The sequence below is a fragment of the Hylobates moloch genome, unplaced genomic scaffold, assembly GCF_009828535.3.
Source record: "Hylobates moloch isolate HMO894 unplaced genomic scaffold, HMol_V3 SCAFFOLD_2, whole genome shotgun sequence".
NCBI lineage: Eukaryota > Metazoa > Chordata > Mammalia > Primates > Hylobatidae > Hylobates > Hylobates moloch.
This window is the reverse complement of record NW_026652277.1, coordinates 166,728,337-166,872,218: the sequence shown is the minus strand read 5'-3', so window position 1 is coordinate 166,872,218 and position 143,882 is coordinate 166,728,337. Positions and strand designations below refer to the sequence as shown.

General features: G+C 46.8%; 3 protein-coding genes and 1 pseudogene across 20 annotated transcripts in view; 2 read left to right on the top strand and 2 right to left on the bottom strand.

Annotated features, from left to right (window-relative positions):
* Positions 1–29,291, bottom strand: part of SYTL3 (synaptotagmin like 3) — a 117,672-nt gene extending 88,381 nt beyond the window's left edge. Inside the window, exons 1-6 of one of the 11 annotated variants that reach the window (XM_032161522.2) lie at positions 23,573–23,631; positions 21,823–21,915; positions 12,391–12,507; positions 10,978–11,040; positions 10,413–10,817; positions 8,184–8,402 (exon numbers count right to left, since the gene is read on the bottom strand). In XM_032161522.2, coding sequence (XP_032017413.1) covers positions 8,184–8,402; positions 10,413–10,522 — 329 coding nt within the window. In that variant the 5' untranslated portion in view covers positions 10,523–10,817; positions 10,978–11,040; positions 12,391–12,507; positions 21,823–21,915; positions 23,573–23,631. Of the gene's footprint in view, positions 1–8,183; positions 8,403–10,412; positions 11,041–12,390; positions 12,508–21,822; positions 21,916–23,572; positions 23,632–28,128; positions 28,935–29,225 lie in introns of those variants that run through there. The other 10 variants (XM_032161531.2, XM_058435639.1, XM_058435638.1 and 7 more) reach the window with 10 other exon arrangements.
* The window catches only part of DYNLT1 (dynein light chain Tctex-type 1), a 241,327-nt gene extending 204,504 nt beyond the window's left edge, over positions 1–36,823 (top strand). Inside the window, exons 2-6 of one of the 2 annotated variants that reach the window (XM_032161508.2) lie at positions 28,654–28,703; positions 32,028–32,069; positions 35,414–35,537; positions 36,127–36,184; positions 36,400–36,823. In XM_032161508.2, the coding sequence (XP_032017399.1) occupies positions 28,677–28,703; positions 32,028–32,069; positions 35,414–35,537; positions 36,127–36,182 (249 nt within the window). In that variant the 5' untranslated portion in view covers positions 28,654–28,676 and the 3' untranslated portion in view covers positions 36,183–36,184; positions 36,400–36,823. Of the gene's footprint in view, positions 1–28,653; positions 28,704–32,027; positions 32,070–35,413; positions 35,538–36,106; positions 36,185–36,399 lie in introns of both variants that reach the window. The other variant, XM_032161498.2, reaches the window with a different exon arrangement.
* Positions 36,824–37,846: 1,023 nt separating this feature from the next.
* On the bottom strand, positions 37,847–136,081 carry TMEM181 (transmembrane protein 181). Of its 7 annotated transcripts, none has more exons than XM_032161449.2 (17): positions 135,555–135,846; positions 100,808–100,911; positions 93,050–93,105; positions 89,989–90,079; positions 88,612–88,733; positions 84,229–84,339; positions 68,525–68,605; positions 66,672–66,771; positions 65,517–65,647; positions 65,230–65,321; positions 50,082–50,139; positions 48,262–48,364; positions 47,712–47,763; positions 44,809–44,891; positions 43,467–43,556; positions 41,891–41,957; positions 37,847–41,466 (listed from the first exon to the last, which is right to left on the bottom strand). In XM_032161449.2, exons 1-17 carry the CDS (start codon positions 135,683–135,685, stop codon positions 41,388–41,390), a joined length of 1,551 nt encoding a protein of 516 aa, XP_032017340.1. In that variant the 5' UTR covers positions 135,686–135,846; the 3' UTR covers positions 37,847–41,387. The 7 variants fall into 7 exon arrangements, with proteins under 7 accessions (XP_032017340.1, XP_032017366.1, XP_032017350.2 ...); XM_032161475.2 differs by having other exon boundaries at positions 37,847–39,853; positions 135,555–135,768; XM_032161459.2 differs by lacking the exon at positions 135,555–135,846 and adding an exon at positions 113,674–113,718.
* On the top strand, positions 50,594–64,252 carry LOC116474440 (putative deoxyribonuclease TATDN2; annotated as a pseudogene).
* Positions 136,082–143,882: the final 7,801 nt, after the last annotated feature.

The following is a 143,882-nucleotide window of genomic DNA, read 5'->3' as shown; positions in this document are numbered from 1 at the left end:
CGTACTTGGAGTCCCAGCTACTTGGGAGGCTGAGGCAGGAATATCTCTTGAACCCAGGCGTTTGAGGCTGCAGTGAGCTATGATCACGCCCTGTACTCTAGCCTGGGTGACAGAGTGACACCCTGTCTCTAAAAAAACTAACTAGGCCAGGTGAAGTGGCTCACACCTGAAATTCCAGCAGTTTGAGAGGCCGAGACGGGCAGATCACTTGAGGCCAGGAGTTTGAGACCAGCCTGGCCAACAAGGTGAAACCCCTATCTCTACAAAAAACTACAAAAAATTAGCTGGGCGTGGTAGCACACACCTGTAATCTCAGCTACTAAGGAAACTGAGGCAGGAGACTCACTTGAACCCAGGAGGCGGAGGTTGCAGTGAGCTGATATCGTGCCACTGCACTCCAGCCTGGGTGACAGAGTGAGACTCGGTCTCAAAAAAATTAAATTAAAAAAATTAAAAAACAACTAAACAAAAAGTTTTAAAAGAGAATAAGGCTGCAGTCTCTGCCAAAAAAAGAAAAAACCAGTATGTTTCTTCTACATAAAAATCAGGTGATAAACAATGAAATAAAAATAAAACTAGCATCAGCTGTCTCCATAATGTTAAATTCCAAAAGGCAACATGGCTGCATTTACTGAGTAAACAGTGGCAACCCAGGACTTCAAACCGAGTAAAATCATTCCTCATGAAGGAAGACCACGGAAAGCAACTCTCAAATATGCAATGACGTGGAAAACACACCACTCGCGGTCCTCTCCTGGGGAAAAACTTTTATTTTTTGAGACACAGTCTTGCTTTGTCGCCGAGGCTGTAGTGCAGTAGTGCAATCTCAGCTCACTGCAACCTCTGCCTCCCGGGTTCAAGCAATCCTCCTGCCTCAACCTCCCAAGTAGCTGGGATTACAGGTGCATGCCACCATGCCTGGCTAATTTTTTGTATTTTAGTAGAGACAGGGTTTCACCGTGTTGCCCAGGCTGGTCATGAACTCCTGAGCTTAGGCAATCTGCCCGCCTCAGCCTCCCAAAGTGCTGGGATTATCGGCATGAGGAAAAACTTAAGGAGGCAATTCAATGGATTGAAAAATAAATAAAAATAAAGAACTTGCAAATTGGGAAATCATGGTCTCCAAAGACCAGCAATGAGCACTTGAATCAGTTATAAAATGCAAAGTTGGTTTAAAATATTGTTGTAAATATAATTAGAAAACACTGAAGGTAACAAAAATAATTATGGAAGGAGATGCTGTATAACATATAGATAATAATTATAAAAATATAGAGATTTCAAAACGTTTGGCTAAATAATCTTTTTTTTTTTTTTTTAGACCGAGTCTCGCTGTCAGCTCACTGCAACCTCCGCCTCCCAGGTTCCAGCGATTCTCTTGCCCTCAGCCTCCTCCAGAGTAGCCGGGCTTACAGGCATGTGCCATCATGCCTAGCTAATTTTTTGTATTTTCAGTAGAGATGGGGTTTCACCATGTTGGCCAGGCTGGTCTTGAACTCCTGACCTCAAGTGATCCACCCACCCTCAGCCTCCCAAAGTGATGGGATTACGGGCATAAGCCACTGATAAAATTATCTATAAAACATTCTTGGTGTGAACCCTGGATGCTAAACTGTCTTGGCTACCATGCAAAATGCCAGCCCAGAAAAACTCTCTTGGGGCTCCCCTCCCTTACAGGGTGACAGGTTTCAGCTGAACTAAGTAAGGTGACGACAGAGAATATTAACAAAAGACAATGCACAGAAAGCTCACTGCTTCTCAAAAAGGTTTTAAAGGCAGGACTTTCCCTAACTAATCAAGTGCTGACTACAGAATACAGTTCAATTTCAACAAGAATGACACACACACTATTGCCAAAGCATTCCCTTTAGTAAACACAAAAGAAACTTTTTTTTTTCCAAAAAGTACTCCATAGGCCGGGCGTGGTGGCTCACGCCTGTAATCTCAGCACTTTGGGAGGCCAAGGCAGGTGGATCACTAGGTCAGGAGATCAAGACTATCCTGGCTAACACAGTGAAACCCCGTCTCTAGGAAAAATACAAAAAAATTTGCCGGGCATGGTGGTGGGCACCTGTAGTCCCAGCTATTTGGGAGGCTGAGGCAGAAGAATGGTGTGAACCCAGGAGGCGGAGCTTGCAGTTATCTAGCCTGGGGACAGGGAGATGTCTCCAAAAAAAAAAAAAACGGGTCTGGGTTGTAATCCAGATTTGGAGGCCGAGGTGGGTGGATCCGAGGTCAGAGTTCGACCAGTGAAACCCCGTCTCTATAAAATACAAAAATTAGCCGGGGTGGGGGCCTGTAGTCCAGTACGAGAGGTGAGGCAGAAGAATGTAACCGGAAGCAGAGTTGCAGTGACCCGAGTGGCCATGATCCAGCCTGGGGACAGAGCAAGATCCGTAAAAAAAAAAAAAAAAAAAAAAGTATCTGTAATTTTTTTTTTGAGATTGAGTCTGTCACCTAGCTTGGACGGCAGTGGCGTGATCTCCGCTCACTGCAACCTCCGCCTCCCAGTTCAAGCGATTCTTGTGCCTCAGGCTCCCGAGTAGCTGGGATCACAGGTGCCCGCCACTATGCCCAGCCTAATTTTTGTATTTTCAGTAGAGACGGGGTTTCACCATGTTGGCCAGGCTGGTCTTGAACTCTTGACCTCAAGTGATCCACCCGCCTCGGCCTCCCAAAGTGCTGGGATTACAGGCATGAGCCACTGAGCCTGGCCAGCAATGTTAAAAGTAGAATTTAGAAGGAAAAAAAGTAATAAGGTTTTGAAACAGGAAAGAGTCAGTAGACAAATGTCATCTTAACCTTGGCACCAGGCTAAAATCTTTCCTTGCCAACTCTCTTGTATCACACTTGGCATTCGATTTCTTTTCAATCTTCTATAGAGTTAGTAGAGTTAGACCTTTTACTCACTTGAAGAGTAGATATATTTTCAAGAGTGAAAGTGAATTATCCCATTCTCATACACTAGTTATTTGCCTTTGTGAATATAAAATGATTCAATATTTTATCAAAACATGGGATTATAAAAATACTGGGAATACCAGTCTGAAATTTAAAAGATTTTCTAAACTCTGGGAAGTTTACTTTAGGCAGAAACGTAATTAGAATAGAATTTCCTTTGAAATGTCACTTGATTTTCAATAAAAATTATTTCATACAATGCAGAAAATGCAACGCATCATCCTGTAATAATATCTTTACATCTAAGTCCTTATCTGAAATGCTGAATGACAACAACAACAAAAAAACCTTTTTAAGTTGTTTCAGAGACGAGATCTCGCTATGTTGGCCAGGCTGGCCTCAAACTCCTGGGCTTATGTGATCCTCCCGCTTGGGCATTCCATGAGTAACTGGGACCACAGGCATGCACACCACATCCATGACCTCGTGGATGGCCACATCCAGCTCACCTCCCTTTTGATAAATTCCAAGATCTTATTTTAACCACTTCTGCTCTGCAGCAATAACTCAAGACTCAACCTGAGAACTAAGAACATAATAATAAAATGCCAAGGTCTGGATCAATTTTTCAACCAAACACACTTAAGCTGCTCTTTGTTGGTATCAGGTGTGGTACAAGAGACAAATTTGAGCAATTCAGGAAAGTATCCTGAAATCAGCAGTATCACCTGCTGCAATCTGAAACCTTCTAATGAAGCTCTGTTGCACCTTTATTATTGTTAAAATATTCGCAACTTACAGAATTCTCTGTACAAACCAATTTGGTTCTAAAGCACCTGACAAATGTTCCTAACGAAACAGGCAGTGTGTTCACAGATATCTGAAGCTGAAGAATAATCGATTTGTTGTGGTCACAGCAATTACAAAGCATGAAAAGAAGATCACAATTTGAAGGAAACTAGTCTGAACAAGAGTAACTCCTCAGCAATCTTAAGGAAGAAGACCAGGTTTCTTTTAGATGTGGAATTTGTTATGACATAGTATATTAGTTTCAATAGAAAAAAATTAATGCAAACATAAATCATCAAGCTTAATCTTATTTTTTTAATGAAGCTAAAACAAACATACACAAAGCATGGTCTCCTCCTTGATATTTCAACTTAATTGTTACCATCTGCCATTTCACTGCAGAAATTGTCAATAAAATCCACGGGAAGAAACATCAGTGGAAAACAAGGACGTTTCTGCTTTTAACTTGTTTGTTTCTCCTCCCAAGTCACCCTCTTCTGATTGGCCCCTGCACTACTGAAAACAACTTTCCTCTGTTCTTCTAAGTCCTTTCCAGTGTGCCTTTGATTACTGGGCTCTTTCTGTTCCTTCTTTTTACTCTGTCTCTTTGGTTCTCGGATGCCCCGTGACTCGGTTCAGCATGCCAAGAGACCTGTCTGGCCAGTTTTCAGAATCACTTTTCACCCTTCTCTTTTATCCCCTGTAACCAAGGTCCGTCCTCCCCTTTTCCTGTCTCTCCCATTCTCCATCACTATTGCCACCGGCGTCCTCCCTCGGTGCCTCTCATTCACTGCAACAACTCTCAGGTCGCTCTTTTACCTTTACCTTCCGCTCTCCTGATCTTGCCCTGCAAAACCACGCAGACTTTCGGCATGGCGTTCGCTTGGCAAAGAGCACATGCTCAGGCTCCAACTCCTACTGTCTTGGAGGCAAGCTCTTCTGAGTGGCTTTTAAGACTCTGCTGGCCGGGCGCAGTGGCTCACGCCTGTAATCCCAGCCCTTTGGGAAGCCCAGGCAGGCGGATCACCTGAGGTCAGGAATTTGAGACCAGCCTGGCCAACGTGGTGAAACCCCATCTCTACTAAAAATATAAAAATTAGCCAGGCGTGGCAGCAGGTGCCTGCAATCCCAGCTACTTGGGAGGCTGAGGCAGGAGAATCGCTTGAACCTGGAGGCAGAGGTTGCAGTAAGCCGAGATCACACCATTGCACTCCAGCCTGGATGACAAGAGCGAAACTCCGTCTCGAAATAAAAAAATAAATAAATAAATAAAAGACGCTGCCCTCCCAGGACAAGGCTCCCAGCAGGCAGGAGAGGACTGGAGATTCAGAGGGAGGCCTGGGGGCCCGGGGGACCTGGGTTGCCATCTTCACTCTGTTCTTACTGATATGACCATGGACAAACCATCTTGTGTCTCTAATCCTCCACTTTCTCAACTGTAAAATGAGGATGAAAGTAGTAGCTACCCCACACGATTGTTTTACGCTTTTAATAAAACATTAAAGGACTAGCCCAACCATGGATGTTCTGGAAGTCGTCTTGAGCCACTCAGCCTGCCTCATCTCTCCCTCTCTGAGCTCCCAGGGCCCTTAGCAACTTGGCAGTCAGCCCTCTAAGAGTAAACTTTCCCTGAAGACAGAAACCTTATCTTAAATGTCTTCTGGAGGCCGGGCGCGGTGGCTCACGCTTGTAATCCCAGCACTTTGGGAGGCCGAGGCGGGCAGATCACGAGGTCAGAAGATCAAGACCACGGTGAAACCCCTCCTCTACTAAAAAAATACAAAAAATTAGCCGGGCGTGGTGGCGGGCGCCTGTAGTCCCAGCTACTGGGAGAGGCTGAGGCAGGAGAATGGCGTGAACCCGGGAGGCGGAGCTTGCAGTGAGCCGAGATTGCGCCACTGCACTCCAGCCTGGGAGACAGAGCGAGACTCCGTCTCAAAAAAATAAAAAAAATAAAAATAAAAAAATGTCTTCTGGAACCTCTCAACACAAGGTCAGGGCCAACACCTGCCACAGGCCTCTTGTTCTGCAGCAACCTGCGAGTTGGTTGGTTGGTTTTGGTCATTGCTACCCTAGCACTTCCCCTTTCTTGATTTTAAAAACCAATTTTCTTCATCTTGTTCCTGTCACAGATCCACTTTTTCTTGAGGAATGAGCCTGAAGCAAAGGAAGAAGCAGGGGAGACAATGATCAGGGTCAAAAACCTTTTCTAGGTCCCCAGATGTGCGACAGTTATGAATGTCAAAGATTCCGAAGTTTTACAAAGTCTCATCTTTGTTTTGGTCCTGAAAGAAGGAGGACAGCCCCGACTGGATAAAGTTGGAGAGAGGACAGAGGGCTGTGGGGACAGGAAGCAAGGCGAAGGGAAAGAAAATGCATGTCACCACAAACGACTTGGCGCTCTCCCCTCCTGACTTCTGTTAATGCACTCATAGTAATGCAATGACCTTAAGTATTTTGAAAACCATCCTCATTTCAAAATAAGGAAGCTGGGGTTTAGAAGTCGTATTTCATGTACTCAGAGGGTAAAGTTACAGTGCCTGAGACACGATGCTCACTAGGGCAGAGATTTCAACACTGTCAGCTTCCTGGGAGATTGCCTCACACCTTGTCCTCTTGTTTTGATTTTTTGTTTACAGTTCATTGTTAGAAGAAGAAAAAATGCTGAGAAATGAAACACCCTGCCCGGCAATGTTTATTATTAGACTTCGAATATATATGGTTGATTGAAATGGGGAAGATGATCCTGAGACCTTTCTAGAGATGATTTGGAATTGCTCTCTATGCCGCCAGGGCAGCTCACAGTAATTATTTTTTTGCTCTCAAGCAAGGAAAAGCCTGAGGGACAATGGCTTCAGCAAACTGAAGAAACATGAGATGAGAAGGCGAATTCTGCCACCATCCGTGCGACTTGGCACGCTGTGAGCAAAATGGAGGGGAGCAAAGAAAGCAGGTTGAACCACTTCACCTCTCTGGCTAGATGACTGAAATACAGTAAGCCTTGCAAAGGGACAAGACACTTAAGTAGATGAATGCCAGGGCACGCGTTAAACACAGCCCTCCCGATTTAGGGGGAAGAAACCCCAGCCACGATGCCCACACTGTGTAAGTGCCTCCCACAGTCTGTGTCCCTGGGCCACTCACACATCTGTGGCAATATTTAGAAGTCGTTTTCAAATTTCAGGGTCTCTGATGACTCCCATTCACGCCAGCCTAGCACTCCTTCCCTTCTCCAAAGTTCTGTGATGTCCTTGTGCACCGTCTCCCCCAGCAGACGGAGTCACCCCTCTAGTGTTTTCACGGAGCTCATGGCCAGTTCACTCTTGCTTTGAACAATGGGAGTCTAAGCCAAGTCGGTTCTTTATCGTTTTCAGAATGGGAAGTGCAAAAACACCAATTCCATGTTAAAACTGGTCTGCCGGGCACGGTGGCTCACGCCTGTAATCCCAGCACTTTGGGAGGCCGAGGTGGGCGGATCACAAGGTCAGGAGATCGAGACCATCCTGGCTAACACAGTGAAACCCCGTCTCTACTAAAAATACAAAAAATTAGCCGGGCGAGGTGGCGGGCGCCTGTAGTCCCAGCTACTCGGGAGGCTGAGGCAGGAGAATGGCATGAACCCGGGAGGCGGAGCTTGCAGTGAGCCGAGATTGCGCCACTGCACTCCAGCCTGGGTGACAGCGAGACTTCGTCTCAAAAAAAAAAAACACACAAAAAAAACTGGTCTTAAAACTCCCTAACACCAATTGATTACTATAAATGTAGATTCAGTCTCACTAATGGGAAGCATGTCCATTTCTTTACCTGAGTATCAAAGACAGGTCAGCTTCAAAAAGGCAGTATTTAAAGCCTCAGATGATTACTCCAATATTCCCTAGATTATAATTTACTCCACTGGTACTGAGGGAGATAAATTAAGTGCTATGAAAATGACAGCACTTAGTTAAGAGATCCAAATGAATCTGAACTCCTGAGTTAGCCCATCCTTAGACTTAACAAACTTTTGTTGTTTTAACAGGTTCTCACTCTGTTGCCCAGGCTGGAGTGCAGTGGTGCAATCACAGCTCCTGGGTTCAAGTGATCCTCTCATCTCAGCCTCCCAAGTAGCTGGGACTACAGGCATGCACCACCACACTTGGCTAATTTTTGTATTTTTTGTAGAGACAGGGTCTCACTACGTTGCCCAGGCTGGACTCAAACTCCTGGGCTCCAGCAATCCACCCACCTTGGCATCCCAAAGTGCTAGGATTATGGTCATGAGCCACCGCACTTGGCGCAAACTTCTGTAAATGAAAAAAATGTTGCTATATAATAAAATTTATTTTTGGATGAAGATAACTTCCAAGGCTAGAAAGGTAGCTCCCTATCAGGCACTCGATACACATTTACTGGCTGAAGGTGAGAAGTGAGTGCTCTTTTTATGAGCGGTTTGTAAAGAGGCCTCCTCCGAGACCTGAATCAGTGGGAGGGATCCAACCACCGGCCATGCTCACCTGTCCTCGAAGCACACCGTGCACTTCCAGGCACGGGTCCCCCTCAGGAACACTCGGCACTGGACGCACACGCGGTGGCTGCAGCCCCGGCACACAGCGCCCCGGTGCAGCAGGAGCCCCAGCACCTGCTGGCAGCGCGCACAGCACTTCTCTTTGTACTCCGGGTCTGTGTTCTTCGCTCCTTTCCACCGGAGATGCTGCAGGTGCGTTTTCAGTTTCCTGCAGCCCACAGAGTTAAAGAAGATACTATTAGATGCAACACCTGACCCCAGGCTACAAGGCAAGAGCCCAGGCAGTACCCTCCATGGCAAGGGAAGGGGCTTTGGCATTCGACATCCCTGGGCTCCAACATGGCTGTGTGAACTGGGCTGTCACTCAACATCTCAGAGTTGAGGCTCAAGAGTTTCCTCAACTGTGAAACAGGTGATACAACCTTACCTCCTGGTAGGACTGTGAGGACTAAATGGCAAAGTATAAATAACATGCCTGGTGCAGAGAAGCTCCCTGCTAGGTCCATCCCTTCCTGCCCAAAGGCTGTTATGATAGTAAGCAAGAATAGTGAAAGGGGAGGAAAAGACACCGAAAAGAGCATCCATTCTAATCTGCAAGGCATGGAACAATCTAGAAATACACAGCATACATCCCTGCTATTGGTATAAGTTACCCAATAAAATCCACTGATGCTATGCTTTTGCTACATTTTTTTTTAAATGAGTGGTCAGCCCACTCCCCTAGACAAATAGCCATAGTGCAAAGAGATACTGTATTGGACCAAAAAGGGGTCATTTACTAGCACGCTTTTATGAATGTCTGTGATACCTACTTGGAGAAGAGATGAGCCAATCCCAAGAAACAAGATGACATCAGAAATGCACTTTAAAATTCAACTTTCAGGATCTACCCCAGAATTAGTACCCTTTGAAACACAACTTCGTCACCATTATGTCTATGTCACTTTGTTAATATTCAAAGTGATATCTCTAAATCACTGAAAGGTCTTTCATCATCAAATAAAATTTCACTTTTCTCACTGTATTATAGTTTTTGTTTTCGTTTTTTTGTTGTTGTTGGTTTGAGACAGTCTTGCTCTATTGCCCAGGCTGGAGTGCAGTGGCGTGATCTCGGCTCACTGCAAACTCCACCTCCCAGGTTCAAGGGATTCTCCTGTCTCAACCTCCTGAGTAGCTGGGATTACAGGCACCTGCCACCGCCCGACTAATTTTTGTATTTTTATTAGAGACAGGGTTTCACTATGTTGGCCAGGCTGGTCTCAAACTCCTGACCTCAGGTGATCCGCCTGCTTCAGCCTCCTAAAGTGCTGGGATGACAGGCGTGAGCCGCCACGCCTAGACTGTATTATAGTTTTTAACAGAAGAAAGTTTACAAGTGCACTTAGAAAGCTTTGAAATAACAGGGAGGATGAAGAATACTATACCAGAAAATTCTCCTCACTCCTCAAGCATTTGGTTGTTCCAAAGTTTTGTTTTCTAATGTGTTCTGCCATTAGAAACCAAACCCTCACCTCCTCCATAGACATTGATAAACAAGCGCCAACCTGTTTAAAGATGGATCTTGACAGCTAAGGCGGAACACTGCTCTGATAGAGTTCAGCACGCTTTTCCAAATGCTGACCCGCATCGAACAGCCCGTGCAGCTTAGAGACAGACAGGGAAGAGTTCCCTGTTGGCAAAGCGGTCAGGAAACAGGCTAAGCAGGTTCATATTTTATGCTCCCCCTTCCTCAAAGCCAGCTGGGAAGCAAAAGCGAGCAAAGAAAAAAGGGTTGGATTCCATCAGATTGGCTGCTTGTGAGCCACTTTCTTTGCTTCTCTTTACACCTCCGGGCACCGTCAAAAATGAGGTAGGAAAACCCTTAACCCGAGGTCTTTCCTTAAAGAAGGGGTAAACTGGAAGCCTGAAAATGTCCCTTGAAGGATTCCCACAAAGTCGGCAAACAGACAAGCAGATGGCAGACAGCAAACTTACCGCCCAAAGGCACCGTTTTAAATGAGTAACAAGAGCGGCCTCCCTCCTCCTGGGCTTCCTCTACGTTTAGTTACATAAGGAGGATCATCTCCACCAACAGACCTTCGTTAGGACCCTTCTCAGGCCTGAAGCCCAGCAGCAGGTGGGTAGTGATTTGTAAGCAAGCAGCATCAGCGACGGAGTGGCAGGCCCCAAGCAGAGGAAGCTAAACACCCAAAGCGACCCCACGGGAAGAGCAGCCTACCGTATCCTCTCCTCCTCTGTGTTTTGAACCGCCTGGTCTCGGTACAGGACCTGGAGAATGGCCTCGCGTTCTAACTCCTTGAGAGCACTCAGATCTACTTCTTGGGCCATTTCTTCTCGGTTTTCGTTGACCCAGGTTGGAAGAGCTTCACTCCACGCACCAAGCGCTCGCACCCTGCAGATGAGCGGCGGACGCCAGCTGCAGCCAGCCTTGTTTAAAGAGCTCCCTCTCCTATTTCATTGGCAACTGTTTTGCTTGGGGTTCTTTTTTCCTTTTTAACTGTGTCATACTCCTTAGAAGAAGAAAGCCTCAAGAAGTTCTGCGTTTGTCGGAGTTACGGCTCACAGAGCCTCGTGCCACCCGGGGGTGTTTTCACCAGGTTCTGCTGCAGCTGCTGACGTTCATCTAAGACAAAAGCATATCTTTTTTCTGAGGTTTCACCAGAGATTGTTATAAATTATCCACAGCTGCAAGCAGATAATTTCTGCAAAGCAGAAGTAATTTTCAAGCCAAGGAAATCTACAAATAGCAATAAAAAGAGTATCAGTGACTCATAGAAGCTAACCTTCCACTTAAGATATTTCCAGGTCAGCAGGAACCATCATTAAAAGCTCAGCCCATTCAATAGCTGTAGAAAAGAAAAAAAATGGCATCTTTTTTTGGCTTAAGTATCTCTGCAGCATTACTTCCAAAAAGACAAAATATTCTACACAAACCCTTGCATTTTCTGCTCGTGGTGATAATGTAAAATTTTAAATTTGCTTAAACAACACTTCTCATATTTCTAAAAAACTTCCAAACTTGAATTTTCCTAATATGGATTTCATAACTTCAGTGGTCAGAGGACGTAAAAGTCTGTGTTTAATGTACATTATCCTAATTGAAGATACATTGGAAAAATGACATTCCCAACTGTTGGCTATTATTTTTACAATTAACTTCAACACTCAAAAAATTTTTAATCAGTTAAGGAGGTATGAAGCAGCACAACCACAAGCTCAGCCTATCAATTATTTACGGTCTTGAATAAGTTTCATGAGCTGCCTTATGCATTAGCTGTTATTTTTGTTTAATGACAGTTGAAAGGTTCTGCCTACATCCTGTTATCCAGAAAATGCAGAAGATCAAATCAATATACTTCCTATAGTACCATTTTTGTTATTAAATCTATGTGAATCCCTTAGTGATAAGACGTCCTTTCAATGCTTTAAAAGCTAAACTTCCTTTGCTGGGCTTCAAAAAAAATCCGCATTATATTAATTTATGATCCATGGCAAATTAGTGAATGAGAGGCTAATAGAGCTCTAAGGTAGCAATTCCTTTAAGTAAAGGTTCTTAACCTTTTTCTTAATCTTTGGTAGTCTGGTGAAGCCTATGTATTTAAATGCATAAAATAAAGTATGCTGTGTTACACAGGAAATTGATTATACTGAAATATTTAAAAATTATAATATAGTAATATATGTGTTCCTTGATGCATGAAATATTAAGATCTAGCAGTGATCTAAGGACTCCCAGAATTTCAAAGTAGCGATGAATAGAAACAATGTTTTGAGATAGCTACAACATATCATGTGGTATGAAAATATCTGTGATTTCTGTTGGTGACAGTCACAAGTTCTGCTGATTCTACTGTGGTTTCTTGCCTATATCCATATTTTAAGAAAATGCTAAATTTGAGTTAAAGGTTAAAAATAAAGATTTAATTTTTTCTCCATTCAAGTTCATGGGCCTATAGGCCAAGGATTGCTCCGTTCAGGAATTCAATATTTGTCAGTTTCCCTATTGTAAAATAAAATTAAAATATATTGTTCATCCCAACTGCAGAGGTTGCATGAGGAACAGAAAACCCAGAGCTCTGAAAAGGGATGTTCTCGGCTTCTAGTCTCTGATAAAGCACCCACAAGACCTGCTCTCCAAAGGCCTCCTCTCTAGATGAAGGGAAAATCACAAAGCAACAAGGACTTTAGGCTCTTACCTGGCTGGGCTGGTACCTGACTATGCCAGCAGGGGCAAAGTCTCTTCCCTCCTTAGATCCAGGTTCCAGATGAACAGGCAGAACTGGCAAACCTCAGTGCCCCAAGGCTCTGAGTCTCTGGAAAAGAGGAAAGTAATAGAAAACAGTGTGTGACCAAGTGCCAAGTGGCAGGTGCAAATTAGCCATCAAGTCACCAACTGCATGAGCCCATTCTTCTCAACTTGCCCCTCAGTTCTTCATGCTGTCTTCTTATTTCCACTCTACTAATCGTACTACTGGGTCCAGAGCTATCTGGTTTGTCTAATTCTTGAGTTTTCATTTAGTTATTCTGAGACAAGACCTCATTCTGTCACCCAGGCTGGAGTGCAGTGGCACGATCATGGCTCACTGCAGCCTTGGCCTCCCAGGCTCAAGCAATCCTCTAGCCTCAGCCTCCCCAGTAGCTAGGACTACAGGTGCGGGCTACCATGCCTAGCTAATGTTTTAATTTTGTAGAGATGGGTTTCACCATGTTGCGTAGGCTGGTCTGGGCTCAAGCAGTCCTCCTGCCTCAGCCTCCCAAAGTGCTAGGTTTACAGGCCTAAGCCACTGCACCTGGCTCTCGAGTGTTTTTAGTGAAGAGTTTTTGCACCTGGCTGCAAACACGTGCTCTGTGCACTGTGCTTTCTTTTCATGTGGCTGTTTGTGCTCCGCTCTCTGGCTCTGGTCTCCAGCACTCCAGGTAAGCAGGACCACATAGCTGCAGTACTGGCTGGTAATGACACCACTCAGTGAATCTGGTGGGGGAATCTGAACTACTCAACCGCTCGATCATACAGGTGGCTAGGTCTTAACGCATTTCAGAAATACAGGGTTCAATGATCATTACAAAGCACTACACTTACTTTCCCAAACCCACACCTGTGGGCCCCAGGTGCAAGTCTGGGAAACGCCCTTTCGATGGCTAAGTGGGAGCTCACGCTCCCCCTAGTGGCCATTCACTCCACATTACAGAAAAATGAAATTCAGTTCATTTCCTGGATCTATTCATCCGGTCATTCGGTAAATATTTATTGAACACCCCAGGCGTTTTTTTGTTTTTTTTTGTTGTTGTTGTTGTTGTTGTTTTTGAGATGGAGTATTGCTCTGTTGCCCAGGCTGGAGTGCAGTGGTGCAATCTCGGCTCACTGCAACCTCCGCCTCCTGGGTTCAAGCAATTCTCCTGCCTCAGCCTCCCGAGTAGCTGGGATTACAGGTGCCCACCACCAGGCCCAGCTAATTTTTGTATTTTTAGTAGAGACGGGGTTTCACCATGTTGGTCAGGTTGGTCTCGAACTCCTGACTTCGGGCCCTCGGCATCCCAAAGTGTTGGGATTATAGGCATGAGCCACCACGCCCAGCCTGTTCAAGGTTCTTAAGGTTCATGACTTGACTGACTGGTCATTTATACCGTATTCTATATCTAACAAAAATATGATGCAGCTTACAATAAAAGCATATAGAAGACAGCTAAAATAAAGTCAGAGAGACATTAGCAGCCAGTGAAAAAGGACTGATAATTCTACTAAGAACAGGAAGTAAAACAGTGACCACTTGAGCCTTAAATGTATTTCTGACCTTCCTGGTAGCCAAGGCAAAGCAAAACAAAATGAAATGAAAACTCAAGATGCTGTCTATAGCTTTAATACACTGAAAGAAATACAGAAACACATCCTCAAAATGCAAACGACTAAGACAATTGCCCAGGTGCAGTGGCTCACGCTTGTAATCCCAGCACTTTGGGAGGCCGAGGTGGGTGGATCAACTGAGGTCAGGAGTTGGAGACCAGCCTGACCAACATGGTGAAACCCTGTCTCTACTAAAAGTACAAAATTAGCCAGGCTTGGTGGGACATGCCTGTAATCTCAGCTATTCGGGAGGCTGAGGCAGGGGAATCACTTGAACCCGGGAGGCAGAGGTTGCAGTGAGCCGAGATCACACCATTGCACTCCAGCCTGGGCAACAAGAGTGAAACTCCGTCTCAAGAAGAAAAAAAAAAAAGACTAAGACAGTCAACTCCCTAGACAGACAACTCCTTCTGGCTTGGCAGAAGACGTGCAAAGCTGTACTTTCTGTACCACTATATTGATCTCAGATTAAAGCCAAGGATATAACACTACATTGTAATTCACTGAAAGTATTTCAAATACAGACCAAAGCAGGAAACCTTCTGGTGTTCCCAGTTGCCTGGGACTGAGCTTAGAGAACTCAAGGTATGTGTATTCCACATCCATCCCATCATTGTTACTCTTCACTTTTAGAGACTTTGATCCTAGTTTCTCTAAACTTAGATTCTAACTTCTATAAACCATGTCACTCAAGCACTTGGTTAGCACTTAGAGCAACAATCAACCAACCCTATGGTTTAGCATCTACTATGAGTAAAGCCTTCTATTGATACAATTGAGACATACTCTCTTTTTTGAGATGGAATTTCGCTCGTCACCCAAGCTGGAGTGCAATGGCACGATCTCTGCTCACTGCAGCCTCCGCCTCCCAGGTTCAAGTGATTCTCCTGCCTCAGCCTCCCAAGTAGTTGTGACTACAGGCGTGCGCCTCCATGCTTGGCTATTTTTTTTTTGTATTTTTAGTACAGACAGGGTTTCACCATGTTGGCCAGGCTGGTCTCAAACTCCTGACTTCAGGTGATCCACCCACCTCGATCTCCCAAAGTGCTGGGATTACAGGCGTGAGCTACCACGCCTGGCCAACATACTCTTCTGTTTAACTTTGGAAGGTCCACTCCAAAGAAGGGGTGACTTTTTGCAATGATCCAAGAAGTATAGCATAGAGCATCATCCTATGGTAGCATCAAGATTGACCAGAAAGCTAGGAAGGTCATTTCTCTTCGGTTTCCAGTGTTCCACTAGTGTCCCCACTGGCTTGATGGCGTTGGACATTCGATTGAACATGTTTGAACCACGGTTGCTTCATTTCACCGGGACTCGCTCCAGCTTTTCAATGAGTGCAGTACCATACCCCCATCTTTAGGAATGTGTGGAGTATATTTGATTGTCACAGTGACAAAAAACTGTCTTGCATTTTCATATAAATCATACAAGTCATTTAGGCAAAAAAAAATTTAATTATCTAACAACAGAATTTAATTCCTATTTAAAAGTATATTTTGCAGGGTTTTGATATACTCCAAATGTTCTAGAAATGCAACTAGTGGGCCGGGCATGGTGGCTCACGCCTGTTATCCCAGCACTTTGGGAGGCCAAGGCAGGCGGATCACGAGGTCAGGAGATGGAGACCATCCTGGCCAACACGATGAAACCCCGTCTCTACTAAAAATACAAAAAATTAGCCGGATGTGGTGGCGGGCGCCTGTAGTCCCACCTACTCGGGAGGCTGAGGCAGGAGAATGGCATGAACCCGGGAGGCAGAGCTTGCAGTGAGCTGAGATAGCGCCACTGCACTCCAGCCTGGGCAACAGAGCGAGACTCCATCTCAAAAAATAATAATAATAAATTTTTTAAAAAAAGAAATGCAACTAGTGTGTAAATGGAAGGAAGACTGTACTTTGTTTCATTTCAAACTTTATCAATAATTTTTTATTGTTTCAGAAAGACATCATGGAGGGCAACATTGCTTATAGTACTGGAATCACTATGCCGTGTATTGATGGCCCGCATTTGCAGACAATGTCCTCAATATGATTTGATGTATGCAAACATCTGACTATTTCACCTTGTCTTCTCATGCAGTTTACATATACAAGTACATATTATCATTTACTATCCCTTTACTTCTTTTTTATTGAGACAGAGTCATAGTCTATTTTTCCAAGACAAAGTATGCCTAGGTGACAATTTACTCATTTTAAAATTATCTTTCAGGTTTTTTGTTTTGTTTTTTCATAAAGTTTTTCCTAGCCATTAACAGTTTCTCTTTTTTTCTTTTCTTTTTTTTTTTTTGAGCCAGAGTCTCGCTCTGCCACCCAGGCTGGAGTGCAGTGGCGCAATCTCGGCTCACTACAACCTCTACCTCCCGGGTTCCAGCGATTCTCCTGACTCAGCCTCCTGAGTAGCTGAGATTACAGGCACGCACACCACACACGGCTAATTTTTGTATTTTTAGTAGAGACAGGGTTTCACCATGTTGGTCAGACTAGTCTTGAACTCCTGACCTCAGTTGATCTGCCCGCCTCGGCCTCCCAAAGTACTGGGATTACAGGCATGAGCCACCGTGCCCGGCCACTACTAAGGGTTTTTAAGGTGGCAGATGGAGTTAATTAGTAAGCTGAATGAGCCTATAGTAAGTACCAGGAAGGTCAGAGATAACTTCCAAACACCTCTCAGCATTAGCAAGAAAAAGTGTACCTTTACAGATTTAAATTCTGGTCACTTACACTAGCAAGACATGAAAAACCACATGGAGTTACTTTACATAGTCTTAAAAAATGGATAAAACAAATATAATTCTCTCTTGAATGCTTTTGGTTTTGTGCCGTTTTGAAGTAGAACATGAGGTAGTCAAGGAATTCTGTGACATCTATTAAAATTCATCTGCACATTTCTCCACACTGTCCCGCCATCACCACACAACACCAGGTTTGTGCGTCAGGCCCTTCTACGATGACAGAGTAAGGGAGTGAGGTGGATGATTTTTTTTTTTTGAGACAGAATCTCGCTCTGTTGCCCAGGCTGGAGTGCAGTGGCACGATCTCCACTCACTGCAAGCTCCACCTCCCGGGTTTACGCCATTCTCCTGCCTCAGCCTCCCGAGTAGCTGGGACTACAGGCGCCCGCCACCATGCCCGGCTAATTTTTTGTACTTTTAGTAGAGACAGGGTTTCACTGTGTTAGCCAGGATGATTTCGATCTCCTGACTTCATGATCTGCCCGCCTCAGCCTCCAGAAGTGCTGGGATTACAGGTGTGAGCCATCACACCCGGCCAAGGATGACATTTTTGACACTCACAAAGCAGGTAACAGGAATAGTTGTCACAGGGGTCCTGAACTGGCTGCACCCACCCGCTTGCAAGCAAACAACCACATGCAACCACCCAGAGCAGCAGTGATGTTGCCGAATGGACCACAAGGAAGAAGAAGACTGACAGGTGACAGGAAAGGACAGGACACCTGCCCGGCTGAGACGCCACCACCGGGCCTGGGAGAAGAGGGGAGTTGTGTGAGGATTGGAAAGGAGAAGAAGGCATCTCTAGGGTGAGAGATGGCAGATGTGACAATACTGAGGTGGGAATGTGTCACTCTTCCACTCTCCAGTGAAGTCACACTGGTTCTCCCTTCCCGTAAACACATTCTAAAGCACAGGCATCCCAGTCCTGACCTTCCGATCCAGTTCTCCTGACTCCTCCATCCTTAGTTCCCACAGAATGCTCGCCACTCCCATACTGACCTCATTCAAGACCATTCCCTGACCACATGCGCTCTGCATTTCCACGCATCGGCCCCACTCTTCCTTCTGCCCAACGAGGCAAGAGATGGGGACAGTCAGGAGACCAGGGCTGGGGGCTGGCTGTGTGGGTGAGTAGCTACCTCTGCCACCTACTTGCTGTTAAGCTGATGATGGGCAAGTTACTTAAGCCCTCTGGGGCTTCATGTTCTCATCTATGAAGTAGACAGGTGCAGCACCCACTTCATGGAGGTGCTGTGACAATGAAACCTGCTGACGCATGTGCAGACCTCTAGAGCACAGTGCTGAGCTCATAAGTACACTCAGCAAATGCCGGCTGACGGTCGTGATACTCACAGTAAGAACAGCCTCACTCTTACCGTTAGCCCTTCAAGGGCCAGATCAACGCTACCCAGTTCAGAAACTTTCTCCTCATTTACAATAAAGGTCCATTGCTCCTTCAAATTTAACTGCTTTCTAATTTGTGTATCTCAATGGTGACACTGATTTCATCCTGTCTTGAGTGTTCCCCTTCTAGGGACAACATCAGATTTCAGCGATTTCCCCATCACCCAGCCAGGAGGCACTTGATGTTTGGCTTGAATTGAGAAACCTGAAGAATATTGCGACATGGAGATTTACTCCAATGTCAAACTTCCTTCCTAGGGCAGGAAGCCCACATTCAGGTACAGCAGGAAGTAAGGACGGGCAGGCGGCAAGTGAGTCCTCACTGCAGAAAGCCTCAGTCTTCAGAAATCCAAAAAGCATAGAAAAATCAGAGTCATTTTGAAATTTAACAGGAATCTTTGAAATTGTACGTTAATCATCTCATGCAGGAATTCACAATCTCATAGCTTGAATATTGAAATCTCCTAGATCCATTTTCCCAGGATGACATTTATTCGGTCACTCTGTCATTTGCTCAGCAAGATCTTAAATGCTCTTTATGATGTCCCAAGCACTGAGTCAGGCACCGTCCTCACCTGCTCGGAGCTTAGATCCAGTCTCCTAACTCCCTTGCTACATTTTTGTAATGGTGCCTGTCTTTGTTTTACAGCACTCCATCGATCAGCCTGATTTTATCTGGCAATTAAAAATGAATAAATCCCACACCACAGCACCACCTGGAAGGAAACATTCTCCTACAGCCACTTGGAGAAGCCCCCCGACACTCAGCCATCTGTCTCTGTGTCACTTTTGGAGCCAGCCAGTCTGGGCTCATACCCAGCCAGGACGTGCTCCCGGGCCAGCTGCTTCATCTCTGGGAGACTGGCCTTCCTCCTCCGTGACATGGAGCCACCCCTGCTTCATAGGGCTGTCTGGGGGAACTCACTGAGTCATCCAGGGACAGCCCTAGAGCAACAGCCAGAACAAAGCAAGCCCGACTCAGAAGGGTTTCTTCTACCTTCCATTTCCCCCTCAAGAAGGCCCAAGAAGAGGAAGCTAAGCCACTGTTCTGGGATTAGGAGGGACGCACGCAGCCATGGGGAAAACTTCAATCTAGGTGTTTCCATCAGTCCTTATCTGGTCATGCTGTATCCCAGTGGAACTTTGGCATCCAGACAAACACAGTTTGGTTATGGCATTGAGTGTGCAGTTCAACACTGCTTTTATTGGCCTCTATGTATCAAGCACGTGCCAGGTATCGAGGATCTAAAAAGAAGTGAGACCCAATCTCTGCATTTAAGAAGGACCCATCCCAGCCAGAATATGGACACACAGACAAATAACTCATAACGTGGTGGGATGAGTACAAAAACCCAAGGATCAGGAGGCACGAGTCACTCCACACAGGAGCAGAGAGGGCTGGTGGGGCGAGGGAGGGCTTCCCAGGGAGAGGCGTGTGGGACAGCTCCACCAGGGGATTGAAATAGTCATGCACTAGGAGTTTGAAACAACGCCTGCTTGCTTTCCTCAGCCTAACAGCAAATCTTGACTTTGGCTTTTAAATCTGGTAAAAGGGGAAAAGTACGAGAAAAGTAAAACCAATGAAGAAAAGAGACGAGGAGGACGGGAAAGGGACACATTGTTTATTCGTAGACAGGGGCCCCTATTTCTTTCATCCAATCATCTATTGTCTCTGAGCAGCCAGTCATCGGATCAAAGGAAATAAATGTTCAGCCCTCCCTGGTACGGGGGAAACGTCACCAGAGTGGAAATGCAGAGATGTGCAGCAGCATGAGTGCGTGTGAACGTGACTGTCATCACCACACACGCTTTCAAGGGAAGACTATAGAACGTTCTCAAAGCCCACAAGCCACAGCCCTGCACGTCATTTCAAGCGGGCAGCAGCTCGCTCCTGTGTTGTTCACCACAGCTATTTCCTTGAGAAGTTTCACAGCTTCAGCGTGCAGCCACCATGCTTTCTGCCTCGTACACAGGGGAAAAGCTGAGTGACTGCATTGTCCTTGAAATTTTACCCGAAAACCTCATGACTTTTTTGCTTGCATAGATTCTTTTTTTTTTTTTTTCTCTGAGACGGAGTTTCGCTTTTGTTGCCCAGGCTGGAGTGCAATGTCACGACCTTGGCTCACCACAACCTCCGCCTCCTGGGGTTCGTGAGATTCCCCTGCCTCAACCTCCCGAGTAGCTGACATTACAGGCATGCACCACCATGCCCTGCTAATTTTGTATTTTTAGTAGAGACGGGGTTTCTTCTGTTGGTCAGGCTGGTCTCGAACTCCTGACCTCAGGTGATCTGCCTACCTTGGCCTCCCAAAGTGCTGGGATTACAAGCGTGAGCCACTGTGACCGGCCTGCTTGCATAGATTCTTTACGGAAGCTGATTACAGCCACAAAGGAAGGTGATGAATAAAGAACAGCTCTCAGCTCCATTCCCTATTCATAGGCTTAAAAGACTCATTTTTGCAACAATGAGACAGCACGCATGCATATGATCAGAAAGTCTGACACAGAAATGAAGATGTGCGTTTATAAATTTTCTGTCTATCTTGTTACTTATTCAGAGGTGGGTTTTCTGGGAAGTTAATGACACCTGAATTTCAGAATCCCTTATTTGCACCGCCCTGTCCAAGGCCCTAGATGCCCTATACCTGGTTCCCTCTTTGTTTTCCTAAAGTCTCCACAAGTTGTATAAGTTTCAGGTCCCTCAGATATCTGTACTTCACATTAGGAGTTTTGAGACCAGCCTGGCCAACATGGTGAAACCCTGTCTTTACTAAAAATAGAAAAATTAGCCGGGCGTGGTGGTGGGCACCTATAATCCCAGCTACTCGGGAGGCGGAGACAGAACTGTTTGAACCCGGGAGGCAGAGGTTGCGGTGAGCTGAGATAGCGCCATTGCACTCCAGCCTGGGTGATAGAGTGAGACTCTGTCTCAAAAAAATAAATAAGGCCGGGCGTGGTGGCTCACGCTTGTAATCCCAGCACTTTGGGAGGATGAGGCGGGTGGATCATGAGGTCAGGAGATGGAGACCATCCTGGCCAACACGTTGAAACCCCGTCTCCACTAAAAATACAAAAAAATTAGCCGGGCGTGGTGGCAGGCGCCTATAGTCTCAGCTACTTAGGAGGCTGAGGCAGGAGAATGGTGTGAACCCGGGAGGCGGAGCTTGCAGTGAGCTGAAATTGCGGCCACTGCACTCCAGCCTGGACAACAGAGTGAGACTCTGTCTCAAAAAATAATAATAATAAAATAAATAAATAAATAAATAGGCTGGGCTCGGTGGCTCACGCCTGTAATCCCAACACTTTGGGAGGCTGAGGTGGGTGGATCACCTGAGGTCAGGAGTTTGACACCAGCCTGGCCAACCTGGTGAAACCTCATCTGTACTAAAAATACAAAAATTATCTGGGCGTGGTGGCAGGCACCTGTAATCCTAGCTACCGGGGAGGCTGACAGAGGAGAATCACTTGAACCTGGGAGGCGAAGGTTGCAGTCAACCGAGATTGTGCCATTGCAGTCCAGCCTGGGCAACAGAGCGAGACTCCATCTCAAATAAATAAATAAAAATAAAAATAAATACATAAAAATTAATAAACAACATTAGAAGACTCACATGTGGGCTTGAATCTATAAAACTTGAAGCCTACCTGAGAGAGGACAAAGTCGAACAGGGGCTTTATCGGAAAGGTCACGGCAATTCACCGCCGATTCCGGGTATTCTTTCTTATTCGGGGAGACTTCTACCACCCAAAAACAACAAAAAATATTACTTTAGAATCAGAAATAGGAATTCATGACTGAAATAGGAAGCCATGGCATTCATACTTTACACTTGACCTCTTTGTATGGAAGAGCAAAGAAATGAGAATTAATATTATTATTTATTTTTTTATTTATTTATTGGAGATGGAGTCTCGCTCTGTCGCCAGGCTGAAGGGCAGTGGCGCGATCTCAGCTCACTGCAACCTCCGCCTCCCGGGTTCAAGTGATTCCCCTGCCTCAGCCTCCTGAGTAGCTGGGACTACAGGCAAGCGCCATCACACCCAACTAATTTTTTTGTATTTTTTAGTAGAGACAGGGTTTCACCATGTTGGCCAGGATGATCTCGATCGCTTGACCTCATGATCCACCTGCCTCGGCCTCCCAAAGTGCTGGGATGACAGGCGTGAGCCACCACGCCCGGCCAAGAATTAATATTATTATATCCTTCTAGGTACTACTCACAATTGTTATGCTTTCTGTTGTGCCTACAGCTACTATTTATTTAGCTCTTACTCTGAACCAGATAGTTTAAGTACTTTGCATACATTATCTCTACTAATCCTTATTACCACATTATGAAGTAAATGTACCCATTCTACAGATGAGGAGAGTGCATCTTGGAGTGATTAAGTAACTCACCTAAACTCACACTCTAAACTGGGTCTGTTTAACTCCAAAACCTTATGCTTCATTTAGGCAAAGCAACTAAGAAGTTAGAATCTCCAACTATCTTGGCTGAATAATCTTTTCTACACCAATTCTAATTTCTTTTTTTCTTTTTTTGAGACGGAGTCTTACTCTGTTGCCCAGGCTGGAGTGCAGTGGCAGGATCTTGGCTCACTGCAACCTCCGCCTCCCAGGTTCAAGTGATTCTGCTGCCTCAGCCTCCTGGGTAGCTGGGATTACAGGTGCCTGCCACCACACCCAGCTAATTTTTTTTTTTTTTTTTAAGAGATGCAGTTTTGTTGGCCAGGCTGTTCTCAAATTCCTGATCTCAAAGGATCCATCCACCTTGGCCTCCCAAAGTGCTAGGATTACAGGTGTGAGCCACCACACCCAGCGCAATTCTAATTTAATAAATCTTTAATATCTAATGTGCACTTTCCTCTCATAGTCTCTTTCTTACCAAGCAATTTGGGGATTAAGGAAGCTTAATTAAAAGAAATTTAAATTAGACCCTAGTTAACTTTTTTATAATTCTAAAATGATATTTATGTTCCACCTCCAAACTAGAAATTACGGGTGATCAAAACAATAAAGTCGATTCAGAGAGAGCAAAACAGTAATAAACTGTAAGTATAAGAATTTACAAACCAAAGAAGAAAGCAAATGACACTCTACCCTTTAAAAAAAAAACCACACCATATAGCTTTTGGATAGGGCTTTTCTGCTTTGTTTTGGTTTTTAATCAACTCTGAAGTTACTTCCACCATATCACTTAAATCATTATTATCTCAAATGTTAAATGGATGTTATTCAATAAAATTATAAGATATCTTTTATCTAATTTATTATGTTTTGTTTCCTACCTTTTCAATGTCATAAATTTAAGAAAAGTTGCAATAACTATAATCTCTACCCACCCCCCTCCTAAAACAACCTGTTGCAACGGCCAGCCATGCGTTCTCATCCTACCTTCTCATCTGCTTCAAGAGAAGAGACCAGAGCTGGCTCTGCAGATAAGGAAGTCAATTCTTCTGGTTAGAGTAACTGACGTATTTCTCTTCCCTTCCTGTCGGGCACAGGCTGACGCAGTGCACCCTGTGTGGCCAGCCTTACATGCCTCGGTGGCTATTCCCACATCACTAGGGACCCAGGGAGCAAAGCCACCCCAAAACCACACCAAGGAGCTCTTCTATGCCAACATTTTACATTTTTAGCTGGAGGAAAGACCAGGCTGATGCTGGTGAAATGTTTCACCCTTCCTAAGGAAACTCTCTACAGAGACTACAGGCTTCAAATATTCAAATGTTTCCACATTTGTGAAGGGTTTCACATTGACTTCAGTGTAAATGACTAACCACATCTCAAAGAACAGCTAATAACTTCAGAATAATTTACAAGAAAGGGGGACAGCCAGGCCAAGAGCGATGAAGATTGTAATGAAATCACCAAGGGGAACCTTCAAAATGCTATGCATGTACTAGGTAGTATTACTCAGCACCGTGAAGTGTCCCTGCCCTGCTAACTCAGGCATGGCCAAAGACTTGCTCTGGAGAGCAATAAGACAATGAAGTGTGTGCAAAGGTGCCACGTGCCACGTAGGCTTAGCACCTTCCAAGCCAGTACTGGGGCCACCATTCTCTTTCCCTTGTCTTTCCCTCGATGACTCCAGACACAGGCTGCTCCATCGACCTGGTCTCAGCATGGAGAAGATGTGCAGCAGGGGCCATGGAAGATCCTCGATGGTCATGGTGTGAGTGGCAAATAAATGTTTGCTGTCATCAACCACTGAGAGTGTAGGGCCATTTGTTTCTGCAGCTAACCTTGCCTGTTCTGCTGTAGTGTGTAGTGTTTTCACAAACACAGAACTGAGCATCAAACTATTTAATATATACTATATTAAATATATACTATTTACTATAGCATGAATATTTACCCATTGGAACAAATGCCAGCGGAGGCCCTGCTATACCACGAATTATCCTTTAGTTATTGGTCTTGGGGATGAGGTCTCAGGGAAAGGGCTGCAGTCACCAGGATTGAGAGGAAGAGGGACCCAAGAAGCTCAGAGCAGCCACTGTTTCATGGGGTACGGAGGTATTTCAGCACAACTGTGCCTCCGCTTCCCAGCTCAATAGCAGATCTAAATATAGGCACTTCTTAGCTAATCTCTTTAGCATTTCTCAGCACAAGACTCTCACTTTAGATATGTGTCAGCCAGAGTTTCTTTTCCTTTACAACATTAAATTCCTCAGCCATGAGTGTTTCAACAGCACCCTCGTCCTCATCATCTTCTTCTGTTATTATTATTTTGACTCAGCGTGATCTCATAGTACATCTCAGTAACACACTTTTTGGCACAGGGGAAGAAAGGAAAAAATGGAATATCCACAGGATGGCATTTGGACTATGAAGGGCTGCAGATTATAGCAGAACAACACTGCTGGATATTATTATTATTATTTTTTTTTTTTGGGGGGGGGATGGAGTCTCGCTCTTTCACCCACGTGGGACTGCAGTGGCGCGATCTCGGCTCACTGCAAGCTTCGCCTCCCAGGTTCACGCCATTCTCCTGCCTCAGCCTCTCCGAGTAGCTGGGACTATAAGTGCCCGCCACCGCGCCCGGCTAATTTTTTGTATTTTTAGTAGAAACGGGGTTTCACCATGTTAGCCAGGATGGTCTCGATCTCCTGACCTCGTGATCCGCCTGCCTCAGCCTCCCAAAGTGCTGGGATTACAGGTGTGAGCCACTGCGCCCAGCCACTGCTGGATATTATTGATGTTATTTATTGATGTGACAGTTCTTTGATTGCTATGATTATTAGGCCCACACTTGCTAAATAAAGGTATTGGCAGCTCCAGTCCCACAGTCTGTATTCAAGAAATTTGACTCCAGGAAAGAAAGGTGATTGCATGCAAACCTGCCAACCTATCACTAACCTCCAAATTGAAAAACAAACCTAAGATTCACTCCACTGACTTACTGCATAGAAACTAAACATTATTCTAAAATATGGCGGAGTGCCAAAGATTCATGAGCAGTTATGAGTCAAGGTGTCTGAGCTCCAATGCTTCTGATGGACATCCATTCGTGGCAGATGGAAGGTGCTGGAAATGGCATCTGGTGAACTGCCAAATGTCTTAACGATTTTAAATTCCTTAGCCCTACATCAGTTGGGCAGAATATAATACCACATCACTGCATTTTTCCAGGCACTACAACATCACATAAGCCTAGAGAATTCAAACCCTCCTATTTACAGATATATCCATTTTTTAAAAAATATTCCATAAAGGCCATGTTTTAGTCAACTTTGTAGCCTCAACCCCAGCTCAGAGACTGACACAAAGGGAGTGCTCCATATATGTGTGTTGAACAAGTGAACAGATAGTTATGAAGATAAACAGACCAGCTCATCCGTTTACTGGCAGCCTCAAGATGTCATATATCATGATCATTTAACAAATGTTCTTTAATAGTTAAAATTGGAGAGTGGTACCCAATATATAAAAGCTAAAATCATGTAAAATTTTTTAAATGCACACTTGCATGTTTTCTGTTGATTTATGTGCATGCTGGTAATTCGCAGTTATAACAAGATCCATCCATTAATTATACACCATCCTAGCAGCCATTCAGGAAATTAATTTAAATTAGGAAGTTCCGAAAAGGTTGTGGGGAAAATTGAAAAGGTTGTCCCAAGCGTCATGCTCTTCCATTGCAGGTGTTTGCTCAGAACCGGTTTACTCCTACTTTGCACATAATTCTGTGACACTTAGCTACTGAACTCCAGGTCCACAACAAAGTAGCAGAAGAAAAAAGATTTAAGAGGCTCCTGACTGACTCAGGATCATGGTGGGGCCAAGAGCTTGGAACCAGGTAGGCAAAGAACACCCAAAACGAGATCTCAGGTGATACTGAGAACGGCAGGAAGGCAAAGCAATGTCAGCATCAGAATCACGTGTGGACTAAGGCGCAAGACTGAAACACCAGGACAGGGGAGTTGAAGCCAGGTAATAAGAAAGGAACTCAAAAGGTAGATAAAGTTCAGAATCCAAGGAGAGGAAGACCAGGTGTGGGAGAGCAACCAGCCCGCCCAGCAAGTCTCCTTGCTCAGGCCAAACACCCAGGGCCAAGCAGCCTTGGGTCAGTCAGGGCTCTGCCCTCCTCTCACCAGCCCTGTTTCCCTCAAGGAGGCAGGTAGTTGCATCTTCCTCCACTCCCCAGTTCTCTCCATTTGGGTCTGAGGCAAAGCTAACACCCATGGCGGAAATGATTCATGCAACAAATTTTAGGCCGGGCATGGTGGCTCACAGCTATAATCCCAGCACTTTGGGAGGCTGAGGCTGGAGGATCCCTTAAGCCCAGGAGTTTGAGACCTGCCTGGGCAACACAGTGAGACCCCATCTCTACAAAAGACATATTAAAAAAATAGATGGGTGTGGTGGCTAGTGCTTGGAATCCCAGCTGCTCAGGAGGACAAGGCAGGAGAATACCTTGAGCCCAGGAGCTCAAGCTCTTAGTGGTCTTTGGATGACTAAACCTTAACACATCTTAGCTCAAAATCTCCGATCACACCACTGCATTCCAGCCTGGGCAACAGAATGACACCCTGTCTCTAAATAAATAAATAAATGTTAATTGTGCAGCTATTATGTGCCAGGCACAATGTGGAAGGAAGGGGATACATTAGTGAATAAAACAGATCCTTCCTGCATGGTACTTAGTTTCTAAATGGAGACACACCATAAACAAGCAACCATAAATGCGTTCTTACAAACTGAGAGAAGTGCTATGAGGAAAATGTACAGGATGCAGGGGTGGAGAATGAGGAGGTCGGCTACCGTAGATGCAGTGGTCACAGGATGGCTCTCTGTAGGAGATTTTGAGCTAAGACATGTTAAAAGTTTAGTCATCCAAAGATCACTAAGGTTAGTCTGTAGTCTGACAACTTTGTAACTATTGACTTACCGCAGGGCAGAATGGGTGAGGGGAGGGAAGCGTCGCTGGGTTAGGTTGAAGGGCTCTAATAAGACCCTGATAGACCGACCAGGTTACAGTCCGATGGTCATAATCCAGATGAGAGATATCAATCTTTAACTGGGGTCCTGAGCATATAAGGTAGAAATAACAAGGGTTGCTGATGGATTAGATGTGGGATTTGAAGTTTAGTTCTACCAAATCCCTGGGACCCTTGCAGTCAGCTCTTTCTTGGGGAATGGGAAGTGGGTTCCAGCAGCCTGAATTCAAGTGCATGATGAAACCAGAAAAAGCAAACGCCAAAATCAAAACTCTGAGCCTGAGAATACCTGCCAACAGGTGCATATGCCCCAGCTTTCCGTGGAGGGCAGTTTACCAGAGCCCAGTGCAATTCCTAATTTCCATAAAGAACCCACATACAAATCAAGTCTATCTAGTTCACTATGGTTAAGGTAGTCAGGAAGTGTGCCACATTTTACAAAAATTTCCACCCAAAATTTTTTTTTTTTTTTTGGTAATGGTTCTTAAAGGAAAAATTCTTATTTACCTGGAAAACTTAACACCCCAAAGGGAATTTTCGTTCAGATAGCTAAAGTATGCCAATCCCAGTCCCCAAGGGAACTGCAACAACGTCTCATCGGGCGCATTGCCTTCAGCAGTCACTTTCGAGTTTGTTGCCAGGTGTCCGAGCCGGTATGAACGTCCGCGTCAATCCACACAGTACAAACCGGAGGAGGGGCCGGGACCACGCTTCCCCTCCAGGACTGCCTTTTGTACGTGTGTTCTGTTTCTGTTGCTAAGGTTTAGGGAGCTGTCCGGCTACCCTCACGGGTTCCCATGGAAACCACCACCTCCCAGAGGACAGGAGGAGAGGCGAATTCAGGGTCCACCCGCGGGCCCCGCCCAGGCATGGAGTCACTGAGGGTCCGGGCGGGGCCCGGGAGCTGGGCGTGGCGGGGGCCGTAGGGCTAGAGAGCTGGGCATGGGCGAGGCAGGCGCGAGCGGAAAGGGGCGTGGCAGGTCTGGGGCGTGGCCTGAGTGCGCCTGCGCAGTCTGCGCCACTCAGGGAGGCGGAGGCGACGCGCAGGAGGAAAGATGGAAGACTACCAGGCTGCGGAGGAGGTAACCGCCGGGTCGGCGACGGAAGGGTGGAGGCCTAGAGCCCTGGCCGCGGAAGGACACGCGGTCCTGCCCGGAAAGGCCTGGCTGCCCACCTCATTCAGCTAGGCCAGTCTCGGCAGCCCACGGCGTGAGGTTCACGGTCGCCGGCGCTCCGCCCGGCCCCATTCTGCCCGGACACTGCCGCCGTTTCCCCGGTGCGGGGGGCGGGAAGGGGATTGAGCTTCTTCCCGCGCGGGAGGCACCGGGCGTGACTCGGGCAGAGCGCCCCGGTGAGCGGTGCCGAGAAACCTTCCCGCAGGGCCTCGCCCCCGGCCCGCAGCCAAGCTCGCCGGGAGGATGACATCACCGCCCCTTGCTCTGCGGGGCTGACCCCAGCCCCAGCCTGGAGCGGGGCGCGGCGGCCGGGCTGGGAGCGCCGAGGCTTGGACGTCTCCCCGCGGAGGTGCGGGTGACGCTCCCGCTCCAGCCCCTCCGCCCCGGGCTGGCGTCCCGGCCATCCCGCGCCTTTGTCTCGGGCCTCACCTGGTTCTGCAGCGCTGGGAATGAGTGGCACATTTCATTTCCGTTTAAGCTGTCTCTAAGAAAGCTCATTGTTGTGGGGAAAAAAATCTCTTATGCCTCCTTGAGGAAGTAGGATAAAGCCCACGATCTCGCCAAGCAGAAGACACCCATCGGCACCGTGTGCGTTAAATGGCTTTCCTTCAAGCTCACGGTCATTCGGGGAATAGGGCTGATAGGCGCAGCTGAGATACAGAACTCATTTTCTTCTTACTGAATAATCCTTGTTGAAATTCAGATAGAGCCCTATGGATTTATTATGCAGACTGTCAAAAATATAAACTATAGATACATTTGGTAAGGTTGGATATCTTACCATTTATGAAATTTAGTGGCCGGGCGCAGTGGTTCACGCCTGTAATCCCAGCACATTGGGAGGTCTAGGCGGGCGGATCACCTGAGGTCAGGAGTTCGAGACCAGCCTGACCAACATGGAGAAACCCCGTCTCTGTTAAAAATACAAAATTAGCCGGGCGTGGTGGTGCATGCCTGTAATCCCAGCTATTTTCGGGAGGCCGAGGCAGGAGAATCTCTTGAACCTGGGAGGCAGAGGTTGCCGTGAACCGAGATCGCGCCATTGCACTCCAGCCTGGGCAACAAGAGCGAAACTCCGTCTCAAAAAACAAAAAAAAGAAAAAAAAGAAATTTAGTTTAAGGAGGACTGTTTTCAGGGGAAATAAAACTAAAACTTAAGGACTGATTCTAGAGTTTCAGTTTTGATCTGATTTCCTAACTAGCACACACTTCCTGTGACAGTGGCATAATCAGTGTTTGAATGCTGATGGCAACCAAGTGAATAATGACGAGAAGACCTGGTTCAGGAGCAGTTAGCAAAGAAAAAGCCTTTCCCCTTAAACTGTTGCCCAATATAATATTGGAAAATGTCTTGCACTATAGTAATATCGAGTAAAACTTCTAAAAAAGAAATCGCTTTGTAAAGGAAAGCGCTTAATACTGCAGTCCGATTCTGACTCCCACAAATGAGGTGGCTAAGTGGCCTCATTATTCGAGATCTCAATTGCGTATGTGTAAAATGAAGGGGCTGGACAGAGTGGTGAGTGTTCCACCTGGGATGGAGCCCTGGGAGGTGGAGACCATGGCTGTCTTGTAGTAGGCAGCAGGTCTTAGGTATTTACTGAATGGCCCGTTCGGGTCCTCCCACCAGTCTCTTAGCAGCCTTTTCTGCATCTCTTCTAACTTCATGTAGATGGCTGGGCCTTTGTAACTATTCTCAACTCACCATTCATCTTTCTTGGAGAAGTTAAAACTATCCACTGGATTCAATACAACTCTCTGCTTTCCACTAAAAATTCTTTAAAATGTCCCTCAACCTTCTTCGTACTGTAACCATATGGGAGGTGATACAGTGCCTTTCCTTTGTGATTAAGGTCACTGTAGTCACTTGAAAGGATCCTTTAAGCTTCCAGAAATGACTTAATCTCTAAGATATTGCAAATTGTCATTCACTCAGTGAGTTGGTTTTGTTTCCAAGTCCAACTTCTGAGTACAGCAAGTGAGGTGGCTTTGGGCAGTCAGCTCCTGACCCCCCTAAAAAGAAAGGGCAGGGCCTGCAGTGGACAGCAGCCAGGCAGGGAGGAAGACTCACTGCCAAGTCAGGGTTCTCTGCCTTGATTCCCTCAGGATGCACATTGACTGAGGGCCCCGGGGGTTGCCCTCTCGAAGGCATGTCCAGAGCTACGTACCTTTCCTGGGACTCAGCAGTAACTTTAAACGCTTGTGCTCATGTGAAGAGCACATTGGCAGGCAAGTGCCTGACTAATGTTATTTTCAGGATGACCTTTTACCCATTAAGATCTACCATGTGTAAAAGGAAAACTATACTCCTGGCACTAGATTACTGCAGGCAGCCCACCTCCTGAGTCATCCAGACACTGACAGAGAACAGCCATGCTGGCAGCTGGTGGTTAGTTCTGGAGTAGGAGGGCAGCACTGGGAAAGAAAAATAATTACCTGGAAATAATATAATCATTGTACATTTTACAACTAATGGTGCTTTAAAAAAATTTCCTCAAGGTCAAACTGATCCTCCTAATCAATTTATATCATGGAAGAGAGAATTACATCTTAAATGGATTGCTTCAGCAGCTTCAGTTAATTTATACAAAAATCAACCAACTCATTAAGCCTCTCTATTGGTTAATGAGTCTAGCAGCCAGTTGAAATGGAAGAAGATAATGAATTCTAGTTTAAAGTGAAGTCTTAGATTGTGGCATGATTAAAACAAAACATGGCCAGGTGTGGTGGCTCACGCCTGTAATCCCAGCATTTTGGGGGGCTGAAGTGGGAGGATCACCTAAGGTCAGGAGTTCGAGACCAGCCTGGCAAACATAGTGAAACCCCATCTCTACTAAAAATATGAAAATTAGCCGGGTGTGGTGGAGGGCACCTGTAATCCCAGCTACTTGGGAGGCTGAGGCAGGAGAATCACTTGAACCTGGGAGGCAGAGATTGCAGTGAGTCGAGATCGTGCCACTGCATTCCGGCCTGGGCTACAGAGTGACACTCCGTCTCAAAAACAAATAAATAAAAATAAAACAGAATACCTTTAAATTATGTGCATGTATTCTAGTCTTCTGGTTTCTGAAGACTGTAATGTCATCCATCCTTGGTAAAGTGAACGGTCTAGTTAGATTATTTCTAAGGTCTTCATTTCTAAATTATGTTCGTTACCTAAATTTGCACTTATCAATGTAGTGGAAATATCTTTTAAATAAATCAAACTTAACTGAATGTTCTTCCTTACAGACTGCTTTTGTTGTTGATGAAGTGAGCAACATTGTAAAAGAGGTAAGAGGAGAAATGCTCTTCTTAAATGTTTAATGGCTTATATTAGAGAAAATAATGTGTTTTAAATACTCTCTTGGAATTGTTTCAACTGAGTCTATGTGTTTTGTGTTTCAAATAACAGTTTTTACTTCGGTAAATAGCTAGATAAGAATTGCTTCTATATGATGTAAATTACATATTTTAAATCAGATAAGGAATTTTATGTACATAGCATTATTACTGAATATCACCAAGACTTGATTCTATAATCTTTTAAGCATAAAAGACTCCTGGTATACACATAAATGTCTCCAGGGTTGAATGAAGAAAGAGTGAGTAAAAGAAAATTGAACAATCAACTTCCAGTTATTCTGGACCTGGTGATCCAGTTTGGGGCCTATTTGCTTACTTTTCTTACATTCCTAAACTTCACACTTTATTGTGTTATTGATCATGAAGAGGAAGAGAGACAGAAGGGATGTTTGTTATTCATTCAGAAAGTACACACTGAGGGAGCGTGCAGGGCATAGACCCTCCTGGAGTTTACAGCTGAGGGGCGGGCAGGGCAGACACATCAAACAGTCCTGCTGTAAAGTGTCAGCCCGCATGTGCTGTGTGGTAAGTGCCACTAGTGGTGGTGCTGCGAGAGCACTGAACGGGGAATGTGAGCCACCCAGGGAGTTCAGGGACCATTTCGAGCTGAAATCTGAAGAATGAGTAGAAGTAGGGGTAATGCAGTAAAAAGAGGGGACAAGGCCCTATGGGAAGTGGGGGCAGTGCATGGTGTGTGAGAGAGTGAAAAGAGGTGGGTGTGGCTGGAACGGTGCTGAGAGCTACAGGCTCATTCTTACCCTAGGTAGGAATGAAACCAGGAGTTTCCTCAGCAGCTTCCCTGCCTTCCCTGGGTAAAATGGGGCACAGATATTAAAGGCATTGGCTAAAAGAAAACTATTAGATGATCTGAATTTAATCATACTGTTTGGGGTTTCAGATGTAATTTAGAATTTAATGTAAATTATTGACTAGTGTTTGATAAAAAACCACAACCTATGTTTGTGATCAGTATCCAAAGGCAAAATGAATTTGACCATTTACATTGTGCAGCATCAGGTGTGATTTTCTGGTTGCTTTGCGGGATCTGTATGTTTGGTTTTCATGGTTTTTCTAAATACACAGTTTCACGTGGAACACAGCAGGGGGCAGCAAGGTGGGTGGATTACACCAGAACTGGGAACAGTGGAGGGGGCTTGTTGGGAAGTCTAGTCCTGCCTCAGTTGTTTTCTGCCTTATCTTTGACTTGGTTACCAGCTTTCAATTAGCAAGTGAAATTGAAAGCACACATTTCCAGGCTGGGCGCGGTGGCTCACGCCTGTCATCCCAGCACTTTGGGAGGCCGAGGCGGGCGGATCATGAGGACAAGAGATCGAGACCATCTTGTCCAACATGGTGAAACCCCGTCTCTACTAAAAATACAAAAATTAGCCAGGCTTGGTGGCGCGTGCCTGTAATACCAGCTACTTGGGCGGCTGAGGCAGGAGAATCCCTTGAACCCGGGAGACGGAGGTTGCAGTGAGCCAAGATCACGCCACTGCACTCCAGTCTGGGCGACAGAGCAAGACTCTGTCTCAAAAAAAAAACAAAAAAGCACATTTCCGATCTACATGGAAACATGAGGTGACATTGCAGTGTTACTTGAACTTGTGTCACTGGCCTCAACAGCTTTTTTGCCCCCGCAATAGGTAATTCTGTACTCAAGTGACCCTAAATATTGGGTAGTAGTCAATTTGCACAGGTCCAAAATTGGTGGAGGGTTCCCTCCTCCTTGAAAAACTGAATTTCAAAGTATGTGTGGAGGGAGAGCTGGGGGAGGGAGAGGTTTAGCTTGAACAAAGCCTCCCCACCCTTTGACAATGCCCAGGTCTAGTAACACTGATGTCCTCTTAAACCGGGGCTTCTGGCCCCCCAGCCCTCTTGTAGCCTCTGAGCTGGGAGGGAGCACAGTGGCAGAGGACAAAAAGTAAGCCATCCCTATGTGTAACTTGACTACTCTGAGTCTCAGGGAGATGATCAACAGGTATGTAGGTAGAAATCAGAGTGACCTAGGGAGGTTTTAGGTCCTCAGAAGCAAGGTCGCCGGATCTAAGCCCCAGGCATCAGATCCCAGTCCATCACCACCATGCACAGCTCAGATCCCTGGACTGCTGGTTTGCTCTGCCTGTCTGAGGACAGACCTTGGCCCTCACTGAATGTTATTTTCACTTTAGGTCATAACTGTCATAGAAACTCAGGTTCCTGGTTTCCAGCACAGCAAGTTAGGGGTAGAGAAGAAAGTTGCTGAGATGCAAGCACCTTGGCATCCATGTGAAAGGGGAGCTGACAGTGAAAAACCCAGAAAATCATACAATGACAATATCATAATGATAAGCTTAGCAAGAGCAGCGACAGTGAGCCTTGCATTGTCAGATAACCCCCAAAGAATATAGCATAGAAAAAGAAGCAAACGTATAATAAAGAAAAAAAGTTGGGCTGGGTGCTGTGGCTTATGCCTGTAATCCCAGCACTTTAGGAGGCTGAGACAGGAGGATCACTTGAGCCCAGGCATTTGACCCCGTCTCTACAAAAAACTAGCCAGGCGTGGTGGCACATGCCTGCAGTCCCAGCTACTGGAGAAGCTGAGGTGGGAGGATTGCTTGAGCCCAGGAGGGAGGCTGAGGTGGGAGGATTGCTTGAGCCCAGCAGGTCAAGGCTGCAGTGAGCCAAGATTGCATCACTGCTCTCCAGCCTGGGCAACAGAAGAACCCTGCCTCAGAAAAACAAAAATAAAAAAATTTCATCATAAACCTAAAATAAGTTTTGGAATATAAAGGGCTTTTAGTTATCTGAAAAATGCACTTAATGTGGTAACATGTTCTCAGACAATGCTGGATAAAAGTATTTTTTAATATATGATTATTTGGATAGGTTTGTATATTGCCGGTTGTACAAATAATACAATTCATCTAATATATAGTATTAGTATATGTTAGGTAGTAGTAGATAAAAGTAATATACTTTTAAGAAATGAATAGGCAAAATATTTTCTAGCCTCAACAGGAAAAAATGTGTATCTCTAAATATTAATAGTAGTGAACATTAAATGTAATTATTAGGTCAAAATGTGTAAATAATTTGACAGACTGAATTTTTAAAGCAAATTTGAAACTTATTTAAATGAAATAATGCTATTAAGTATATTTGCAAAGGCACCCTCATGATTAAAAATAAACTTTTCATAAATCACTTCTTGGGGTGCTGTCAGTTCCTGATTGAAAGGTGGTATGGGTGCATTTGGTTAACCGGGACGCACTTTGTGCTTTGTTTTCTAGGCTATAGAAAGCGCAATTGGTGGTAACGCTTATCAACACAGCAAAGTGAACCAGTGGACCACAAATGTAGTAGAACAAACTTTAAGCCAACTCACCAAGCTGGGAAAACCATTTAAATACATCGGTAATGGATTTTTGTTTCTTGTATATTTGGGGGATGGTTTTTTAACACTGATCAGAGGGGCATCCAGTACCAGAAACAACAGCTAACGTGGCCTCAACTCAAAGAAGGCTCCTGGTGGGAGTCGGTCGTGTGTGTAGTATACATTAGCGTATGCTTGACCATTTGGCTCCTGGTACAATTGCAGATCGTATGTGAAGCGGGATCTTACAGGAGGTCTCCATCGGATGCTTTTAGAACAAGTGAAGCGTAGAGGAAGTGTGGACAGCCGCCAACTTACATTGGCTCAACTTAGAATTTTTCAACTTTTGATGGATTTACCAGGGTATTAAGTGCATTTGCAACTTAACATTTTCATATATTGTTGATTTATGATGGGTTTATGGGACATTGTAAGTCAAGGAGCACCTATAATTTGTCAATATAGTGAGACAAGGCAATCTGTCCCTATAATTTTTATCGAGAACATCAACCATGTGGAGCTACGTACATTGTACATTTGCTAAAAGTGGACAGAATGACATTTGTGTTACCCAATAGACTTCTCTAACAAAAATTTGTTTTAACTTAAGTGACTTGTGTAATTATGCAGAAGAATGGAGCTGGATTACACACGGCAAGTTCCTGCTTCTGGGACAGCTCTACTGATGGTATGATTTTCATTCATGTTTGTGAAGTTTTGTTGTGTGAAATATATGACTGGAAGTTTCCTATCTTTGAATGCAATGCATGTTTATCACCTTTTAAAACATTTTATAATAGACTTGCCAAGGTTCTTTGTGTAGCATAGAGATGGGTACTTGCCTTACTGTAAAACGTCCCCCAGCTTTCCCTGCCTTAAATGCTGCTCTCTTCCCTCCTGCAGGGAGCTGCACTGTGCGATGGGAGAATAAGACCATGTACTGCATCGTCAGTGCCTTCGGACTGTCTATCTGACCTGCAGTCCAGCCTACGGCCTTTCTCCTTTTGTCTCTAGTTCATCCTCTAACCACCAGCCATGAATTCAGTGAACTCTTTTCCCATTCTTTTTGTTTTGTGGCACTTTCACAATGTAGAGGAAAAAAACCAAATGACCGCACTGTGATGTGAATGGCACCGAAGTCAGATGAGTATCCCTGTAGGTCACCTGCAGCCTGCGTTGCCACTTGTCTTAACTCTGAATATTTCGTTTCAAAGGTGCTAAAATCTGAAATCTGCTAGTGTGAAACTTGCTCTACTCTCTGAAATGATTTAAATACACTAATTTTCCATACTTTATACTTTTGTTAGAATAAATTATTCAAATCTAATCTAAAGTCTGTTGTGTTCTTCATAGTATCATAAATGATTTCTTCATATTTAGCGAGTGGCTACAGAATCTATACAACCGGGCCAGGCGTGGTGGCTCACGCCTGTAATCCCACCACTTCGGGAGGCCAAGGCGGGTGGATCATGAGGTCAGGAGATCGAGACCATCCTAACACGGTGAAACCCCATCTCTACTAAAAATACAAAAAGTTAGTTGTTAGCCAGGTGTGGTGGCGGACGCCTGTAGTCCCAGCTACTTGGGAGGCTGAGGCAGGAGAATGGCGTGAACCTGGGAGGCAGAGGTTGCAGTAAGCCAAGATCGTGAGCCAAGTTCCTGCCACTGCACTCCAGCCTGGGTGACAGAGCAAGACTCCACCTCAAAACAAAAAAAAAAACAAAAAACTATACAACCAAAAAAAAGAAAAGTTGCAGTTCTGCTGTGGTCCTCTCCACGATGTACTCATTTCACCCATGGGACCAGGATCCTGACGGCTCTGCTGGGTTCTGGTTAGATTCCTACCACACCCCCCATTCTGAAGCCCTCCTCTTCTAGAGGTTAAGGGGTGGGAGGTGGGCAAACCAGTTTCTATTCTCTTAGCCAGAGAGCTCTAACTCACACTTGGCCCAAAGCTGTAACACCTTAACTGTTTGTTAATCCCGTGTTCTCTGTAGGGCTCACAAATTGTCTTAGTATTTCATAGCTTACAAAATGGTTTTCACAATCATTCATTTTGTGTCCTCAACAATTTGCAGTCATTTAAAAATCAGAAAATGTGTTTGGAGGTTATCTGATTGGTTTAAAGTCACACATCCAAGTAGGGAGATGGGCCCAAGCCCAGGCCTTGTCTCCATCTTCAGTGCTCGTCCCCAGGCCACGTTAGAGATGGCAGTAAAGATACCTCCGTGCCTGCCTGCTGAAATGGAAAGCTGCCATTGTCTCCAAAGCCGCTTCATTAAAGCATGTATGTCTGCAAGGCCAAATTAACTCCACACACAAAGAGCAAACAAATCAAGACACATAGAAGTGAATATTAAAAATTTATTAACATTTCCCAGAAAGGTAGTGTCAGACTTAAGCCATTCGCAAAACACGAATTTGCCATAAACAAACATTCACTTTTGCCTGATGACAGCAACACTGTGATGGGGTGGCACTGTGCCCCACGGACAGGTCCACAACTCAACACACGGCTCTACCTCTCCTTTTGGGCTTAAAGTTTAGTGTTATTTTATTTTACAAATATTTACAGTCATTTTGTAAAAAGGCAGTTTTTAGTAGCAGAAAATTCTTCTGTTTTATAGTATGGTATCATAGTTACCAGCATATCTCCAATGTCAAACCAAGATAAACAGCATCACAAGATGTCACAGACTAACACAACTTCCCTTTGGCCAGGGGAAAAGATTTGTATCTTTTTTTTTTTTTCTTCAAAAGTCTAACCTCTAAGGCAACCGGTTTCTAAAACCCTCAAAATACACAAATACACTTTCATGTTTTAAGTCTCATCTTCACTAAATGTTCAGACACATCCGTTTTCATTATCCCTTTTATGAGGGTCTGTGTTTTTCCTGTGATAAAGGATTCAGGAAATAATTTACCACATTATAATCTATTTAACATAACTACCCTCAGTAAATAGTTCATAAAATACTTGAGGCTGGTGACATTTGTCTTGTAACCTGCCTCATTTAGTGGGTTGAGTTTACAAAATGTATCTAAGCTTTTATTGCAATCTGCAATTATGTACAGTAACAACCTTACAAACCTTGAACATAGTATACATATCCCCTTCTCTAGCCTTTCAAATGGGGCTTGAGAGAGAAAATGGCACCACTTCACTGCTGTAATGATTTAATAATAAATCAAGCAGACTTATTATCCACATGGATAACGAAGCTCTCCCTAGGGAAACTGAAATACCTCTGGTCATCTTCCAGGTTCTCCTAGACTGGACCAGTATTTAAAAAATCCCAAAGATGATGTTATTCAAGCCATTACCATGAAAGAACTAAAGTCAGCCCTTTAAGTTCGCAAAACTTTAACATTAACTACCCTCAGTAAATAGTTTATTTTTTCTTCAACAATTTTCTTGCTACTGTCACAAGTTTCTGGCAGACTTTAGTGTTTTAACCTGATACCTATGGTATATATTCTACATGCCAAGTGCTAGAGAGTTTAAGCAAAATTTTATATGGGGTATGTAGTATGTCGGTATTTATGATATACCAGGGAAGACAAGTTGAAAATACATGACTTAGTAAGAATGATTTTCCCCTTAAGTACTTTCTTTCTAATTGTTTTTCTTATTTCCAACTTAGTTACAAAAAGTAAATAAATAATCCTATATGTTTCATTTCATTGATGCATGAAGACTCAATGTATGAAGACAATAGTCATCAGTTTACACTATAGGACAAAGTTTTAAAAAGTTCTAATGTGTGTATGGCTAAATGCCTCGAATATTTTACATTTACTGATAAATAACAGCATTCCAAAATCATGGACAATTATTAAAAGTTGTAAACTATATCACAGAATATGTTAATCAGCACGTCTTCATCAGTTTACATAAAATTATAGTAGTCTTATTAGAAGTTGTAAAATTTGGTAACAGAAAATTTTTTTCAATACAGAGAATAAAAAAAACACATCACTGCAAATTTAAAAATCATGTAAACTTGAATTACCCTTGCAGTAACCAGTTGTCTTAAACATTCATATTTACAAGGTTTTTAAAACAAATGTGAATAGAATCCATATTAAAAGTACATTATCATTAAAGTTTAAATTAAAAGGAAAGATACAAAGGAAAGTCAGAACAAATAGTTTCTCATGAACATCTCTAAGGTCCTAGCACTACTTAACGTGGATGATAACGTGAAGCTCTGCATGGTAATCTGAGAGTCAATGCATAGATGAAGAAAAAAAGTAGGTACTGCTTGCGTTGCGGAACTATCATCTTCTGGACCTCAATCGCCAAGACGGCATCAGTCAGGTTGCCCTCAGTTATCGAATGTTAATAGAAGTGTGACTGTAGAGGTCAAGAGGAAAGCATGGGAGACGTCCACATGAGAGTCTATATGGAGTCCCTGACTGAAAAGAACGGGGAAGCTCCAGGACCTTCTATGATGCCACAGATTCAGCGGTGCCAAGGACTTCACAGAACAGGTCATCCCTACCTGACCGCCATGTGACGCATGGAGGACAGGGAACCCCTTCCAGAAGCACGAGTTGCCTTCTACCCAAATACGTTTTCCATGAACCATTTAAAACATTTTACTTTCATTTTGTTTCCAAATAAGTTTTAAAAACTTTTGGCCAATAAATAATCTAAAATATTCTATCAATCTTTCACGTAGCTTTACTTATTTATGACACGGGTTCTCGCTCTGACACCCAGGCTGGAGTGCAGTGATACAATCATGGCTTACTGCAGCCTTGACCTCCAGGGCTCAAGCAATCCTCCCACCTCAGCCTCCTGAGTAGCTGGGACTATGGGCATGCCCCAGCATACCCAGCTAACTTTCTAAATGTTTTATAGAGACAGGGACTCCCTATGTTGCCCAGGCTGGTCTCAAACTCCTGGGCTCAAGTGATCCTCCCACCTTGGCCTCCCAAAGTGTTGAGATTACAGGTGTGAGCCACTGCGCCTGGCCCCTCATTTAGCTTTTATTTACATAAATAAATAAAGCTGTATGGCATTTCATATTCAACAGAATTGCAGAAACTGCTATTTACTGGAATGGTAAGGTTTTCTCTCCTGCCCATACCTCCCACGGGGAAATCCATTTAATCGTGTGGGTACACACAGGCCCCTGAAAAGCACCATGGCAGTAACACCTTCCCCACGGAGTTGGTAACCTGTAAATTATCTTAGCCTTTCCTTATTCAACTTATCAAACCCTCCTCACAACTCCACACTATTACTTCCCCTTTGGTGACGCGAAGGGTTGGAACCCAGGCATCCCCCATTCCCCTGATGAGTCATAACTCACACACTGCACAAAACACAGTCCATGTAAGTGACCGATCACTTCAAGCCACTTGGTTACCCAGGGCACTGGCCACTCACTGAGGAAGGACTGCCCTGAAGCAGCCACAGATAAGGCTTCCCTTTGAGTTTAAAGGGTCAAAAAACAGTACCATGGAAAAGGAAGAAAGAGAGTGATGCTGTCATGCTGAGGACCTAGTCACAGGCTGCCCGTGAACTTGGAATCAGTGAATGATTACAGGAAAAAAAAAAAGTACATAATTCACTCTACTAAAAACGTGTAATTTACTCCTCATCACTGAAAACACGCTCATCTGAAATCTTCGTAAAAAAGGATTTGGCTGTTGAAACTTGTGATCAATGCCTCTCTTCTCATAGCCACCATGACAATAAATTTGGCTAAACATTTAAATTTGCCCTCAGTTTTGGTTTTCCTTTAAAAAAATATGTAAACAAATGAGCAACAGGAAATCTCTGCTTATAAGAAAAGTCTGAATACAACAGGGGAAGGTCAGCAGACGGTCACTGGGGAAAGCATCCAGGCACCTTGTCGCCTCGCTAGGCTGGCCGGGGCTCAGTCACTATCTGACTCCTCCTTGTACTTGGCCCGAATGGCCTGGCCGTTCTGCAGCGGCATTTCCTCATAGTCACTCCTGTGAGCAAAGAGACCTTTGAGACCGTCTAACTTCTGACAGCTCTTTATTTTCCTCTTCCACACTGACAGACCATTCCAGCAGGAATTCCATCATAGCTTCACTCTTTCAATTTTCTATCACCAACTGCTACTGCTCACCCCGTCCTCCTCTCCCCCACCCCCAGTTCCCAGGGCCCATCAGTCCAGAAAGCACATTTCTTCCCGTGGCCAGCACGCCCTACAGGTAGCCAGCAGAAGGGACTACTACCATATCTAAGCCCATATATGGTGAAAACAGAAAACCACGAGCCACTTGACACTCCAAGGTAAATGCCTTCATACCTTGAAAATAATTTTAGAAGAGTAACCCACCATTCAGTAAACATGCAAGGCCATGCTGGGACACCCAAGCTATGCCGGCCTTCTAACGAACAGGGACTTACCCATAAATCACATCGTCATCGGAGTCATTCAGCATGGAGAAGGCAGGATTGTCTTTCAGCTGGGACTCTGAAAACCAACAAGAGCATTTTCATCTCAAGCAATTGACGTGATGAGCCTGGACAGACAGGAGGCTGTCCCAGACAAAGGAAGGAAGTCGGAAAGAGCTGGATTCAAATCGCAGATGCTGCCATGTCTGTATGAACCTGAAACAAATCTCGTGAGGCTGTTTTCTCATCTACAAGACAGGGCTGGCCTGGCCTGCCTGGCAGGGACGTCCTGAAGGCTGAGGGAGGTGGCCTGTGGGAAGGAGCAGGCAGGCTGCCGTTGCCCACGCACAAGCTGCCTCCTGTTGACACGTGGAGTGGGGAGCCAAACACAGGCCCCAGGAGATGCGGCTCTGCCCTGCCTGCCCCCACCCAGTCCTTGGATGTGCAGCCAGCTGCTGCTTCTGTAAAATGGGCATGATTATATGTTTATCATAAAGTTGTTGTGAAGCTTAAGTGAGACGCCGTTTGTGAAGGTGCTGGGAAAGTGCCGGCCCACTGTAAGATGTCGGGGGGTGCGGGGGGCTGCCTATGTTCTAGAGAGTTCCCATCCTTTTCATTCCCTGTGCAAGAGGGTTGTTTTGGTTTCACTATTGGGTGACTTTTTGTATGTTTTGGCTTTTTTTTTTTTTAATGGTAACAACACTACTAAAGATGCTCCTTGACTTACGATGGGGTTATGTCCTGATAAACCCATTGCTAGGTTGAAAATATCGTGAAGTCAAAAACGCATCGACTACAGCTAAGGCACCGAACATTGCAGCTTAGCCTATTCTGCCTTAAGTGTTACTACATTAGCCTATAGTTGGGAAAATCATCTAATGCAAAGCCTATTTTATTTAACTTTTTTTTAAGAGACAGGGTCTCATTCTGTCACCGAGGTTGGAATGCAGTGGTGTTCTCACAGCTCACTGCAGCCTCTCCTCTTGGGCTCAAGCGATCGCCCCTCCTCAGCCAACCGAGTAGCTAGGACTACAGGCACATGTTACCACACCTGTCTAATTTTTAAATTTTTGTAGAGATGGGGTCTCTATTTTGTTCCCCAGGCTGGTTTCAAACTCCCAGACTCAAACAATCCTCCCACCTTGGCCTCCAGAAGTGCTGGGATCAAAGGATCAAAGCCTGTTTTGTAATAAATGTTGACTCTCCCTCATGAATTTACTGAATGCTGTACTGAAAGTGAAAAACAGAACGGTTGTTTGGGTATTCAAAGTGTGATTTCTCCTGAATGTGCATTGCTTTTGCACCACTGTAAAGTCAACAAATCCCAAACTGAACAGCAAAAGCTGGGGACTGACACTAACAAAATGGGTGTCAACTCTGTGTGGGAATGATACAACACAGGTTCTATGTATGCTGGGCCCCAACTCACCTCAGAGCTCGACATTTCAACTCACTGTCTCTCTGCCAAGAGAAGTCACTGGGAATCACAGTGCCCACATGAATGGGAAACCCAGGAAGTGGGTCATGGATGAACACAGGCCTCTGTGCCCGCTACCTGGCCAGCAGCCCAGATCCCAGGGTGGCTTACCATAGAGGGCATTCTTCGACGGAGAATATACAAAGGCCAAGGTGTAGAGATAGAAGTTCAACAGGCCATAGAAAGATAAGAACTCGGCTGGTGGTGCTGTCAAGGGAAGGAACGCGGCATCTGGACACATCAGTCAGAGGCTCTGCCTACGGCTCGACCGCTCCTCCCACCATCAGCAGCCCCTTCTAGTGCCAAGCACCCGCCAGTGCCCGGGGGTCCATAACCCAGACATCAGGACTTCACAGTTCAAGCCCACAGCCAGGGGTCACAAGGACTCTTCGAGGTCACGGTAAATAACAGGTGAACGATGGCCTCTCACATCAGTGGAAACCTGGACCCACTGAGCCATCTGGTGGCGCTCCTGTCACCAGCTCTGAGGGCAAGGCCAGAAGAGATCAAGTTACATGAAAAGGGCAGGAAGGCCACGGGCATACGGTGAATCAAGGTCTCTAGACACAATAATGAAATAAAGAATTGGAAACAAACTCTCAAACCAATTGTTCTGAACATTTTCTGGATTACAGACCCCTATGAAAATCTGATAAAAGCTTAGCATGAAATTCAGTCACAAAAATTTGAAAAAAGTGTGTATTAATTCATGCGTTAATTGGGACATAAGAAATCCCAAAGAAAGAACCCAAGATTTAAAGCATTAACTCTTGAAGCGTCCCCAACAAGGAGGAGTGAAAGCACATGCATAACCTCTCCGACTTCTGGGCGAGGCCAGGGCTCCCGGGAGGCAACAGCCCTGCGCCACTGGCCTCGGGCACAGCGGGAATCGAAGGGGGTCCCAGTATTTTATGAGCTCTTCCCTACAGACACAGGCTCAACCTGCCATGACTGTCATGCCCTTGGATACATCTCGGTGATGATGAGAGAGATCCCCTGGGGGGAGACAGGAGGCTCGCAGCAGCCCTCAGCCACCCCGCAGTGCTCTGCTGGACGGCAGTAGGGGCTTGGAGCCCCACGGCGTGGAGAGAGAACTGCACCTCGTTTACCTCACGGCACCTACCTCTCTGGGTGGAAAGCAGGGTGGCGTGGGCACGCTCCAGAGCACCAGCCTCTCTGGGTTTGGAGCCGGGCTCTGCCACCCGAAACCTGACCTGGGGGAACTACTGAGCCCTCCAGGCCCAAGCTTCCTGTGTACAGAGGAGGGACAGGCTGCCCGTTCCCAGGGCTGCAGCGGGGCCAACTGAGACGCCTCTCAGCAGAGACGAGGCCTCCAGAGAACAGGGCGCGAGGAGCTGATCTGTCTCCTCTTGAGAGGGGCAAATCTGAGCCGCTAACCGCTGCAATGCTAAGCAGGCCTCCTGCAGCCAGGGGCCTCCAGTTAAAAGGATATAATTCTGGTAGTGAGTTGACAGCTCTGCTACAAAATTGTCTTGTAGTACTTGTGCTCCAAATCTCAAATAAAGGATGGCGATGCTGAAAAAGACAGAGGAGCAGAGACAATATGTAAACATGCACGAAAACAGCACTAGCTTCAGAGAATTCTCTATTCATCCCATTCAACCTTTCGGTCTGTACACTGTGATTTCTGCATGGGAACTTCCACACACGTGCACAGATGCACGCACACACGCACACACACAGACAGCCCCTGCGTCTGGTTTTTGGTCTTGGATCTAGGCGGGCTAGACCCACCGGCCAGCTGCAGGGACAGGATGAACCCTGCTGCGGACCCTGTCACACTCCCTTCTCGGGGCCTTGCAGCCCCCTTGGCACATTTCCTCCCTGCTCTCACTTTTGTAACTCAAGTTTTCGAGACCATTTCCTGTGACAGCCCCCCTCTCCCGAGGGAAGCCTGCTTCTCCTTCGTCACAGCTCCCCTTTCAGACACAGGGACGCCTCCCCGGTCAGTTCCAGTGACTTGCACAGCAGCGAAGGCAACACCTTTGGTTCAGACTCCCACCCAGTGACAGCCTCAGGACACAGGTCCACAGGCTCCTCCCCCACCTGCCTTCCACCTCACCTCCCACATGCCACCCTCAGCCAGAAGGTTTCATTAACATGCACACCAGACCATTTCACCTCCCAGCTCAAGACCCTCTGGCGGTCTCCCAGCACAGAATGGAAACTGGACTCGAGAGCTCGCTCTGCCTCCCGCCGTGCCCACGCCTGCTCGTCTCCAGCCACGCCGGCCTCCAGCGACGCAGCTGTCTCTCCACCTCGCCATGCTGATGCCCTCCCAGGCTGCCAGTGCCCTGTTCTGCGGCCTGGAGCAGCCACCCCACGGCTTTCAGGGCTCCTCCTCAGGTCCTTGGCCAAATGTCACCTCTCCAAGAGACACATCCCCAAACCACTCATCTAAAGTGGACCCTTCCCCTCTGCAAGTCACGTCTCCTTGTTTCGTCTGCAGCATGGCACGCAGGGAGCAATGTATTTAGTTGTTTGCCACTCGTCTCACTCTGTGTGAACATAAATCCCGCGACAGAGAGAAGCCTGTCTGCCAGGGCAGGCACTCAGTAACTATTTGTAGGATAAATGAGTCCCCTAACACCTGTGTGAAGAGAGATCATATGGCAGGGCAACTTCCGAGAGAAGTAGGAGGCCACCAGAAGTAGACAGTAGCTCCCAACTTGGGGACTAGGTAGTTTGAGGGTGAGGGTGAGGGTGTGTGAGAGTGAAGGTGTGAGTGAGGTGTGAGATTGAGGGTGTGAGAATGTGAGGGTGTGAGAAGGTGTATGAGAGTGAGGGTGTGAGAGGGTGTATGAGAGTGAGGGTGTGAGAATGTGAGGGTGAGAGGGAGGATGTGTGAGTGAAGGTGTGACGGTGTGTGTGAGGATGTGTGAGAGTGAGGGTGTGAATGAGGGTAAGAATGAGGGTGAGAGTGAGGGTGTGTGAGGGTGAGGATGTGTAAGTGAAGGTGTGAGGGTGTGAGTGAGGGTGACAGTGAGGGTGTAAGGGTGTGTGAGCGAAGGTGTGTGTGAGGGTGAGAGGGTGAGAGTGAGGGCATGTGAGTGAAAGTGTGAGGGTGTGAGAGGGTGTAAGGGTGTGTTGAGAGTGAGGGTGTGTGAGTGATGTGTGAGAGTGAATGTGTGAGTGAGGGTGTGAGGTTGAGAATGAGGGTGGGTGAGGGTGTGTGAGTGAAGGTGTGGGGGTGTGAGGGTGTGAGAGTGAGGGTGTAAGGGTGTGAGTGAAGGTGAGAATGAGGGTGTGTGTGAGGGTGTGAGTGTGTGAGGGTGGGTCAGCTGTGGGTGAAGGCATGAGTGAGGTTGTGTAAGCCTGTATGTGAGGTTTTGAGGTTGTATAGCCATGTGTATGAGACGTCACAGAGACAACGTGCACACCTAGCACTGAACAGAGACTAATACAACGCACGTGCAGCATTATTCTGAGTGAATTTTGATGCTGAATGAAATTCGAGTTCAAGTTCAAGTCTGAGCGGAGTTCACACTCCTAGTGGTGGTGGATGGCCTTGGATGCCTATCTCAGTCCTCGCCCTCCACAAGGTGGGGACTCCCAGAGCCCACCTGGAAAGCTTGGACAAGGGCTGACCTCCCAGAGGCCCCTTGTCACTCCTATAAAGGAAAAGGGCCAACATCCGCTTATTTGCCATCCAAACAACCTAAAAAGGCAAGCAGCAGCTAGATTTTTTCTTCCTCTGGATTCTGATTTTAGGAGAAACAAACAAACCATAAACCACCAAGCAATTACCTGGAATCAATTCAAAGAAACAAATTCCCAGGCTGCTCTGTTCCTCTACCAACTGGCCAGCACCGGTCCCCAGGGAGGTCTGGGGTGCTCAGGCCAGGCTGAGCCTGCCCCGGGAGACCTCAGGCTGACCCCACTCCCTGACACAACAGGACCAAGCCTACATCGCCTCCCATCTCCCCTGACGGCGGCAACGGAGCATGCTGCTCAAGGGTGTTTGCTGTCCTAACTCGCTTAGAGTCCGGTCCCTGGGGCACCCCGAGGATCCCGAGGTCCCCAGTGCCCTCACATCCAGCTGGCGACTACATGCTGCACACATAGCAGGTGGCACAGCAAGGACGGAACATGCCCAGCGTGGGCCGAGTGTGCAAGTGAACTTGCTCCAGTCCTTGGCCACTTACGATAAAAACATGCTCTCCAGGCTGACGGCTGCTCTCGGCTGCCCACCCTTGGTGGGAGGCCCTCTAACCTCAATGAGTCTACTGGGCTAGAAGTACCCTGAAATCCACTCCACAAAAGGAGGCAACAGATATTCCTGACAGTAAAAGAAAAATTCCGTTTTGCTCTTTTCAAAAAATAAGGTCTTCTTACCTAATGACAAGTACTACAAAAGTTAATGCGGTCAAAAATTTCAACCTGAGATCTGAAAAAGAAAGAAACTTTCATTAATGACCCTGGAAGTAAATTCCACTCGCGTTTTATTTTGAAAAATAAAAAACAGAAATGAAACAAAGCTCTTTGGACAAATGCTCCTCCCTCCAGACTTGGCCAGAGTCACCTGCAGCCCAGGAGAACGTTGGTCCCTTCCCAGGGCCAGGGTGGTGTCCAGGGAGGCCACAGCCACCATCCTCTGGTGGGGACAGATTCAGGAAAGGATCCCGCAAGCTCAGGGTGACTCACCCTGCTCTGCAGGGTACAGTCCTGCAGGACCCAGGCCGTTCTGATGGCCCCAAATGCCAGAGTAACCTGTTAGGCCTGTTGTGGCTCCCGGGGACCACGTGCCCTGGTCCCCAGCCTATGGGAATGGACCAGTCCCTGGGCCCTCAAGGAAGGCCCCTGACTTGGGAGACTCCAACCACTTCTTCCCCCACCTGAGTCACTCCCAAGCCACCCCTGCACTGATTCTGAAAGGGGCACTTACCCACATAAGGCATGTGACGTAGCTCGGAACACGCCCGCACTATCAAGAACGAGAGGTACAGAACGTACACCGCTGACACCACCATGAAGAAGACCTTCATTCCCTAGGAGGACACAAGGCAGCACTTGAGTCAGAACAGGGCCTCTGTGACCTTCTCCTCCCCGCATCACCACAGGCAGGAAAGCCACAGGTTTTTAGAAGGGACTTAAATCCTGAAGGTCCCTCCAGGAAGCAGAACAATGGGCTCCCACCTAGGACCATCTGCTCAGTCCCGCTGCGAGCACAGGCAGCTCCCCTGAGGTGGATGACACCCCAGGCCTTGCAAATCAGCAGAGCAGAGCCCAAAACTCCTCCCACCAGGGACCTGTCCAGGCACAGTGGGTGCTCAGACTGCAGTGGCCACTATCTGTCTCTCTCACCCCTGGGGGTGAGGGGCTGGCTCCCACCCTGCCCCTGCATGTGGGAAGGTGGCAGGTGTCAAAGAAAGAACCCAGGCTAGGCCCTGGGAATCCATGCGCCGTCTCAACCATCAACCATTCCGGACCTCTGTTTTCTTATCTGTGACACGAGGGGCTTGAATTAAATGCCCTACAGGACCTAAGGTCAAAAAGCGCACAGTTCTGTAATGTCACAGCAAGCCAAAGCCCTTTTCTGAAGACAGAGCTGTGATGGGGAGAGGGCAGGCCCGTGGGTTCTGACAAGGGCCAGGCCGCGGGGTGGACAGTGTCTTTAGACGCAGCCTCCGCTCCTCGATGGCTCCGGCCCACGCCATCCCCCCAGCCCTTTCCTGTCCTCTCAGTGCCAGAGCTCCCCTCTTACGGTCAAGGCTCAGAGCACAGGACAGCACAGCAGGAATTGGGATCATTTTTCTCAAAAGCACCTGAGTGACTTTAGCTGGGACCTTACGTAAAGCAAAGGGACTGGACTAGACCAGCGTGTTTAGCACCGAGAAGGCTCTGCTCTCCGGTGTCTCCTTCAGCAACAGACATGGGCCCTGGGGTCTGTTCCAGAGCCCACATGACTGGTTCTCCCCGACACCTGACCGGGAAGGGAAGAGCAGCCGACCAGAACCACAGTGACAGGGCCTCAAACTGCGTCAGCCACAAACCAAAGACTGGGAGTAAAAACATTGTTTCAAAGAGCTTTTCTGCCGGGTACAGTGGCTCACGCCTGTAATCCCAGCACTTTGGGAGGCCGAGATGGGTAGATCACTTGAGGTCAGGAGTTTGAGACCAGTCTGGCCATATGGTGAAACCTCCATCTCTACTAAAAATATACAAATTAGCCAGGTGTGGTGGCGCACCCCTATCATCCCAGTTACTCAGAAGGCTGAGGCAGGAGAATCACTTGAACCCAGGAGGCGGAGGCTGCAGTGAGCTGAGATTGCCCACAGCCTGGGCGACAGAGCAAGACTCCATCTCAAAAAAAAAAAAAAAAAATTTTTCCCCAAATCTTCCACCCTTGAACTTTCTATGTAGTCCTTCCCAAGTAGTCAGTTAGCAAAAAGCTCAACAGAACAATTTAAGTCACAAAATTCAGTAATTTTACAAAACAGCATTAAGAAGAAAAATTGCAGCCGGGCGCAGTGGCTCACGCTTGTAATCCCAGCACTTTGGGAGGCCGAGGCGGGTGGATCACGAGGTCATGAGATCGAGACCACGGTGAAACCCCATATAATTACCGGGAGGTGGGCGGGCCCTGTATCCCACTAGAAGAGGCTGGGCAGAAAGGGCTGCAGTGAGCAGATGGACCATGACCCAGCCTGGGTGAAAAAAAAAAAGCAAAAAAGGAAAATTGCAGGCTTCATTAACAATCCTTACCTGAAAATTTCCGGTGTCAACTCGATACTGGTACATTGGATCATGTAATTCGTTAACTCTAAAAATTGACATTATAAATAATTATAGATTAATAACTACCTTTACTTTTTATTTTACATTTTTTCTCATTGACTTTTTCGTTTTTTTACTCATTAATGTAAACTACTTTCTACCAACAGTGAAGGATTTTTACAAAGCAATCCTAAATTTAAGAGAAATCCTGAATTTCATATTTCACATGAAAAAAGCATACAATCCTACCAAGGGTCCACATTTATCAGTATTGGAAAGTTGCAGTATTTTTTATTACACAAAACCCTATACTATTTCTCTTACAGTTTTAAGAGCTGTTTTTCCAGTCACCTTTTTAATGGCACATATGAGTACTAGGAAATTGACGAGTAAACAAAGAAAGCAATAAAAGCAAATAGAAACTTCCATGAGATTTTCAAAATGAAAATGGGTGGCTGAGATGACAGGGCATTGGGGACAGGGGACTGGGAGCAGACGGGATGACCCGCTTGGGTCACCGTGGCATGAAACTAGGCATGCTGGGCTCCAAAGTCACACCCGGAAACGGAGCTACTCCATGAGTCCTATTCATGTGAACCAGGCTGCTACCACACTAGGCTTCTGCTGTGGGGCCATTTTACAGGATAAAGAGCAAGCGTGGGAGCAGGCATAGGGCTTGAAAGCGTGTGGACGCAGCACAGCATCGGTGGACAGTGGAGAGCCAGGAGCCACCCGAGATTCACTCCTACAACAGGGTCTCCCATCTCTAAAGGAGAAATCGAAAAGGACATGGTCTTTTTCATTTTCCATCATAGACCAGTAGAATCGTGGATTCTTCACAACTCATTTAAGCAAAAACGAATATGTCAGTTCAAGTCATATAGCTGTCCCCACTTACCCATGGTTTCGCTTTCTACAGTTTCAGTTAACTGAGATCAGCTGCAGTCAGAAATGTTAAATGGAACATTCCAGAAAAAAGCATTCCCTAAGTTTTAAATTGCATGCCAATCTGATAGCACAATGACATCCTGCACCATCCCCCCAGGGAGGACGTGTGCCACCCCTTTGTCCCGTGTACCCCAGCTGCAAACGTGGCTCGCCCATCAGTCAGCCACATCAACTGCTCCTGACACACAACCACCGACACTGTCATGGCTGCATGACCCTCCCGACATATCACAGGAAGCTCAGGAGCAGCCTAGCCCTATGTTACGATGCCTACACCATTCCCCTCACCTATCCCACACGCAGGGACTGGGGCATCTCACATCTTCATCAGAAGAATATAGGATTATTTTGAAAAAGAGAGCACGTCACGTAACTTTTATTATAATATATTGTTATAGTTTTTCTATTTTATTGGTTATTATTAGCCTAACAATCTTTATCATAGGTATGTATGTATAGAGAAAAACATACCAGAGGGCGGGCGCTGGGGAGGTCAGAGTGGTGTCATCTTGGGCAGAGGTCGGGCCGGGCAGAACAGCGTGGGCGGCCTGACGGGGCAGGCAGGGCGGGCGTCTGGGCCTCGGCAGCCAGGTGGGCTGTCTGGAGGCAGCCTTCAGGGGTGTGGCTGGCTCTGAGGCGCGCTTGGGCCCCTTCCAGCCCAGGGCAGGTGGGCAAGCTGCGGGAGCCCATGGGTCCAGCAGCCATGTGTGGACCTTAAAGCCCTTTGTGGTCTTCGGAAGCGCTTTGACAGCTCTGGGCTTTGTATTGCAAAGTAATCAAAGTGCTCTGTAGTCCCTGAAGCAGTTAGGCATCTGTGAAGTAGCCTGCGCAGACAGAAGCGCTTGGTGATCTCGGAAGCACACTGAGCTTGGAAGCCAAACCAAAGCCTTTAGTAAATATTGGATCATTCTGACTTCTCCGAAGCACACTGGCATCTCTGAAACTGTGAGAACTGTGATGGGCAGTGGGAGGAAGAGGGAAGGGGGTCCATGGTGCTGGACTGGCACAAGGTCAAGTACCACCGGAGCAGCATGTGGGAAGGTGTCCCAGCAAGCGCAGCTGCCTCCGGGAGCCCGGTGATGTGGCCCCCTCAGCTGGCCAGCTCAGAGCTCTGTGTTGGGTTCAGAATGGGCTGGTAGCCCCAAGCGCCTGAAAACCCAGGAGGAGGATGATGTGGCTTGCTTCGCCGAGGTTATCGTGGGGCTCATCCTGCCGCAGAAGTAACTCCTCCTCGACAGAGCAGGAGCACCATCATCTTGGACAAACACTGCCACTTTCAGTTCCAGCTCCCTTTCTAACCTCATGCATTTCAATTCAAGGAAATCACCTCTTGAGATTCTAACAACAAGCAGCCAGAAAAAGCAGATAGTAAAACACAGATAACACAGCTGGGCACAGAGGGAGAGGGGAAAAGTCTCTTGGGTAAGCACCAAACTTCACACTCATACCATGGGCCCCAGTAAAACAGTGGGCCCTAATAAGCACATTCCTTTCCCTTTAGGTGCACCAAGATAGGAAAGCTAAAAGCAGACGTGGGGGGTATGCCTGCAGCTGCAGGAAGATGTATGGGAACAGACACAAAACTCTCCCTCCCAGATAAGCAAGACTAAGAGACACAGAAACATTTCGAGCCTGTGATAAGCTCTCCCACCCTGAACCCTTAAATACTCTTAGCCTGTAAGAGAGAGTACCTCTGACCTAACTCGGCCAGAAGGCCCTCTCAGGTTTACTGTCCAAAATAAACCTATTTTTGACTGTTGAGCTGCTTTTCGTGTTTCTTTCCTCTTTAACGCTTACATTTGGTGCTGAAACCCAGGACAGACGTTGGGGACAGAGGCTGTCTTGCAACCCAGGAAGCAGAGGGCAGCGGCGGCTCGTCCCAAGTTAACTCCTGGATGCTGAGAGTCTCTGGCCACGCACCCCGTCTTTTCTCTCACTTCGCTTTTCCAGCGATTTGTGTGAGTAGGACAACTAATCTGAAGGGGCCTGCGAGGCTCGGGCCAGAGCTACTCCCCAGTGGGCTCTCAAAACCCTCAGGTCTCAGGAATCCAACTCCAACCTCCAGCGATGGGTATTTTGCTCCCTAACCCTTGCTCCCTCTTCCTCCCTCTTCTTTCTCTCTGCCTCTCCCTCTCTCTTCCTCGTGCATGCCAGTTCGGGAGGCCCTTTGCTGATTCCAACTGGAACATCCAACATCAGACACTAATTCAGCTGACTGGTAAGATCTGCCTTCTCCTGGCTTTCTCATGGTACCTGAGAAAGTTCGGTCTGCCATCCCAGTCCTCAGAGGACCAGTGGGACTAAGCTAGAGGACATCTTGGGGGTGCCCTGTTTCTTCTCAGCTTAAAGGTCCTCTTTGGAAAGAAGATTCTGGGTCTCTTTTGTCTGGGGATGCCTAATAAAAACAGACCCCCTGGGCCTCCTCTCACCAGTCCACATGGTGCCAAACCATCCCACATTCCCACGCCGCCCCTCTGGGCTGTCTCCTTCACAACCTCGCCAAACTTGGCTCACAGGGAAACCTAAAGCCAAAGTGTTTAGTTTTTTATTGCAACATGGCCTGGCCCCAATACAAACAACATAGTAACAGCTGATCGCCGGAGATCGGCACCCTTTAACTTTCAGATTCTCGGGGACCTCGACAATTTTATCACCAGGAATGGCAAATGGCAAGAGGTTCCCTATATTCAGGCTTTCTTCTACCCTCTCTACGTCAAGCTTGCACCCCTCATGACCTTTTTTTTTTTTTTTTTTTTGAGACAGAGTCTCACTCTGTCGCCAGGCTGGAGTGCAGTGGCACAATCTCAGCTCGCTGCAACCTCTGCCTCCCAGGTTCAAGCGATTCTCCTGCCTCAGCCTCCCAAGTAGCTGGGACTACAGGCGTGCACCACCACGCCTGGCTAACTTTTTGTATTTTAGTACAGATGGCATTTCACCATGTTGGCCAGGATGGTCTCAATCTCCTGATCGTGATCGGCCTGCCTTGGTCTCCCAAAGTGCTGGGATTATAGGCGTGAGCCACTGCGCCCGGCCAACATCCTTCTCTTAAAACAAAACAAAACAAAATAAAAAACCCTCCCTAGGTCTCTCCTTTTTCCAGAACTCCTTCCTCCAAATGACTTTGATGAGTTGACAGAAGTAGGCTTCCGAATATCGGTAATAACCAACTTCTCCTAGCTAAAGGAGGATGTTCAAATCCATTGCCAAGAAGCTAAAAACCTTGAAAAAAGATGAGACGAACGGCTAGCTAGAATAAACAGCGCAGAGAAGATCTTAAACGACCTGATGGAGCTGAAAACCATGCCACAAGAATGACATGATGCATGCAAAAGCTTCAGTAGCCGATTCGATCAAGTGGAAGAAAGGGTATCAGTGACGGAAGATCAAATGAATGAAATGAAGTGAGAAGAGAAGTTTAGAGAAAAAAAGAGTAAAAAGAAACAAACAAAGCCTCCAAGAAATATGGGACTATGTGGAAAGACTAAATCTATGTTTGATTGTTGTAGCTGAAAGTGACAGAGAGAATGGAACCAAGCTGGAAAACACTCTGCAGGATATTATCCCCCAGGAGAACTTCCCCAACCTAGCAAGGGAGGCCAACATTCAAATTCACGAAATACAGAGAATGCCACAAAGATACTCCTTGAGAAGAGCAACCCCAAGACACGTAATTGTCAGATTCACCAAGGTTGAAATGAACGAAAAAATGTTAAGGGCAGCCAGAGAGAAAGGTCGGGTTACCCACAAAGGGAAGCCCATCAGACTAACAGCTGATCTCTCAGCAGAATCTCTACAAGCCAGAAGAGAGTGGGGGCCAATATTCAACATTCTTAAAGAAAAGAATTTTCAACCCAGAATTTCATATCAAGCCAAACTAAGCTTCGTAATTGAAGGAGAAATAAAATCCTCTACAGACAGCAAACGCTGAGAGATTCTGTCACTACCAGGCCTGCCTTACAAGAGCTCCTGAAGGAAGCACTAAACATGGAAAGGAACAACCGGTACCAGCCACTGCAAAAACATGCCAAATTGTAAAGACCATCAATGCTAGGAAGAAACAGCATCATCTAAAAAGCAAAATAACCAGCTAACATCATAATGGCAGGATCAAATTCACACATAACAATATTAACCTTAAACGTAAATGGGCTAAATGCCCCAATTAAAAAGACACAGACTGGCAAATTGGATAAAGACTCAAGACCCATCAGTGTGATGTATTCAGGAGACACATCTCATGTGTAGAGACACACATAGGCTCAAAATAAAGGGATGGAGGAAGATCTACCAAGCAAATGGAAAAAAAAAAAAAAAAAAGGGTTGCAATCCTAGTCTCTGATAAAACAGACTTTAAACCAACAAAGATCAAAAGAGACAAAGAAGGGCATTACATAATGGTAAAGGGATCAATGCAACAAGAGCTAACTACCCTAAATATATATGCACCCAATACAGGAGCACCCAGATTCATAAAGCAAGTCCTTGGAGACCTACAAAGAGACTTAGACTCCCACACAATAATAATGGGAGACTTTAACACCCCACTGTCAACATTAGACAGATCAACGAGACAGAAAGCTAACAAGGATATCCAGGAATTGAACTCAGCTCTGCACCAAGCGGACCTAACAGACATCTACAGAACTCTCCACCCCTAATCAACGGAATATACATTCTTCTCAGCACCACGTCACACTTATTCCAAAATTGACCACATAGTTGGAAGTAAAGCACTCCTCAGCAAATGCAAAAGAACACAAATCATAACAAACTATCTCTCAGACCACAGTGCAATCAAATTAGACTCAGGATTAAGAAACTCACTCAAAACCTCACAACTACATGCGAACTGAACAACCTGCTCCTGAATGACTACTGGGTAAATAACGAAATGAAAGCAGAAATAAAGATGTTCTTTGAAACCAATGAGAACAAAGACACAACATACCAGAATCTCTGGGACACATTCAAAGCAGTGTGTAGAGGAAAATTTATAGCACTAAATGCCCACAAGAGAAAGCAGGAAAGATCCAAAATTGACACCCTAACATCACAATTAAAAGAACTAGAGAAGCAAGAGCAAGCACATTCAAAAGCTAGCAGAAGGCAAGAAATAACTAAGATCAGAGCAGAACTGAAGGAGATAGACACACAAAAAAACCCTTTAAAAAAAATCAATGAATCCAGCAGCTGGTTTTTTGAAAAGATCAACAAAATAGACCGCTAGCAAGATTAATAAAGAAGAAAAAAGAATCACATAGACGCAATAAAAAATGATAAAGGGGATATCACCACCGAACCCACAGAAATACAAACTACCATCAGAGAATACTATAAACACCTCTATGCAAATAAACTAGAAAATCTAGAAGAAACAGGTAGATTCCTGGACACATACACTCCCTCAAGACGACACCAGGAAGAAGCTGAATCTCTTAATAGACCAATAACAGGCTCTGAAATTGAGGCAATAATTAATAGCTTACCAATGAAAAAAAGTCCAGGACCAGACGGATTCACAGCTGAATTCTACCAGAGGTACAGAGAGGAGCTAATATTACTCTTTCTGAAACTATTCCAATCAATAGAAAAAGAAGGAATCCTCCCTAACTCATTTTATGAGGCCAGCATCATCCTGACACCAAAGACTGGCCAGAGACACAACAAAAAAAGAGAATTTTAGACCAATATCCCTGATGAACATTGATGCGAAAATCCTCAATAAAATACTGGCAAACCGAATCCAGCAGCACATCGAAAAGCTTATCCACCACGATCAAGGTGGCTTCATCCCTGGGATGCAAGGCTGGTTCAACATACGCAAATCTATAAACGTAATCCAGCATATAAACAGAACCAAAGACAAAAACCACATGAGGATCTCAATAGATACAGAAAAGGCCTTTGACAAAATTCAACAGTCCTTCATGCTAAAAACTCTCAATAAACTAGGTATTGATGGGACGTATCTCAAAATAATAAGAGCTATTTAAGACAAACCCACAGCCAATATCATACTGAATGGGCAAAAACTGGAAGCATTCCCTTTGAAAACTGGCACAAGACAGGGATGCCCTCTCTCACCACTCCTATTCAACATAGTATTGGAAGTTCTGGCCAGGGCAGTCAGGCAGGAGAAAGAAATAAAGGGTATTCAATTAGGAAAAAAGAAAGTCAAATTGTCCCTGTTTGCAGATGACATGATTGTATATTTAGAAAACCCCATCGTCTCAGCCCAAAATCTCCTTAAGCTGATAAGCAACTTCAGCAAAGTCTCAGGATACAAAATCAATGTGCAAAAATCACAAGCATTCCTATACACCAATAACAGACAAACAGAGAGCCAAATCATGAGTGAACTCCCATTCATAATTGCTTCAAAGAGAATAAAATATCTAGGAATCCAACTTACAAGGGATGTGAAGTACCTCTTGAAGGAGAACTACAAACCACTGCTTAACAAAATAAAAGAGGACACAAACCACAAAATGGAAGAACATTCCATGCTCATGGATAGGAAGAATCAGTATCATGAAAATGGCCATACTGCCCAAGGTAATTTATAGATTCAATGCCATCCACATCAAGCTACCAAGGACTTTCTTCACAGAATTGGAAAAAACTACTTTAAAGTTTATATGGAACCAAAAAAGAGCCCACATTGCCAAGACAATCCTAAGCAAAAAGAACAAAGCTGGAGGCATCACGCTACCTGACTTTAAACTATACTACAAGGCTACAGTAACCAAAACAGCATGGTACTGGTAACAGAACAGAAATGTAGAACAAGGGAACAAAACACAGCCCTCAGAAACAATATCACACATATACAACCATCTAATTTTTGACAAACCTGACAAAAACAAGAAATGGGGAAAGGATTCCCTATTTAATAAATGGTGCTGGGAAAACTGCCTAGCCATATGTAGAAAGCTGAAATTGGATCTCTTCCTTACACCCTACACAAAAATTAATTCAAGATGGATTAAAGACTTAAATGTTAGACCTAAAACCATAAAAACCCTAGAAGAAAACCTAGGCAATGCCATTCAGGAAACAGGCATGGGCAAAGACTTCATGACTAAAACACCAAAAGCAATGGCAACAAAAGCCAAAATAGACATATGGGATCTAATTAAACTAAAGAGCTTCTGCACAGCAAAAGAAACTGCCATCAGAGTGAACAGGCAACCTACAGAATGGGAGAAAATTTTTGCAATCTACTCATCTGACAAAGGGCTAATATCCAGAATCTACAAAGAACTTAAACAAATTTACAAGAAAAAAATCAAACAATCCCATCAAAAAGTGGGTCAAGGATATGAACACTTCTCAAAAGAAGACATTTATGCAGCCGACACATGAAAAAATGCTCATCATCACTGGCCATCAGAGAAATGCAAATCAAAACCACAATGAGATATCATCTCACACCAGTTAGAATGGTGATCATTAAAACGTCAGGAAACAGGTCCTGGAGAGGATGTAGAGAAAGAACACTTTTACACTGTTCGTGGGAGTGTAAACTAGTTCAACCACTGTGGAAGACAGTGTGGCGATTCCTCAAGGATCTAGAAGTAGAAATACCATTTGACCCAGCCATCCCATTACTGGGTATATACCCAAAGGATAACAGATCATGCTACTATAAAGATACATGCACACGTATGTTTATTACAGCACTATTCCCAATAGCAAAGACTTGGAACCATCCCAAATGTTCATCGATGATAGGCTGGATTAAGAAAATGTGACACATATACACCATGAAATACTATGCAGCCATAAAAAAGGATGAGTTCATGTCCTTTGTAGGGACGTGGATGAAGCTGGAAACCATCATTCTCAGCAAACTATCGCCAAGGACAGAAAACCAAACACCACATGTTCTCACTCATAGGTGGGAATTGAACAATGAGAACACTTGGACACAGGGTGGGGAACATCACACAACAGGGCCTGTCATGGGGTGGAGGGAGGTTGGAGGGGCAGCATTAGGAGATATATACCTAATGTAAATGATGAGTTAATGGGTGCAACACACCAACATGGCGCATGTATACGTATGTAACAAACCTGCACGTTGTGCACATGTACCCTAGAACTTACAGTGTAATTTAAAAAAAAACTTAAAAATAGGATTGTCTATAAGGTTTTATTAAAAATTACGGTTCATATTAATAGCAAACGAATGCAAGGATAAAATTTAACTTTCTCTCTTAAACAGGATTTTTACGTAATAAAAAGGATGAGGAATGGTTTTTGCTTTCCAATGTTTAACTTATCATTTTGGCAAAGCAAAAACTTAATGGTAATCTAAAGTTCTATTTCATACTATCAAGTGTTTCAAATTTTCAACATATTTAACAGGCTTCCCCAAATCAAACTTTAGTCTCAAGGTTGTCTTTCCTAACCCCCAGCCTTTGGGTGCTGCAGAGGGCCCCCGGAGCATCCAGAAAAGAGGTAAACAAGATTATTTGACATGTTTAGGTACATGAAATTGCCAAGATAATGTCCAATAGGTTTTATTTGACGGAATAATATTAACATAAGTTCCAAAACTGTATGGCATGTCTAAGGTTCTAGTATCTAAACATGTGCTATTAATCACAAGTAAGGTTATGTTGCGTTACTGTAAACCACAAAAATAACCAAATTTATTTGTCAATTGTGTTTCTGACTGTATCCAAACTGGACACTGCCAATCCTTATTTTCCAGAGTCAAGGAAACTTGTCGTAAACTAAATATACTCCTGTAAATAGGATTTAAAGATGTTTGTTTCTTTCTGCCTAGTTCCTCTAGAATTTGAAAACTAGTTGTAAGTATTCTTAAGCTACAACAATACAGTTGTTTGCATCAGTGCGATGAGAATATATTTTCTTGTGTAACAGAACACAATTGGAGAAACTGGTTATTTTGCCAAGGCTTTGACTGGAATGGTGTGCTCTCCTTTAAGGAATCGAACTTGACTTAGGAAGCCAAGAAAGCCCTTGGAAACTGGCCTCATATTCTGGGTACACAGTCCCTGTACAGAGTTTCTGACCTGTGCTAAGCAAAGCATGTCACTTTCTGACAGGCCAGGAACCCCAAGTTATCTTGAGACCTCAAGAGGAAAGGAATTCACCCAACTCATAGGTATTTAATGGTACAAATCCATGGCCAGGTTTGGCTTTGGAAAGTCTTATCTCAGATTCCTTCTATGGAAAAAATTTCCATCAAAGCCAATTTAAAAGGCGTATGTAGCAAATAATTAGTCTTGCTGAACTGTATACAAATAAATAAGCCAAGTATAATAAAGCGAACCAGTCCTATCATGATTTGTCTTTTAATAAAAATGGGAAACTGGAGAGAGAAAATTAGGTTTCAAAAACTATAGCACACACCTGTTAAATTCTAGTCTTGACTGATGTTTTTCAATTTTTATGGTTTTCTACAGTTTAAATTACATCTGTTACAAGAATCAACCCCTGCATACATCACACTCAAGTCAAAGCCTGAAAAGCTGAGGAAGCAACCCCAACAGCCCAGAGGAACTTCCCAAATATCAATGTAAAGAAATAAGAAATCTTAAGCTGAAAATCATAAAAAATAAGTAACTGAGTGACAATTACTCATCTGACTTAGTCTCACTTCTACCTCACCAAATACTTTTTGTCATTTCTACCTCTCCTTTTAAGTCAAATATTAAAGCTTTTTTATGGAAATTATTTACCATGCCACCCTTGCGGGAACTGCTCTACTGGACTATTTGCAGTAGGACTATACACTGTAGCACCCTGAGGGTGGGATATCAGACAATCTCAATTGCCATAGCATTTTGCTTAATTACTAACCTTATAGCAGGAATAACAGTTACTAACAAAAAAATAACACATGGGTCTTTCCAAACGTGTGCCTCTGCCTCTCACTGGGAAAGAAATGCTGCTTCTATCTCAACCAATCAGGCCTCATAAGAGACGCTGCTAAAAATCTCAAAGAAAGGGCTAAAAGGCTAAGCGAACACCAAAACAACCAAATGAATTATTGGTTTGGGAACCAAAATCGTACCATGGGTCACCCCATTCCTGAGCCCTCTCCTAATAATAGGCCTAGGACTAATGTTTTTACCCTGCCTGATGAACCTTTTTCAAAGATTCTTAACTGACAAGAGCACGGCTATTTCACAGACAACTATCCACAACATCTACAGACGGCATTGCTCCCACAGTCAATCCGAGACCAAAGGACTCAACACCTCTCCCGCCCAGCAGGAAGCAACCAGAAAGAACACGTCGCCCCTAGTCCTTTTATAACTATAGGGTCTGGAATGACAGAGCAGGAGCACCATCATCTTGGGCAAACACCACCACTTTCAGTTCCAGCTCCCTTTCTAACTTCTTGCATTTCAAGGAAATCACTTCTAACAAAAAGCAGCCAGAAAGAGCAGACAGTAAAACACAGATAAGACAGCTGGGCACAGACGGAGGGGGGGAAAGTCTCTTGGGTAACCACCAAACTTCACACTCACGTTTTGGGAGTGTAAATGGGCCCCAGTAAAAAAGTGGGCCCTTATAAGCACATTCCTTTCCCTTTAAATGCGCTAAGATAGACAAGCTAAAAGCAGACTAGGAGGTGGGCGGAGGGGGGGGGGTATCCCTGCAGCTGCAGGAAGATGTATGGGAACAGACACAAAAACTCCCCCTCCCAGATAAGCAAGAAGAAGAGACACAGAAACATTCCAAGCCTGTGATAGCCTCTCCTGCCCTGAACCCTTAAATACTCTTAGCCTGTAAGAGAGAGTGCCTCTGACCTAACTCGGCCAGAAGGCCCTCTCAGGTTTATTGTCCAAAACAAACCTGTCTTTGTTGAGCTGCTTTTCCTGTTTCTTTCCTTTCTTTAACTCTTACACTCCTCCCTGGCATTCCTCAGGCACAGGTGTGGGCGGGGCCACCACCAAAGGCTGCCTGATTCAGAGCACTCGGGGGTTCCTTTCGTCAGGCGGAACCCCTCCACACCCTACCAATCCCTCTCTAGAAGAAGTAGCTTCTCTAGAAAAGGAAGCCTACAGCTTTACAGCTGATTCCAAAGATAGTTCTCGTAACTCCATGAACTCTTTTTTTTTTTTTTTTTTTTTTTTTTTTGAGACAGAGTCTCGCTCTTTCACCCAGGCTGGAGTGCAGTGGTGCGATCTCAGCTCACTGCAGGCTCTGCCCCCCGGGGTTCACGTCATTCTCCTGCCTCAGCCTCCCGTGTAGCTGGGACTACAGGCGCCCGCCACCTCGCCTGGCTAATTTTTTGTATTTTTAGTAGAGACGGGGTTTCACCGTGTTAGCCAGGATGGTCTCGATCTCCTGACCTCATGATCCGCCTGCCTCGGCCTCCCAAAGTGCTGGGATTACAGGCTTGAGCCACCACATCCATGAACTCTTAATTTGCAGCTGAAGCTGAGAGTCAGAACGATACAACTGAGGAACCCAACAAGGTCCAGAAAAGGAAGACAGATAGACTTCGACATCAGGGCTCCACAATGATCTACCTGGAGGCTAACCAGGGCATCCAGGGGAAATCAATGCCGAAAAGGAAGGGAGAGGCTGTCACTAGTTCAAAACCAAGCATAGCAGAGTGTCCCAGTTGTGGAGGACCAGCCAGGGGTGAAGGACCAGCCAAGACTGAGAAGGAATAGCCAGGAGTGTCACAGTCACCCCTGCTGAGGATAAAGAGTCAATCCCAGAGGTCAGTGGAGAAGGACAAGACAGTGCCAGAGAGGAGCACCTTCTATGACAGGAGAGTAGTCACAGACCCTCAGGAGAAACCCATTGAGGAACCCCTTGGGGACCAAAGGACAGTCACTGACAAACGCTCTCCACCCCTAGAGTTTCTGGACGACTCTCTCATTTAGAAATCCAAAAGCATAAAGATAGGGAGGTGGTGATGGAGGACCCCTCTTCAGGAAGCAACTGGTCTGATGTGGAGATCTCCACGGTCAGATTCTCTCAGGAGGAACCCGTCTCGCTGAAACCCTCAGCCATTCCAGAGCCTTCTTCCTTCACCACTATGTCATGTGCCTGCCTCATCTGTACAGTAGTCCTCAGCGTGAGTATGTCAGCTAGTGCACCAGCAGCCCCAAGCCTTCCGGCTACTTGTCTGTGAGCAGCAGCAGCAATGACGCAGCGCAGGCTGGGAGGAGCAGCCAGAGTGCCTGAGTGATTCTTCCCCTAACTCTGCAGTGAGCGCCCATAACATCTCCACAGATGTGGAGGCCTCAGAGGAAGGCAGCTCCCAGAATTCTCACTCATTTCACTTCTCCAGAAGCTTGGGAGGAAAAGAGGTGAAGCAAAGAAGAACACTCCTAGAGGAGATGCCTCTGTGTCCTTGTGGAGGACACGCATCCAGTTCCCTGCCAAAGAGCCACCAGGAGCCAAGCCTAGAGCAGGGCTTCACTGATACCCACTGTCACTTGGATATGCTGTATTCCAAGTTATCTTTCAACGGGACCTTGACTAAGTTCAGAAGAATTTACAGCAGCTCCTTCTCTAAGGAATTTCAGGGTTGCGTCTCTGACCTCTGCCATCCTCACCCTGACAAACTGCCTATGGGGGGAGCTGTTGAAAGACGATCTGGTCTGGGGGGCCTTTGGCTGTCACCTTCATTTTCCATGTTACTACAATAAGAGTCAGGAAAGAAATCTTTTACAAGCCTTAAGGCACTCCACGGCTGGGGCATTTGGAGAAATAGGCTTCGATTACTCCTAAAAGTGCACCATGCCTGTCCCAGAACATCACAAGGTATTTAAGAGACAGCTTGGGCTGGCTGCGTCTCTAGAGAAGCTTTGGCGATCCACTGCCGGCAAGCCGACGAGGATCTGCTGGACACCATGAGAAAATGTGTGTTCTCTGACTACAAGATACATAAGCATTCCTTCACTGCAGCCACCTGGCCATCAAACCCCTGCTGAAGTACTCTCCCAACGTTGGTGGGCCCCACGGCGGTCCTGACGTACTCCTCCGCCTGGGAAGCCCAGGAGGTGCTGAGGCAGATCCCACCGGAGAGAATCGTCATGGAAACAGATGCTCCCTACTTCCTCCCTCGCCGGGTTCCCAAAAGCCTTTGCCAGTATGCCCACCTGGGCCTGGCCTTGCATACAGTCCTAGAGACTGCCAGAGTCAAAGATCTAGTCTCCCACACCTTGGCCACTTTGCGTAAGAACACCAGTTGCCTCCACAGTCTTTAAGCAGAGAGGGTACAGTCATTGGGAGTCTCCCAGAAAAGGGCAACTAGCAACCTGACGTAATACAGGCTGGCCTGAAGTCTGTGTCCCAGGGGGAGGATGTGTTTGGAAGGCCCACTGGAACACAGAAAACCAGGACTGGATATTTTTCCTCAAAGCGGGTCATGAGGCTTCAGTTTCTGGGTGGTGGGTGTGGAATCAGGGGTAAGGGGACTGCCCGTAATAGCACTGGGGTTTTGCCTCCCAGCCAAAATGCTCCAAGGTAGGAGCAAAGAAGGAGTGTGACCTGAGGGTACAATCAGTTTGCCAATCCAAATCCTGTTCTCTGCAGCCTGTGTTTTTGAGCAGCCTGTGACTAAAGTCACCCTCCTATTCGTCTAAAAAAAAAAAAAAAAGAAAAAAAGAAAAAAAAGAAAAACATAGTATGGGTATACGTAGGGTATAAACAGCTATATATAAGGATCAGTACTATCCAAGACTGCAGGCAGTTAATGGGGGTCTGGGAACAAATCCCCCAAAAATAAGGGGGGTCTACTGTGTCACCAAGTTAGATAAACTGAAAGCTGATTCTTTTCTGGATGAGTTCACAAAATACAGTTTGATTCTAAGCCTTTCCACCTTTTTTTTTTTTTGAGACAAGGTCTCACACTGTTGCCCAGGCTGGAGTGCAGTGGTGCGATCTCGGCTCATTGCAACCTCTGCCTTGCAGGCTCAAGCGATCCTCCCACCTCAGCCTCCCGGGGAGCTGGGACTACAGGCACGCGCCACCACAGCCAGCTATATTTTTGTATTTTTGGTAGAGATGGGGTTTCACCATGTTGCCCAGGCTGGTCTTGAACTCCTGAGCTCAAGTGATTTGCCTGCCTCAGCCTCTCAAAGTGCTGGGATTACAAGCATGAGCCACTATGCCCGGCCTGGCCTTTCCACTTTTGTCAAATGCTTTTCACGACTGACGTTTCACACGTAATAGAATTACTCACGTTTGCCATATTCCTAGCGTAACAGAAGCCAACCACAATAGTCCAACAATGAAGAATTTAGGCAAATAGAAAGTTAAACACTTTCTTTCTCCCTAAAAAGAAAAAAATAAAAAGTAAGAAATAAAGAAAACCAAATTGGTAAGTGTACATAACGTGATTTTTCCATTGAGTATGGGCCTGCAGACAGGCTTCCATGGATAAATTCACCTTTCTGGGCTGTCCTCAGAGTTCGGAAGGGAGGACACAGTCTGGAACCTCCCCCGGCAGTGCGGAGGGCTCCGGCTCACCTGGACGCGAATCCCGTGGTACACGCACAGCCAGAAGAGCAGCAGGGCGCACAGGAACATGGACTGAAAGAGGTCATCCAGCATCCCCGGGAGCCAGCTGTTGACCAGGAAGGAGAGGGGGAAGAATGGATCTGGAATACAAAGGGCAGAAATGCATGTGGAAAACAAGGCCTGCCAGCACCTGGCAGAGAGCACCCCATACCTCTGCGAGGTCAGCACCTAGCAGAGAGCACCCCATACCTCTGCGAGGTCAGCACCTAGCAGAGAGCACCCCATACCTCTGCGGGGTCAGCACCTAGCAGAGAGCACCCCATACCTCTGCGGGGTCAGCACCTAGCAGAGAGCACCCCATCCCACTGCGGGGCTGGAGCTCACTACCAGCTTTTCTCCCTGGTCAGAGCCAAAGGAAAGGTAGTGAACCAATGGCTATTTTGTTTTCCAAAACACCTAAAAGCCACTGAACAGATTGCTGCACTGATCACGACAGAGTGCTGTATGCCACTGCCATCAGCTCCTCCCGGAGCCTGGGAGTTCCGACTGCGGCAGCTCGGGAAGCAAACACGTTTGGAGCAGGAAAAGAGGAACAGCCAGCCACGTCTGGCCACCTTCAGCCAAGTTCCAGGACTGCTGTGTCTGTAGCACGTCCCAGTTTTAACTACCGAACAGCCGCCTATTTGTTAGAGAGCCAGGCATCTGCCCCAGCTCGGTGGAACATGGCTCCTGGGGTGCCAGGGAGTACATGGCTACATGTTCCTCTGGGGGGCTCCCTACAGGCTCTTCTGGGCCTAGGCCATCTCCAAGATGGCTTCCAGCTTTATTTTCGTTTTAAGAGACAGGGTCTTGCTCTGTTATCCAGGCTGGAGTGAAGTGGTGTCATCATGACTCACTGCAGCCTCAGACTCCTGGGCTCAAGCAATCCTCCCACCTCAGCCTCCCACGTAGTTGGGACCGCAGGCATGCACGCACCACCATGCCCAGCTAATTTTGTTTTTTGTAGAGTCTTGCTATGTTACCCAGGCTGGTGTTAAACTCCTGGCTTCAAGCAATCCTGCTCCAGCCTCTCAAAGTGCTGGGATGACAGGCACAACCCTGCACCCGGCCTCCAGCTTTACATTTTAAAGGGGAAAGTTCCTAAGTAAAAATGGAACTACCCACCATTGTAAAGTAGCAGCAGAGGCAGGAGAACAGACATCCACTTCTGCTCGATGCCCCAGTCTCTCATGGAAAATTTCCGGAGGGAATGCGCAAACAGGCACTGCAAACCAAATCAGGCCTCCGGTTACTGCCTTTGCTCACACCTTGCCTGCAGCCTTTGCTCACACCTTGCCTACATACCAGGTTGTCTTCTCCAATCAATGGTCTAGGTGCCCCCCTAAGAGCCGCTGCCTTAAGCCCTGGCTGAATTGCCTACTGTGTCCTGGAGGCCATCAGTGACAACCAAGACAAGGTTGTTACTTTCTGTAGAGAAGCCACAGCTAAGACAGGTTCCGAGCTGTCCTCATAGGAGCAGGAGAGGAGGAGGAACGTAATCCCTGCAAAAGGAAAGAGCACCCGCCCTCTCACCTCCACCGGCGAGGAAAACAAGGCCCACTTCCACTGGGCCTGCTCCAGAGAGCCAGCACTCAGACGGACCCACCCAGGACACAGGCCACATCTGTTCGTGTGACAGGAGCCTCATGTTCCTGGCAGTGCAACTGCTACAGATGGCAGCAGCTTCCAAGATGGTGCCAGGGCTCGCCCATGAAAAGCCAAGAGAATGTAGCAGTCTTGTAACAAAGGTCAGAGGATGCGTTTTCTTTTCAAACACCTCCCTGAAGAAGGTGTGTTAGGCCTGTGGAAGAAGTTTCTTTAAACTGCTTCAAAACATTATACAACGTAATTTTTAGGCCAGGGTTTTGTTGTTGATTGTTTTCGTATAATCTGATATAAGCCAATAGTTTTCTAGGCAATGTGGGTTTCCTCGCCTAGGGACCATCTTCCCTCTTTTTAAGAACATACTTAGGGCCCTGAGTAATAAACAGCTCTTTGGGCTCCAGAGTGTGGCAGGAGAATCTCAGGGCATCAGAGAGCCTTTGACAAGAAGCAAGTGTTTCTTGCTGCCCAGACACAAATACCAGCTTTCCGCTTTCATTTATGAAGCTCACTGGGGGAGCCCTGGGATCCCAGAGGCCCTGGGCTGGGCCTAAGCACCACAACCTGCAGCTCCCTGTGGCTCTAGCACTCACGCCCTTCGCTCCAGCAGAGCATCCCCTCACATGTGCACATGCCTGTGTCCTTCCATGCACAGTTACTCTGAAAAATACCAAGTGTTTCTGGGTGGACACATTTCCTAAATGTCACCTCCCCACCATCCTGCACAAGGACAAGCAGCTGATGAAGGCAGAACGCCATGCTTCAGGCAGCAACAGATCACTAAATGAAGCACACTTTCCCTTCCTCCAATTTACCAATTCTTATCTTCGCAGACTGGGGCTCTGGGGGGCTCCCTTGGGCTTCTCAGGGTAAGCATTTCCCCCAAAGTCATGTGGGCTTGTGGACGCAAACCTCAGATCCCAAACAAGCCCAACACCTGCATTTCCAAAACACTTCTCTTTGGCCTTATTCCTCCTGAAAATGCCCAAAAACACAAAGGACTGGTACAACTATAAAAATATAAAATATAAAAACCCAAGAGCATGCTGCATCTGCACTCAGAGAAGCTCATTCAAGTAAGGCAGGCTTCCTTCCACACAGGTGAAATGGCACTTTTCACCGCACATGATGAACATTTACTTAAAAGTCGGGGATGTGCACTCTACAGAAATCCTGAATACATGATACCACATCATTCTTTCTTGCACGGCAGCATCTCGGCAGACACACAGAGTTGTAATATCAGCACAGCCCACTGGATGGAGCATCTGAGTTCAGATCAATCTCCATGTGGCTTGCACCGAAGATCATAACTGCATAAACCAGCTTCTTCGTGGCTGGGATCTGCCGCGGTCCATCAGGCGAATGGTACTCACAGTGACGATGAAGGTGAGCACCACAAAGAAAAACCGGAACCAGATTTCCAACCGGGAGAAGGCAGGGTTATAAGTCTTCCACTAAAATAGAAAGTGGAGAAAATGATTTGAAAAAAAAAAAAATATGCATCTAAGAGAAAATACACCAGATTACTAACAGTTATCTCTAGATATGAGACACTATATATATATATACACACACACACACATACACACATACTTTTTTTTTTTTGAGATGGAGTCTCACTCTGTTGCCCAGGCCGGAGTGAAGTGGCACAATCTTCGCTCACTGCAACCTCCGCCTCCCAGGTTCAAGCACTTCTCCTGCCTCAGCCTCCTGAGTAGCTGGGATTACAGGTGCCTGCCACCATGCAGGTTAAAATTTTGGAACATCCTACATGTTCCAGAATTTTAACATTTAGTACAGTTTACTTTTTTATCAAAGGACACAGACATAAAAAATCTTAATTACCAAGAGCGAAAAAGAATTTCAAATGGTGTTTTATGGATGATAAATCTGACAAATTATTTTATAATCACGAGCATTTGGATCTTAAATCTCACATCAAAAATCAACCTTGTCAATCTCTTTATTAGAAATAGTCATATTCCATCAAAAGAAAGTTTTAAAAGATGTAAAAGTGCGACTAGAATGTTGTGACAAAGTTTAAGTAAAACCTTTAAGTATGAATGTGAAAGCAGAAGAGTGAGCTGCAGTTGAAGGAGTCCGTTCTCATGCTGACCGGACAGTCCCACGTGTGCCAAGTGTGCACTGATGGAGCCGAGGACAGGGGCACTGCTGCTGACAGCAAGGCAGAGGCCAGCCACCACCAACCTAAGCACGAGCCAGGTCCATAACCAGACCCCAGAACACTGTGCTCACAGGGCCAGTGAGCCCCATCATTCTGATGCATTGAATTAAAGTCATCTGGGCAATTTTAAAAATCCACTTCAGTACAAATAGTTACAGATTTACCTAAAACATCACACACACACACACACACACACACACACACACACACGCATGCATGCACAAGGATGATTTAAGACACTGGACCTGAGAAAGCAATGAAAGGTAGTAATCTCTGACTGATGGGAAACAACAAGGGGTGCCCCTGGTGGCCCCACATCATGGAGGGGAACCCGGGCAGAGCCACGGCTGGGAGTCCAGGGAGACAAGGCTGGCCCGAATCCACAGGACAGAGTGCTGAAAAGGAAAGCTGTACAGAGAGAGAATCCCCCAAAAAGCCAGTGCCTGGCACCCACAGAGCCAGTCACAGTGCCTGTTCCCACAAGACAGAGAAGAAACTCACCATCAAACGGCATTGGGTAGCATATGCTGAATGCTTTTGCCTCAGCATTAGGAAAAATTAGCCTCAGACTTCATACTGCTTTGGCCCCACCTAGCAATGTTGAAAAGCAAGGCCAGAAAAGATCAAACCATTTCCAAGGAAATTAACAATGTACCAGAACAAAGCTCAGGGATATTTATAAGATATAAAACCTAGCAATCAATAATGTCTGGCACTGAACCAAAAGTACCAGACACCAAAAAGCAGGAAAATACGAACCATATGAGGAAAAAACCAACCAATCAAAACTGGCCCAGAAATCACAGATGACAAAATTAGCAGATAAGGAAATCAAGCAGCTAGATGAAAGATTTTTTAAAGACTTGGAAGATGATCAACAGATTAGACACAACAGAGACTGGTAAATGTGAAGGCACAGCAATAGAAGCTATCTAAAATAAAACTTAAAAAAAAAAAAACTGAAAAAAATCAACAGAGCATCAGGACACTTTGGACAACTTCAACTGGCCTAATATAGGGGTCCCCAGCCTCCAGGCCACAGACCCAATACTGGCCACGTGGCCTGTCAGCAACTGGGCCATACAGCAGCAGGTGAGCAGTGGGCCAGCGAGCATTACCGCCTGAGCTCTTCAGATCGGCCAGGGGATTATATTCTCATAGAACACGAACCTGCTGTGAACTGTGCAGGCGAGGGATCTAGGCTGCATGCTCCTTATGAGAATCTAATGATAAATGAAATGCACTTGAGCTGTCCCAAAATCATCCCCAACCAACCCTGGTCCATGGAAAAGTTGTCTTCCACAAAACCAGTCCCTGGTGCCAAAAAGGTTGGGGACCACTGGCCTAATCTGGGGTCCCTGAATTTGGGAGGTCAGGGGACCAGAAGGACAAAAAAAGTATTTGAAGCCAAAATGTTTCCGATTTGATGAAAACTATCAACTCACAAATCCAAGAAGCTCAATGGACCCCAAGCACAAGAAACGAGGAAAAGTACAAGAAGCACCATAAGAGAAAAATCTTAAAAAGGGGTAGGGAGAGGGAAGAACATTATTACAGAAGACGAAGGACAAAGATAAGGTGGACATCAGATTTCTTGTCAGAAAAATGCAAGCCAGAAGACAGCGACCAACATTTTCAAAGTATGTAAATTAGGCCAGGTGCAGTGGCTTACGCCTGTAATCCCAACACTTTGGGAGGCTGAGGTAGGAGGCTAGTTTGCAGCCAGTAGTTTGAGACGAGCCTGGTCAACAGAGCAAGATCCTGTCTCTACAAAAATAAAAAATAAAAAAATTAGCCAGCATGGTGGCCTGTGCCTGTAGTCGCAGCTACTCAGGAGGCGGAGGCAGGAGGATCTCTTGAGCCCAGGGTCAGTGAGCCATGATCATATCACTGCACTCCAGCCTAGACGACAGAGCAAGGTCCCATCTCAAAAAAAAAAAAGTACATAAATTAAAACCGCAATATAAAACCATTAAATACCATTATACACCTACTAGAACAGCCAAAATTCAAAAGACAGACCATACTGAGCGTTGACGGGATATGAAGTAACTGAAACCCTCACACGCTACTGGTGTAACATAAAATAATAACACAACCACTCTGCAAAACAGTTTGTGAGTTTCTTAACCACATGGCCCAACCATTCCATTTCTAGCATTTATCCAAGAGAAATGAAAGCATATGTCCACACAAAGGTTTATACACAGATGTTCATTGCTGTTTTCTTTGTAACAGCCCCAAACTGGAACCAATTCAAATGTCCATCAACAGGTGAATGAATAAACAATTTTTGTTACATTTATACTAGAATATCACGATGCACACACTCATCATCGATCAAGCTCAAAATAACTATGCTACGTGAAACAATTCAAACATATTGGAGTAGTACATATTGTATAATTCCAGTTACATAAAATTCTTTAAAAAAATGCAAATAAGTGTGTTGTGAAAACAGATCAGTGACTTCCCAGGGATGGGAAAGGACAGGAGGAAGAGGCACAAGAAGAAGATGTTTAGGGGTGATGGCTGGTGAGGGGATGCTTGAGTGTGCGAACAGTTTCCCAGGTTTCACTGTGTGTCAACTATATCTCCATAAAGCTGCCAAACAAAAACCAACCACTAACAATAGATGGTAATGGGCAAGTGGAGATCACAGTGATTCAGGTTCAAATTCCAGCTCTTCCTATTACTATTTGGGCAAATGACTTAATCTCACGAAACCTCAGATTTTCCTCCATAAAATGGGGATGCTAGTAACCTACTTCACATAATTATGTATCCTTTTAGCCTTGTGTGTGTTTTTTTTTTGTTTTTTGTTTTTTTTTTTTCTGAGACAGTCTTGCTCTGTTGCCCAGGCCGGGCTGCAGTCGTGGGATCTCGGCTCACTGCAACCTCCATCTCCCAGGTTCAAGCAATTCTCCTGCCTCAGCCTCCCAAGCAGCTGGGACTACAGGCACGTGCCACCACTCTCAGCTAATTTTTGTATTTTTAGTTGAGACGGGACTTCACCATATTGGCCAGGCTGGTCCCGAACTCCTGACCTTGTGATCCACCCGCCTCAGCCTCCCAAAGTGTTGGGATAACAGGTGTGAGCCATTGCACCCGGCCCTCTCCTGGGTTCAAGCAATTCTCCTGCTTCAGCCTCCTGAGTAGCTGGGATTACAGGCATGTGCCACCATGCCCAGCTAATTCCGATTTTTAGCGGAGACAAAGTTTCACTGTGTTGGTCAGGCTGGTCCCGAACTCCTGATCTCAGGTGATCTGCCTGCCTCGGCCTCCCAAAGTGCTGGGATTACAGGCGTGAGCTACCACGCCTGGCCTATCATAGCATTTTAATGAGATGATGCGTATTAAAAGCTAAGCACAATGCCCAGCAAACAGCAAAGGTTCAGTAAACAATAGTTACTACTATAAACCCAAAACATCACATAACTATTATGATTATTGCTACAGCATTTAAATTTTATAACAGTATTATATCATTTATAGAATGATCAAAGTAGTGACTTGAGCATTTGAGGGGAGTGTTGATATAAACATAATATTCAGATTAAAAACGTTTACTACGTCTTAGTCGAACAAACATACTCCAAGGCACAGTCAAGAAGAGAAAAAAAGAATTGCTACCATCAGAAAAAAACACAAAATATGTCTGAAGTAACAGGTCTGAAAGGTTGGGTGGTTGTTTTTACTCTCAAGGAACCGTAACTCATAAGAAAGAAAATAATCTCAGACTCCCCTGGAGGAGGGGGATTCTAGCTTAAGAGTCTGTTAGAGCAACAGAAAATAATCAACTCACTCTCATTAAAAATTAACACTAGGGCCGGGTGCGGTGACTCACACCTGTAATCCCAGCACTTTGGAAGGCTGAGGTGGGCAGATCACCTGAGGTCAGGAATTTGAGACCAGCCTGGGCAACATCGCAAAACCCCATCTCTACTAAAAATACAAAAATTAGCCAGGCGTGGTGGTGCATTCCTGTAATCCCAGCTACTTGGGAGGCTGAGGCAGGGAGAAGTGCTTGAACCCAGGAGGTGGAGGTTGCAGTGAGCCAAGATTGCATCACTGCACTCTAGCCCGGATGACAGAGCAAGACTCCATCTCCAAAAAAAAAAAAATACACTAGGCCAGGCATGGTGGCTCACGCCTATAATCCCAGCACTTTGGGAGGCCGATGCGGGTGGATCACCTGAAGTCAGGAGTTCGAGACCAGCCTGACCAACATGGAGAAACCCCATCTCTACTAAAAACAGAGACGTGGTGGCGCATGTCTGTAATCCCAGCTACTCCTGAGGCAGGAGAATCACTTGAACCCAGGAGGCAGCGGTTGCAGTGAGCCAAGATTGCACTGCATTCCAGCCTGGGCAACAAGAGCAAAACTCCGTCTCAAAAACAAAAAATTAACACTAGAAAACAATGCTTTATTCAATAAATGTAGCTAATCTAAAACATGCATTTTAGTTCTAAAATGTAAGCTGAGAGCACGCTTTGGTCCAGCTTTCAAATGAGACCCTGCACACCAAACCTGCTATGTGGCCTGCAGGAGGTACGCGGCGCCTTCATCACACTCCATCCGGGCTTCCTTCCTCCTATCATGTGTCCCCATCCTCCTGCTTCCGGGAAAAGCCATTTCCGCATATGCTGACTCTCTGGGAGGCCGTCCCTGTCAGCAGCAGCCAAGCAGAATCACCTGCGTGCTCTTCCTGGGCCAGCCCAGCTGACAGCTCAATCTGACATGCGTTTGTGCCAAGGGCTTGAAAGGCTGAGTTTTCCCAAGCAAGCTGCAGGAAGCCCCGAGAGTAGGGCCCTGGCCCCTCCATGACACACAGCAGCCTCCAGGCACGCTGGATCCCGTGAGCTGGGGCCAAAAGGTCCACAGGAGCAAGCCCAGCCAGTGCCGCACAGGCGTCCACAAGCAGAGGTTGTCCCGTCCTGTCCTGTGGGCACTGCCAGGTCCACTGTGTGGACCCAACTCTAGGAAACTGGATTTGGGGGTTTTGTTTGCTCTGTGTTTATTTTTAAACCCCAAAATACATTTTTTTAAATTAAGACGTAAAATAAGTAAAATGAAATAAAGAGTATAGTTCCCAGAAAATACTCCGGCTTAGACATTCCCTTTGAAATCTGAAGCACTGTCACTCGGCACTCAAGCTTTTGCCTCAAGGTCCCTTTGGCATTACAAAGCTGCTGTCTTTGTCCTTTCAGAGCCGGGGCTTGCCCTGTGACACCACGAAGTTACCTTTGGAACAAGTACCCACACCATGCCCGGGGCCACTCTTCCCTGATAAAATCGCCCATGCACCCATCCATCCAACCATCCACATCTGCTAAGCACAACTTTGGCCTCCGCGCAAGCACAGGTGATGTCAATTCCCATGCAGCACGAAATAAGTGACTTTAACAAAAATATGACCAGTAAAAGGCCTCCAGGAGCTGACTGGCTCTTTGGCAAAGAACAAATGTTTCCTCGCATCCTCAGAGTCCTCTGAATGGACAACCACAGAAACAGACGGGGGGAGGGATGTGCCACAGTGACCTGTGCAGCACCAAGCAAAGCGCCTGGACTGGGGGCCCAGCTTCAGATTCACAGCCTGGGTCCCCATGTTTAAAAACAACATGAAATGGCCGGGTGTGGTGGCTCATGCCTGTAATCCCAGCACTTTGGGAGGCCGAGGCAGGCGGATCACGAGGTCAGAGATCGAGACCACAGTGAAATCCTGTCTCTACTAAAAATACAAAAAATTAGCTGGGCGTGGTGGCGGGCATTTGTAGTCCCAGCTACTCAGGAGGCTGAGGCAGGAGAATGGCCTGAACCTGGGAGGCAGAGCTTGCAGTTAGCCGAGATTGTGCCACTGTGCAACAGAGCAAGACTCCACCTCAATAAATAAATAAATAAATAAAAATGAAAATAAAAAAAAATAAAAATAAACATGAAATGCACTGTCCAGGAATACCTGGGGGTTGGAAATGACAACGACGTAGCAAGCACAGGTCTCAGAAGGTGCGCAGCACTCAGGAAAGTACAGTAATAAGCACAGGTCTCAGAAGCTGGGCAGCACTCAGGAAAGTACAGTAATAAGCACAGGTCTCAGAAGCGGGGCGACACTCAGGAAAGTATAGTAATAAGCACAGGTCTCAGAAGCGGGGCGACACTCAGGAAAGTATGGCCAGGCGCACTCCTCTCAGTTTCCCTGGGAAACCGGAGGGCAGCCTCAGGTAGCAGCCTGAAGGACTCGGGACGTGAGTCGCTGTTTTCATCTCACTCCCCAGTCAAAGGCCATGGCTTAGAAGCAAATGGAGGAAATGAGACGTGAACAGCTGGCCACAGAGTGTCAATCAAAACTCGGCCCGAAAAACAATCAGAGGAGAAAATGCCCAGAGTAACCAAGAGGACCCAGGGTGCTGAGGATGACACCATGTGACGTGCCCAGAGAAGGTGCCTGCAAAATCTCAGGAGAAAAGAACAGGAAAGGGAGTACACGTGATTTTTGTGGTGTCAAAGGTCACTGCATATGCAGAGCATGGCCGTTGTAACCATTTTAAAAAACACAGGAGGTAAGCATCATCCCACAAGTGCCAGTGAGACCTAGTGAGTGGTCACATGGCCTGAACATGGCAAAGGGTGTGGGCACGACGTATTCCAAAGAGTAAGAGCTGATACAAGAGGGATACAGAGAAGGATCACCACTTGCTACAGTTGGAATCTGTCCCCTCCAAAATTCATGTTTAAATTTAGCCCCCATTATGGTGGTATTGTGAGGTGGAGAATTTGGGAAAGTGATTAAGTCATAAGGACTCTGCCCCCATGAATGGATTTGCACCTTATAAAAGGGCTAGAGGGGCACAGTGCAGTGGCTCACACCTGTAATCCCAACACTTTGGGAGGCCGAGGTGGGAGGATTGCTTGAACCCAGGAGTTCGAGCCTGGGCAACACAGTGAGACCCCGTCTCTAGAAAATTAAAAATTAAAAAAATCCAAGCTAGGCATGGTGGTGTGTACCTGTCTGGTTCCAGCTACTCAGGAGACTGAGGTGGAAGGATCACTTGAGCCTGGGAGGTTGATATTGCACCGAGATGTGATCGTGCCACTGCACTCTAGATTGAGTGACAGAGCAAAATGCTGTCTCAAAAAAGTGGGGGCTAGCTGGGGCCCCCTTTGTCCTTCCATCCCTTCCACTGAGGGCACAGAATGTGTCCTTTCCAGAGGATGCAGCAACAAGGTACCATCTTGGAAGCAGAAAACAGCCCTCACCAGACACCAAACTGGCCAATGCCTGGATCCTGGACTTCCCCACCCTCCAAAACTGTAAGAAATAAATCTCTATTATTTATAAATTACCGGGTGTGTGGTGTACAGTTACAGCAACATAGACTAAGACACCATTCTATCTACTTCAAAAAGATAAACATTTAAGTAGAAACAAATGAACCAAATGTTCATGGAAAATGGGGTTGAGAACAAAAGGAGAGAGAAATCAGCTTCTTGAGTTAAAGGGAGACGGCATCAACAACAGTGCCAGATGGAAGACACAGCCCACACGACAGGCTCAGGCAGGAAGGGGCCATCGACCATCTAGACATCTGCTCAGCACAGACACCTTCCACTGAAAACAGAGCCTCATCTGAACATGCTGGGTGCAGGGTGACAATTTTCTCTCAGTACATTAGGGAAGTGATACGGTTTAGCTGTACCCCACCCAAATCTCAACTTGAATTATATCTCCCAGAATTCCCATGTGTTGTGGGAGGGACCCGGGGGAGGTCATCGAATCATGGGGACCAGGCTTTCCCGTGCTATTCTCTTGATAGTGAATAAGTCTCATGAGATCTGATGGGTTTATCAGGGTTTCCACTTTTGCTTCTTCCTCATTTTCTCTTGCTGCTGCCACGTAAGAAGAGCCTTTCGCCTCCCGCCATGATGCTGAGACCTCCCCAGCCATGTGGAACTCTACGTCCAATGAAACCCCTTTTTCTTCCCACTCGTGGGTATGTCTTTGTCAGCAGCACGAAAACAGACTAATACAGGAAGGAATCAGGGTCATTTTTATCCTGAATTTGATTGTCATCAACAAGGAAGAAGAGCTGGTTAGTGAAACAAACAGTGGCACCAGGGGAAGGTGTCCATGTGATTCTGGTGCTCTTTTATCAGAGCCAAGGGCACCACCAGGCTCGGTGAAATGAAGCCCAGACTCCAGGAACGCAGAACTCAGAACTAAGATTTCCCAAGGAAATGCCAAACAAAGGCAACAGAAACCCTCAAAAGGTTAATTGTGTCAGTACAGCCAGCCACACACGGTACTGCTAAAGAAGAGCTGTCTTAAGAAACGTGCAGCCGCACAGGCGGCAGCTCCAATTTGTCAGGCGCACTGTATACCATTAAGTTCCTACTGACGGTAACGGGTATAAAGAATTGGACAGGTATTGTGCCGGGCACAGTGGCTCACACTGGTAATCCCAGCACTTTGGGAGACTAGGCAGGTGGATCACGAGGTCAGGAGATCAAGACCATCCTGGCTAACGCAGTGAAACCCCGTCTCTACAAAAATACAAAAAATTAGCCAGGCGTGGTGGCAGGCACCTGTAGTCCCAGCTACTCGGGAGGCTGAGGCAGGAGGATGGCATGAACCCAGGAGGCGGAGCTTGCAGTGAGCCGAGATTGCGCCACTGCACTCCAGCCGGGATGACAGAGCAAGACCCCATCTCAAAAAAAAAAAAAAAAAAAAAAAAAAAAAATTGGACAGGTATCCTAAATTACAGTTCAATGAACGTCACAAATTGAACACACTTGTGTAAACGGTACTCTGCCCAAGACACAGAACATTGCCAGCACCCCAGAAGCCCCCTGCTTGATGCTCCCTTCCAGCCACTAACCCACCCCAGAGGAACACTAACCCTGATTCAACAGCACAGGTTCGTTTTGCCTGTTTTTGTAATTTATATAAATGCAATCGTACACTCTGTACTGTTTCGTATTTGGCTTATTTCATTCAACATTATGCTTCAGAAAGTCCTCCATGACATTACATGAAGCTATGAAAGTTCATTCTCCTTGCTGTATAGTATTCCATTATATGAATATAGCAGAATTTATGTACTCATTTTGCTGCTAGTATACAGTTTACAGTTTGGCTATTAAGAATTGTGCTGCTGTGAATATCTAAATGCATGTCTTTTGGTCAATATACGTATGCATTATTGCTGTATCAATTTACATGCTCCCCAGCAGGCGGCAAGGGCTCTGCCTGCCCCACATCCTTGCCAGCTTCGGCATATTCTATCTTATTTCTGCCATTCTGGTGGGTGTGTAGTAACACCACTAAAATACCATTAGTGTCTGTCTATTCATTATAGCTTGTTCACTTCCAAAAAGAAATGAAGGCAGCTTATAATAAAAAGCCAGATTAGATAGAAATAATTTTTAAAGTGTTTTAAAAGGCAAAATAGTGAAGAATGCAGATAATTATACCAGAAATCCATACCAGGATGTTAGTAATTAGTACAATTCAGCAAAAAACTGATTTCTGAAATATCCGACAGCCAGTACCAAGAGAGAAATGCAATGCATCCCATGGCTTTCACTCTCTAATAAAAGGCATTGTAACAAATAGCCAAAGAAATTCTGTTTTTGCTTTTTGATATTTACCCAAAGAAGTTGAAAACGTAGGGGCCAGGCATGGTGGCTCATGCCTGTAATCCCAGCACTTAGAGAGGCTGGATCACCTGAGGTCAGGAGTTTGAGACCAGCCTGGCCAACATGGTGAAACCTCGTCTCTACTAAAAATACAAAAAGTATCCGGACATGGTGATGGGCACCTGTAATCCCAGCTACTCAGGAGGCTGAGGCAGAAGAATCTCTTGAACCCAGGAGGCAGAGGTTGCAGTGAGCTGAGATCGTGCCATTGCACTCCAGCCTGGGCAACAAGAATGAAATTCCGTTTCAAAAAAACAACAACAAAAAAGAAGTTGAGAACTTATGTCCACACAAAAACCTGTATACAGATGTTTATAGTAGCTATGTTCATAATTGTCAAAACATAAAAACAACCAAGATGTTGTCCTTCAGCCAATGGACAAACAAGCTGCAGTACATCCAGACAATGAAATATTATTCCATGATAAAAAGAAATGAGCAATCAAGCCATAGAAAAAACTTAAAATGCATATAACTTAGTGAAATAAGTCAATCTGAAAAAAATTCCATACTGTATGATTCCAACTGGATGACATTCTTGAAAAAGCAAAACCATGGCCTGGCGCAGTGGCTCACGCATGTAATCCCAGCACTTTCGGAGGCCAAGGCAGGCAGATCACCTGAGGTCAGGAGTTCAAGACCAGCCTGGCCAACATGGTGAAACCCCGTCTCTACTAAAAATACAAAAATTAGCCAGGCGTAGTGGTGCGCACCTGTAATCCCCGCTACCCGGGAGGCTAAGGCACGAGAATCACTTGAACCTGGGCGGTGGAGGTTGTAGTGAGCCGAGATCTTACCACTGCACTCCAGCCTGGGCAACAGACTCTTGTCTCAAAAAAAAAAAAAAAAAAAAAGGCAAAACCATGGAAACAGTAAAAAGACAGGTGGTTGCCAGGGGTCTGAGGAGGAGGGAGGGATGAACAGGTGGAGCACAAAGGATTTTCAGGGCACTGAAATGAACCTCTGTGGTACTATAAATAGTGGATCCTACAGAATGTACAACACCAAGAGGGAATCCTAATGTAAACCGTGGGCTCTGGGTGGTGTGTCAATGTGGGTTCATTAACTGTAACAAATGTACCACTTCGGTGCGAGATGTTGACAATGGGGGAGGCTGTGCATGTGTGGGCGGAGACAGCATTTAGGAACTCTCTGTACCTTCCTCTCAATTTTTTGCTGTGAATCTAAAATTGCTCTAAAAAATAATAATGTGGGAAAACCAAGAATTATATTTGGAGGTTTAAAGTTCACAACACAATGTCTTCAACAGCAATTTTATAAAAGACATAGAAACACTTTGCATTCAGTTCTCTAATTTCTTAGTGCATCTCTCTACAAGCTGCCAGCACAATGTTGATTATGTGATTCTCTGAGGATACTGAGTCAGACCAGAAGAAACAGCATGCAGGGCTTGCCAGCACCTGAGGTTCTGGGATGGATACTGGCATATGCCCAGGACTTCCCCCTTCAAACATTAGTTGCCTCAGGAGTTTTTGTTTTGTTTTCAAATAATTTTTTCAGGTAATAAAAATAATAAACATTCATTACGGGAAATAAAGGAAAACAGAAGAAGTTAAACATTAATCCCACCACCCAGAGACAGCCTTCTAGACATCTAGTTTTCTCTAATAGAAACACTTCTAATTCATGTGCTTTTCTTTTCTTAAATCAATATATAGTTTGTGCTAGCTATCCTATTATTATTTTAGTAGCTACAGGACTAATTTATTTAACCAGAAATCTACTGCTGAAATACAGATTGTTCCCAACTTCTTACTCTGAGGAATAGGTTTGAACATACATCACTGTGTATGTTTCTACTTCCTGAGTATAAATTTCTAGAATTAGAATTACTAAGTCAAAAAGAACATGGAAGTAGAGGCTTTTATACACTGCTAAATTACCCCAAAAGTTAAATCAGTTTACACCTCCATTCATGCGTATGAGAAAACTTGTGTCCTTGCATTTCGCCAACCCTGGACGTTACCTTATTTGTTGTTTTTAATATTTGCATTTTTTTTTTAGACAGGTCTCACTCTGTCACCCAGGCTGGAGTGTGCAGTGGTGTGATTACAGTTCATTGCAGCCTCAAACTCCTGGGCTCAGGTGATCCTCCTGCCTAAGCCTCCCTAGTAGCTGGGACTACAGGTGTGCACCACCATGCATGGCTAATTTTTAAACTTTCGTTTAGAGATGGGGTCTCAGCTAGGACAATTACCTGAGGTCAGGAGTTTGAAACCAGCCTGGCCAACGTGGTATAACCCCATCTGTAGTAAATATACAAAAATTAGCAGGGCGTGGTGAACTATTACAGCTATTAGTAGCTGTAATCCCAGCTACTAGGGAGGCTAAGGCAGGAGAATTGCCTGAACCCAGGAGACAGAGGTTACCGTGAGCAGAGATTGTGCCACTGCACTCCAGCCTGGGCGACACAGTGAGACTCCGTCTCAGAAAAAAAAAAAAAGATGGGGGTCTCATTATGTTGTCCAGGCTGGTCTCGAACTCCTGGGCTCAAGCAATCCTCCTACATCGAGTTTCCAAAGTGCTGGGATTACAGGCATAAGCTACTGCCCCTGGCCCAATCTATGAAAATTGATTGGTTAAAAAAAGGCATTCATTCTTGAACTCTCTAATCTGTGGTTTACAGCAAGGATGAACATAATTTCAGAAGTCTGTTACCACATGAATTTCTGAATTTCTAAGGTGCTGTATTGCTGGTTCTTTCATTCAACCAATACATATCTATTGCAAGCCTAGCAGCTGCTGGGACCTATGCTGGTTGCTGGGGAAACGAAATGTACAAAAACGCAGAAAAATCTTTGGTGACATCCCTTACAAATCCCAAGGGTCTTAAGGACTGTCTTTCCAGATGCTGAAGAGTGCCACCAGAAATGAGGCTCTGGCTGTGGTGTAATTCAAGGTGAGTGGTTCCCATGGTAACGTCTTTTGAACCCATTCCTTTTTGAGCCCCACAGCAACACTGTATCAATTGCCTTCCATCGCGATGGCAGAATGGCATGTACCTAGTTCACCTAACATATGTACCAAATTCTTCAGGAACAACTTTAAGAGGAAGCATAAATAGATACAAAAGATGGAAGGACAAAAACCATAAAGACAAAGAAAACAGTGGCCCACACACATGGAATAGGGTCCGGATGAACTACAGCCTCTGGAGAAAGGTGCTGAGAGCCATAAAAGGCTTGTAGGAGATGATGTTCTAATAAAGAAGATGATGGAAGGGAAAAGTCCCCTGTTTGTCTGCACTGTTGAATCAGAATGATTCTGAAATAGCAAAGTCTAAAGCACAGATGATTAGCAAAGGACTACATCAAAGTATGCCTAAGCTCAGTGCACCTGCCTGAGACTCCATCTGGAATCCCCCACTGCACCACAAACGGAGGACACAAGCAGAACACTAATCAGATTATCTGAAGACAAAGATCCAGGAGATCATTCAGACAGCAAAGACCAGACCCCAGATTCAGATCCAAAAGATCTGGAAAGGCTGGCTGAGGCAAAGGGCTGAAAGGAAGAGACCACTAGTGACGTGGCTGCCGAGAGAGCCGGCTCAAGCTGTCCCAGCAGCACAGCCCAGGGCCACCTGCTCCTTCCACATCAGAAACACCTGCCCCTGCAGCTGGGTGACTGGGGCAGCTTCAGGAAGGAAACCTGGAGCCAGAGGGGTGCAGAGGTCACATCCCCAGCACAATGTGAAAGAAAAGAACAATCTCAGAGGGGAGGAGACGGCCGCCTTCAAAGTGCTATAGGGTAGACAGAGAAGAAAACTCATTTTGTGTAGTTCACAACAGCCAAAAAATGGAAACAACCCAAACGCCCCAAACGCCTGTCACCTGATGTAGGGATCAACAAAATGTGGTCTAGCAATACAACAAAATATCATTTAGCAAAATGAAGGAGCGAAGTACTGATCCCATGACAACCTGTATGGACCTTGAGACATCACGTTAAGTGAAAGCAGCCAACAGCAAAGACCACACGTTGTGTGACTCCACTCACATGAAATGTCCAGACCAGGCAAATCCACGGGGACAGAGAGAACGTTAGTGATTGCCAAGGACTGTGGGGGAGGGAATGGGAAATGATCACTAACAGGTTTAAGGGCCAATGAAAATGTTCTGGAACCAGAATGACTGGACAACTCTGTGACTGTACTAAAAACCACTGAACGGGCCGGGCGCAGTGGCTTGTGCCTGCAATCCCAGCACTTTGGGAGGCCAAGGTGGGCGGATCAGCAGGTCAGGAGATCAAGACCATCCTGGCTAACATGGTGAAACTCCATCTCTATTATAAATACAAAAATTAGCTGGGCATGGTGGCACACACTTGTAATCCCAGCTACTTGGGAGGCTGAGGCAGGAGAATTGCTTGAACCCAGGAGGCGGAGGTTGCAGTGAGCCAAGATGGCGCCACTGCACTCCAGCCTGGTGACAAAGTGAGTCTCCGTCTCAAAAAAAAAAAAAAAAAAAACACAACAACAACAACAACAAAAACCACTGAACATACACTTTCATTAAAAGGGCAAGCAAACTTTCTACTTCGATAAAGCTGTTTTTTTTTTTTTTTTTTTTGGAAGGTATCCATTAGTATCTTCATTTAATATTCACAGCTCTATGAGGCAGCTATTTTACAGATAAGAAAACTGAGGCTCAACAAATCACGAGTCAATGATGGAGGCAGGGTGAGAACCCAGCTCACCGTCCAGTCTAAACCCCCACTTCTCGTCACTATGCTGGTTATACTGACTCCTAATGAGTGGAAAGGGGAGATTTCAGCTGCACACAAGAAAGGACAGTCTAACAATTACAACAGTGCCGTCCCACTCACCGGCAGTTCGGGCAGAGACTGACGACCACTCACAGGGGCCAGAGAAGGAGGTGCTGCGTCTGCAGGAGGGTATACCTGCTAACCCCTTCACTGCCTTGCAGCTGAACACACTATACACTCTCTATTCTAAATCTCAGACACCTAAGGTTTGCCCAATCTCTATGATATTTAAGCTATTCTTGGTTCTATATACTTAAGAAACTGTGGTTTTCCTATAATTTTTAAAAACATGTCCTCCACTGTTCAAATTAACATTATTTAGATGCTGAAATGTATTTCAATCACTGAGCAAAGAATGGGAACTAGAACATGAGCCATGGAAACGTGCAGTCAGCTGGTATACTTACTGTGAAGTTCATTCCCTTGATGGGGAGCTTCAGGTGTTCAAATCCCACTATCACTGTATACTGAGTGTAATTCAGGTAGCCAAGGTGAGCCACAATAATCTCTGCACATTTCTGCAAATACACAGGAAGATTTGCCTTTAAAGCAAGCAAGACTCACACTCCCGCCAAATAACCCATGAAGTAACACGTTTCAACAGCAGATGAGCAGAACTCATCGTCTCCAGGGAACTCGCCAAAAGCCCAGAGAACGTCAGATGCCAGCCAAACACAGTTCCTAGAAAGAATGAACCAAATGGGTATTTTCGGAAACATAATATATGATTTACACCAATTAGAATCTTTCTACTTTGGATGACTGAAAATAAGTCACTGTGTAAGAAGTTAACAGTGCAATGCAAGCCTGACATTTCCATAAATATATAACACTAGAGCACAGGAGAAACGTAAGCTAAGACACGTCAATGCAGATGCCGCAGCCTAATTTGTCCTCCCTGGCCCAATTTTGCGATTGTTATAATAATAAACAGAGTGAATTACACATTTTTCTTTCTCTCCTTTTAAACTGTCACTCTCTACATGGAGCCCTCTTTCCTCTCCATCCTGCTCCCTCCACCTTCCACTCCGAGTCAAAGCAAAGGCTGTGTGCACAACATCAAGTGCAGATGTGAGGATATGTGTGAACCACTGTTGTCAAGAGCCCTTCCTTTTGTCCTTTAGAATTAAAAGCCAGGTCTCTTCTGCTTTGTTATCCCCTTCCGGAGTGGCAGGGAGGACAAACCCTCATGCAGGGGTACAGAGGTACATCCACCAGCCATGCACACAGAGCCAGCCACTCCTCCCCCGCAAGCTCTGCCCCGGCCCTGCCTTTCGGAATGTCGCTCTCCACCATCCTGCTGCTGCCCAGAGCGAACGGGTGGTTCTCTGGCTTTCTAACAGGGCATCGCTCCAATGACTGGTCAAGCCTCGAATGTCTGAGGTCAGGTAAGAAAACAGGTGCAGGTTTTACACAGCAGGCTTAAAAAGACAAGAGGGTGGCCAGTCGTGGTGGCTCACGCCTGTAATCCCAGCACTTTGGGAGGCCAAAGCGGGCGGATCACTTGAGGCTAGGAGTTCAAGACCAGCTTGGCCAACATAGTGAAACCCCATCTCCACTAAAAGTGCCAAAAATCAGCCGAGTGTGGTGGCAGGCGCCTGTAATCCCAGCTACCCAGGAGGCTGAGGCAGGAGAATCCCTTGAACCTGGGAGGTGGAGGCTGCAGTGGGCCAAGATCACACCATTGCACTCCAGCCTGTGCAACAAGAGCAAAGCTCTGTCTCAAAAGCAAACAAACAAAAAAAACCAAAAAGACAAGAGGGCAACTGTCAGGGAGGGGGACGAGGAGTGGGGTTGGGTAACACAGTGGGGTGCTGACCTAAGGGAAGGGGGAGAAAGCAGAGAGGAGGGGAGTGTGCAGGGGGGCTGAAGGCAGCACCAAGGTCACCATCTCAACTCACCAAACACTTCAGCCCACTAGCAGCCCTGGGCCTGCACCGAAGCCCACAGTGCTCCGCAGGGAGGGGCTGCCCTGCAAAGGGGCTAAAAGCCCTCTGGCTGGCCACCCGCCCACCTCCCACTCTCCTATGCCGGAAGTACAGGTCATCTGCTATTTTCATCACATTGGAAAGGGAGGCCAAGGCTTCCTTTCCACCTGATCAGCTCTCATTGCAATCTGCTGCCTGTCCTCTGGGCTTTAAGTGTGTGGTCCACCTTCTCGACAAAACTAAATTCACCTATCCCCTCTGGCAGTCGGGTCACAGGATGATGCGCAGAGGCAGGGGTGGCTAAGGACTATGCAGGAAGGGATGGCTTAAAAGTTGTAAATACATTTTTGCTGGGTAGACAAACATCTCTTGCGAGTTTAAGAATTTGTCTCACTTTTCAGGGATGTTTTAATTAACAAAAGAGCTGTATCTCAGGCTGCATATACTTACGAGTTTAAAAAAACTACACCAGCAATTCTGGCATCCCAAGTTCAAACCACGGTTCTGCTGCTGACTATGATGTACTTCTGAAAATCACGTGATGGTACCACAGCTTTCTCACCTGCAAGGCGTGGAAAGCCTTGCTACCTAAGTCAGACAATGGCTTTTCTTTACAGTAGAAAAAAAAAAGCAAGCCAGGCACAGTGGTGCACACCTGTCATCCTAGCTACTTGGGAGGCTGAAGCAGGAGGATTGCTTGAGCCCAGGAGTCCAAAGCCAGCCTGGGCAACATAGCAAGACTGTGTGTTTTAAAAAAAAAAAAAGTAATATAAGAGGGTGGTAAATATCTCTGTAATGTAAAAATTCCACGTTTTTTAAAGCCAGGGCAATGCTCCTTGCAGGGTTAGAGACCTGAGTAGACAGGGAACAGAAGCAAGATATTCCCAAGGGGTAACACAGTGTAAAATGAGGTAGGGCCAACAACGGAAGTGGGAAGAAACCATGAAGATGCACTGAAGGGCCATTCTCAAGGTGCACAGCACAGCAGGCACATCCAAGAAGCAACAATGCAGGCCAGCCAGTACCCTGGCAGCCTGGCCCTGCTTGAAGCAAAGGCTTTAGGTAGGGCAACCCACTTGTCCCAATTTTAAAACAGAAAGTCCTGTGTGCTGAGCAACCACTCAGTGCAAGCAAACCAGGACAATGGGTCTCAACAGCTCCAAATAAGCAACCCCTGACTAACGGTCCACTGAGCCTCAATCTGAGGCAGCACAGCAAGGTGGGTATCATCAAGCTGTTCAGGTGGAAGTGGCCGCCAGGCCCTCGGATGGGAAGACAGCAGCTTCTTGGGCCATGGTCCTGTCTGACACTCACACCTGTTATCCCTTCAGCAGTACTGATCGCACCCCTCCCACACACAGGCCTCATTGGGGGACGTAGGGATGCCTCAGGCTGCACACGTAAGGCACATTCACACGTTATTCACCTTGATCTTTACTGCTTTCCTAAGGCAGGCAGGGAAGGCTTGATCCCAACTTTATAGATGGGGAAAATACACTTTGGAAGCTGACTCAGCCCCTGGAAGCAGAATGAGAGGCCAGTCCCACGTGATCCTCCCACCCTCCCCTCCCAAAGTGCTGGGATTACAGGCATGAGCCACCACGCCCAGCCCTTGGATTCTTTCTTGCTAGGAAAAACAGGGCCAGTATATGTATCACTAGTAACTAGCCAGTATGCATGGTGGTTAAGGCCACAAGCTTCAGAATAAAAGGGCACAGGTTTAAATCCTGGGCCCTGCACTTAATATCTGCGTTACCTTGGGCAATGGTTTAGACCTCTCTAAGCCTCAGTTTCTTCTTCTACAAAACAGGCTCTAATAGTAGTTTCTACTTCATGGACCTGCCATGAGGATTGAATGAGACAATGAGTGGACGGTACTTGACATGACACCTAGCAGACAAACTACTTGCCATCTGGCTTCTGACATTACTTTTCTAATCCTGTAAGAAAATGCACTGCCCTGTTTTGATGCTCTCCAAGTTCTCCACGCTGCCAATAACCTGTTGTGCCTGAGGTGGACTCCTTGCTATAGCAGGAATCTGGCTCTGATTCTTTGGACTCTGAACAGAATACAGTGCCAATGAAATCAAGCGTGAGGGCTCATTCCCCACTGTGGACCCCAGGTTTCCTACCCCTTAGCCACACTGTGCTCTGAAGTAGATGCTCAAAAAGGCAGGCCCCTGACCCCCAAGAGGCCCAGGTACTCGGCTTCACACAGACGGATTAGGGCATGCATCACTCGGCTGGGAACAACCCAAAGCCTCAGTCAAGAGTGACCATGGAAAATTAGTCAGGCCTGTGGCAACATGCTTATGGTCCCAGCTACTTGGGAAGTTAAGGTAGGAGAATTGCTTGAGCCCAGGAGTTTGAGGCTGCAGTGAGCTGTGACTGTGCCACTGCACTGCAGCCTGGGTGACAGAGCAAAAACCTGCCTCTAAACAAAATAAAAAAATAAAAAAAAAAAAAAACAGTGACCACAGCCAGTGGCAGATGTTCGTATGAGGAGGCAGCCCATAACATTCATTAGGGACACGCTGGGCAGAAAGTCACACACACAGTAAAAACAAGTACCACGTATGCTCAGAGTGGCTGGCAATACATGTGTGTGCATGCATATGTGTGTACACGTGTGTTTATGGATGTGTGAATGAATGTGTACGTTTATAAGAATTTTTAAGGGTATCCAACTATAAAAATAAGTAAGTTTTCTCATGCCATCTTTGGTATGACTCCATTTTTTTCCACTTAAGAACAATTTCTCGAAGCCTCTTACCATGCTATCTTCTACAGTAGAAAGTGGCTCTGTAATTAAATGTGTACGCGGCCTGAGGACTGACTGTGGGGCTCACCCCACACACTCACCCCTGCACATGTGAGGGTCCTTGTCCGGTTGTGAACTTTGTTATGAATGTACATCGTGGTTCCATCTTGAGCTACACCATCGACTTTAACAGTCATGGGAAAGCTTGTCTTAATAGAAGTTTCTACAAAAGAAAAAAATTCAGTGTTAGAGACCATGCCAGGCACATCACACCTACAAAGGTGCCTTCCTGGCTCCGTAATGACCTTGGAGCCAGGAAAACACAGAAAGCCCATAAGGTCCTTAGGCCACATTGGCCTCAGCACATTTGAAAATCTCTTAATTGCCCAGCAAAGTAAAAGCCTTTCTGTTAGATTCCAACCCAGCACCCAGGGGTCTATGTCAAAACCTGCACTTCAGATCCATCAGTTTCACTTCACACACACAAAAAGGGTAAATATTTCACGACTAATGAACTTATATTTTTAATTTCTCACATACATTTTTAACTTACCAAATTCTATACCAAAAATAGAAACAGATTTCTTATTTCTTCTGATTATAGGTTTTTCTAATTATATTCTCATTTTAAAAAATCATAAAGATAGCATTAAATACTAAGAATTTCACCTAGAGATAATCATAATTCATATTTCGTGTCTATCCTTCCAGACCATTTTCTAGACATACAAATACGCAGTAATATGAATTTTTTGCTTTCTAAAATGTTACAAAGAGGGGATAATTTTTTTGTAATATATATTTGTTTCACTTCATTTACTGTGGTCATGGGGTTATCTTTTCAAATTCTTTCTCAACCAGAGTGTCTCATGAGAAGCACAGAACAGAAAATGATTTGGGTATCTTCTCAATTCTCCCTAGGATGATATAAAACTAGTGCCACTGTAGATTGACAGAAGCTAATTCATCATAAACAATGGATGCATTAGTGGAGGGTTTCTCAGCCTCTGCATCACTGACATTTTGTGCCAGAGAATTCCTTGTTGTGGAAGGGGGGGAGGTGTTGGCACCTCTGCCCTCTACCCACTAGACGCCAGGAGCACTCCTCCTCTCCGTGTGTGACGAAATTGTCTCAAGACATTGGCAAGTGTCCCTGGGGGCCAGAACCATTACTTTAGGACATCAGGTCTTAATTCTCTCCCAGATCCTCACTGAAAAAGGCTGGCAGCTATAGCACCGACACCATGCAGCCACTGAGCTGAGCTGACCAGGACTCTACGGAGGATGTCTATCTATCGCAACTTTCTCTCCCACTGGAAGACATTTAAGGGGTTTCCAATTTGTTACTATGATAAATAATAATGGACATCCTTATACATCTATCTTTGAGCACTTGTCCAAATATTCTGAAGTCAACATCTAAAATACGATGTTTCTTCGTACAAAGAAAAATCATTCCAAAATGTCAAGCTCCATACCTTTTGATTGATCCAATTCAACAACACATGTCAGCCATAGTTGCTGATTGTATGTAGACAGTGGATTTGAAAGTATTTGAATTGGCTTTAGCTGAAGAAAAAAAAACAAAGTAATCCATGTGACCTTTTCATTGAGTCTACCAAATACATCATTTTAACACACAAACTTTACTTTTAGCAAAAAAGGCTTCAGTGTTAGCTCTGAAACAGAAATACGTGAGGTCTTCCTTTTTCTTTTTTTTTTTTTTCTGAGACGGAGTCTCGCTCTGTCGCCTAGGCTATAGGGCAGTGGCGCGATTTCGGCTCACTGCAAGCTCTGCCTCCTGGGTTCACGCCATTCTCCTGCCTCAGCCTCCCAAGCAGCTGGGACTACAGGCGCCCGCCACTACGCCCGGCTAATTTTTTGTATTTTTAGTACAGACGGGGTTTCACCGTGTTAGCCAGGATGGTCTCAATCTCCTGACCTTGTGATCCGCCCACCTCGGCCTCCTAAAGCGCTAGGTTACAGGCGTGAGCCACCGCGCCCGGCCATGAGGTTTTCCTTTCAACAACATAAGTGACACTCTGCCTTTCAGAAGAAACGACTAACTTCCAGCAGCAATTCATGTCTGTCTCTCACAGAAATCTCTAAGCAGACACTTTCCACACTTGGACCCTTGGGGACAATACACTTACTTAAATACCAAGAAATAAGCCATCTTGGAAAAAGAATAAAATGAGCAGAATGATGAGATACATAATAAGATAATAAAGAATACCAAAAGAATGCTTTCATATTTACAAGATAATATATCTCAAGAATTATTACTTTTTGAGACGGGAGTCTAGCTCTGTTGCCCAGGCTGGAGAGCAGGGGCATGATCTCGGCTCACTGCAACTTCTGCCTCCCAGGTTCAAGTGATTCTCCTGCCTCAGCCTCCCAAATAGCTCAGATTACAGGCACCTGCCACCACACCCAGCTAATTTTTGTATTTTTAGTAGAGACGGAGTTTCACTGTGTTGGCCAGACTGGTTTCGAACTCCTGATCTCATGATCAGCCCACCTCGGCCTCCCAAAGTGCTGGGATTACAGGCATGAGCCACCGTGCCCAGCCAAGAATTATTTCTTTAGTATCAATATGCCAGGCAAATTGCTCTTTGACGTCTGCTATTTTTAGCTTTCTGAAAGAAAATCTTAACACCCCTGGGGAGAAAAATTAGGGGTGATGATGTTGCCAGTGATTCTTCTGCAGTATCTTTTGAAAGACGTAATATTGGTGTTTAATAGCAGCAGGCCACAGAGAGAGTTACTGAAGCAGCCCACCCATGGTTCCAAAGAAAAGCATTATTTGAATGCAACGTCTTTGGAGGTGAATGTGTTTTTTCTTTTTCTTTTCTTTTTTTTTTTTTTAAATACAGGGTCGTGCTCTGTCACCCAGGGCTGGAGTGCAGTGGTGCAATCATGGCTTACTGCAGCGTCAACCTCTCAGGATCAAGTGATCCTCCCACCTCAGCCTCCCAAGTAGCTGGGACTACAGGTATGCCCCACCACACCCAGCTTATTTTTAAATTTGTTGTAGAGACACAGTCTCCCTATGTTGCCCAGGCTAGTCTCAAATGAATGTGTTTTTGTGTCTTAATACTTCTGTCAGGGTCTCAATAAAACTCCCTAGGACTAAAGACTTGCCTAAAAACCATCAAGGCAGGAAATCTCTCCAGGAATGAGCTACTGTCTTAGTGAAGTGAGGATGGTCTCTTGGAAGCAAGTCAGTTCAGTGGAATGGCTGCTGTGTTCAGTGTCAAAAAGAGACTCACACCCTGAGAGACAGAAACTGTAAAAGATGAACTACTACCAGGAAAGCCCATGGTGGCACCTCTTCAAATCAGATCATCACGCCAACAGTGAAAGAAAATAAAGCAATGCAAAGGAAATGTGAAAACAGGCTATGCAGAGGGCCCTTTCAAACTAGCAGTAGCAAAGAGAAGAATCAAATGGTATAAGTTTTAGTACTTTTTCTTCTTTTGACTTTTTGCAAAATTATAAGGGTAGAAAACTAGCAGGGAACTGTGAGAACAGACAGAAGGGGGATTTGGGGTCATATAATCAGATTTAAACTATATATATCATGGTGCCTCGAAGATGTAGGGCAACTGTGTTCAGTTTATAGGTAAAGTTATGTTTCACACACAAAAAAAGGTTTAGTTGTCCGGGCTCTCACAAGTTAGTATTTATTCAAGGAAACCAAAATTCTCCAATTGAAAGAACTTCTGGTTTTCTCTAAAGGTGGTAAAAAGTTAAGGCTTTTTTTTTTTTTTTTTTGAGACGGAGTCTCGCTCTGTCACCCAGGCTGGAGTGCAGTGGCACGATCTTGGCTGATGGCAAGCTCCCCTGCCCGGGTTCACGCCATTCTCCTGCTTCAGCCTCCCAAGTAACTGGGACTACAGGCGCCCCCGACCATGCCCAGCTAATTTTTTTGTATTTTCAGTAGAGATGGGGTTTCACCATGTTAGCCAGGATGGTCTCAATCTCTTGACCTCGTGATCTGCTGGCCTCAGCCTCCCAAAGTGCTGGGATTACAGGCATGAGCCACCTCGCCCAGCCAAGTTAAGGTGTATTTTTTAAAGGATTTCTCATTTAAACTGAGTTCACACAAGGAATACAAAGTAATCATTAGAAAGAAATGTACCATTAGAAACCTGACAGACGCCAATTCTTAACCTGGGCAAATATAAGAAAGATGAGACACCTGAGTAGTATCATTATTAAAAATTACAATCTGATAGGACTTATAGAGGCAAGGAATCAGGATAAGTTAACCACTCTTTGGAAATGAACAATTGCTCCCTAAGAGGTAATACCACCATCTTGCTAAGTACTGAGGTGTTTATTACAGCAGAAATGGTGACTTTGGCAGACAAGAACCCAGGGGCCAGCGGCTGACAGTGGAAGAAGAAATGTGTTGCCTGAGAAGCCGCAAGGCACGGGCAGATGACCTTAAAGACTCTAAGCAGAACCATTTCTCAGTGACCTGAGGTTTATAATGCACCCCACCACCCAGCTGCCACTCAGACCCAGTCTTACCTTTTTGCTATTATTTAGTGAAAAATTAGCCGCAGAAGTCTGGATCACTTTAGGTCCTAAAGTGTAACAGAAAAGGACAAAAGCAGATTATAGTGATATTGATAATTTAGTATTTTTTTCCAAATTCCAAGAAAGACTCATACATTACATGGAGATGACCTTAATTTATCTGGTTTTTCTTTAGAGATTATACAATGTGTAAGTAAAAGATATAAACACACAAACACAGACACCGAATATCTACTCTGCTGTGCTTCACGACTTCCCAACACAAGTCAACCAGCATGACTGGCATACGACACAGAGGGTTTCCACAGGAAATGCCCTGCTAAGCTCTCAACGAGAGCTCCCTCTACATGCATGGGCCCAAGAAGGCATTAACTATAGAGACTCTGTCTTATATATTCTGTAAAATATAAAGATTTCTTCCAAAACCTGAGACACACTTATCTGCTCATCCAATTAATCCAGTCTTCCAAAAATACTTATTAAGGGTTATAAACATAATATATGCTAATATAAGCAGGAAAGCATAACATTTTAACTGAAATAATGGTATGTGAACCTCAGTTTTTTTCCCAATTTTTATTGTGATAAAATATACATAAGATTTGCCATCTTAACCATTTTTTTCTATAGATCTAAGAACTTGACATCTTAACTATTTTTTTTCTTTTTGCTCTTGTTGCCCAGGCTGGAGTGCAACAGCACAGTCTCAGCTCACCACAACCTCCACCTCCCAGGTTCAAGCAATTCTCCTGCCTCAGCCTCCCGAGTAACTGGGATTACAGGCATGTGCCACTACGCCCGGCTAATTTTTTATTTTTAGTAGAGACAGGGTTTCACCATGTTGATCAGGCTGGTCTCGAACTCCTGACCTCAGGTGATCCGCCCGCCTCAGCCTCCCAAAGTGCCGGGATTACAGGCGTGAGCCACTGCGCCATGCCCATTTTAACCATTTTTAAGTATACAGTTCAGTGGTAGTAAATACGTTCACTGTAACCATCACTGCCATCCATCTCCACAATTCAAAACTGAAACGCTGTGCCTATCAAACAATTCCCCATTCCCCTCCCCCAGCCCCTGGCTGCCACCACTCTACTTTCTGTCTTGATGATTTTGACTACTCTAAGTACCCCATATAAGTGAATCTTACAGTATTTATCTTTTTTCCAATGGCTTACTTAGTATAATGTCCTCAAAATGCATCCATATTATAGCTTCTGTATTAATTTCCTTACTTTTTTTTTTTTTTTTTTGAGACAGCGTTTCACTCTTGTTGCCCAGGCTGGACTGCAATGGCAGGATCTCGGCTCACTGCAACCTCTGCCTCCCAGGTTCAAACGATTCTCCTGCCTCAGCCTCCCAAGTAGCTGGGATTACAGGTGCTCACCACCATGCTCGGCTAATTTTTTATTTTAGTAGAGACGAGGTTTCATCATGTTGGCCAGGCTGGTCTTGAACACCTGACCTTGTGATCCACCCACCTCCGCCTCCCAAAGTGCTGGGATTACAGGCGTGAGCCACTGCGCCCGGCCGAATTTCCTTATTTTAAGGCTAAATATTCCATTGTATGTGTATACCACATTTCATTCCTCTGTCCATTTATCTGTCAATGGATACTGTGGTTAATTCCAGTTTGTTATTGTGAATAATGCTGCTATGAACATGGGTGTACAAATATCAAGAGCCTTTTTTTTTTTTTTTTAATTTTGAGGCGGAGTTTCATTGTTGTTGCCCAGGCTGGAGTACAACAGCGCGATCTCGGCTCACTGCAACCTCCACCTCCTGGTTCAAGCGTTTCTCCTGCCTCAGCCTCCCAAATAGCTGGGATTACAGGCATGCACCACCACGCCTGGCTAATTTTTGTATTTTTAGTAGAGACGGGGTTTCACCATGTTGGTTAGGCTGGACTCGAACTTCTAACCTCAGGTGATTCACCTGCCTCAGCCTCCCAAAGTGCTGGGATTACAGGCATGAGCCACCATGCCCGGCCAAGACCCTGCTTTCAAATCTCTTGAGTATATACACGGAAGTGAAATTGCTGGATCATGTGGTGCTATTTGCATGGCATAACCTTTTCCATCCTTCTACTTCAACCTATTTGTGTCTTTGGATCTAGAGTGAGTCTCCTGTAGACAGTATATAGTTGGAGCACAGTGTTTTAAAACCCATTCTGCCAACCTCTGCTTTTTAATTGGAGAGTTTAATCTATTTACACTTAATTACTGCTCAGGAGAAACTTGCTTCTGTCATTTTGCTTTCTATATGCCTTTGTTCTCTGTATGTCTCATAGCCTTTTTGTACCTCTTTTAATATCCTGAAGTTATAACACTCTAATTTATACCAGCTTAACATCAATAATATGTAAAAATTCTGCACCTATAACAGCTCCATCCCCACCTCTTTCAACTGCTGTCACAATTGTGACAAAAGCCTATCTTTATATATTGTGTCCAAAAACATGAGTTTTAATGCATTAGTCTCTTAAACTATGTAGAAAACAAAATGTGAAGTTACAAACCAGTTATAATACTAGATTTTACAGTAATAGTTGGCTTTTAAATGTGTTAGTCTTTCAAATAATGTTGAAAACAAAAAAAAAATGGAGTTATACACCATTGTTACAATATGAGCTTTTATAATTACCCAAGTATTTACCTTTACTGAAATCATATGGCTTCAAGTTACTGTCTAGTGTCCTTTCACTTCAACCTACGGGACTCACTTCAGCAATTGTTGCAGGGCAGGTCTACTAGTAGTAACTCCCTTAAATTTTATCTGGGAATGTCTTAATTTCTCCCTCAGTTTTAAAGGACAGTTTTGCTACATATAGGATTCTTGATTGACAGTTTTGTTTTGTTTTTTTGTTTTTTTGAGATGGAGTTTTGCTCTTGTTGCCCAGGCTGGAGTGCAATGGCGCGATCTCAGCTCACCACAACCTCCACCTCCCTGGTTCAAGCGATTCTCCTGCCTCAGCCTCCCAAGTAGTTGGGATTACAGGCATGCGCCACCACGCCCAACTAACTTTGTGTTTTTAGTAGAGATGAGGTTTCTCCACCTTGGTCAAGCTGGTCTTGAACTCCCGACCACAGGTGATCCACCCGCCTCAGCCTCCCAAAGTGCTGGGATTACAGGCGTGAGCCACTGCACCCGGCCAACAGTTTTCTTTTAGAACTTTGAATGTATTAGCCCATTGACTTCTGGCCTCCAAAGTTTCTGATGAGGTATCTGCTGACAAACTTACCGAGAATCCCTTGTATGTGATGAGTCACTCTCTTACTGCTTTCAAGATTCTGTTTTTGGCTTTCTACAGTTTGATTATATCTTGGTGTGGGTCTCTTTGAGTTCATCCTACTTTGAGTTTATTGAGCTTCTTGGATGTTTATATTCACATTCACCAAATTTGGGAAGTTTTCAGTCATCACTGCTTGAAATATTCTCTCTGACCCATTCTCTATCTCTTCTCCTCCTCAGACTCCCACAGTGTGTATGTTGGTCCATTTGATAGTGTCCCAAAGGTCCCTCAGTCTCTGTTCATTTTTCTTTTGTTTTTCTGTTCCTCAGACTCAAAAATTTCCACTGTCCTATCTTCGGATTCACTGATTCTTTCCTCTACCTCTTCAAATCTGCCTTTGCATCACTCTAGCGTAGTACTTTTCATCTCCAGAATTTCTTTGTGGTTTCCTTTTAGGTTTTCTATCTTTTTATTCATACATTGTTTTCTTGACTGTCTCCATGTCTCTTCCTTTAGTTGCCTCAGCATCTTTAAGACAGCTGTTTTAAAGTCTCTGCCTAACAAATCTGTCAAATGGTCTTACTCAGAGACAGATTCTGACAGTTCATTTTTTTCCTTTCAATGGGTCATACTTGTTTGCCTTGTGACTTTTTTTTTTTTTTTGAGATGGAGTCTTGCTCTGTCACCCAGGCTGGAGTGCAGTGGCGTGATCTCGGCTCACTGCAAGCTCTGCCTCCCGGGTTCACACCATTCTCCTGCCTCAGCCTCCCAAGTAGCTGGGACTACAGGTGCCCGCCACCATGCCTGGCTAATTTTTTGTATTTTTAGCAGAGATGGGGTTTCAACATGTTAGCCAGGATGGTCTCGATCTCCTGACGTCGTGATCCATCCACCTCGGCCTCCCAAAGTGCTGGGATTACAGGCGTGAGCCACCACGCCCGGCCGCCTTGTGACCTTTTGTTTAAAAGTGGACACTTAAGTCTAATAACGTACCTCTGGAAACCAGACTCTCCCCTTCCTCAGAGTTTGCTGTTATTCATTTTTGAATTTTTGTTTTTGTTGTGGTTATAGACTGTCTCTGTGCAAAGGATCAGCCTGAGATGTAAACTTAAGGTCTTCTCAGGTCTTCTCTGAGCCTGTGCCTTCCTCTGGGCAGGTGTGGTGACTTTTTAAATTTCCCTGTATTAGCAGTTTTGAATGTCCTGGTCTTCGATGTCTGACTCCCGAGAAAGGAAAAAGACAAAAATGAAGGGGTAAAAAAACTGCCAGCCCTTTAAATCCCCTGGAAGTAACGTTAGCCAGCGGGGGAGGGGCTTCCAACAATTGAGGGAGGTACAACAGCAGCAGCCACTCTTACTTCGTCGTACTTCCGCAATCAGAAGCAGCATCAGCGATCAGAGCACAGATGCCTGATAATCTGGAGGACAGGGTCCTTTTTTACCCACCTTGGTTTCTATAAGCTCTAGGAACACACATTCAGCTGCCTGCTATAGGCCTGCAGTGGAAGATGGGTACCTGCTACTGTGCTTAGAGCTGCACTGACCAAAATTAGCCACAATCTAATGTACAAGCATTCCCTTCAAAGTGGGAAGCCTTCAACAGACTCTGGAGTTCCAAAACAGTTATACCATACAGATTCTGCCACTGCAGCTGTTCTCTAAGTAGAAGACATCGATTCCTACTCCACCGTCTTCCCAGAATCCTCTCCAAGCTTCACAGATTTCTTTAGAGTTTCGGCCTTAAAAGTAGTAGTCAATGGAAACACTGTGAATCTGATTTTAATTTAATTTAGAACTGGATTTGTTCCAAAACGTATCACTCTCAACTGGTGATGTCAGTTTTTCTGGGCTGCCTCAGTGACCATGGCCAGAAGGATTGTCTGCCAACAATCCTCCACTCAAAAGAAGGAAATACAAGGCAGTAACATGTCTCTGGAATGCATTTAGGAATGCTGGGAAGGATATATCAAATGTAGGAAAGACGCTTGTGTCCACAATGAGGCCCCTTTTAAACAGATTCACAACCTGAGTGAACTCCTAACCCAGGAGGTAAGGCAGTCTGGTTTCCTGGAAAGAATTAAGAACTGGGAATCAGAAAAATCTAGACTTGGCTGGCTGCAGTGACTCACACCTGTAATCCCAGCACTTTGGGAGGTCGAGGCAGGCGGATCATCTGAGGTCAGGAGTTCAAGACCAGCCTGGCCAACATGGTGAAAACCTGTCTCTACTAAAAATGCCAACAAAAATTAGCCAGGCGTGGAGGCAGGTGTCTGTAATCCCAGCTACTGGAGAATCGTTTGAACTGGGGAGGAAGAGGTTGCACTGAGCCAAGATCGCACCACTGCACTCTAGCCTGGGCAAAAAAAAAAAAGAAGAAGAATCTGGACTCTAGTCTTCACTAACGAGGCTTTCTGGGTCTTGACTTCCTCATTTGCAAAATGACAGTTACTAAGCCAATAGTCCCTAAGGTACTCCTAACTCTAAAATAATAATAACCTTATCGCATAAAATAATCAGGAGCAGAGTACTTGTGATAATTTTATGTGTCAACATGACTGGGCCACAGGGTGCTGAGACATTTGGTTAAACATTATTCTATCGTGTCTGTGGGTTGTTTCTGGATGAGATTAACATGTGAATCGGTAGACTGAGTCAAGCGGATTGCTCTCTCCAATGTGGGTGGACCTCATCCAATCCATTGAATAAAACAAATTGGCTGAGTAAGGGGGAATTTGCTTTCTCTATGTCCAGCTGGGACACTGGTCTCCTGCCTTCAGACTCGGACCTGGACTCGGCTGGAACTTACTCCATCAGCTCTCCTAGTTCTCATGCCTTTGGGCTTGGACTGGAACTACACCATGGGCTCTCCTGGCCTCTTACTTGCTGACTGCAGACCTTTGGACTTCTCAGCTTCCATAATCATGTGACCAATTCCTTATAATAGACAGACAGGTAGGATAGACAGACAGACAGGATAGGCAGGCAGGCAGGCAGATAGGTAGATATTTCGTATTGATTCTGTTTCTCTGGAGAACTCTGACTAATAGAGTACTGTATGGAAAGAAAGAAGGGGATGTAGAAAACCTGACATCACTTGTATCTCAGCCTTGGTGCATCACTTTACATTTCTCATTTCTGCAAGAGTGGAGAGGGTTTGATATAATCACAGACGTTTGAGACAGAAGAGTGGCTTAAAAGAACAGAAGGTGGCTGAGGTCCCACTGAGACTGGAGACCATGAGAATATTAATGCCTCCCCTACCAATCTTAAAGGATAGCAGTGAAAATCAAGTAAGATCATGGATATATCTTGTGCTGTAATTAATGTAATTTTTACTTCTTGATGACTTAATGGGAAAGAAAAGAAGTTGGCTACAGTTGCTATTATCACCATCACCATCAGATAAACAGCACCACCCTCTCCCCCAGCTTCCTCGTCCATTTACCAACCCGGTTTTGGGTAAGAAACTAGCCTTTTGAGGCACAAATTGCCTTTGGGACAGGTTAAGCCTAACTGCCATTCACATTTTAGTATTAAGTCAATAAATTAAATAACATCTACCAGAAATCACCCTTATGGAAAAAGATATTTTATTTAAGAGGGAAACAAAGCAATGCAAGAATAGATTCTCTCCAAACAAGTCAGGCTCCTGGTTGCCTGCCCTGTGCACGGGGCTGAAGACGCCTGGGTCTCTGGGAACCTTGTGAAAACCATTTGGCTTCTCAGGTTCTCCATCCATGAGAAAGGATATTGGCCTAGATGATCTCACTGCTCCTACAGCCACCCCGCCCAAGCTCACAGCCATCAGCCCCCCCACTCTCCTCCCCACCCCATTAGCTGCATCGGAGCTCGTCCGTGGCCTGTCTCCCCAACCAGGCAGCATGTTCTGGACGCACCAGCGCCCAGCTGGGTCTAGTGCACAGCAGATTAGAAATGTTTGCTTGGCCAGGCCGGGTGCGGTAGCTCACGCTTGTAATCCCAGCACTTTGGGAGGCTGAGGCGGGCGGATCATGAGGTCAGGAGATCGAGACCACGGTGAAACCCCGTCTCTACTAAAAAATACAAAAAAATCAGCCGGGCGTGGTGGCGGGCGCCTGTAGTCCCAGCTACTCGGAGAGGCTGAGGCAGGAGAATGGCATGACCCCGGGAGGCGGAGCTTGCAGTGAGCCGAGATTGCACCACTGCACTCCAGCCTGGGCGACAGAGCGAGACTCCGTCTCAAAAAAAAAAAAAAAAAAAAGAAATGTTTGCTTGGCCAATGAAGGCATGTGGTCAAGGCTGCCCCCGGCTGCTGCACAGGGCATGGCCAGGGTCACTTGGGGCTACTTACTGCACCTCCCCCACAAGAGACAGAGCAGCTAGAAGCACAGGGCTGGGACCCCATCCAGCCTGTGGGCACTTCTCCCTCCACGCTGGGGCCCTTAGCAGTGGGAGACGGGGGCACAGCTGGGCTGACAGAAAGCAACACGCCAGGGCGACCGCACATGGCAAAAGATTCACTGAGTAAAAATCGAACCTTACCTCTGATCCCAACGAAGACGGTCAGGCCAAAGCAGATGAAGAAGACGACAAACACCAGGACAAAGTGGCGCTTGGAGAGCGTGTAGAGCCGCATGGGCGCCAGCCTGGGGGCAGAAGCCAGCAGTGAGGGACGGTCAGGGGAAGGCCCGGGGGTCACAGGAAAGCGGCCCTGCAGCAACACCCCTCCCCACACGACACTGCCCACCTCCCCTCCCAGCCCCTCACTTCTGAAGTGGGCCTGCACTGCCACCAGGTAACCTCCTGACAAAACAGCCTCGGCGGCCGATTCAGGAGCCGCGCGTTCCTGCACGTTCCTGGTTAGAGGGTCCGTGGACACACTGGCCGCCGCGGTCTGCATGTGGCACACCAACTCCACACTCAAGAACGCACTGGGGGGGCTCCTAGGCCCCCCAGGGGTCACTGCCGCAGAGGCAGTGACCAGATCCCACTACTCACCCCGTGCACACACATACATACACACGCACACACACACTGGCACACCCACAAGCACACGGCCTATGCGGGTGACACTGCCAGGCCCCACTCGAAGCTCCAGGTCCTGCCAGCACCACACTCCTCCCTCTGCCATTCCCACGAGCCCACAGCCTGATTCCTCCTGTCCCAAGTCCTCCACAACTTCAGGTTCCCCTCGTGCCACCCACCAACGCGGACGCTGCCTTGCTGTGCAGTTTTCTGTGATTTACACTGATGGGGAAACTCACTCGCCCTCCCAGCTTCTCGCCCAGTCACAGGAAAACTCTAGGAGGCAGCGATCATTTCTTTTAGAACACCTCGTATCAGGGGCCAGCAAACAAAATAAAACTCTGTAAAGGCCCAGGCAGTACACGTGAGGCTTTGGGAACACTCGGTCTCTGTTGCAAGGCACAGCTCTGCTTCTCTGAGCAGCACAGGACGCATGAGGATAGCCGTGTCCCAGTCAAACCATCGACAAAAGGGGTGTGGCCGGCCCCCGCCCTGTGCCCTGAGGAGGAGACCCACAGACCAGAGGGACATGCGGCGCTGTCTGTTTCGCTCTGTCTTCTGTGTTCTCCGTTGTCCTCGCATGTTCTGGTCTTGGGAGTCAGGCCAGCAGGAAGGAGCCCGAGCACCTCACCTCAGGGACAGGCAGCTACCCGCCCACCCGGGGAGATGGACATAGGCTCAGCCTGGCCCTGCAGGAAGGTTACTGGCTTCACGGTCCAAAGCTCACACGGGCCTGCATGCCCACACCCCTGCGGCACACGCCTGAGACTGCAGTTGCAGAGCAAGAAGTCACTGCCAGGCCGGTCTCAGGGCCAGGGTGAGGCCGTGAGTCAACACCTCTGCAACGTGGCTCTGATAAGGCCGGGCCCGCTGCCCCCAGCAGGGCCTGCGTGGCCACCCGGGCAGTGAGCACACAGACCAGGGTCACTGGGTGAAGAAATAAAGAATAGGTGGCTCTGCAGCTGCCCCGGGACTCAGTGCACTCACCCACAAACATGAGACGAGAGAGCTGGGGAAGGAGGTGGCCTGGCCCCAGCTTGGATCCGGGGCCTGACAGATCCTCAGAGGCCCAAGAGCGATAGGAATGACCTTAGGGAGCAAACTCAACACCTTCAATTCACAGGTGGGGAAACTGAGGTCTGGAGACAGTGCACGTGCCCAAGATGCTGCAGCCCTGCCCTCTGCACCCGAACTGTGCAGAGGTGGCTCTGGGATGGCGCTGCAGGCTCCAACCTACACCAACTCCTCTGGGCAAGCCCTGCAAAGTGTGAAGGCTGGCCCGGGAAGAAGTGTCTCCTCTGACCTTCCGCAGTTAACTCAGGTGTCAAGTCTATTCCTTAGTTTAAGCACGGTGCGTTTAATACATTGTTTCAACACTGCAGATGGCCGGGCACCGTGGCTCATGCCTATAATCCCAGCACTTTGGGAGGCCAAGGTGGGCGGATCACGGGGTCAGGAGATAGAGACCATCCCGGCCAACACAATGAAACCCCGTCTCTACTAAAAATACAAAAATTAGCAGCCAGGCGCAGTGGCACTCCAGCCAGGTGACAGAGCGAGACTCCATCTCAAAAAACAAACAAACAAAAAAAACACTGCAGAATGGAAGATTCCTACAGCTACTCAGGGCCTTTTCAGTTAAAAAAAAAAAAGACACAAAGCTAAATGGACTAGATGATGGGGAAATGCAAATAAAGCCTCTAGTTCAGTTAACAGTACTGCACCAAGGTCAAGGTCTTAGTTTTCATAAATGCGCCAGGTTATGTGAAGTGCTCCCCTGAGGGGAAGCGCAGGGCTTGCCCAGAGGAGGTGGTGTAGGTCGGAGCCTGCAGCGCTGTCTCAGAGCCACCTCTGCGGAGTGCGGGTGCAGAGGGCAGGGCTGCAGCATCTTGAGCACGTACACAGTCTCCAGACCTCCGTTTCCCCACCTGTGAATTGAAGAAGAGTGTACGGGGCCAGGCGCGGTGGTTCACGCCTATAATCCCAGCACTTTGGGAGGCCAAGGCAGGCAGATCACAACGTCAGGAGATCGAGACCATTCTGGCTGACACGGTGAAACCCTGTCTCTACTGAAAATACAAAAAAAAATTAGCCGGGTGTTGTGGTGGGCGCTTGTAGTCCCATCTACTCGGTTGGCTGAGGCAGGAGAATGGCATGAACCCGGGAGGTGGAGCTTGCAGTGAGCCGAGATCGCGCCATTGCGCTCCAGCCTGGGCGACAGAGCGAGACTCCGCCTCAAAAAAAAAAAAAAAAAAAAAAGAGTGTACGGAAACACTCTGCTATCTCTGGCCCTCTACTGTAAAGCTCAAGTAGCTTTTAAACAATGACACTGCTATTTCTGAGTTCCTCCACTACAACGTTCTTGGGGGTCCCATCCCCCAGGGGCAGCCACAGTCCCAAGACTAAGGAGCTCCAAGAACTCCCCAAGCAGAGGCTGAAAGCACAAGAGAAATTACTTGGAAGCAGAGAAAACCAGAATAAATATATTTTAAATATTGATTTCAAAAACACATTACTGACCCCCTACTAGCACAGTTATTTAGCAAATGAGAAGGAACATTGCAAAAAGAGGCCTTAAGAAAGGGCATGAGAGGCTGGGTGCAGTGGCTCACCAGAAAGGGCATGGGAGGCCGAGGCGGGCAGATCACCTGAGGTCAGGAGTTCGGGACCAGCCTTGGCCAACATGGTGAAACCCCATCTCTACTCAAAATACAAAAATTAGCCAGGTGTGGTGGCACATGCCTATAATCCCAGCTACTTGGGAGGCTGAAGCAGGAGAATCACTTGAACCCAGGAGGTGGAGGTTGCAGTGAGCCTAGATCGTGCCACTGTACTCCAGCCTGGGCGACAGAGCAAGACCCCATCTCAATTAAAAAAAAAAAAAAAAAAAAAGGGCATGAGGGCACAACCCGCCCCAGGCACCTGCCAGTCTCTCTCAGAAGGCTCAATAAAATCCATTGTCTCCCCTTCCTGAAAACTTCTACTTAAGTCCAACTTATTAGAAAATTTCCTGGTTCAGCAATCAAATCGTCCAACTCAAAGGAAAAAAGACCAGAGAAAACAACATAATCTGTCTTCTTGAGCAAGTGTAAGCTGGGTATCACCGCCTGTGCTGCACCAGGCTCATGGGTGAGAGGGTGGGCGCCAGGCCCTGGCTTCCGCCGTCTTCATTTTCCTGACAAGCAGGCATCCTCACTGGAGGGCCTAAGGTCCTGGGACCCTCTGCAGCCTGCAGGGCTATCGTGGGCCAAGGCAGCACCAGGACAGGATGAGTCTGCGTAATGATCAACATCTTCCCGTCTGCGGCTCTTTCTGCTCTCGACTTCCAGTCTAAAAGTTCTGAACCAGCCCAGCATGGCTCATGCCTGTAGTCCCAGCAGCTCTGGAGGCTGAGGTGGGGAGGATCATTTGAGCTCAGAAATTTGAAGCTACAGTGAGCTAAGACTGCACCACTGCACTCAGCCTGGGCAAAAGGGCGAGACCCTGTCACTAAAAAATTAAAATAAAAAAGATTTGAGCCACAAAACCAGAGACTTCAGAAACCTCAGAAACAAGACCCTGTTTCAGATCAATCATAGCTCTGAAACTGTTGCTCATGGGCAAAACAACAAAACATTGAGAAGCCAAGGTAAAGATGAGGGTGGGGGAGGGGAGGTGTCTTTGCCAGAACTAACCTAGCCCCCTGCTGTGAGACCAGCTCAGTGACCACAAGGGCTGGAGTCCCCAGTCGCTTCAGAACATGGCTCCTGTTCTGCACCAGAAACCCACTGGCAGCTCTGCCTCCTGCTGAAATGCTCACAGGTCTCTAAAATCAAGCCAACCTAGACCAGTGACCGAGTAAGTCTCAGCGACCAAGAGAGCCCATGGCTCTCTCTGACCAGTCCCCCAAAGGAGGATATTTCTAAACACATAGAGGCAAGTCTGTGATGCAGAAAATATACACAGCCTACCAACAGGAGAGGGTCCCTGGGGGCCCCCGACTCCAGGCCTTCCCTCTCCTCGTCTCTGTTGTCCCCGTGTGCTTCTTGAAACCTCGAGCCCTAGACTCCGGCCACCCCTCGCATCAGTCCTCCAACACCCTCAACTCCTGCTGCTTCTCTCTCCATCCTTCCTGCCTTCGGGAGCCATCCTCCCTGCCGCCCACCCTACCCCACTCTGACGCAGGGTTGCCCAACACATTTTCACCTAGAAGCCCTACAGTACTTCAAGGTCAAAAGGTTTCAAACTGAGCTACAAAACAAAATATAACATAACTGAAAAGCCCGCTTCCACTGCCCACTTCCTGCCTCCACCCTTTCTCCATTCTCGTACCCCGAAACCTGGCACCATCTCAGATGCCCCTCTCTCGCTCCTCCCACACTTTCAGCCAGCCAGGAAGAGCTGAGTCCTTGCTCCCCAGTTCCTATTCATCCCCAGCACGCCAGTCCCACTGTCCAGGCCCCAAAAACTCCTACCAGCTGCTGCCATCACCTCCAAACACACCTTCCTTTGTGCCGTTACAGCACTTTAACAGCCTTGCCCTGCTCAGGAAGCCTACAGTGCCCCGCAGCCTACTCCATCAAGTTTAGACAGGCCTTTCAAAGTCCCCGAGATCCTTCCCCACAATCCCGCTCCAGCCTTCCTGCCACCCTGCACGTATCCTACGTGAATTACGCGCTCCCTCCGTCATCACAGCTCTGAGGTAGGTACTATTGCAACCCCTTTCAGGTGAGAAAGCTCAGACTTAGGAAGGTTCCGTTATTTGCCCTAGATAACAAAGCTGCTAAGTGCAACACTGAAACCCGCGCATCCGACTCCAGAGCTTCAATTCTATGATGCTGCCCAACAGGGTTAAGCCAGACTCCAGGCTGGCCCACTCATACAGCGCTCTGCTGATCTAAGATGCTCTCTCTTCTCCCAGCAAAGCCACCTAAATCCCACCCAGCATCCAAGGTTCAGCTGTGTCCCACCTTCTCCATGAAGTGTTCCCTCACCCTCCATTGCTCACGGCTGCCCACAGGTGAAACCATTACAATAGATGAGGTCTGCACTACATAGTGGAGTGCCTGACAGCGAACGGCTTGGCACCTGGGAGGCATATGAAATCATCTACCCAACTCAACTTCCATTCGTTATTCCAAAAGAGTTTGTGTTGTTCCCTCAAGTTGGTGGAGAGATGCTAGGCAAGGGGCTCCATGCTTCCCCACGTGCCCAGGCCGGGTCGGCATACCGGCTGAGGAAGTCCTCGGCCCAGCTATCCAGGCCAGGAAGACTTCCTAGAAAATCCCTGCCAGCTCTCAACACTGTCTCTTCTTCTTGCTGGGGCCACATGTCAGTTTCCCCTCCTGGCTCATGCAGATTTTCACAAGAGGCATCTAACACACTCTCAAATTCTGGCCTGCCTAGAGCCGCGGGGCCCTTGGAAGATCTGTCAAAGGCAAGGAAATAAACTGTCCCCTGGTCCCCTTGACTCTTTGGGCCCTTTCTAAATTAATCTCACTTTCACAGGTGCTTTAAAATATCACAGATGTGTTTCCTAGAAAAACTAAATACATCTTTACTGGAACGCCTATCCCCAAAATTGCATCCATAATGCAAATCACCGTGAGCCAGGTCTCCCTCATTATGCATCTTCTTTCCCAAAAGACTGTTTCCAAGCAAGGTGAGGTTTGTGGAGTGTCTAATCCAAATGAGACAGGAGCTGGAAAAGTTTCGTCAGTCTCTCCACAGCCTCACCATCACCTCCCTCAACTCCTCACCATCACCTCCCTCACCGTATCACCTCCCTCACCCCATCACCTCCATCATCACCTCCCTGCCATCACCTCCCTCATCATCACCTCCCTCATCATCACCTCCCTCATCATCACCTCCCTCATCATCACCTCCCTGACGTCACCTCCCTGACATCACCTCCCTGACATCACCTCCCTGACATCACCTCCTCCACCATCACCTCCCTCCTCCTCACCCCACCCCTCACCCCATCCCCTCCTCACCCCCATCACCTCCTCCCACCACCTCCTCACCCCATCACCTCCCTCACCCCCTCCCTCACCCCATCACCTCCCTCACCATCACCTCCCTCACCATCAGCTCCCTCACCATCACCTCCCTCATGAGCTCACCACCATCTCCCTCACCATCACCTCCCTCATCAACTCCTCGCCATCATCTTCCTCACCCCATCACCTCCCTCACCATCATCGTCCTGGGACACACCGCTCTCTGTCCCCTCCCCTTCTCTACTCTCACTCCCTTGGTAATCTCATCCTGTCTCAGGCTTGCGAGAGAATGCAGGTGTGAACAATGGCCTGCTCTAGACCTCAGCCCAGTCCTCTCCCCTCAACTCCAGACCCCTACTCAACCACTTGGCATGCCCGTTTGGCTATCAAGCAGGTACCTCACACATGACCTGCCTCACACCAAACCCCCTAGTCCTGTGCCTGTGGCCTGGCCCATCTCAGGACACAACAACTCCAACTGTCCAGGTACACAAGCCAGGAGATTGGGAAGAATCTATTTAGATTCACCTCAGATATTCTACTAAATCCAAAGTTTTCCACCAGTACACACACCCCAAAAATAAAACAAAATTTAAAAGGAAACTCAACATACAAAGTCACATAGACATAGAAAACCTCCTGTCTCGAGGTGCTGGGAACTGTCCTTTCAGAACGCAAGACAGTCAGCAGCCATCCCTGCCGTGCAGCACTGCCCATCCTGCTGCCACTGACAGGTCACTCCACCCCCGCCCCCACGGGGAGGCTCTGTGGGGGAAAGCAACCGTCCACTCGCCTGCAGGACACGGTATACCAGTTTGCAGGATTTCATTGCAGGGGCTCCACTATGCATCCACCCCACGCCCTCCCGACACCTGCAGCTCGCCTCCCACCCCTGAAGGCCAGCAATGAGCCTCAGGAATGGTGCAGGTCCAGTAACTTTCAATGTCTCTCATTTTTACTAACTCACTCTTCCCTGTTTTTTTCTATTTTCCTCCATGTTCTCCTATTTTCCCTGCAATGGTAAATGGTAAGCGAACCACCGAATTGCAACATTGAACTTCCTCCCCCCAGCATTGTCTCTTCCTGCTGTCTGTGGCTCTGGCTTTGGCCCTCTGCTTCTGTAGCTGGGGCACAGCAGCTCCTGGCAGCCCCATCCAGAAAGCCTTCACCCTGGGACCTGGTCCTTGAGGCCACAATGTTTGCTCAGGCCCGGCCAGCTATAAAGCCATGTCCCCATTAGATGCACTGAGCACCTCAGGACCACGGCACCAACACGACTTTGCCCACTAACTGCCTACCCCTCCCACATAGGGCTCATGAGGGTTCAGAAAGCAGGGCCAGGAGGGCATGGCAGGGGAGGCGAGCAGTCCGCAAGCACTCAGCTGCCCTGGGACTGCTGCAGAGAACCACAAAACAGATACAATCCGGGTGAGCAGAGGACATGAGAACACCTCAAGTTGCTGTCCTGCAGCGAGAGGGAGAGATGTGAGGGAAGCCAGCACCAGCATTCCCACCTCTACAGAACCCAGCAACACCAGCATCCGCAGCAGGGGCCCAAGGAGTGTGAGAAACACCTTCATCTCGGTCTCCACAAGCCACCACGACGGCAGGCAGGTAAGACTGGGAACTTCTGGTACTACACATCCTGCTGTTTGTTCAACTCATGCCGGGATCTCCCACGTGAGAATTGACAAATTAGGATCTGAGCAGTGGTCAGGGACTTTAAATCTCCCAGCCCATTCTCACACTGTCGTTTTTATTTTTCCAATCTGCATAAAAATAATCTCTTCTTCTTTGGCCCAAAACACCGGCCTGTTGCCTGACAGCCTGGCTCCCCACTTCCTGACCACATGACAGCGAGCAAGTAAACAGTTCCCCAGACCCTCAGTTTCCTCATCTGCAAAATGGAGAGAGACACAAGATTCATCTCACAGAGTTGCTGGCAGGTGCGAGTAGAATCATAAACACAGTGGTCAGAACAGCGTGGCGAGAACTCAGCCAGGCTAGCTATTAGAAATGATGGCTGTGCTTTTTCTCCTCTCTCTACTTTTTCTGTTTGAAAGCATTTTGGATTTAGTTCTGACAACATCTCCAAAGACCCCACCGTATGCAGTCTCCCCTCCAGCTGGCTGCCGCAGAAGTGGGAGCTGGCATTTCCTGAGCAACTTATTTGGTATCAGGCTGGGAGCTTCCCTGTGGGACAGGCACATCGGCCCATTTCACAAGTGGGAAAACAACAGGCTGGGGTGAGAGGATACAGGCCCACTGAGGCCCCAGGCAGCAGGGTGTGGAGGTGGGACTGGAACCCACAAACGCACACCCAGCACGTGGAGGTCGGGGCAGAAAGAAGGCCCACAACTCCCTCACATTCACTCTTTGGCCCCTCACTAAAATCTTTCCTTTTCAAGTAACCTACCAGCTAATGGGAAAAGAAACTTCTCAAAGGGAGCAGGATAGAAACTCTAAAATTTTAATCGGCCAACTTATGTATATTATAAGTCATTTCTTTAGCTATTCAAGAGTTAAGTACAAGCCAGGCGCGGTGGCTCATGTCTGTAATCCCAGCACTTTGGGAAGCCGAGGTAGGTGCATCACCTGAGGTCAGGAGTTCAAGACCAGCCTGGCCAACATGGCGAAACCATGTCCCTACTAAAAATACAAAAATTAGCTAGGTGTGGTGGCGTGCACCTGTAATTCCAGCTTCTTGGGAGGCTGAGGCAGGAGAATTGCTTGAACCTGGGAGGCAAAGGTTGCAGTGAGCTGAGATCGCACCATTGCACTCCAGCCTGAGCAACAGGGCAAGACCCTATCTCAAAAAAAAAAAAAAAAAAAAAAAAAAGAATTAAGCAGGCTTCAAAAAAAAGTTATTATGCAAACATTCAAGGCCTAACCACCTCAAAACACAATTTAATAAACAACGTTCTAAGCTACCCATTCGTGTGTATCCTTTCCAGACTGCAAGCCCAGTGACTCACACGCAGGAGCGTGTTGGTCAGTTCAGCAAATATCCTGCCCAGGCCACAGGGAACAAGGAAGTAGGTCAAACGCTGGCCAGTGAGCCCCCCCTCAGCACAAGCAGCGCTGGCCCTAGCAGGAGCCTCCAGGCAGTGTGGCCTAGTGGTTAGGAACCTGGGCTGGGGGCCAGCTGCCTGGACCCATACACTGCAGGGTAACACGGGGCAGTCACTCTACCTCTCAAGAACCCCAGTTTCTGGCCAAGCGCGGTGGCTCACGCCTATAATCCCAGCACTTTGGGATGCTGAGGCAGGTAGATCACCTGAGGTCAGGAGTTTGAGACCAGCCTGGCCAACATGGTGAAACCCCGTCTCTACTAAAAACACAAAAATTAGCCAGGCATGGTGGTGCTTGCCTGTAATCCCAGCTACTCAGGAGGCTGAGGCAGGAGAATCGCTTGAACCCGGGAGGCAGAGGTTGCAGTGAGCCAAGACTGCACCACTGCTCTGCAGCCTGGGTGACAGAGCGAGACCCTGTCTCAAAATACAAACAAAACATCCTGTTCCTGAAAACTCAGGAAACTAGGGAACCCACCGCTTAGCAATGCTGTGGCAATTAAATCCGTTGTGACATGAAAACCCTTGCCAAGTAACCATTACCTGTCAGCTGTTATTGAGAGGAGCAGAGTACAGCAGTCAGGAGTGTGGGCTCTAGAGCCAGGCGGCCCAGGGTTTGGGCTCAGCTCTAAGGCCTTGAGAAACTCACTTGTCTTCTTCATACCTCAGTTTCCTCATTTGCAAAGTGGGGAAAAGAGAAACTTCCTCGCGAAAAGTGATTGTGAGGATTCCATGAAACAATCGATGTAAGGTGCTTACAACGGCACCTGCTATATGGTGAACACTCAGTTATCTTTTACTATTTCTAGAGATTATTTTGGTCAGAACAAAAAACCATTCTATGAGACAAAGTCCTAAATAATTAAATGGTTGCAGGAATAGGATACTGACCCAAGCCTGGTGTGCCCTCAAAAGCGCTGGGAGACTCAGGAGGCCCAGGCCCCTGAAACCACAGCAGGGCCCAGGGTACTTAATTTGTCTGTGCCATGCTTTGCTGCTAGCCAAAGGCGGCTCTAATTAATACACTTCTACACTGAAATGCCCCCAGGATGAAAGAGACACATAAAATACACGCTAAAAAATTGCTTCACATGCCAAGCAAGACACATACACAAAAAAATAGCCTTATTTAAATTTGCAGAGAAATGCTAAAGTAAGACCAAAGCAACATGTGAGCATGAGAAAGTCTCAACTCCGTGCAGCCCTGTAGCTGAAACAAGAGGTCAGGTGAGCAAATGAGACACGCCCCACACCGTCCTCAGACTCCTAGCATCTCTGGCGTCCCTAGCATCATCAGAGAAGGAATGGAAATTGCAGGAGAGTTCAAGGTAAGAACTGCTAATCTTTTTTGCTGATGGGTTTTGATGGCACTCTTCTACCTTTTTAAAAAGCAGGCTGGGCCGAATGAGTGAGAGGTCACAGGGCCAGGGTCTACAGGGGGACGGTCCCCTACACACCGAAAGCAGAGTGGTGGAGCTGCCCCTGCTCCTCCAAGCGGCTCTGTTCTCTCCCATTCTTTCCCTGGGCTTCTCTTCCTTCTCACCTTTCTCACCTCTGGGCTCTCAGGCACACCAGCCAAGGACAGAGAGCACTCAGTCACCTAAGTCCAGGACGCATTTCGGATTTTCAGGCTTGTTTTTTAGGAGGATTTTATCTGCTACCAAACTTTTCTCAGTTTCTAGGTAGGTGCCTGGAATGCTGGCCAATGGTGGTGGGCTGATTTCCACATACCCTCATCCCCCTCCCTCTTCCCTAACCCTCTTAGTGCTCCACAGAGCCTGAGGCACAAAGCGCTTACTGCTGCAGGGGGCGGCCTCAAACTCGCACAAAATTCAAGCTGTGTTTTACTTGTCCTCCTCGCTACCTTTCCTTAGTCCACTGCTTTCTTTTGTCTAGTTCCCTGTCCTTTAACAGCCCAGGACCCTGGCAGAAGACCCAGATCCCTGTCCCGGCCAAGGCCCTCACCACCTCACGCCCCCGGCCTCTCTCCTACTGAAAAAGCACACCCAGCCCACCTATGCAGCTCCAAGGGGCGGCGCGTGAGAGAACTCCTATAACACGCAGCTGTCACTCTGCTACAAGGCCACAGTTCCACAAGACACCGTTCCAAGCAGTATTATTCACATAGGCCGCACAAGAATGCTGTCCTCTGGAGTTGTGCAGAGGCAATACTGCTAACCTACCTCCGTTTGGCTTTTAAAATCTTTAAAACATCCACATAGGTCTGATATTTGATGCCATTCCAGTTTCCCAAGAGGTGCTAAAGCAACATACCAAAGTCAGAAACTTCTAAGGAAGCCGAAGGAAAAACAGATGTCTCTGTCACAGGCACTTGCATTGAGGCAACAGGCCTGGGTGTTACTTCTCTGACCACGTCCACAGCCAGAGAAATCAGCAGAGATCCAAAACAAAACCCTTCTGCCTCAAAAACCGCATATAAGCCAAGAAGCGCGCCCAGGCCCCTCGGAGGCTGCCTTCAGGGCAGGTGAGCCGGCCCTGGAAGCCTCCTGTGCCAGGCGCGGCTGCACAGCTGGGCCACTCCTTCTCCCGGACTTTCTGCAACTCCACGCGGCGCTAACCCTCTGGTTAACTCCGTCTCCTTCTTTTCCAGATGCGCCCACGGGGACACCCAGGCGACTGCTGAGTCAAAAGCAAGCTTTAGGGATGGCGTCCACGAGGCCCCAGACAGGTTTTTCCTCATTAAAAACCCTGGACTTCAAAGAGGTAAAAAAATAAAAAATAAAAATAAAAAAGTCTAAAGTCAGCAGATGGTAAAATGCATAAAACTCATAAAACTCGACACCCCGGGTCCAAAGGGGCTGTTGCGGCAGGCTCCCCAGTGCCCACGTCACCAATAGCCTCTGAGGGCCTCGCACCCGGCGCTGGGCGAGACCGCAGGGCAGCGCGGGGCGCTCTCGATGCTGAGGGGACGACGGGGCGGGGCCTTTCCGGCAGGAGAAGCTTCCCGGGAGGCGGCGGGGCTCCGTGCGGGCGGCGACCTCGGCCGGGGAAGGGCCGCGGCGCCCCCGGTTCTCTCGGCAACCCGGTGCGCGCTCTGGCTCGCAGCCCCGTCCCGGAACCCCGACCGCATCCCGGTCTCTAACCGCCGCCGGCTGGGCGGGCAGGAGGGAGCCCCGGCCCCGGTCCACTCTCGCCCCGCGCAGACACCTCCATCTGAACCGCCCGCGAAGCCCCCCTCAGCACCCTTTTCCCTGCCCCCAGTTCCACGTGGGCGCCAGGGACCCTGCGGCTCGGCGCCGGGAGCCCCAACTTTTCGACCGGAGTGTCCGAAAACCCAGCCAGCCCGCCCGCTCGGCCGGGGACTCACGGCTCCATCTCGGCGCCCAGAGCCCTCCAGGCGCCGCGCAGCAGCCTCGGCAGCGGCAGCCGCAGCCAGAGCGGGAGCGACAGCGGCCCCGAAGCGGCCGGCCGCGGAAAACTCATCAGAGCGCGACGCCGAGATCACGTGCGCGGAAGCGACTCTCACGGCGGAAGGGGGAGCGGCGCGGTGGAAGCGGGCGCGCGGCGAAGTAGGGGGGGTGGGCGCGCGGCGAAGGGGGTGGCCCCGCTTCGTGGCCCCTTGCGAGGGCGGAGCCCCACGGCCGGGAATACCCAGGCTAGCCCTGAGCTGGGGCTCAAGACAGAAGGAATGAGTGAATGAATGACTTAATTTACCTCTTGTCCCTAGGGCAGGGAAACAGCGCATTCATTCACTCCTACTTCCCGAGTGTCGGGGCGTAAGGATGGGCCTCGGGAGTCCATGAATGCCCTGCAGTTGTCTGGAAAACGCTATGGGTGTCTGCATTTTTCTAGGGAGAGGAGCTATAGCTGTATATTCATTCCCAAAGGGTCTTGTGACCCCAAATAAGGTTAAAAGCCAGGACAAACTTATGCCACCCCGAATGATGACAGGAGACCTTCCGGGGTCTTTCTGGTAGCTTCTCCCCCAAGCCACTTCTAGACTGCAGCTAGACCAGTGAACCAAAAGCACTTTCCTGATTTAGCATCTTGGCTCAGTGTTCTGCATTTCTGTAATCAAGAATGGATGAGAACCAAGGTTTGGCTATTTCTGAGATTCTCTTTGGAGCATTACTCAAAATGTCCCATGTTCCCGTGTGCTGTGGGTTTCAAGTCGGTCTGCATGAGTTATACAAAGGACTTCCAAGCTTCCTTTGCAATGTATCCTATTCATTCACTAAACCGTAAACAGGCTTACTATTGGTAGAAAAGTGTGGACATAAATAAACAGTTCCTGCCCTCAGTGAAATTACAGGCAAAGAAAATTACCAACAGTAATTTAGGTACCCTTAGCTCAGGGTGCTACAGTGAGGAAGGGTGCCTAACTCGCGTTGGGGGAGTGAAGAAGGTAGCGGGGAGAATGCAGAGTTTGGGCTGAATCTGGAGGGTGAGGTGGATATAAGAAGGGGGGGGGAAGGCAGAGATACCAAGCAAAGCACAGCCTAAGCCAAGACACCAAGGAATAGTAACACAAAATTTCATTAGTGCTCTGAATCCTAAACCGCAACTCTTCGAGGAATAACGAGATTATTTCTCAAGTTTTTTTCATACATAAGCAAAGGGAAAGGGTTCTTCATAACAACAAAACCGGAGAACAGAAACAGAAACAGTCTGTACCTGCAGGGACAGACTGTTAACAGGGACATGGGGCGAAGGGGTGAGTCGGAGGGAGTTCTACGAGCTAGAGCAGGGGTCCCCAACCCCGGGGCCTGTTAAATTACAGAGGTGAGCCACCGCAACCAGCCCAAACATGCGTTTTCATGTGACACCTTCTGTTAAATGTTTAGGCCTGAGGATGCCTCCCTACTTGAGTCCTTACATAAGGAGCTGCAGCCTGGCATAGTTAACATAAAAGAGAAGACACCCTAATTGAGGAGGATGCTTTTGTAACAAACAGCTGAGTCTCAGCCAATCACAGCCACTGAGCTTCTGTCATTGGCAGGTGGTTAGCTGATTCAAATAAGCTAGAACACAAAGCTGTAACCAATCAAGCTGTCTCTGAGCCTCAGTTCCACTTTCTGTCCATAAGTGTTGTTAACCACGTTGCAGCCCCGGAGTCCTTTGAATCTGTTGGTTCTGAGGGCTGCCCGATTCTAGAATCATGAAGAAAAGCTGCTTAGGATCTTTAAATTTGCTGTCATTTTGTCTTTCGACACTTCTGATTCTAAAATGTTAGAAACTAATTCGAAAAAATATCTTAAACCCTGGGAGGGACTAAACAAAGCACATTTGCTGGCCACATTTGCCTAGAGGCAGCCAGTATCTACCTCCAGCCCAGAGCAGCATGAGGTGACGTGGAAATCCCTGCTCTGTGCCAGCTGCCTGGTCTCTCCTGAGGCATCTCCAGCGAGGAAACTCGCCACCCCAGGGACCCCTCGCTGTGTGCATTTGGCTCCAAACTACCTCCTGGCAATTCCATCCTGTCAGATCTCCCTGGATTTGCTGTCCAGCATCACCCAGGTCGGCAAGAGCCCTCTCCCAACACTCGTTCAAGGATGTAAACAACCACATGGCCCTCAGCTCCTCTTCTCCCGTCATACTCGTTTTCTCATTTATTTGTTCTTCAAACATTAATGGAGCATTCTGTGTGTGCCAGGAACAACTCTCAGCTCTGGAAACACAACATGAATAGACAGATGAGGTCTCTGTCCTTTTCTAGTCAAGAACAAACAATAACCTAAATAATTACTTAATTGGCCGGGCATGGTGGTTCACGCCTATAATCCCAGCACTTTGAGAGGCTGAGGCGGGGATCACCTGAGCTCAGGAGTTCAAGACCATCTCGGCCAACATGGCGAAACCCTTCTCTACTAAAAATACAAAAATTAGCTGGGCGTGGTGGCAGGTGCCTGTAATCCCAGGTACTTGGGAGGCTGAAACAGGAGAATTGCTTAAACCCAAGAGATGGAGATTCCAGTAAGCCAAGATCATGCCACTGCACTCCAGCCTGAGCGACAGAGCAAGACTCTGTCTCAAATAAATAAATAATTACTTAATTACAGCTGTGATAGAAAAGGAAATGAAAGGCGCTACGACCATGTTATGAAAAGGAGAAAAGGACCCAAACTATTCTGGGCTCTAAGAAGCCTGCTCTGATCTATCAGCCATTTCTCACATGACCTGTTTGTTTTTGAGACAGAGTCTCGCTCTGTCACCCAGGCTAGAATGCAGTGGCGCAATCTTGGCTCACTGCAGCCTCTGCCTCCCACTCAAAAGATCCTCCAGCCTCAGTCTCCCATGTAACTGGGACTACAGGTGTGCACTACCACAACCAGCTAATTTTGTATTTTTTGTAGAGACAAGGTTTCACTATGTTGTCCAGGCTGGTCTTGAACTCCTGGGCTCAAGCAATCTGCCTGCCTCAGCCTCCCAAAGTGCTGGGATCCTAGGAGGTGCACCGCCTTTGGAGATAAGCTACTGTGAAAGTTGTCAGAATTAAAATGGAGTCACTTGTATTAAAAACAAAAAACAGGCCAGGTGCAGTGGCTCATGCCTATAATCCCAGCACTTTGGAAGGCTGAAGAGAGCAGATCACTTGAGCTCAGAAGTTTGAGACCAGCGTGGCCAACAAAATACAAAAATTACCTGAGTGGCAGGTGCCTGTAATCTCAGCTAGTCATGAGGCTGAGGCAAGAGAATCACTTGAACCCAGGAGGCAGAGGTTACAGTGAGCCAAGATGGCGTCACTGCACTCCAGCCTGGGCAACAGAGCGAGACTCCATCTCAAAAAAAATACCAAAAACAAAAACAATCCTGACAAATAGAGCCAGAGAAAGCCATGAAGAGGATTCTCGTGCATAAATGCTTGATAACAAAAACTATAACAAAAGACTATAAAAACCATCACCTTGCACAAAGACCATCACAATCTTACACTTTTGCGAGGACATCTGCCCAGTAACTGCCTGTCCAACATCCCCCTTGTGAGTGATCCTTGTAGCCAAGCATAATTAACTCAAAACAATTATGTAATCCTCCCCATTGTTCCTTTAAAAACCATGTTTCTATACCTCCCTGAAAAAGCACATAGTTCGCTATGGCACATATATTCCCATTGCAATGCCCTATTCCTGGATAAATATCATTTCTTTTAGAGAGCCTCTTTGTTTGTTATTTAGGTCGACGCAAATGTGTCAGAAGTGGAATCGGGAAAAGGATGACTACAGGAAGGAAGTGATGATTCTTAGAACGGGTGTGCGGTACTCACTTGAGCCCTCTGAACTCTGCTGGCACAGCTTGCCTTTTTGGCCATGGAGACTCTTCTCTCAGGCCCACGCTCCCTCTTTTTGGTAGCAGCTTTTTGATATTATTCTGGATTCGTTTTGGTTATAAGGCTGCCTTAATAAAGGCTGCCTTACATCCCTACTGGGATGATAAAAGACTTTTTTGTCTTTTCTGAAAAGTCCTTTTTGGTAGAAAGACATGCTGGTTTGAGTACTCTGGTTTCTACAGAATTGACATTCTGTCTCTGAGACGTGTCTTTTCTGGTTAATTTACTTTGGCTTCTTTCTGCATGTCTAATTTAATATTTTGTTTGATCTGCAGGCTGAGTTAAAGCTTGTGACTACACTGATTTTGGTTTAGTTATGTGTCTATAAATGATTCGTCTTTTTTCCCTTGCTTGTTTCTGAAACTCTTCCAAGAGAAAAACAAACATTCTAAATGGTGGGCACATGATGGCTAGTTAAAAGCCACCAGCTAAACATTGTCCAAACTCCTGACATTCGCTGACAGAATTTATAGGATTTCCTTTGCTCCTGAGAGATTAATAAAAAGCAGCATGGGATTCTCAAGTCAAGTCAATGAGATTCTCTCAAGTCTTCTGGGACTCCAGCTAGCTGTATATTATGGCTGCTTTTCAAGCATTTTTAAACTAATAAATTATATCAAGAAACATTCAGAAATCAAATGATCATTATCTGAATTCTCTAAAAACACCTCTGCAACTATACAGGTAGCATGTAGAGTCTTCTAAATTCTCTATCTCTATTTTTTCTGCTTCCTTTAAATCTGCTGACTTTTCTACTGGAGTTGAGATAAAACTCACTGCTTATGGCATTCCAGCCAAGATTTTTTAAACCAAAACCAACAACCTAGACCTAAGGATCATCTCTTTTAAGGTAAATTTAGTTTTGCCTGACTAATAATTGTTTAGGGTAATGGAAGTTAGTTGAAGGATCGTCTAAGGAAAAAATTAGATAAATCTTTATAAAAGGCTCACAGATCAAACAAGTCAAAATCTTGAGCTCAGAGCAATAATATAAGGTGTCTCTGTCTGGCATAAAAGTTGCTTTTTCTGCCACACAGGGGGCCAAAAAGAAAGCGCCAAACACACACAAGAAACCCTGCTAAAATTCTTCCCGTTCACATTAACCAAGCAAACCAGATGGGCAAACAAAAGATACATTTGTTACTAGTTCAAGGCTCTTTGGAGAGTTTGCTTTCCTTATACAATTCAGCCAGTCCTAGCTAAAATGTAAACATTGAAAATGTAACCCTAAACTCATTTAAAACTGAAAAAAGCAAAAGAGTGGGAGTAAAAGAGATTTTTAAAAACCAAACTGCTTTCTCCAAAATCTTGGTCCACCATCTTCATTAGACTACCTATTAGGGCAAATAAAGTTCAGACATGTGAACAGGTTTCAATTTTGTCAATAATACAATTTGGATCTAGCTGTGTTTTATAAACCCATGAGTTTATATCTACTACTGTCTCACGACTAAAATTCTAAAATGAAAGCTATATTTCTGTATGTGGATATATGTTTCGGTGCATTTACACGTACGTGTATTATGTTTTATGTTGTGTCTTTATGGTAAGATCTAGCATGGACCCTTAAATTCTATTCAGATTGGCTTAGATAAATGAGTTTTCATATAAAATATAGTAAGTCCTGACTTAATGTTGTGAATAGGTTGTTGGAAATTGTGACTTTGAGCGAAACAATGTATAATGAAACCAACTTTTTTCCTCATCAATGTTATAATGAAACAGCATCGGGCAGTGGCTCACGCCTGTAATCCTAGCACTTTGGGAGGCTGAGGCAGGTGGATCACCTGAGGTCAAGAGTTCGAGACCAGCCTTGCCAATATGGTGAAATCCCATCTGTACTAAAAATACAAAAGTGGCTGGGTGCGGTGGCTCACGCCTGTAATCCCAGCACTTTGAGAGGCCAAGGTGAGCGGACTGCCTGAGGTCAAGAGTTCGAGATGAGCCTGACCGACATGGTGAAACCTTGTCTCTACTAAAAGTACAAAAATTAGCCGGGTGTGGTGGCAGACGCCTGTAATCCCAGCGGCTCCGGAGGCCGCGGCAGGAGAATCGCTTGAACCTGGGAGGTGGAGGCTGCAGTGAGCCAAGATCGGGCCATTGCACTCCAGCCTGGGCAACAAAAGCGAAACTCTGTCTCAAAAAAATAAAATAAAACAAAAAAATTAGCCAGGCGTGGTGGCTGGCACCTGTAATCCCAGCTACTCGGGAGGATGACGCAGGAGAATCACTTTAACCTGGGCAACCTCCAGCCTGGGCAACAGAGCAAAACTCCGTCTCAAAAAAATAAATAAAAATAATGAAACAGCATTGAACAAAGTGACATTATTTGAGGACCTGCTGGACGTTGTTTCACCCAGTCACAGTTTCCAAGAATCCACTAATGACATTAAGTGCCGACTTGTTCTCTGTATTAATTAACCCAAATGAGTTTTAGTTCATGTGACTTAAGAATGTCTTTAATAAATAAACTAGTTTTTAAATTGTTGATAAAAATAAAAATGTCTGCACAATTGTCAACATATTAATATACTGTTGTATGGGTTTCGTGGCAGACAGTTTTATACTGGCCTTCATTAGATGTTTTAAGGTATTAGGGTTTAACACAAAGATTATAAAACTATAAACCCAGCCTAAAATAAAATGATTTTTTGTACAATTATTTGATAAGTAAGACTAATTTAATATTGTTGGTTTAATAAAAATAGCTGTATCTTCTGAGTTATTGACAAAATAACCATATATTTAAGGTTCTTAGGTGAACACCTGATATGCACAGGCTATAAAAATGATTAACAGAGAAATAACTGATGACTAGCTTTGTCTAATATCTCAGTTTTAATAAGTAATCTAGGTATAATTGTTAAAAATAAATTTTGTAAATGTAAATGGTATACATGTTTATAAATAAGCTTTTTATGTAATTTAAAATCTTAAAGTTTTATGGTATCGTGTCCAGAATTGGTGGGTTCTTGGTCTCACTGACTTCAAGAATGAAGCCGCGGACCCTCGCTGTGAGTGTTACAGTTCTAAAGGCGGCGTGTCCGGAGTTTGTTCCTTCTGATGTTCGGATGTGTTCGGAGTTTCTTCCTTCTGGTGGGTTCGTGGTCTCGCTGGCTCAGGAGTGAAGCTGCAGACCTTCGCGGTGAGTGTTACAGCTCTTAAGGCGGCACGTCTGGAGTCGTTCGTTCCTCCCAGTGGGCTTGTGGTCTCGCTGGCTCAGGAGTGAAGCTGCAGACCTTCGCGGTGAGTGTTACAGCTCATAAAAGCAGCATGGACCCCAAGAGTGAGCAGTAGCAAGATTTATTGCAAAGAGCAAAAGAACAAAGCTTCCACAGTGTGGAAGGGGACCCGAGCGGGTTGCCTCTGCTGGCTCGGGCAGCCTGCTTTTATTCTCTTATCTGGCCCCACCCACGTCCTGCTGATTGGTAGAGCCGAGTGGTCTGTTCTGACAGGGCGCTAACTGGTGGGTTTGCCATCCCTGAGCTAGACATAAAGGTTCTCCACATCCCCATCAGGTCAGTTAGATACAGAGTATCGACACAAAGGTTCTCCAAGGCCCCACCAGAGCAGCTAGATACAGAGTGTCGATTGGTGTGCTCACAAACCTTGAGCTAGATACAGAGTGCCGATTGGTGTATTTACAATCCTTGAGCTAGACATAAAGGTTCTACAGCCTGTAATCCCAGCACTTTGGGAGGCCGAGGTGGGCGGATCACGAGGTCAGGAGATTGAGACCCTCCTGGCCAACATGTTGAAACCCCGTCTCTACTAAAAACACAAAAAAATTAGCTGGACGTGGTGGTACATGCCTGTAGTCCCAGCTACTCGGGAGGCTGAAGCAGGAGAATTGCTTGAACCAGGAGTTGGAATTTGCAGTGAGCCAAGATTGCACTACTGCACTCCAGCTTGGCAACAGACAGAAACTCTGTCTAGAAAAAAAAAAAAAGTAATTGATAAAGATAATGTTTGTATGATTTTTATTTAAAACATTATTGATTCTTTTTTTTTTTTTTTTTTTTTTCTGAGACAGTGTCTCACTCTCGCCCAGGCTGGAGTGCTATATAATACACTATAAAAACTATAAATGGTAGCTCTGTGCATTAGCTTCAAGTTCTAGTTATTTGCCTGTAGACTAGGCTAGGTCCTGAATTCTTCTAGATTTCTCCAATCCAACTTTGTTCCATGAAATTACTAAAATTGGGGACTACTCTGTTCCTAAGACCTATAAGATGAAACTGTATACATTTTTTCTTTTTTTTGAGACGGAGTCTCACTCTATCACGAGGCTAGAGTGCAGTGGCGCCATCTCGGCTCACTGTAACCTCCGCCTCCCAGGTTCAAGCAATTCTCTTGCCTCAGCCTCCCGAGTAGCTGAGACTACACATATGCGACACCACGCCCAGCTAATTTTTCTATTTTCAGTAGAGACAGGGCTTCACCATGTTGGTCAGGATGGTCTCGATCTCTTGACCTTATGATCCGCCAGCCACGGCCTCCCAAAGTGCTGGGATTACAGGCATGAGCCACCGCGCCTGGCTGAAATTAGATACATTTTAAGAAACAAGTCTCTGCCGGGCGTGGTGGCTCATGCCTGTGATCCCAGCACTTTGGGAGGCCAAGGGGGGCAGATCACCTGAGGTCAGGAGTTCGAGACCATCCTGACCAACATGGTGAAGCCCCGTCTCTTAGCCTCACAGCCAGTCCCTTCAAAGCTCAATTGTTGCTCAAATGTGGCTGAAAGGGTTTTGACACTGACTCCTGGCTACAATTCACGCCCTCCAACATGGGACCAGACCAGCAACCCGAGACAGGCCCATCCAAGCACAGAGGGACATCAAAACCTAACTACAGGATGACTGATCAGTGACGCTTTTGGAGAAAGATCTTGATCAAAAGAGGGAATGGGAAAATTATCAGAATCAAAGTGGAGTCACTCGTATTAAAAGGCCATGAAGAGGAGTCTTATGCACTTATGCATAAATGCCTGGTAACAAAAACTATCACAAAAGACTCTAAAAAAACCACAATGTTGCATAAAGGCCGTCACCACCTTACACACAAAAAATACTCCTGCAACAACACCTGCCCAGACACTGCCGGGCCAACCTCAAATTGGCATCACCCTTGTTATTGATCCTTGTAGCCAAAAATAATTATGTCAAAGCAATTATGTAATCCTCTTCATTTTTCCTTTAAAAACCTTTGTCTTCCTTTACCACGCTGACTACACACAGAGCTTACTGTGGAATGCGTATTCCCATTGCAATGCTTTGCTCCCAAATAAATATTATTTTTGAGAGCCGCTCTCTGTTTGTTATTTAGGCTGACACCACCATAGTCTTGAAGTCTGTGAACAACCATGTTTGCATTCTCTCCTTTCTTCATTTCCAAAGGTGAGATAATTATGCACAGAACATTTAGAATCACTTGAAAGTCTACTACTATATGTTAAGAAGTGTAGGCTGGGCACGGTGGCTCACACCTGTAATCCCAGTACTTTGGGAGGCCAAGGCGGGTGGATCACGAGGTCAGGAGTTCGAGACCAGCCTGGCCAATATGGTGAAACCCCGTCTCTACTAAAAATACAAAAATTAGCCGGGCATGGTGGCGCACCTGTAGTCCCAGCTACTCGGGAGGCTGAGGCAGAAGAATTGCTTGAACCCAGGAGGCGGAGGTTGCAGTGAGCCGAGATTGCACCACTGCGCTCCAGCCTGGGCAACAGAGAGAGGCCCTGTCTCAGAAAAAAAAAAAAATAGAAAGAAGCGTACACATATTCCCTCATTTTGTCCCCTTTGCCACCATTAAAGCAAATGCCCTATTTTGTGTGGCCCCTGCTGTTTCTGGAATTTACAATAACAAAGCCTGGTGAGTAGAGCAGGCCCCTCCTTGCCTCTCTGGCACAGCAAGGCCATCGCTCACAAGCCCCGGGTGCTAACCAGGAAGGAGGCTCCAGCCTCCCAACACTCTTCACCTTCTCTGCCTTGGTTGGTTTTTAAGTATCAGTCCCAAGCTATCAAACTGAAACATGTATTTTAATTTATTTTCAATGTTTGAGCAGCGCCTCTCCATCATCGTCTCCTACGATCTCACCGTGCAAGCCTTTATTCGTCCTCCTCTTTTCAGGACCTGGCACCCAGCCTGGTGGAAAGACATCGAGACCCTGTGTGTTGAACAAATGACTGCCCTGGGCTTGCTGGCTGCCTCACAATAAGACACCCATTTCCTCATTGTTTGGAGAACGAGGACACCGTCCCTCGGAACAAGGGAAGGGAGTTGGAGGCCAGTGAGCGCAGGACTGGAGGTGGCAGCTGAGAGCGTTCCTGCCACCTGGCCAGAGCAACCGGCTGATTCTGGTTTGCCTGAGACTTTCAAGTATGAGCACTGGAAGTCCCTGTCCCGAAGACGCCCTCAGTCCCAGGCAAACCAGGATCATTGGCCACCCTCCTTCTGGCCCATGTTTTTCTGTGAGTTACCGGGCAAGATTATCTCAACATTTAAAGAATGTCTTAGCAGCTGGGTTCCCTCAAACACAGAACCTAGAGCAACAGTTTCCATGTCAATTTTATTGGGAGTGGTACGATCCCAGGGAAAGAAGGAGAGAGGATGGAGTCAGACAGGAGGTCGGAGAGTACATTTCAGAGGGTGCACGTGGGCCAGAGCTTCAGGACAAACACGGTTGGTTTATTTCCAAACTACTGTGTTCGGAAACAATCTGTTAGCTCTGTCCAGTCACTGTCACCCTTGGCCAAAGTCTGACCTACACATCCAGGTGACATTACCTGGCCCTCAAGCAGCCCTGGGGAGCCAGGCCCGTGGCTGCCAGTTCAGTCAGTGTGGGGCGAAGGAGCCCCCATGTCACTCAGCACCAAAGCAGCTCTTTGGTCTGTGGGGTGGAAGGGGCAGAGGCTGGGAACTGCTTCTCTTCATGGCTTTCACCAACCTATTTGTCAGGACTTTTTTTTTTTTGAGACGGAGTTTCACTCTTGTTGCCCAGGCCGGAGTGCAATGGCGTGATATCGACTCACCGCAACCTCTGGGGCCTGCACCAGGAGGTCAGGTCGGGAGGCAAGGCCAGGGACCAGTGGCCCGGGGGCAGGGTGGGAGAGGGCAGGTGGATTTGGGCAGGACCAAGGGGGCCTGGGGGGCCTGTCAACTAGATCTAGTGCAAAGAGGTGGAGAAGGTTTGGAATCGTTGTTACAAAGTCTGGAGAAATGAGCAGCCTGGGAAAAGCTAGCAGGATTTCAGGGCTTCGTTGAGGCCCCAGCTGAGGGGGTGACTTCCAGGAGCACCTGCCTGGTGGCACTTTCCTCCTGCTGAATGGGTGGCATAAGCATGAGAGTATTTGTATTGATCAGAGATTGGCGGCCCCAGGACAGATGAGACGAAAAGACAGAGAAGCAAACTAGTTTAAGACAATGGGTCTCCGTATCTGCAGAAGTTAGAATCACTTGGGGAGCTTTAAAAAAAACCCAGTGCTCAGGCTGAACCCCAAACCAACTGAGTCAGATCTGAAGCAGGGCTTAGGCATCAGTATTTTTGTATTTATTTATTTAGAGACAGGGTCTCACTCTGTTGCCCAGGCTGAAGTGCAGTGGCATAATCATGGTTCACTGCAGCCTCGAGTTCCAAGGCTCAGATAATCCTCCCACCTCAGCTTCCTAAGTAGCTGGGACTACAGGCACATGCCACCACGGCCAGCTAATGACTGTATTTTTTGTAGAGATGAAGCGTCGCCCTGTTGTCCAGGCTGGTATGGAACCCCTGGGCTCAAGCAATCCGCCCACCTCAGCCTCCCAAAGTGCTGGGATTACAGGCGTGAGCCACTGCGCCCAGCTGGCATCAGTATTTTTTATTTGTTTGTTTGTTTTTGTTTTGGAGATGGAGTCTCGCTCTGTCGCCCAGGCTGGAGTGCAGTGGCGCAATCTCGGCTCACTGCAACCTCCACCTCCAGGGTTCAAATGATTCTCCTGCCTCAGCCTCACAAGTAGCTGGGACTACAGGCGCCCACCACCACACCCTGCTAATTTTTGTATTTTTAGTACAGACAGGGTTTCACCATATTGGCCAGGCTGGTCTCGAACTCCTGACCTTGTGATCCGCCCACCTGGGCCTCCCAAAGTGCTGGGATTACAGGTGTGAGCCATCGTGCCTGGCTGGCATCAGTATTTTTAAAGCTCCCTAAGGGATTCTAATGTACAGTAAATTTGATAACCCACAGTTCAGGGCATTGGCAAGAGAGATCTAGAAGATGAACCCATGGAATCCATGCCACATCAGCTCCTTCCTGGGGCTCAGTTTCAGCTCCAACTCCTTCCTGGGGTTCAGTTGCATTTTTGCCCTTTGGTCTGTGAATGATCCCTGTATTCTCGTAATGTTTACCCTTTTTGGCTGAAACTAATACTTGCAACCAATGGTCTTCAATGCTGTAGTGCCATATCTTTATAAAGTGACTGTCAATGCCTCTAGCTGTCCCTGACATAGCTGCCAATGATGAGAACTACAGCAAAGTTCTAATATGTTCTCATTCCTATTGCAGCCTGAGGGGAGGGTATTTGGTTTTGCATTTCCGCTTGCAGAAGCTGAGGACAGTCTCCACTGGAAGAACGCGGGTTCTGGAGCTCCCAGCTTGTCACCACGAGGCAGGAGCATGCGCGACCTTTCCAGATGGAATAGGAAGTAATCTCTGTCGGCCTGAATCCTAAACTGGGAGCTCTGTTCACCGAAGAGCATGGGTTTATATATCAGAAACACTGCCCCGGTCATGCCATATAGATAAGCCAGGGAAACTGGTCATTATCTTCACTTAGGAGCAAAACTCCGTCTTTAAGTCCTGACAAGACTTGAAGGCTGAACGTCAACAGTAAACAACCAAGATTACTTTGCTGGATGTACTCCACTATGAACAAACACAGCGCAGAGGGCACTTTCCTAGCCATGTGGGTGTATTAAAAAGAATGGGAAGCCAGAGCCCCAGTTATTCAGGAGGGTGAGGTGGGAGAATCAGAATCACTTGAGCCCAGAAGTTCGAGGCTGTAGTGCACCATGACTGCACAATGAAGAGCCACTGCACTCCAACCTGGGCAACGTAGTAAGACCCCGTCTCTAAAACACAAGACAACCCCCATCAAAAAAAACTAAAAAAGAATGGAAAGAGTGCAGCCGTGCCCCCTTATAGCACGTTTCCAAGTTCTGTTCGGTTCCTTCATTCCCCAGGAGGCAGAGAAGGCAGGACAACGCCCACCCGCCATGTGCCCCTGCATCCCCTAGCAGCTGGAAAAGCGGGCGGGGTTGCTCATGATGAGCCTGCCTCACGCCTTCAGAGCTCTGCTCCCAGAGGCAGGCGATCAGCCCTTCGCTCAAGCTGCTTCCTACGTAGCAAAACAAGCGCTGCTCCATCGAGACCCGTCATTTGCCACGACTTTCCAAGTCAGGACAAGGCCAGGGGAGGCCAGTCCCAGGCACGTGATGGTTCTATGCAGTTGTGGGTCCCAGGGTCACAAATAAATCCTCTGCTATGGCCTTGAACATGCAGAACAATGGGGCTTTGTCCTGATTTCCTAAGTATGGCCTAAACCTCACAACTCCAACAAACATGGGGTAAGGAAGAAAGGGGGGTGTAGCGGGAACGCTGGTGCAGAAACATTCGGAGTAGGCACAGCAGTGCCCTGCTGCCCACGGCTGAGCAAGCCGCAGGGGAACGGGGCCTGGAGAGCTGCCTGGCCCCTGAGCGGTGGGCAGCATCCTCTCCCTGTGTGGCTCTAAGGTGCCAGCTTCCTAAAACCGTCACCCCTGGGGCGTTTTCCTGTTAGGGTAGTCTTGCCAGGGCATTTTCACGTTGTCATGCATGCTATTTCTTATCAATTACTTTTCTTTCATTGCTTGTTTAGATGACATTTAGGGTACTTTAATTTTTTTAAGTTATGGAAGTATGTATGACGTTTTTAAGGAATTTCATTTCGGGATAGGAAAAGAGGGACTACAATATAGTTGCTGTTATAAAAAGAGCAGGAGGGAGTTCTCCTTTGAGAAGCACAGCCCTGAGGCCGTGGGCAGCCTTACAGGGAGCTGTCTATTGAGCAGGGGAGGGGGTGACGAGGACTGAGCCAAGAAGAGCCAGAGAACCAGCCGGCTGGAAGGAAGGCGGGAAGACCAAGACCCCAGAGCGCAAGAGCTCAGGGGTTTGCCCTGAGTCTCATGGAAGGGCATGCCATTGAGGCTGAAGAAATTGGGGAAATGAGCACCCCGTCCCTTTCTGCACTGTTCAGCTAGCTTTCAGCCGCCTTCTGCCCGCTACCTGACCGTGATACCCTAGCGCGCACACACTACCCCAGCAGACGGCTCATCTGTCTGAGTCTCCAACTCTGCCTCACCCAGCCTGGCTTAACCTGGAGTGGCTCCTTGTATCCTGATCCACCTTTAGGTTGACCAACCATCCTGATTTTTCCGGGACGGAGGGGTTTCCTGGAGCACTAGACTTTCAAGCCAGGATGCACTGAGCACCATATCTCTGACCCAACAGCTCCTGAGCTAGGCCAGAGCCTGTTTCCTCTGCCTTCATTGCACACTCCCCCTCACCCCAACACACACACACACACACACACACACACTCTCCAATTTGCACCTGAGAAACCTCAGGCAACTCAGGTGACACAGCGAAGGTTTCAGACACCTCTGCCGGGGAGACGGAGCCACCCTGATCCAGACACAGCTGCACTATCAGTCTGCTATCTCCGTTTTAGAGCCAGGAGGGATCCGAGATCATCCTATAAGATGTGTAGACCCGATTTCCAATAAGCACAGCGGCCGATCCAAGCCAGGACCTGCCCAGTCCTCCTGACTCTTGTTCATCAAGCATTCAGCTGCTATGTTTAGAAAACATTGGCAGAGAGGAACCAAAATCCACAGCCCTGTATCAACACATGAGCAGTTCTTTTCAAGGAAAGCCTGTTATGGTGTGGCTTGTGTCCCCAAAAAGATGCTGAAGTCCTAACACCCAGTGCCTGTGAACGTGGCCTTATTTGGTGATAAAGCCTTGGCAGACGAGCAAGCTAAAATGAGGTCATTAAGGCAGGCCCTAAATCCGGTGTAACTGATGTCCTTATAAAAAGGGGAGATTTGGACACAAACACGCATAGAAGGAAGACGATGTGAAGACACAGGGAGATGACAGCCATCTGCAAGCCAAGCCTGAAGCTACCAGAAGCCAGAGAAAAGGCCTGGGACAGAATGTCCCTCAGGAGGAGCCAACGCTGCCAACACCTGGATTTCGGACTTCTGGCCTCAGAGCCAGGAGACGATACATCCCTGTTGCTCGAGCCCTGCAGGCTGTGGTGTTTTCTTACCGCGGCCCTAGAAGGTGGCCCCAGAAGGCGGCCCCAGAGTCCCAGCTTCCATATCTGGGGAACGAGGTCCACTTCAAGCTTCAGGTGTTCCACCAGACTCGGGGCCTGTTCTCCTCTGGCAAAGGATGGTCTTTCAGTCGCCAGAACCGAGTCATCCTTGCAGCCGGATGATGACCAGGAAGAACAGATGGGATGCTTATACCTGCTCTGCTATCCAGGAAATTAGTATCTTTATTTTTTCCTCTCAATTCAGAGCGAGATGTGGCTTAAATAAACATACTCTGAGGCCAGGTGAGGTGACGCACGCCTGTAATCTCAGCACTTTGGGAGGCTGAGGCAAGCAGACCACGAGGTCAGGAGATCGAAACTATCCTGGCTAACACGGTAAAACCTCATCTCTACTAAAAATACAAAAAATTAGCAAGGCATGGTGGCACACACCTGTAGTCCCAGCTACTCGGGAGGCTGAAGCAGGAGAATCGTTTGAACCTGGGAGGTGGACGTTGCAGTGAGCTGAGATCGCGCCACTGCACTCCAGACTGGGTGACTGAGCAAAACTCTGTCTCAAAAAAAAAACAAAAAAACAAAAAAACCACTCTGGAGGCTGAGGCAGGCGGATCCCGAGGTCAGCAGTTCGAGACCAGCCTGGCCAACATGGTGAAACCCCTTCTCTACTAAAAATACAAAACTTAGCCAGTTGTGGTGGTCCACGCCTGTAGTCCCAGCTACTCAGGAGGCTGAGGCACAAGAATTGCTTGAACCCGGGAGGTGTAGGTTGTAGTGAGCCGAGGTCACGTCACTGCACTCTAGCCTGGGCAACAGAGCAAGACTCTGCCTCAAAAACAAACAACAAAAAGAAACCCACACTCTGCTGTATGGGCAATAGCTCCGCTTACCCCAAGGTACACAAAGAAATAATTAAGCCTAGGTAACCATCAGGAAGAGCTCTGGTAAGTGCATACAATGCAGACTTGGGTTTGAATTCTGGTTCTAAAATGCAACCTCGAACAAGTTACTTGGTCTTGCTAGACTTCATTTTCCTCTGAGGGTTGTTGGGAAGATTATATAAGATGATGCACGTAAACAGTTGGTCCAGTACTCAGTACACAGTAAGGACTCAATAACAGAGTAACAACTTTAGTATCTGACAAAACAGAATTCAAGAGATGTCCATCATAGACATAAATATGCCCAATACTATATGTGAGATTCAGAATATGTTAGCCTCTGGCTGTGTGATTAAAAGAATATCTAGGCCAGGTGCGGTGGCTCACACTTGTAATCCCTGCAATTTGGGAGGCCAAGGTAGGTGGATCATTGAGGTCAGGAGTTCGAGACCAGCCTGGGCATCATGATGAAGCCCCATCTCTACTAAAAAAAACAAAAATTAGCCAGGCATAGTGGCGCATGCCTGTAATCTCAGCTACTTGGGAGGCTGAGCAGGAGAATCGCTTGAACCTGGGAGGTGGAGGTTGCAGTGAGCTGAAATCAGGCCACTGCACTCCAGCCTTAGGTAACAGAGCAAGACTCCATCTCAAAAAAAAAAAAAAAAAAAAGATATAAAATCCCAGTCTCATCAGGGACACTGTTTCCTCCCACCAAAAAAAGAAACAAAAGACAGAGAGAGTTGTCAGTCAATAGTTACACTGAGGTGTACCCAATAACTTGAAAACAAGGAGAAAAGACGAGGCCCTCTGATATGCTTACATCAAAATCAGTACAGATACGTCAGGAAATAACGTTGGCCTTAAATAAAAAACGTGGCTCCCAGACCTTTAAACCTGAATGTAACCTGATCAAAGGTGTCAAAGCAGAAAGGAAGGTTGGCCAGCCTGGAGGCGTGGAAACAGAGCATGAGCCACGGTGAGCTGACAGCAGTCACTGAGCTTTGTGTGGGGAGGGAGACATGGCACCTGGCTGCCAATACTGCCACCCATTGGAAAATCCACCAGAGGAGGAGATGGGTGCCCCAGGGTGTCTCCACCTGCTGCTCTAAGATAATTCTTTTGTTTTTTGTTTTTTGTTTTTTTGAGATGGAGTCTCGCTCTTGTGGCCCAGGCTGGAGTGCAATGGCACAATCTCAGCTCACTGCAACCTCTGCCTCCCTGGTTCAAGCGATTCTCCTGCCTCAGCCTCCTGAGTAACTGGGATTACAGGCGCCTGCCATCACGCCCAGCTAATTTTTGTATTTTTTAGTAGAGACGGGGTTTCGCCATGTTGGCCAGGCTGGTCTCGAACTCCTAACCTCAAGTGATCTGCCCCCATCAGCCTCCCAAAGTGCTGGGATTACAGGCATGAGCCACCACGCCCGGCCTGCTCTAGGATATTTCACTCACCCCTCATGGCTCTCCATCCTGGCAGAGATCCAGCCCAGGTCAATTACATTAGAATCCTCAAGGGTGGGACCTGGGCATCTTTGTTTTTAAAAGCTCCCTCACATCCTTGAGCTCAGAAGTTCAAAACCAGCCTGGGCAACATAGTGAGACCTCGTCTCTACGAAAAAATTCAAATGAACAAAAAAATTAGTTGGGTATGTTGGTGCATGCCTGTAGTACCAGCTACCTGGGAGGCTGCAGGGGAGGAGTTGAGGAGGTCCCACACCACTGCACTCCAGCCTTGGCGACAGGGGTGAGACTCTCTCTCAAAAAAAAAATAAGAAACAGCTCCTTCAGATGATTCTGATGTGCAGCCAGCACTGAGAATCCTGATCTTACCAATTCCTCCAGGGTTCAATCGATTCTTGTGCCTCAGCCTCCCAAGTAACTGGGATCACAGGCATGCACCACCACGCCCGGCTAAGATTTTTATTTTTGTGTAGAGATGGGCTTTCACTACGTTGCTCAGGCTGGTCTCCAACTCCTGGGCTCAAGTGATCTGCCTGCCTTGGCCTCCCAAAGTGCTGGGATTACAGGCACGAGCCACCGCACCCGGCTGCCTTTGTCCATTCTACTGTTTTTTAGTATCTGGCTACTTTCCAGTTTAGGAGTATTACAACTTGTGCTGTTATGAACACTTTTTAGTACATGTCTTCTGATGGCCCCATGTATGCATTTCTGCAGGGCATATACCCGACAGCAAATGCTGGGCCTAAGGAAATGTGTATGTTCAACTTTAGTAGCTGCTTGCCAGTGGTTTTCCATAATGATTATAGCAATTTACCCTCCCATCTGCAGTGCGTGAACATTCCATGTCCTTGTTACCATTTTGGTGGGGTGTAGATACGCAGATTCAAGGAGTTTTCTGTAGACTTCAAGTTATTCTTTTTCTTTTAGAGACAGCCATAGAAAGCCAGCCAGTTTCCCCCATGAATGTGAATGAGAAGCAACAGCCCAAACGATTATCAGCAGCCAATTGCTATCAAGTTAAGAAGAAAAGAACTTGATTACATCATTAAGCTGCTGGATCAGCAACCCAATTCATTTCCTTATTGTTTAGACTGGTTCGCTGTGGTTTTTCTGTTATGTGTATCTGAAAACATCTTTAGTGCTCTCTTCATAAAGTGTTTGAGTCTTATGAAAATCCGTGTGAAGAGGGTTTCTTTATCCTGATGTGGAAACGGATTGTCCAGTGAAATGCATTAACTCCCCCCAAGGCCGGGAAGTTTAGCAAAGGGTAGAACGGGGGCTAGAACCAGGATTTCAGATCCCTGGCCTACTGTTTTACCACTTTCCCTCTCCTGACAGGCAGTACAACTGTCATCTCTCATTTTGTGGAAATGGCCATGTATCCTTTGATCACATAGCTGCAGCTCTTCACTGATGCCAAATTATGTAGCAAATATGCAAACAGCCATGCTGGTGAACAGAGGGGCCAATCATGTTTTGTAAACGGAGCTTTAGCAGCTGTGTTCTTTGCTTCGCCCTATTATGAGAAAACTGCCAACCACGTGAGGTGAGTCCCTGGTCCTCCAGGGAAAAGAGCTGGCGGGTTTTACTCATAAATCACTAATAAGGAAATGAAGATGGTGAGAAGAGAAGGAGCCAAAATCATAATAGCAATTTCACCTTCCAGCTAGACAGAGGCAGAGCTGTAACTAGCAGCTTCCCAACTTAGAAACCCGAGTATTTCACCTAGTTTTGTACAGTGACAATCTATTGATATAAAAATTCAATGGAGCTACTGAAGATAGTTCAGTGATCTAAAACATCTTCTCACTATAAAACAGACTTTGTGATTCAGCCTAACTGCCCTGTCTATACAAGATATTGTAAAGTACTCTGCAGTCAACTTGTGCTGATGGCAGTGGGGCGGGGGGCGGGCAGAATCCATCACTGATCACTTCCAGCCGCTGTGAATCTGTCTTCAAGCTCCAGCTCAACTAAGGAAGTGGCTCCTGGAGCAAAGATTCAAATGCTTGCTGTAGTACAGGCAGCCAAATTGCTGATGTCACTTGTCCCATGTAAAATCCTCTAGTGGCTTCACACTGCAGTCCCAGTGAAACACACATTCCTTAGTCTGACCTTCAAGGCTCTTCAGGGCCTGGCCCTGCCTCTCTCTGACTACAGTGCCCCAGGCTCGCTGGTCTTCCATCTGTGCCTTGAACATTTCATGTCTTGATGGCCTCAGGGACGTTGCAATCCTCCTTCCTCTTCTGGGACTTTCCTCCCTGCCTCCTTGGCTGGTTAGCTCCTCATTTTTCAGTTATCAGACAAATGTCACCTTGAAGATGAGCCTCATCTGACTACCTTCTGTGTGGCAGCACCCTGTCACTCTCTCATGTCACTTGGTTTATTATCTGTAAGCCCCAGGACAGCAGAGACCCTGTCTTGCTCACCGCTATATTCACAATGCCTAGAACAACAGCAGGAACATAAAAGATGCTCAGTAACTACCAGGTGAATACATTGGTCAATGAATAAAGATGGAGATTAACCACTGGGGTGTGTTCTCTTCTCGGCTATTTGCACTGCGATCATTCCACTTTCACTAGCTGTGTTGCCAAAGAAATATTCCCAGGAAAAGAAAATACAAGGAAAAAAAAAAAAAAAAGGCCAGGCATGGCGGCTCACGCCTGTAATCTCAGTACTTTGGGAGGCCAAGGTGGGAGCATCACTTGAGCCTAGGAGTTTGAGACCAGCCTGGGCAATACAAGGAGATTCTATCTCTACAAAAAATACAAAAATTAGGTGATGGGGCACAGGCCTGTGGTCCCAGCTACTCAGGAGGCTGAGGTAGAAGGATTGCTTGGTTGAGCCAGGGAGGTGGAGGATGCAGTGAGCCAAGATTGCAGCACTGCACTCCAGCCTGGGCGACAGGGGAAGACCCTGTCTCAATGAATAAATAAATAGGAAAAAAAAAAAAAGAGTAGGAGGCGGGGGACGAGGGACTAGTAGAAAAGGAGATTGGAAATAATGTTATTTAACAAGTATGATATGAAACTGTGGGTTCTTTTCCCATACCCTCAGGTCTTCTAGGAGGCTGCATTAGACAGATTTCCAGGCTCGCCCAAAAGCTACATCACATGATTTTTTACATTTGTTTAAAATGGGCTTTTTCACTCAGTAACCATGACCATGGTTCCGCTGCGTTGCTGATTAGCCCTTGGGAAGGCATTAGGTTTTCTAACAGATGTGAGGATAAGTGTGACACATCTTTTCCTGAGCATGTACCTATGATTATTAGCACACGATGGGTCTTAGAAAAATGACAACCACCCGTTCCCCATAGCAGTGCGACACCCTCGCCAACCTTAGCACAGTGTGAGTAAATCATGATTAAACCTCAGCTTTCTGAGGCCTTCTGGTTCAGGCTTCCCATTTAACAGATGAGGAAGGCTGAGGTGTGGGGTGAGGGAGCTTTCTACCGACTCGCGATAGGGTCTTGTCCCGACACCGCCAAGCCTTTGGGTAAATCGGCCATTGGCGGTAAACAGACTTTCCTTCCCCTCCGAACTGCAGAGCGCAGAGAGGAAGGAGGCGGGTGCCAGGGTCTGCAGTCCCCACCGCCCTCCCCTAGGCCGCTTAAGAGGGAGACAGAGATGAACGCAAACAAGTTCCACACAGCCGCTCCCAGGCGCCGTGTCCCCGCCGCGCCCGTCCGCCCCCAGCCCTTGGCGGCGCCCCAGCCTCGGAGGCGTCCTGCAAAGCCTAGCGGCCTGGGGCGCTCGGAGCTGCGGCCAAGACCCTCCTCCCGACGCCGGAGCGCGCGCGGTCGCCTCCCCAGACTCCGCTGCATGAGGCCCGAGCGGGGGCGGCGAGGCGGGCGCGGGGGGAGAACGACGCGGGGCGCGGGGAGGAGCCACAACCCGCAGCTCTCTTCCGGGGAGGCGGGAGCCTCGGCTCGGGTTTCAGCTGAACGGAAATCGGCCCTTCGCCCGGGGGCGCCGGGCTGCCCTGAATCCAGGATTCAGTACCCCTGAATCCTGCGCGCCGCTGTCAGTACCCCTGCTCCCCGTCCCCTTCCGGGTCCCTCCCAGATCCCCGCCCCTACCCCGTCCCCATCCGTAGGCTCCGCGCCCGGCGGGCGGAGGCGGCCGTCGGCGGGACCAGGCCAAGGCCGGGGCGCCGCCGGGGTCCCGGAGGGGACTGCGGCCCGGAAGCCTCCGGCCGCCCCGCCGCTGCCCGCGCCGCGCCCACCTGTAGTAGCGGTCATCCTTGAAGGGCGTGAGGTCCTCCTTGAGCTCGCGGTACGCCTCCCGCAGCCGCCGGCACAGGTGCTTGAGCTCGCTGCAGAGCGGGGGCTCAAAGGCAGGGTACTCGGCGTCCATGCCGCGCAGCCTCCCGGGCCCCGGCCCCGCCGCTCCGCCCTTTGTGTCGCCGCCTGCGCCCCCTCTCTCCTCCCAGCACTGGGGATCGGGCTGCCGGCGCGCTGGGCGGGACCGAGGAGGAGGAGGAGCAGGTGCGGGGGAGGTGGGGAGGGGGCGCGCAGGAAGCGGACCCGGGTGCGCTCAGGGCGCCGCCGCGAGCACCTGAGGAGCCGGACACGGCGCGGGTGGGGGCTTGGGGGCCCGGCCCCCTCCCCGCGAAGGGGTTTGAGTAGGGGAGGGAGCCGCGCCCATCCGCCTCCAAGCCCATCCGCCGCCGCCCCGGGAGAGGCAAAAGGCGGGGGAGGAAGTGCAACACAAAGTCGTCTGCCGCCCAGGACAAAAATCTCAGTGCCGCCCTCGCCAGTGGCAGCGCTGGGAAGGGAAGACACTGGAGGTGGGAGCACGAAGGAAAATGGTGCTTGGGGGCGGACCGAGGGCCCTTTCCTGCTGGGGAGGTCAAAGGCTGAAGCCGGCTACCGCGTTCAGCACCGCGGACAGCTCCCGCGGGCGACTTCTGGCTTCTTGGGCTCCACTTGGCCTAATGCAGAAACATTTAAAACTAAGCCCATTAGGGTTATAGTCATAATAAATATTGTTTTTAAATGAAGTGTGCCAAGTGAGGTGCCTCTTCCCACATGTACTAAAACCACCAAAAAAAGTCTAGGCAGAGGCGTTTCTCACCCTCTACAAGCCCAATGCTAGTGTGCAAACTACAGAGTTTTGTCTTCTACGAAATGGCTTCTCCAAAGCGTGATGTGATCTCCTCCTGTGAATTTTTCCAATAATGGGTGGAAAAGCAGTCTTTCCAGACGATGTTAGTGAATTTCCATCTGAACCGAGGGCCGGTTTCCACGCGAGATTGATCCTGCCTGCACTGGGGGAAACCTCTTACTTTTAGGGACAAAACCTACACAATTGAACCTAAATAATTGTGGAATATCGATTCCAGGAATCTGTATTTGTCCAAACTCCACAGGCAAGTCTAATGACCACTCAGGTGCCAGTGGTCTCAGCATTCCCATGTTTCCTGCTGTCTGTGCCTGCTCTGTCACTCCACCCACTCTTCCTTGCTCTGTATTTTTATTTATTCCCTCCCTTTACATTTTGGAACAGGTTTTGTATGGAAGCCGGGCTCCCCTATCAGGGCTTGGACATCTTCCCATAACTGCTGACCACCTTGCATTGCACACAGTTAGGTTTTAGCCTTAATTCATTAACATGAGCATTTGTGTTTAATCATCTCAGTGTTTTTTTTTTTAAAGAGCTCAGGTTTGGTAATACTCAAAATATAGTTCATCAAGAGCCGCACTAAGAAGAACTTCAGAGAACACACATGCAGATTTGTTTTCTGAAATGAGAGAGACTGTGAGTTCAGCATGTGCCATATTTTAAACATTGTATCATTGGCTAGAGAGAGCTTATTTTTAGGAGGTATATAGGCCAATCTCCAAGATACATCAAAACACTTAAAAATCCTCTAGGGAGCCTTCCTTAGCTTCTCAAGCCTAGTTTTTTTTCCTCCCTCTTTGAAGTACAGTAGCCCCTCGAGGATAATACACATCTGGCTCCAGCACTGTGAGGTACTAATCTATTTTGTCAGCTGTTTTACTACAAATCGCTAGAAATTCGAGATAAAACACACACGGCCGGGCGCAGTGGCTCACGCCTGTAATCCCAGCACTTTGGGAGGCCGAGGCGGGCAGATCACGAGGTCAGGAGATCGAGACCATCCTGGCTAACGTGGTGAAACCCCGTCTCTACTAAAAATACAAAAAATCAGCTGGGTGAGGTGGCGGGCGCCTGTAGTCCCAGCTACTCAGGAGACTGAGGCAGGAGAATGGCGTGAACCTGGGAGGCGGAGCTTGCAGTGAGCTGCGATCGCGCCACGGGACTCCAGCCTGGGTGACAGAGCGAGACTCTGTCTCAAAAAAAAAAAAAAAAACCACACACACACACACACACAGTGACTGCATGTTATGCACAGCTGAGCTACATACTATAATTTCTTTTTTGTATATTTTATTTCCCATAGAATTAATGGTTGTCATTTTTATTGCTTGATTTTTAAATATACTTATTAATATAACCTCAGGTCCTGCACCAATTGTCTAATTTCTCTCTTAAGATACTCAGGTGCATGAGACATCCTGTCAGTTTCACCTTTGTGAATGACAGCTCTCATGGGCCTTCTGACCAGCTGTAGAAAAGTTATCTTCACACCCAGTGCATAGGTGCCTGGAGGGATCTCCCCACCATCATCCTGGTAATTATCTCCCCTCTGTTCTGTTTGAATCCCACATTTTCTATTTACTGGTAGAAAATATCTTCTACAAGATTTTGAGAAAAGATGCATGGGATGCAAATTTTTGAGGCTGTGGATGTAGGAAAATGTCATTCTTTTATACTTTCTTGATAGCTTGGCTAGGTATAAAAAATTTGGTTGGAAATAGTTTTTTTGTTTTGTTTTGTTTTTGTTTATGAGACGGAGTCTTGCTCTGTCGCCCAGGCTGGAGTGCAATGGTGCAATCTCGGCTTACTGCAACCTCTGTCTCCCTGGTTTAAGCGATTCTCCTGCCTCAGCCTCCCAAGTAGGTGAGATTACAGGCACTTGCCACCATGCCCGGCTAATTTTTGTATTTTTAGTAGAGATGGGGTTTCACCATGTTGGCCAGGCTGGTCTTGAACTCCTGACCTCAAGTGATCGGCCTCGGCCTCCCAACGTGCTGGGATTACAGGCATGAGTCACTGCCCCCAGCAATTGGAAATAATTTACCTCTAAATTTTGTAGGTATTTTTCCATTGCCTCCTGGATTCTAGTATTGCTGTTGAGAAGTCCAAAGTCATTATAAATCCTGATTCACCTTATACAGACCAATTGTTTTTCTCCCTGGAAGGGTATAAGAGCTTCATTTTGTCCACAGTGTAATGACATTTCAAGATTATGTTATACATTGGCCTAGATTTTTTTTTCTGACAATCTAGGTATTTCAGCTTGAATAAACTTTTTCTTTTTTTTTTTTTTTTTGAGACGGAGTCTCGCTCTGTCGCCCAGGCTGGAGTGTAGCTCACTGCAAGCTCTGCCTCCTGGGTTCAGCCATTCTCCTGCCTCAGCCTCTGGAGTAGCTGGGACTACAGGCTCCCGCCACCACGCCCAGCTAATTGTTTTGTATTTTTAGTAGAGACAGGGTTTCACCGTGTTAGCCAGGATGGTCTCCATCTCCTGACCTCGTGATCTGCCCGCCTCGGCCTCCCAAAGTGCTGGGATTACAGGCATGAGCCACTGCACCTGGACTTTTTTTTTTTTTTTTTTAGTTTTGGAGACGGAATCTTGCTCTGTCACCCAGGCTGGAGTGCAGTGGCGCGATCTCAACTCACTGCAACCTCCACCTCCCTGGTTCAAGCAGTTCTTCTGCCTCAGCCTCCTGAGTAGCTAGGATTACAGGTGTGCACCACCACACCTGGCTTTTTTTTTTTTTTTTTAGGCTGGAGTGCAATGGCGTGATCTCACCTCACCGCAACCTCTGCCTCCCAGGTTCAAGCGATTCTCCTGCCTCAGCCTCCCAAGTAACGGATTACAGGTGCCCACCACTGCGCCCAGCCTTAATTTTTGTATTTTTAGAAGACATGGGGTTTCACCACGTTGGCCAGGCTGGTCTCAAATGCCTGACCTCAGGTGATCCACCTGCCTCGGCCTCCCAAAGTGCTGGGATTACAGGGGTGATCCACGGCACCCGGCCAATGTGTGCAATTTTTAATGTAAATAGGATTTAAATTTTGCACATATATTCATCCATGTAACTCCCACCAAGGTGAAGGTATAGGCCAGTTCCAACACCCCAGAAAGCTCTGTCTCATGTCTTCCTAGTCACTCACCTTCCAGTCATAACCACTCCTCTGGCTTCTATCACTATAAATATGTTTTGCCTGTTTTTGAACGTGATAGAGTCATAGAATGTAGCTATGGTTTGGCTGTGTCTCCACCCAAATCTCATCTTGAACTGTAGTTCCCATAATCCCCATGTGTCGTGGGAGGGCCCTGATGGGAGGTAATTGAATCATGGGGGCCGTTACCCCTATGCTGTTCTTGTGATAGTCAGTGAGTTCTCAAGAGATCTCATGGTATTATAAGGGGCTTTTCCCCCTTTGCTCGGCACTTCTCCTGCCACCATGTGAAGAGCGATGTGTTTGCTTCCCCTTCCACCGTGATTGTAAGTTTCCTGAGGCTTCCCCAGCCCTGCTGAACTGCAAGTCAATTAAACCTCTTTCCTTTATAAATTACCCAGTCTCGGGTATGTTTTTATTAGCAGCACAGGAATGGACTAATACAGATGTGCATTCTTTGGTGTTTGGCATTGTTTGCTGAATATTATGTCTGTGGGATTTTGCACGTTGTTTCATATAGGAGTCATCAAAAAAATGGTTATATAGCATTCAAAGAATCTATCAGTCCCGTGCCTACCCAATCTTCTTAGGATTTATGCAGATGTCACCAGGCCAGCCCACTGTCACTTGCCACTCTACTTATTCAACTTCTCACTTAAGAATAAGACAACAAAACGAACAAAAAACCCTCAGCTACAAGCAGGGTGTGTATAAGTGGCTTCTCTCATTCTGTGCCCAGTCCTTGTGTGTCCTTCCTCATAATCTTCCACAGCAACACCACACATATCCCTCTCCAAATGCCACACCCAAGGTTTCCTGTTGTCCCCTGTGACTCTGCCTTCCCTCAATATTTAACATTTTTGCACAATGGAAAGTACATTGCATAAACAATTTGGAATCCTGTTTTTCCTTTTTATTTTCTTTCTTACTTTTTTTTTTTTTTTTGAGACAGAGTCTCACTCTTGTCGCCCAGGCTGGAGTGCAATGGTGCAATCTCGGCTCACTGCAACTTCCACATCCCGGGTTCATGCAGTTCTCCTGCTTCAGCCTCCCAAGTGGCTGGGATTACAGGCACCCGCCACCATGCCCGGCTAATTTTTGTATTTTTAGTAGAGATAGGGTTTCACCATGTTGGCCAGGCTGGTCTCAACTCCTGACCTCGTGATTCGCCTGCCTCGGCCTCCCAAAGTGCTGGGATTACAGGCATGAGCCACCGCACCCAGCCAGCTTTTTCACTTAAGAATAAAAGTGAAGCATCATTATAAAAACTTTTTAAAAATATCATTTTCAATCTTGCATAGTATTCTAACTCAGGGATGTATTGCAATTCAGTCTCTTTTTGTTCACTATTTTGCCATTTGAGGTTTTTGCTGTTATAAATAATGCTGCAGTGAACATCTCCATGCACACATCTTTGAATTTCAATTATGCCTTTAGACTCAGAAATGAAATTATTGAGTCAAAAAGAATATAATATTTATTTCTTTGTTTGTTTGTTTTTAGACGAGCCTCACTTTGTCACCCAAGCTGGAGTGCAGCTCACTGCAACCTCTGCCTCCCAGGTTCAAGCAGCTCTCCTGCCTCAGCCTCACAAGTAGCCGAGATTATAGGCACGTGCCACCACACCCAGCTAATTTTTGTATTTTTAGTAGAGACAGTGTTTTGCCACGTTGGCCAGGCAGGTCTCAAACTTCTGACCTCAAGTGATCCACCTGTCTCAGCCTCCCAAATTGCTGGGATTACAGGCGTGAGCCAGCGTGCCCAGCCAAAAAGAGTATAACATTTAAAAGTATATCATGGAAAATTTTAAGCACATAAAGAAAAGAATTAATGGACCTAGATGTTACATGAACCTAATGTTATATGAATTTTATGAACTCCTAACGACCAACTTCCAGCTGGAATTCACATTTAAAGATGAAGTTTGCTGAATCAAAATAATGAATCTCTAATGGTGGAATTTAGGACAACAGATGCTGGCTTAATATGTGTTAGAAAGGAGACTCTTTTTGTAGCAGGAAGTCTTTTCTCTTAAAGCCCCTCAAGTCACATAAAGCAGGTAGCCACTTGCTCTTCCAGCAAGACTGCCTCTTCATCCTTGAAAACAGGGTTGGCCACAAGGCAGGTGTTCAATAAATACTGTTGATTGACTGAATAACATAACACTCCTTGAACTTTAACTGGAAACAAACATCCAGCCAAGAATAAGAGAGACTAAAAGGAATTATATGAACACCAAAGAAAATTAATCTGTAGGCAGAGTGTTTGATGTTTTTTGTTTTTTTGTTTTTGTTTTTGTTTTGAGATGGAGTCTCCCTCTGTTGCCAGGTTGGAGTGCTGTAGCACAATCTCAGCTCACTGCAACCTCTGCCTCCCAGGTTCAAGGGATTCTCCTGCCTCAGCCTCCTGAGTAGCTACAGGCGCGCGCCACCACACCCGGCTAATGGGTGTATTTTTTAGTAGGGACGGGGCTTCACCGTGTTGGCCAGGATGGTCTCCATCTCCTGACCTTGTGATCCACCTGCTTCATTCTCCCAAAGTGCTGGCATTACAGGCGTGAGCCACTGCACCCTGCCTATGTGTATTTAACTTTTAATATAAATACAGTAAATTGGCTGGGTGTGGTGGCTCATGCCTGTAATCCCAGCACTTTGGGAGGCCGAGGCGGGTGGATTGCCTGAGCTCAGGAGTTCACAACCAGCCTGGGCAACAGGGTGAAACCCTGTCTTACTAAAATATAAAAAATTAGCTGAGCATGGTGGCATGCACCATGTAGTCCCAGCTACTCGGGAGGCTGAGGCAGGAGAATTGCTTGAACCCAGGAAGCGGAGGTTACAGTGAGCCGAGATCACACTACTGCACTCCAGCCTGGGCGACAGAGCGAGACTCCATCTCAAAATAATAATTATTATTACAGTAAATTACAGTGAACTCAAATCCACTCCAGGAAGTTGAATAAACACAGAAGCATGCAAGGGTGTGTGCAAAACCATAAGCTTTCTTTCCAACTAAATAATACTCAAGCCTCAGGCTAGGGCTGGAGAAATCAACAAATAGGTCTTAACTCACTGATACAGACTAACAAGAAATCTTTGACATCATCAATCACAAAGCTGCCTTGAAGACTCTAAGGAACTGAGTAGCTCCTCCGATTTGGTTAAACCTGGTGAAAATATCTTACTATAATGACAGAATAGTCTTCTAGACTTAATCACATTGTTTGGATCTGTTCACCATGTGTCTCTCCCAGTAGACTACAAACTCCTAGAAGGCAGGAGCTGATTCTTACTCAATTCTGAGTTGTCAGCACCTAAAATTCCCTAGGACATAATGGGTATTTAATTAAATGTTTATCAAGGTTAAAAGAAAATTAAAGTGTGGCACAGTGGCTCACGCCTGTAATCCCAACACTTTAGGAGGCTGAGTTTGGGAGAATTGCTTGATGCCAAAAGTTCAAGACCAGCCTGGACAACATAGTGAGATTCTGTCTCTACCAAAATTTTATTTTAAAATTAGCCAGGTGTAGTGGCGCGTGGCTGTAATCCCAGCCACTCCAGAAGCTGAGGCAGAAGGACCACTTGAGCCTGGGAGTTCGAGACTGCAGTGCCCTGTGATTGCACCCCTGCATTTCAGCCTGGGCAACAGAGTGAGACCCAGATTCTAAAAAATAAAGTAAAGTGCCTCATCTTTGTTCCAATGTTCAATTAAAAATTAAGATCATGTTAATGAGGTTTTGAAAAATGTTTGAGGCCAGCAATTCTTTATACACTGTCCATCTGAGTGAAATACATTGCTCACCTAAATGAAAATTACACTGAATACAGTGTGTAAATATATTTTTGATGCATCTTTTAAAGGTGTTGGTAGCACAAGAAAAGAAGAAATCACCACTTAAAATTAACCCTTTGCATCTTTGTCTTTTTTTTGTTTTTGAGGCAGTGTCTCGCTCTGTCACCCAGGCTGGAATGCAGTGGTGCAATCACAGTTCACTGCAGCCTTGACCTCCTGGGCTCAAGCGATCCTCCCACCTCAGCCTCCCAAGTAGTTGGAACTACAGGCATGAGCCACCATGCCTGGCCAGCATCTCTGACTTTTTGAAATATAAAATCATGGGAGACCTCAGAATGCTATACATTTACATTCAGTACAGGCTCCGTTACGATTACTGCTGTGTTTATTTGTTGATTAGATTTGAAAAGGCGTTGTCTCTTCTGAGAACATAAGGTACTTTGCAAAGGATTATCAAACCCAAAATATTCTTCAGATCATTTTCATC

Excerpts from the sequence above, each read along its gene's own strand:
- TMEM181 (XM_032161449.2), bottom strand. The coding sequence starts at position 135,685 with ATGGACGCCGAGTACCCTGCCTTTGAGCCCCCGCTCTGCAGCGAGCTC. Across the intron at positions 100,912-135,554 it reads AAGGATGACCGCTACTACAG|GCTGGCGCCCATGCGGCTCT; the intron begins GTGGGCGCGGCG and ends TTCTGCCCCCAG. Across the intron at positions 44,892-47,711 it reads TTTGTAGTACTTGTCATTAG|CATCGCCATCCTTTATTTGA; the intron begins GTAAGAAGACCT and ends TGTCTTTTTCAG.